Source organism: Carassius gibelio, chromosome B21, assembly GCF_023724105.1.
Source record: "Carassius gibelio isolate Cgi1373 ecotype wild population from Czech Republic chromosome B21, carGib1.2-hapl.c, whole genome shotgun sequence".
NCBI lineage: Eukaryota > Metazoa > Chordata > Actinopteri > Cypriniformes > Cyprinidae > Carassius > Carassius gibelio.
Genome location: NC_068416.1, coordinates 4802625 through 4946803, shown reverse-complemented (window position 1 = coordinate 4946803; position 144179 = coordinate 4802625). Strand labels below are relative to the sequence as shown.

At 40.8% G+C, this 144179-nt stretch overlaps 7 protein-coding genes across 11 annotated transcripts; 1 reads left to right on the top strand and 6 right to left on the bottom strand.

Moving 5' to 3' along the window:
• Positions 1 to 25935: 25935 nt before the first annotated feature.
• Positions 25936 to 32562, top strand: LOC127985504 (pituitary homeobox 1-like). Of its 2 annotated transcripts, XM_052587524.1 has the most exons (4): positions 25936 to 26061; positions 29070 to 29177; positions 29908 to 30110; positions 31539 to 32562. In XM_052587524.1, exons 2-4 carry the CDS (start codon positions 29075 to 29077, stop codon positions 32073 to 32075), a joined length of 843 nt encoding a protein of 280 aa, XP_052443484.1. In that variant the 5' UTR covers positions 25936 to 26061; positions 29070 to 29074; the 3' UTR covers positions 32076 to 32562. The 2 variants fall into 2 exon arrangements, with proteins under 2 accessions (XP_052443484.1, XP_052443483.1); XM_052587523.1 differs by lacking the exon at positions 25936 to 26061 and having other exon boundaries at positions 28842 to 29177.
• An 8460-nt stretch (positions 32563 to 41022) lies between these two features.
• Positions 41023 to 53784, bottom strand: LOC127985848 (pterin-4-alpha-carbinolamine dehydratase 2-like). The gene is made up of 4 exons (XM_052588033.1): positions 53597 to 53784; positions 50030 to 50155; positions 42836 to 42916; positions 41023 to 42265 (listed from the first exon to the last, which is right to left on the bottom strand). Exons 1-4 carry the CDS (start codon positions 53684 to 53686, stop codon positions 42170 to 42172), a joined length of 393 nt encoding a protein of 130 aa, XP_052443993.1. The 5' UTR covers positions 53687 to 53784; the 3' UTR covers positions 41023 to 42169.
• Positions 53785 to 56201: 2417 nt separating this feature from the next.
• Positions 56202 to 59407, bottom strand: LOC127985847 (thioredoxin domain-containing protein 15). The gene is made up of 5 exons (XM_052588032.1): positions 59187 to 59407; positions 58898 to 59115; positions 57829 to 57992; positions 57621 to 57751; positions 56202 to 56938 (listed from the first exon to the last, which is right to left on the bottom strand). The coding sequence occupies exons 1-5, from the start codon at positions 59263 to 59265 to the stop codon at positions 56757 to 56759; spliced, it is 774 nt and encodes a 257-aa protein (XP_052443992.1). The 5' UTR covers positions 59266 to 59407; the 3' UTR covers positions 56202 to 56756.
• An 855-nt stretch (positions 59408 to 60262) lies between these two features.
• cb21h5orf24 (chromosome B21 C5orf24 homolog) lies at positions 60263 to 65414 on the bottom strand. Of its 2 annotated transcripts, none has more exons than XM_052588030.1 (3): positions 65012 to 65414; positions 62748 to 63340; positions 60263 to 61144 (listed from the first exon to the last, which is right to left on the bottom strand). In XM_052588030.1, the coding sequence occupies exons 2-3, from the start codon at positions 63335 to 63337 to the stop codon at positions 60952 to 60954; spliced, it is 783 nt and encodes a 260-aa protein (XP_052443990.1). In that variant the 5' UTR covers positions 63338 to 63340; positions 65012 to 65414; the 3' UTR covers positions 60263 to 60951. The 2 variants fall into 2 exon arrangements, with proteins under 2 accessions (XP_052443990.1, XP_052443991.1); XM_052588031.1 differs by having other exon boundaries at positions 62748 to 63343; positions 65012 to 65392.
• A 4031-nt stretch (positions 65415 to 69445) lies between these two features.
• Positions 69446 to 97584, bottom strand: LOC127985769 (probable ATP-dependent RNA helicase DDX46). 3 transcript variants are annotated; one of them, XM_052587910.1, is made up of 23 exons: positions 97426 to 97584; positions 96775 to 96942; positions 96635 to 96697; positions 96177 to 96258; positions 95934 to 96102; positions 95420 to 95625; positions 94903 to 95013; positions 94413 to 94578; positions 94214 to 94334; positions 93965 to 94140; positions 93502 to 93623; positions 93356 to 93434; positions 92561 to 92643; positions 91291 to 91455; positions 90723 to 90885; positions 90138 to 90331; positions 89869 to 90006; positions 71411 to 71560; positions 70919 to 71149; positions 70607 to 70825; positions 69906 to 70050; positions 69764 to 69837; positions 69446 to 69690 (listed from the first exon to the last, which is right to left on the bottom strand). In XM_052587910.1, the coding sequence occupies exons 1-23, from the start codon at positions 97440 to 97442 to the stop codon at positions 69643 to 69645; spliced, it is 3090 nt and encodes a 1029-aa protein (XP_052443870.1). In that variant the 5' UTR covers positions 97443 to 97584; the 3' UTR covers positions 69446 to 69642. The 3 variants fall into 3 exon arrangements, with proteins under 3 accessions (XP_052443870.1, XP_052443871.1, XP_052443872.1); XM_052587911.1 differs by having other exon boundaries at positions 95934 to 96099; XM_052587912.1 differs by lacking the exon at positions 89869 to 90006.
• A 1757-nt stretch (positions 97585 to 99341) lies between these two features.
• LOC127985850 (histone deacetylase complex subunit SAP30L) lies at positions 99342 to 101601 on the bottom strand. The gene is made up of 4 exons (XM_052588035.1): positions 101197 to 101601; positions 100644 to 100766; positions 100262 to 100360; positions 99342 to 99803 (listed from the first exon to the last, which is right to left on the bottom strand). The coding sequence occupies exons 1-4, from the start codon at positions 101380 to 101382 to the stop codon at positions 99675 to 99677; spliced, it is 537 nt and encodes a 178-aa protein (XP_052443995.1). The 5' UTR covers positions 101383 to 101601; the 3' UTR covers positions 99342 to 99674.
• A 488-nt stretch (positions 101602 to 102089) lies between these two features.
• Positions 102090 to 119620, bottom strand: LOC127985849 (polypeptide N-acetylgalactosaminyltransferase 10). The gene is made up of 12 exons (XM_052588034.1): positions 119349 to 119620; positions 113923 to 114013; positions 113707 to 113845; positions 112233 to 112399; positions 107245 to 107430; positions 106983 to 107166; positions 106247 to 106364; positions 105749 to 105856; positions 105040 to 105261; positions 104847 to 104963; positions 104541 to 104690; positions 102090 to 103277 (listed from the first exon to the last, which is right to left on the bottom strand). The coding sequence occupies exons 1-12, from the start codon at positions 119493 to 119495 to the stop codon at positions 103116 to 103118; spliced, it is 1791 nt and encodes a 596-aa protein (XP_052443994.1). The 5' UTR covers positions 119496 to 119620; the 3' UTR covers positions 102090 to 103115.
• Positions 119621 to 144179: the final 24559 nt, after the last annotated feature.

Genomic DNA, 144179 nt, shown 5'->3' with positions numbered 1-144179 from the left:
TGATCTTCACTTCAGAATACTGATCCAAATAATTATTCATTTCTTCAGTAGGATGTAGTCACACTTAAGTCATAACTATCCAAAACCTTACATATATCTCAAAAACGTACAATAACTCATGCTTTTCACTTCAGAATACTGATCCAGATAATCAGAGGTTCCTTCAGAAGGATTCGGTAATACTTGAGTCAGTAGTGGGTCACCACGATCTTCAGTTAAATCACACATTATACATAATTCACATTAATTATGAACCTGTATACAGAAGTTCTCCAGGATATATAGCTAAAAGTGAACTACCAGTTTCAACTGAATGCTTTTACTTACTAAATAAATAAAAATAGCAGTTTCTTGTTAGTTACTAGAATGTTAGTAGTGCATTAAGTCATTTGTTCCTGCAGTCTTACAAATAAAGTTGATTTATAAGGTTCTTCGGCGATGTTATAGAAGAACCACTCTTGGTTCCACAAAGAAACATTCAGTCAAAGGTTCTTTGAAGAACCATCTTTTTCTTACCTTTCTATAATCTGAAGAACCTTCTTTCACCACAATGAACCTTTTATGACACAGAAAGCTTCTTTAGATGTTAAAGACAAAAAGGATCTTCTATGGCATCAGGAAGCACCTTTATTTTTAAGAGTGTGTGTAGTTATTCATGAACAATGGAACAGAGTTCCAAGTTTCCAACGTGTTGATGAATAAAATGACGTGACAATGTTCAATGGAAACCGAAATCATCAAGCCACTTAGAGCTGGATTCAAAATCAAAGCAAAAAAACTAAATTACACACTGTTATACCTGCATGAATCTCTTGAGACACACCAGAGCGCCGTGCCACATCACTGCTCGAACACAAACACAGCGTCGTCTTCTTTCTCCGCTACTGGTTTAGTTAACAGTAATAATCCTGGCCCGAGGTGGGAAAGCATCATATCTCCAGATCTGAAGACGTTAACTGAAGCTGAACGGCAGTAGAAACTGTGTTTTCACAGATTTTGTTGTTTAAGACGATGATTAGCAGTAAAGAAGTAAACTAGGCATCCTCAAACATGATAATCTGCATTATTCTCAGTGTTACGTCTATGAAATAAATGGAGCTTGCTTTTTTGTTGCTGTTGTTTTGTAGACGAACAGGAATTCTGAGTACATACTTTCCAAGGTTTGCAGACTTTTTCTTTCGGTATTAAACCTGTCAAAAGGGCATTTTCTATATATTTTTTTCTCTTTCTGTAATTTGCAGCCATTTATAGTTAAATTAAACAATGAACAGTGGCACAAAATTCATTTTTTAAAAGGCTTTTACTTACAGCAGCTGGCTCGAAAGCAGCCATGCATCACTGCGGTAAACAAATTACAGACATACCCACACAGAACAAGGTACAAGAGAACACACATCAGGATCATTAAGAAGCCCATCAGACAGCCTGACTCAACATGTGCATTTGAGCTCTACAAAAACATGACATTCATCACACTTTGTTGAAGCTGACGTTTCAGGCCGATGACATTTGCAACGATGGAGGATGTTGTTTTCTGTGTGTTGGGTTAAGGCGTGGATACAGAAACGTCATGGTCTGGTGGAAACAGTACTGAAGATCCTGAGATGTCAAGAGCATTGAGATAAGAAAGCTACTGTGCATTTGATTTAATTTAACTCTATGAATGCAATTTATTTGAAATATTCAGAAAGTCCCACGTCATGTCACTGCTGCAGTGTTGCGAACACTCAGACAAACAGAGCGAAGTTTTGATGTTTCTTTTTTTAAGCAGTCACTATATGGATTAGCCTTCTTCCATAAAGAACTGTACAATGTATTTGAACATCGTCCCAGAGAGAAGTTCATCGTTCTCGCTGTACTTGTGTAAATGTAAGATATGACTGGTGTTTGGCCGTTCATCAGAGCTGGATGTTCTGGTTGGTTGGATGTGTCGACTGATGAAAGATCATGAGGTTGGCGTTTCAAGAAATACTTCAGCAGTCTATTGAGTGGCTTGTGTTGACTAAGCACCGTGTGTGAGCTTGCCCTCCCATTCAACAAATGACGTTCCCCTTTCTTTTTGGTAGCAAAACCTCCCGCTGACAAATGTGTGTTTTATGTCTGAGTGTAAATAAATGTGATTGCCTCTCTATATGCGTGCCTCTGTATCTTTCTGTTTGTCCTGTCCATTCACCAGCTGCACTCGACTGTAAACGCCTAGAAGAAACCTGCAGGATATTGTTGCCATTTGTTTCTTTTATGTGTTTCATAAGGTTTGCCTGGTGGCCCTTCTGGAGGCTTGCATTGCGTGACATTCTGCAGGTTGCTTCTTGTTAGCATGTTTTTCCTGGTGCACATAACGAGTCATTAAAACATGCACAGCGTACCAGAGAAAACCCTTCTGTTCCGCAATCATCTCATTTACAAAGTCTATTAGAATAGAAGAGCATAACAGAAGCCGTTCATGAATTTGAGAGCACTATAGACGTGAGTCACGAGAGTCCTTTAGAGAAGCTCATATCGTTAGATTTAACGGTTGATGCAAAGCATAATCTCACCATTGTATCGAGAACCGTTTGAAACGAGGCTGACACCCTGCAGCCCTCTTATCTGGAGACTGATGTGCTGATCTGAGTCTGTGTGAGTTACATGAGAGAGACTGAATCTGGAGCAGTGCTGGAGGAGAGTTTACTTTAGTGCCAGCCAGAGCATGTGATCTGGATTACATTATCAGATTAAAAAAATTAAGTACATTGTAATTAGATTAAATTTCATTTTAAAATACTCATAATCAGACTACAGTTAGTTTTTTTGGATCACATATTATCCACAAAATAGCAATACATTTATAGATTTTTTTTATCAGCCAAAATATTTGCCGATATTTTACATTTTCAAGATTATCGGCATGAACTAATATTTTTTTTCTGCTTGCTCGATATTTGGATTAAATAATGTAGCAAATATTATTTATTTTTTGTGCTATATTCTGCATTTTTATTATCATTATCGGTTAATTTGTCTGTTTGGGCAATATTTGCGATTTTTTAAATATCGCCGTCTGTTAAATATTTTTCCATTTGGCCGATATTTGCCAATTTTTAAAATTATTGTTAACAGTTCTTTTTTTCTGTTTGACCAATATTTGGCATTTTTTTTATCATTGCCATTGACAAAAACAAATTATGTTTTGCCGATATTTGGCTTTTCTTTTTTATCGGCAGGTGCCAGTCATTTTTTCTTTTGGTTTGCCCGATATGTCAGAGGACCAACACTGGGAACACCAGCACCTGCTCTCATATCTGTCTCAGTCAAACAGTTCAGTTTAACAATAAAAACAATGCGTTGATTTTCTTAGACCGATATAATTTATTGATTCCCCCAAGTTCCTGTTTTTCATCTTTTACATTTTGATTTCTAAAGTAGTCTACTGCTTATATAGACTCAGAAAGTCTCCAGTTTTGTGGACGTTCTCTCAGAGATTAACTGTTCAGGTGTCAATGTGATGAACGAGTTAGGTCAAAAGTAATCTAAAAGTAATTAGATTATATTACCTACAATGGGTAACAATTTTTGTCATGTAATATAGAATCAGTAACGGATTACAATTAGTAAGAAATCTGCCCTGCTCTTGTGCTAACACAACTCTCCACAGCTGAAGCCAATTTACAGCAAACAACACGCTCTCGTTCTGCTTTCTGTGAGTATGAGTGAATGTCAAAAACACTCGGGTAGTGCGAGCGAAGCATGCAAAACACAACAGCGTTCCACAAATGAGAGTAACAGACGTGTGCAAGCTTACAGCAGGAGGAGATTCAGGTAAAGAGAGCGGGACGGTGGGATTTACGAAGCAGCTTGTTAGGACAGCGGCCCATTACTGATCCACAGCTCCTTGTTCCCCAAGCATCCACACCTTTCCTTGCAAATTAGATGGAAAGACTGGAGCTGCACCTCTCATGTATATTTATCCCAAATCCCTGCGGGGACAGTCAGGCATGGCCCCGCTCCGGCTAACAAACACAATTTGATATAACATTTGACTTGTTTTTCCCACATTTATTGCTGTCAATCAAACACCGAACACATCCAGACCCTGAAAGACACGTCTGAAACGAAAACGTCAGACATGACTCTCTTTTATGGCGTTTAGCATGATCTTGGATGTAAATCCTGACGGGACACATGGAATGAAAATATTGCATTTGTACAGGAACCGCTGATATCTAAAGACTTTGGTGCTACTTTGGCATCTGACACAATCACGCATGCATGACTATATAAGCCGCGATGTCTTGACATTCTTAAGCAGACAGAGAAAACACAGTTTCTCTCTCATATGTTCAGTTTGGCAACTCAGCTCATAATTTACTTGAAGTGCAAACTGAGGGATTATGGGATCTAGTGGAGCGCAGACTCTACGGGAGGTCTTTCACAAAACTAGGTGCGGCTGCACTGAAAGACTGCAGTGTTTTCTTTTCCACGTCTTAAACCTACATTCATCAGGCATTCACTGTAATCCAGCTCACTTCTCAAGTTCATTCACCTCTGCTGATGAACACTCTTCATGTGACCTGATTAAAACAGCGTGTATTAAAGAATGAATGCATCGTGCTGCGTGTGGGAAACATTCAGATGCATTCAGCACAAACTGGAATGACATGTTGCATGCAGCAGATCCGCATGGAAACGGATCTGTCTTTCGTTATACATACAATCACCTTCATTTACGTTTCTCATTATCCCAAAAGCTTTCCGATCCAGCTCAAACCCCATTCGGACCCCACTGAGGTTTTCAAAAGTGCATATTAAATATCGAGGCTTTAAGTAAAGTGTTACTTCTGTTAAAGCTTCTTCTGAAACCACCAATGCCAATAATGAACCTTTGTTCGTCCGCTAACTCTCATTAGAATAGTAGTGGACTGTTAGGTTAGGGTTAGTGGAATAAGTCATGCATGCAAACTAGTAACTTTGAATGTCTGAAGAGGACTATTACTGATGATACATGCAAACTCTTTTAATACGATTCTAAAGCATCCCAGGATGCATCTCATAACGCTGTCTGGCTGGATAATGGGCCGAGCCTGTAATGTGAACGGGAAGGAGCCACCGGAGAGGGGAGATTATCCGTCTGTCAGACTGATGAAGGGCAGATGTCTCAGCGTGACAGACGGCTCAGCTGCTCTTCAGGTTTTACCTGTCTTAAAGCCAGATTCGCTCGAGGCCTGCTTTTATTTTGACTGCGCTCCGGGGAGCCATTTCCGAGGAGCTGCATTGATGGCAGGAGACCCTCGAAACCAGCGCCGTGTGCCTCTCTCTAACACGTCTGCGCCAGGTGTGTCTACAAGCCCATACACAGTGTTTGCTTGTCACAGCGGCGAACAATGAGTGACCGCAGCGGCTTTCCATCAGTCTGAGAAAACAGCAGTCGAGACAGAAGAGAGAGTCTCTCCCAGAAAACCAAAGACTGAAGCTCTTTTCTCGAGCCTGTGCAGATCTAATCATTGTGAAGCACTGAGACAGAGACACGTCCTGATCGATGCACACATTAGTCTCTGTGTTGGGAAAGATACTTTTAAAAGTAATGAATTACAATGTTGCATTACTCCCTAGAAAGTTACTAATTATGTTACTTAGCAACTTTCTATGGAAAGTAATGCGTTTTGCTACTTTTGTGTTATTAAAATTTTTATTATTGCAGCTTTGCATCATATACTGCATTTGACATTGCATTTCACGTTTTTTTTTTTTTTTTATCATTTCGAGGAATACAGTTTAGTTTTTTTCTACAATTACAGGGACATCTTACTCCCAATTTCTCCCAACATGTGGACAGTCAATGATGTAAAACAAAGTAACTGGCATTTGAAACTTCTTGTAACGTCTTGTAAATTAAAAAGTAATGCGTTACTTTACTAGTTACTTGGAAATGTAATCTGATTAGGTGACTCGTGTTACTTGTGATGTGTTACGCCTGACACTGATGATCAATACTGAAATAACTGAGAGCATGTGCGGATTACACAAGAAAATCAGCGTTTGAAGAGATTGAGAGTTCACTTGTGTTTTAAGAAAGTGTGGATTGGTATCGGGAGAGATTTTGAGCATTTCTTGCAGTGTTTTGACACGGAGGTCATTGCAATCCTTCATTTAACACACGTGAAGCTCTGAACTCATCATATCATTGATTCAGCCACACAGAAACACATCTGTTATCTGTCTCTTCTGATGCACAGCTGTGTTCTAGACTGGCTTCACTATAACTGTATGAAGGCTTGAGTTCAAACCGTTCAGAAGATATAATAAAGCTGTTCTGAATGTCTTATAATTATACCAATATGGATGTGATCTACATTTTTATATCATACAAATCTGAGCTTTATATAAATTCCCAACACATGGACATCCACATCTGTGGTTTAATGTGAACAAGGTTCTTATAAACAGAGCAACCTTGCATCAGGCTTTGTTTTATGATTTAATACGTGAATAAAACACAGCTTATTTGTCCGTTGCCTTTTTGATAAAACAATTTCTTTTCATTTGCAGAAGCTTGAAAGGACAACAGTGCCTTCTTCTTGTTGTGTAGGAGTCTCTTTGCGATCAGATCCGATGTGTCAGCTCCAGTGAAAGAGGCTTTAGTTTTCTGTCACACCCTCCATTAGCAGTAAGTGAACTAGCACTAAACGCTTTGGGATGGCATTGTTACAACTAAAGGCAAAAGGGCAAACAAGCCCATCTAATCACTGCCGAACAATACAGAGGTGTGTTCGGCCTTCATTCACTCAGTGCATACACACACACGTCCATCAGCACCGCAGCAGACTTCTATATATCAAACATAGACACACACATGCAGTGCCCAACAGATTCCTGACAGCACAGGAACACGTCTAAAGCAAAACATTTGAGAAAATCATTTGGACTGGTGTGTGGTTAGTCAGTGCGTATGTTGTTCGTCTAATTCTCTGTGAGGAAGTGAGCAGAACTGACCTCAGACGCAGCACAGAAAGACACCTGATCTGATATCTTAACTTCAGAAAAACACTGCATAGAAATAAATATGAGCAGTATATCTGCTGGATGTAAAAGATTTGAATTGAATGTAAACCTGGTTAAAGCAGGTAAACGAATCGATTTCGTATCTCACTGATTGAGTTTCATGACAGATGAGCTTTTCAGTTCTTCTCAGGATTGTCAGCACATGATTTATATCTGAGATCCGGATCAGGGCACGGACGATTCATCTTGTAACTGAGAGTGGTGTACAAACTTCACTAAAATGCTGTAATCATTAGAATATTAGACGTCTGGGTGTTATAGATGTCAGCAGACAGTGACAGACACACATCTGTAGCATGAAGCACACAAAAGACTTCTCTTTGGAAGCAGTTCAGGTGTGATCCTGTAAAAGTCATCGCACATTCAGATCATGTCCTCAGAGCCTCAACAAAGACGGGTGAACGGTGACAGGACACGTTTAACATAACCGCTGCGCAACTCATTTGACTAAAAATACACCTTGAGACTCCTGGAAGCCGTAAGGTAAGCTTGTTTCTTTCTCAGACGCCTGCCAATTTATTGAGTGTGTCTGTCAGCGGCGTCATCCATCTGTAACACGAACACAATAATGAAGCTGTCTTCCTCCTCGCAGCTGTCTGGCCCTGTCAGGAGGAGATCGCTTCTTTACATGCCACACCAATCCACCTCGGCTGAGCCGGTGGGATTCATATTAAACAGCTCGCTGTGAGAGTCAGCTGTGGCACTGCTGGAAGAAAATCTATTATTCTGCAAGTGCATCTGAACACAAATGACATCTGCATACGACAATGCAATCAGTTTCTCCCTGCCTTACCCATCGACGGCAGGAGTAACACGAGAAGCATGTCTGAACAATGTGTGAGGATACACCAGAAACACTTTCAACACACTGGATATTCCTGTTACTCCATTTAAAGTTGAAACATATCAGTGTCCTGCAGCACAGAAGCAGTCATCAGTGTCACAGACGTATATCTGGAGAAACAGACAACAATACATTGTGAGTCACAATTATACATTTCTCTTTTATGCCAAAAATCATTAGGATATTAAGTAAAGATCATGAAGATATTTAGTAAATGTACTACTGTAAATATATCAAAACTTAATGTTTGATTAGTAATATGCATTGCTAAGAACTTCATCTGAACAACTTTAAAGATGATTTTCTCAATATTTTGATTTTTTTGCTCCCTCAGATTCCAGATTTTCAAATAGTTGTATCTCAGACAAATATTGTCCTCCGAACAAACCACACATCACTGGAGAGATCATTTATTCTGCTTCAGATGATGTGTGCATCTACATTTTGTGTTCCGGGGTCACACATACATTATTCTGATTTCTGAAGATCATGTGACACTGAAGACTGGAGGAATGATGCTGAAAATACTGCGGAGCATCACAGAAATACATTACACTTTAACACAGATTCACACAGAAAACAGATTCTAATTGTGTGTGTGTGTGTGTGTGTGTGTGTGTGTGTGTGTGTTTAGTTTATTTTTTGTTTAGCACATGTTTAGTACAAGTACAAAACTATGCAAGGAGGGAACGAAGCCACTCTAGGCTTGTACAGAGTTCCACTCCTGTTCATATTAACTCATGAGACATGCAGACTAAACACTCAAACAAAACAAAACAAACAACAAACGAAACAAAGCAAGAGCATAAGCAAAAAACAACAACAACAAAACAACAATACAAAACAATAGTTCAATAACATAAAAGATTTTATCTAGCAAGTCTAGATAAAAATACAATAGAAAAACAAAAAAAAGCAAGCACTACCTGGAAAGGACTACATAAAAGCATCAGGCTAGCAATAGAAGTCTCTTCAGATGCTTTTTGAAAACCGAATAAGAGGACATTGATCGCAACGATGGGCTTAACTCACTCCAGAGCTTAGGACCTCTAAAATAAATATTAAATTGATGTCTTGTAGTTCGTGTGTAAGGTAAGACAAAAGTATTATTGCTATGTCTAGTTTGAAATGAGTGTACATGTGAAATAGGGATAAACAAACTCTGAAAGGAGTCTGGTAGATCTTGTTTCCTATATATAGACTTATGCATAAATATACATGTTTGATAAATATTTACCTTATCAATAGGGAGAATTTTAAATTTATTGTAAAGGGGTGCCGAGGGAGCATATCTATTTGAATGAGAAATAAGTCTAAGATATTTCTTCTGTATGACTATTAATTTCTTCAGATAAGTAGGATAGGTAGCTGCCCAGACAATATTGCAATAATTAATGAATGGAAACAAAAAGCTATAATATAAGGTTAAAAAAGCTGAGGAATGAACTAAAGGACAAACCCTCCTCAATATACCCAACATTTTAGCTGACCTCTTAGATACGAAGTTAATATGGTTAGACCATTTAAGACCACTATCTATAATGACTCCCAAAAACTTGGTATGCTGAACCAATTCGATTTGAGTGTTATTAATAAAGATTTTAGATAATTCTATAGGATAATGTTTGTTAGTATTACAAAAAATCATAAAGTTGCATTTTTTTATATTGAGAGTAAGTTTATTCCATTGAAACCATTCCACAATGGAAGATAGTTCCTCATTGACCGTTTTGATTAAAATATTAAAGTCTTGGTGAGAAGCTACAAGATTTGTATCATCTGCAAATAGTACTGGAAGGAGTTTGGTACAAATCGTGGCCATATCATTAATATAAATTAAGAATAGAAGAGGCCCCAAAATTGATCCTTGTGGAACCCCAATCATAATTTGTGACTTCATGGAGGTATAGCCTTCCAGGTATACATATTGCTCTCTATTAGCTAAGTAGCTTCTAAACCATCTCAAGCCAACATCCTCCACTCCATATCTACTAAGTTTAGCAATCAAAATGTTGTGATTGACCGTATCGAATGCCTTACTCAGGTCCAGGAAGACTCCAAGAGCAAATTTTTTATTGTCAAGAGCTGAAGAGATATAGTTCACAAGTTGAATGAGGGCATGCTCAGTGGAGTGTCGCTTCCGAAAACCATATTGATGTTTATATAAAATATTATTGGCATCCAGGTGATTTAATAATCTAGAGAAGACAAGTCTTTCCAAGATTTTCGATATACATGGGAGAATTGATATTGGCCTATAATTACCAAATTCCTTGGGGTCACCGGTCTTAAAAATTGGTATAACCCTAGCAACTTTCAAATCCCGAGGGACAATTCCAGTTTTCAAAGACAATGAGAGAATATGAGTGAGAGGTTTAATAATATAGTCAACTGTCTCTTTAATAAGAAGACTTTTAATGCCATCATGACCATGGGCTGCATTTTTAAGTGATAAAATAATATTACGAACTTCTTGAACAGTTGGTGGGTCAAAATTATGGAATGGAGGATACTGACCTTTAATTAAAGAACAGGGATGTATATCTGAGCCATTAATATTAGATGTTAGTTCAGAACCAATCGATATAAAAAACTCATTAAAACCATTAGCAATATCAACAGGGTTGGAGAGAACCCCCTTCTTACTGTTCATTACTACAGGGGCAGTAAATGGGGATTTAGTACGGTTCAGTAAGTGATTAATGAGGTGCCATGTTGTCTTAATGTTTTTAGAAGCTTGTGCAAATTGATTTGAATAATAAGCTTTCTTTGCTTTTCTTACTAAAGATGTGAAGTGGTTTTTACATTTCTTCTTGAGAATTTACGATATTTATTTGGCCCATTCTTAGGATAACTAGACATTAATTGGCTGGATTGGATAAACTGAAAGACAGGAAGGTGATCAGAGATATCACACATCAGGAGGCCTGAAGTGACCTCAAAATTATAAGAATTAAACAAAATATTATCAATCAGAGTAGCAGATGAGGAAGTGATTCTAGATGGTTTTGTAATAAGAGGGAAAAAATTAAAAGAATGGAGTGCATTTAAAAAATCAACTGTTTGTGTTAAATCACATTTAAGTAAGTTAATATTATAGTCACCGAGTAAAAAACATAATTTGCTTTCTTTGGTTATTAACTCAAGTGTTGATTGAAGTGCATCAATAAATGTATTATGGTCTGAGTCTGGTGGTCTATAGATGCATCCGATCAGAATACTCTTACCATTGAATTGTTGACAAGATGGAATTTCAATAAATATAGACTCTGTATTAGTGGTGTCAAATTCTGCACTAAGATCATCTCTAGCACCAGCAACAAAGGAATTCAAAACATATAGAGAGACACCCCCTCCTCTTTTGTTTTTTCTACAAGAATGAAATGATACATAATTAGGTAGGGGGAATAAAGAAAATACGTCATCAGTCAGCCAAGTCTCAGAAAAGGCCAGGACTGAGAAGGAAAAACTTAAGGTAGACAGAAAAGTTCTCAATTCGTCATGATTTTTAGACATACTACGAATATTCCAATGGAAAGTAGAGAAAAGATTTTTAGGAAATTTTATGGTTTGATGCAGTGAGTTTACTTGCCCTTCAGAGTAATAGTTACAAGACAGTTTTAATAAGTTTAAATTAGGTTGATTTACATCAGGATTAAAGAAACTATCATAGATGCCACAACTGTCTATGTTCTGCTCAAACGGGTTGAAAATAAGAGAATTATCATCAAAGATGGTCAAGTCAATAGAAGCCATAGAGCTTAAACTGGCGAGAGAATAGACACAGACTCACGTGAAAAAAACTGGTTGTCCCGTTTGAGATGGCCTCCTACTTCAAAAAAACTAATAGCTAAAGTTATCTGAATATTCCATCTGTCCCAGAGAATTGGATAATCATCGTCCACAATCGCTGACACACACAAAAAAATAAATAAATTAGTAGGTCCGCACATCCAAAGCTGATATTGTAACTCAACTCTAATCATCATTTGTAGAGGTTCAATTCGTCCATTTCCTTCACCATCACTGCTCTTTCCTCTTCTGGTGTTGCTCCAATCGTTCGGATATAAACTTTACCATTTCGAGACCAGGTTGCTTTGATCTTTTTAGCCTTTTTCAGTTGCCGCGCTGCATAAGCAATATTTCCGTTCTTCCTCGTTAAATGTTCATTCACAAACACTCCCGTACCTGTGTGTGTGTGTGTGTGTGTGTGTGTGTGTGTGTGTGTGTGCTTTTTACTTTTGCAAAAACATCTTTTGCAATTCTTATGCCTGGGTCAAAGGATAAAAACAGAAAATATACCAAGAGACAATCTGATCCAAATCTTAAAATATATGCTACTGTCCAGCAAAGTCCTCAGTCCAGATGCTGCTAATGCAGAGGTTACTATACAGTATGCCGGAACAGATAAGGAGCTCAAACGGAGGGATACATGTGAAGGATTGAGACTGAAACACAGCACAGCTCCTAGAAGAGACGGATCTGAGGTGAGATAAGCCACACTGAAAGTACAGATGCACTGATTTATTGAAAACACAGACAGAAGGCCTGGACGTGTACGGATGAGGAATACGCTGCTCCAGACACAAGCGAGCAGGACATAAACACCAGCTGTGTTTACATGACCTCTGGACAGAGCACAGACCGTCCTTCATCCTGATTAACTCATGCACTACACCACTACACACCAGCGCCATTAAAAACAGCCAAACTCAAGACGTATGGATCCAAGCTATTACTCTGATCTGATTTAGGAAACCACCTTCTGACTAATAATCTGTTAATGGATCCAGTGAACGCAGGTCAATGACACTTAAAACCTGGAAATGACTCTTTGAAATCTAGTTTAAAATGCATGTGGCATATTTTTTAAACACAGAATTTCTGTTGGTTTCATGCATTCTGTGTAATTTGTATGTTGTATTAAATTTATAATTCATAGTGACTAGGTGCAAAATGCTAAGTGGTGCAACCATTAAGAAAGAAGTATTGACATATTTTCCTTTGACCATGACAATATGAGTGAACACATCTAATCATAAAACTATACTCTTCTAAATGTATTTCTAAAATGACATTTTTCTGACATTCTTGGGGTTTTACCACTTGACACCCTGAACTAACCCTACTTTATAAAAATGATCTGATATTTATAAGAGACAATCATGAAGGTCTTTTATTAAGTTGGCTTGAGAAAGCCAACTTACTGAAATCCTATTTAAACTTCTTCTTCTTATTATTTTTCTGGCTGGAAAATTTTAGGACACCTACTCCTCCCAGACCGTTCAAGCTACATACTCCAAACTCGGGTCAGACCTTCATACTGTTCTGACTTGGTGTGCTATATCTTTTCAGACTGGTTTGAGTTATGATTTTCTTAAAAATTAATATTAAAAAGTCATAAAAATCCCATAGACTTTCATTGACAGGATGTTCAGATGACCCAAGCTCCAAATCCCATTAGACTCAATCAAGCTTTGATGCTAATCAATTTAAACTCATTAAAACTCATCTAATCTATCCATCTATCCATCTATCTATCTATCTATCTATCTCTATCTATCTATCTCTATCTATCTATCTATCTATCTTATAATATGCTAATCATGCTAAAATCATGCTAGTCGCATGCTAGTCATGCTAGAAACATGCTAGCAACATGCTAATCACGCTAAAAACATGCTAGTCGCATGCTAGTCATGCTAGACACATGCTAGCAAAATGCTAATCATGCTAGAAACATGCTAGCAACATACTAATCCTACTAAAATCATGCTAGCAACATGCTAGTCACATGCCAGTCATGCTAGAAACATGCGAACAACACGTTAATCATGCTAAAATCATGCTAGCAACATGCAAATCAAACTAGCAATTTGCTAGTCGCATGCTATCAACATGCTAATCAAACTACCAATTTGCTAGTCGCGTGCTAGTCATGCTAGAAACAAGCTAGCAACATGCTACCAACATGCTAGCAACATGCTAATCATGGTAAAATAATGCTAGTAACATGCTAGTCGCATTGCTAATCATGCTAGAAACATGTTAACAACATGCTAGCAACATGTTAATCATTCTAGAAACATGCTAGTGACATGCTAGCAACATGCTAATCATGCTAGAAACATGCTAGCAACATGCTATTCACATGCTAATCATGCTAGAAACATGCTAGCAACATGATAAACATGCAACAATCAAGCTAGCAACATGCCAGTCACATGCTAGTCATGGTAGAACATGATAACAACATGCTTATCATGCTAGCAACATGCTAGTCGCACGCTAGTCATGCTAGAAACATGCTACCAACATGCTAATCATGTTAGATACATGCTAGGGACATGCTAGCAAAAATTCTAATCATGCTAGAAACATGCTAGCAAAATGCTAATCATGGTAAAATCATGCTAGCAACATGCTAGTCGCATGCTAGTCATGCTAGAAAAATGCTATCAATATGCTAATCATGCTAGAAACATGCTAGTCGCATGCTAGTCATGTTAGAAACATGTTAACAACATGCTAATCATGCTAAAATCATGCTAGCAACATGCTAGTCACATGCTAATCATGCTAGAAACATGCTAGCAAAACATGCAGGCAACATGCTAATCATGCTAGAGACATGCTAGCGACATGCTAGCAACATGCTAATCATTCAAGAAACATGTTAGCAACATGTTAATCATGCTAAAATCATGCTATCAACATGCTAGTCGCATGCTAATCATGCTAAAGTCATGATAGAAACATGCTCGTCGCATTTTAGTCATGCTAGAAACATGGTAACAACATGCTATTCATGCTAGAAACAATGCTAGCAACATTCAAATAATGCTAGAAGAATGTTAGCAACATGCTAGTTGCATGCTAATAATGCTAGAAACATGCTAGAAACATGCTAATCATGCTAAAATCATGCTAGCAAAATGCTAGTCGCATGCTAGTCATGCTAGAAACATGCTAATCATGCTAGCAACTTGTTAGTCGCATACTAATCATGCTAGAAACATGCTAGTCACTTGCTAATTATGTTAACAACATGCTAGTTACCTTGCTAATCATGCTAAGTACATGCTAGTCACTTGCTAATCATGCTAGCAACATGCTAGCAACTTTGTTAATCAAGCTAATGACATGGTAGTCACTGTTAATCACTGTCTCTTGTAAACTTCTTAAACTTTTACATCTTTTTAAACTTTTCACATTTTCAAACTTTTCAAACTTTCTGGTCAGGCTTTCTCAAGCCAACTTAAAGTTTGTCTTGACAAACTTTTTTATCTAGTTCTCTTTTGTTTTATTCTCATGTGACTAACTTAATTGGCTTCATTCATTGTGGGTACTCCACACTTTGATTTGCCAGAGATTTTTTCCACCCAAAACATAGTTGATGTTTTAACACATTACAGCTTATTATGTTAAGAATTGAAAACTACATTACGTGACTTTTTTTTTTTACAGTAGCTAACAATAAATCACAAAAGTATCTTTAAAGAATGCACCTTACCCTAAATCACAATGGAAAGCCTATAATAATAACTTATATTTTAGAGATATTGGGATGGATTTCCCGTAATAATGTGTCATGATTGCTTAATTTCCATATTTCCATAAATAAATGAAAGAAGATAAGGCTACTACTGTATGCATTGTACTGAACCTCAAACTTTAGAGTTTAGGAGCAAAAATATAAAGTGTCACTTACCATAATAACACATGAATCAACATACTCTGCAGCTGTTAGCTAGGTTAACAAAACCACATTTTTGTGGGTAACAATACCAGTCTCCTAACCAATTACTACTTTAGTCTACTGAACTACAAATCCATGAGCCTTAACTGATTTAGTAATCATTGTATCTAATGTGCATTGCCAAACTTTAAAGCAATTGACTGAAACAAGTCAAAGCAGCAGCGACATATAAGCTCTTACCTGCCCTTAAGACTTTTTATATCTGTCGATAATTGAGAGTTTTACTGTGTATATTTATTATGTATATATAAATACACACATGCATGTATATATATAACACAAAAAATGTTTGATTAATGTTAAATATAACATTTAAATTATATGAATATACATATATTCATGTAAATATACACAGTATGCACACATATATTATGTTTATACTGTATACTGTTTTGCCACGAGCGCACACACACACACACACTCACACACACACTTTCACACACACACACACACACACACACACACTCATACACACATACACACACACACTCACACACACACTCGAGAGCGGTGGTACTATCTCTGCTCAGGGTCGTGTGTTTCAGTGGACAGAACATAAAGTGTAAAGTTCTGCAGTAGGCTGTAATTCCTCAGCTCTGACCCCATCAGCATCAGCCCACTGCCGTCTGCTCTGATCAAAGCCTGTCCACTCACTCCGACAGATACTTTGGGCCTGAAATATGGCCCATCGGTTTTAGCTGAGCGCGGCCCCTTCTGCTGAACCAAACAATGTGGAGACAAATGCAGCTGCTCATGTTTTCGTTATTGACAGCGGAGGAAGTAGAGAGACAAGGGAGATGAGACCGGGCCAAGAATACACAAACTAAGAATATTTATCAGTTCAAATATTCTCAATGAGAGCAGCACTGAGGAAATATAGCTTTGACACTGTACTCAGACTCTACACTCTCATCATGATGTTTAAAACCTGTTTGGAAAACAAAAAGAGATTCCTAGCATCAACCCTCCACCAGTGCAGCTTCATGTCATCGAAACTCTTCATTTATAGCTTGTGGTAGACAACAGCATCAGAGTGCTGGGTGTCATAATTACACATAACTTGTTTAAAAGCCTTTTAATCCAATAAATTAATAATTATTAAGCATAATTATTATAATATATTATAATAATTATTAAAGAAAACCCTACTGTTAATTAACTAATTGCATGAAGAATATGACGCAGGAGATGAAAGTTCAACACTATTCAACATCAAAAATGAAACACAAATATGTCAAGTTTGCTTATCAGTATGGTTGAATTGGATCATCAAAGGTCAGTTGTTGGTTAATAAAATGGGATTAAATACATTAATGATAAATGTCTTATTTAACATATTTAATTATTGCAGGTCTGTATAATATTCAGAGTTTGCATCTGAATCTGTTTTTGTGCAGGTGAGATGAGTAAATATTACTCATTACTTGTAAATATCAGTATATTAGTTCATATTTAGACTAGAACTACAGTGAGATCATGTTCACACACAACACTCTGCACTTACTTCTGTTTTCTCAAAGACCAATCCAAAAAAGATTTACAAAACAGAAATGTTCAAGATCTCCAAAGCAGGTTGAATTATGCACTCAATACTTGGTTGGGCTCCTCTTGTATGAATGACTGCTTCAGTGCAGCATGGAGGCGTTGGTCTTGGCACTGCTGAGGTGTTACTGAAGCCATGTTTGCTTTGATAGTGGTCTTCAGCTCCTCTGTGTTGTTTGTCAGATGTTACTCATCTTCCTCTTCACTATACCCCATAGATTCTCTGTGAGGTTCAGGTCAGGTGAGCTGGCTGGCCAATCAAGCACAGTAGTATCATTATCATCAAACCACTTGGAAGTGATATTGGCACTGTGGGCAGGTGCTAAAGTCCTGCTACAAAATGAAATCTGCATCTCCATAAAGCTTGTCAGCAGATGGCCGCATGATGTGCTCCAAGATCTCCTTGTACATGGCTGCATTGACTTTGGACTTGATAAAACACAATGGAGAAACACCAGCAGACATCACGGCACCCAAATCATCTCTGACTTCAGAAACTTCTGAACTTTTGATTCTATGCCTGTCCAGTCTTCCTCCAGACTCCAGACCTTGATTTACAAATGAAATGCTAAATTTACTTTCATCTGAAAAGAGGACTGTGGACCACTGAGCAACAGTCCAGTTCTGTTTCTCCTTACCCCAGGTGAAATACTTCTGAGGATTTTGTCTTGTTTCTTGGAGTGTGACAGCTGTAGCTCTTTTCCTGAAGACATCTGAGCATGGTGACTCCTGATGTGCTGACTCCAGCTTCAGTCCACTCCTTGTGAAACTTTCTCAAGTACTTGAATTTGTCATGGATCTAGGAAGGAGGACCCAATTGCAGAGATAAATAACAAGGTTTTATTGACAAGAGAGACTGATACAAGAGGTAGTGAAGTGCACAACAGATAGCACAACAGGAACAGCTAGGGAAGGCCACTGGGAAGGCTTCAGGAAACAACTGGCAGAATACATTGGCAACACAGGGGGCTCCAAGACCAGGCTGACAGAGAAGACCATACAAGGCACCATAGAGCAGAGCTCAGAAACTCTGGAGACACTGACTCTGGAGACAGACCAGATGCCAGGCAGGTAGAACCAGGGCAGGACACATGGGGACAGGTCAGGAACTCGAACACAAGACTAGACAGGTCAAAGCTCCACAAAAACACAAGTTAAATCCAAGACAAAGAATATTAACCAATGAACTATTAAAAGTAAAGTAACAAAATAAGAAATTACCAATTTAACCAACTTAAGAGAATGGACAAGGAAAACAAGGCCATGTGCTGAAACAAGACATAGACACAAGAAAGAAAAACACAAGACAAACAGTGTAAGTGCATAACCCTGACAGAATTGGCTTTTCCTGACAATCTTCCCAAGGCTGTGGTCATCCCTGCTGCTTGTGCACCTTTTCATACCACAGTTTTTCCTTCGAGTCAACTTTCTATGAATATATTTTGATACAGCACTCTGTGAACAGCCAGTCCTTTCAGCAATGACCTTCTGTGGCTTACGGCTGATTTATACTTCTGCATCGGACCTACGCTGTAGCCTTGATGCATTAGGCTATGCATCAATTTTCATTTATACTTCTGTGTCATTGTATGCATCGACATGCAGTACACATACAAACCGCTATTCTTCAGTGTCCATGGGCATGTTGCTGTAAGTAAAATTAAGCAGCACAACAGTTGAAGTGCTAGTCTTCACCTAATTAGGACCCGAAGTAGATAAATATAACGTGTGTTTTTTAAAACAGCAGCGGGAAACTCTGTATATTCATGCAGTGTGCACATGTCAAAAGAGTAAATCGCTTGTTACATGTAAACATCAACCCGATCACTTTATTTACCGTTCATGTAAACACTACGTTAAGATTCATCAATCAGAATGAATTCATTCCGATGGAAGCAAAACGTGTCCATGTAAACGCACCTAGTGAGATCAGGCTAATCAGTCCAGAAGTGTTCGCTGGGGTTGAGGTCAAGGCTCTGTGCAGGCCTGTTCTCACACACCCATCTCACCAAACCGTTTCTGGATGGACCTCTCTGTGTGCTCGTGTTCAAACAGGAGAGTGCCTTGTGGGAACTCCTCACACTAAACTGGAAGTGCACAATCACATAGAAGGTCATTCTGTGATTTTAAACCCTAGGCTCATTGGAGAAACATGCATGTGGGAACATTTATATAAACTGATAATGCTTCTAGCACCTCGACACTTTCAGAGTGAAATGTCCAGTTGGTGGCGCTAAAAGTGGTTCTTACAGATGATCGTGAATCTGGCGGTGTGATTGTTGTACATATCTTTGGGAAATTACATGTTCAGTGAGTGGCGCTAAAATCATGTTAAATTTTTTTCTAAAATAAATAAAGGTGAATCTGGCCATGTTTTAATATAATTAAATTTAATGTTTTCATGTTTTTGCACTCTTTTATCACTTTAACTGTACCGGGTGAGCAATAGAGCAAGTTTACTTCTCCAGAAAAGCCACACGTGTTATGTGATGCAAACATTAAAATCACAAATCATGCACTAAGCTAGACTTGTTTTGAGCTCATAACAGTATTGTTCAAGGAACTGCAAGAAACTATAATTATTATTAATGGCAACACTTTATTTTTTTAAGGACAGATTCTCACTATTAACTATAGCTTTTGACTCGATAAACACCTAAATTGTTGTTTATTACTCGTACAGTAGTTGTTAAGTTAAGGTATGAGGGAGCTAGAAATATGATATGAGTTTTATAAGTAGCCTTCTAATAAACAGACAGTATGCTAGTAATATGCTAGCATGCTAATCAGCAACTTCAGTTAATAGTGAGAGTTGGTGAATAGTGAATTATAATTGCAGTCATTTTTGAGTTTTGCAAAAATGTAGGTAGCACAACGTTTTTCCTTTGGTTGAATATTTTCCTTCAGTGTAACCAGCAATACATTGTTTTTCTTCAGTCAACAGCTCCAGCTTCATGATACTCACATCAGAAACCATTTCATTAAGTTATTTTGCTGCTGAGGAATCATTTTAGCAGCAGTAGTGCGAACAAATAGATTCAGTTTTTTTATTTCAGGAGTTACTGGCCCATGACAGCGTCACACTGATGGAATTTTGTCTCTTTAGTAAACTATACTATATTCCAGAAAGGACTGTGTGTTTTAATTTAGCATCTATTACCCAGTAAAGTGTGGCATGTTTGCTCAAAAGTGGCTCATTCACACATTTTCTGTAACTGAGGTACTAAGGTTTCCCTCTAAACTTCCCTTGTTCTCCATTCTTCTCACTTGCAGACTCTCCTCCGGTCACTCACGTGCCTTCATACTCCTCCTGTGTTGGTTCTGCATGAGGCTCAAGCTCAGCTTTGAGGAGAGAGCAGGGTAAATGTGCTGTTTAGACTGACAGTGATCGAGTTACTACAGCTCCTAGCTCACAGAACGGTCCCATACAAAGTCCTGCTTGCTGAATTAGTCACACATGTTTGCATATGTACACAAACACACCCAGCAACAAACACACAGGCAAACACGGCCACACAGACACACATGCACACAACACTGGTGGTCCTCTCTGTCTGTCTCCTTTATCTCACCTGGAGCCCCAGACAAAGGTGTATTCTCTGCGAATAAACAGGTTCTTCATGTTTGGGCTTCTCTCCTAAGAAAACAACGTCTTCAGGAGGAAAATTAACAGCCAAGTGGTTAGCCAACATCGTGGTCCGTTCTGCATGCCAATCATATCTGCCACACAGTTAAAGAGTGCAAACTTACTGAGAGATGCAAGCTTTTCTGCCAAACTGCTTTGTGTTTGAGTAGTGGATTGAGGAGATGCATGCAAACAGCCAATCAGAGCTCTTCTTCAGCTGCCCCGTCACAAACGTGCTCCGAACCATCACTTCTCATTCCCACTGAGGATAGCCAGAGTTCATGCCGTTCATTCACATGTGCCTGGATGCCCGTAGACAGGAACGAGGGAAGAGTTTCGGCAGTCTTTTATTGGCCTTCTAAATGAGTCTGTGTTTGGCTTGAACTTTATCAGAGCCCTGAACACAGTGACATTGACGTGCCTCCTGCTAAAGACTGCCATGAACAGCTTTATGGGGGCAGATAGCATTTTATCTGACCATCTAGATAAAAAAGCCAGGGTTGTTCCTGACTGTGGCGCTTGAGAGGGCTTTCCCCAGATCTGGAGCATGTTGAACTCTTAGGCCTGGCAGTAAATTGTGTTTGAGACAGATGTGTTTCTCTGGACTGATTTCACCCTGAACAGGCTGGAATGCACAGAAGATGTAAATCAGCAGATCATTGCTATGTTCAGATTTTTTGCTCAGGATTAAACTGTAAGAGACGAAAAAACTGTCCATAGTTGATGGTACAAGCTTTCTATCCAGTTGATGCTCTATGAAACAGACACAATAAAATGCAATACTGTATAAGATATAAAATAACTAGTACTTTTGTGCATTCGTATGTAAAGGCTTTTTAAACATATTCCGTGTTCCCTGTTTGCAGATCTGGTTATCACCGAGCATCATGGTGTGTGAACGCTTCAAGACCAAAACTGCTGGATTTGTATTTGCATTCACAATTATTTGCCGTAGTGTTGAATTTTTATGATCTCAGAGGACGTCAGCTGAGAGATGGGCTACAGATACAGTTTATCACAGAGCAAATAGCACAAAACAGAACACAAAACTGAGGTTTGTCTGCAGATGATTCTCTCTAGTCACTTACCTTTAATCTGCAAACTGCTAAATGCATTATGATTTTTTTATTTTGTAAACTGAAGCAGTAACAAGAGTCTCCTCATACAAACTCCTGTTTTTCGTTCTTTCTGAATCTCCCTCTCTTCTCTTGTCTTTAGCACACACCCTGACAGCTTTTTAATCATCTCGACAGTGTGTTTTCTCATCTGAAGACCTCACCTTCCTCTCATTCAGAAGCTGTGAAGCGAAGGCTCGGTGTGTGTCTGCGCTCTGACATCACCCTGCGTTCACTTTGTCTCTGTGTTTGTCTGAAAAATTGTTTAAATATGTATTTTCCACAACGGTAATATTTGCTCGATAAATCTTATTGTCAGGACACATAAAGAGCCCAGAATACAGAGAGCAGCGATGCGTAAAGATGCTGAGCTCCCACGGATGATGTTTTCCTCATCAAGCGCTGTCAAAACTACAGACACAAGACACTTACTGAGGACCACAGGCCGTTGTGTGGGAAATATCTTGCACATCATGGAGTAAACCATCACTGCGATCGGTCTGACATTAGCTCAGCGTTACTGGAACCACGGGCTAAAGACTAAACTAGCAAACAGACAACAGCAGTTCAGGAACCGTGTCACCTAAAGTCACTGCTTATGTTGGGTTTCAGGCTGTGAGCTGTCTGATGTTTGTGTGACTATTGTAGTCCAGCAGAGAGACTAATCAGCTCTAATTAACAGAGTCATTGTGTGCGGTCACTGCAGCGGATCGTAGCAGGAAACTGATGCTTCATGACATTGATCAAAAACACTTTACTAAACACAGAGTGGCTCTTAACCCTTGAGCTGCTGAAATACCCTTCACCTAATCTAGTGTTCCCAGTCAGAAAGGACCATGGCTTATAAATCTCTCTTTCTGCTTTGTGCTGTGTTATTTCCAGCTTGTTTTCTTTCAGTTATAGCACAGGTTCTGTACTTCTCTTTGGAGCTGATTGGTCGAAGGCCTCATTAATCTACGCTTGCTCCTCAGTTTTTAGATGTGGCGTAACAGGAAATTTATGAGCATGTTTAGTGTCTGGTTACTTTTGATTGGAAACACCACATGTGTAACAAAGTGAGAAAGAAATACATAGAAAATACAAAAAATACCAAATATTTTATACCCTGTGAAAGCTTTAGTTGTAGTCTAACATAATAATATTGACTAGCATTTTGAAGAGTCATGTCAGCTTTATTTCTATAGCACTTTATAGAGTTTAGATTGTATCAAAGCAGATTTATAGTAAAGCAGCTAAGATGTAAGATGTATCATTATTTATCAGAAATATAGATAATTTCTGTTATTCCACTGACTTGACAACATGTATGGACTATTAAAGTGGCAATACAATCAAAGAATGGGAAAAAGACCCAATTTTCAGCGACATCTGTCTCTTTGAACTGGACCAAGGTCCTCTCATGAAATCCCTCAGAGAGACAGATTAAGCTGCAGGAGGACCAGGACCTGATTGAGGACCTCCAGGAGTTATGACTGAAGCACTGCTGTGTGAATCACCTGTACTTCCCCTGACTGCTCTTACAGAGAGGACTGTTGATGATTAGTGAAGTAAAGAAATAGATTCTATCCTGAACCTGCATAATAATAATAAAAGGTGGATTTACCTGCGATTACACTGATTTCGTCAAAACCATTATTTTGTGTTATATGTATTTACTTGATAGAAAGGAGAAACCTCATTACAGATTACAAACACTATTTCATTTTCCAAATAAATATGACAACGCCCGTTTTCTTTTTAAACGACATTAGCTTTCATCTTTTTATATGCAGAAGCTGACTTCGGTGTGCATGAACACAGAGAGCATGATGTGCAGCTCCCACACTACTCTACACTTACAGCTGCGTGTCATCTGCACCACAAACACTAACACAAACACAAACAGAGAATCGTGCACTTTCATCAGATCGGGCTAACCGACGCTATCTCACGGCCAATTCGTATGTATTTAATTTGTACGACCTCACTCTTACGATTTTATATGATTAGTCTAAACCCCAGTGACGGTTAGGTTTAGGGGCGGGGTTAGGTGTATGTCATTCGTATAAATTCATACGAATTGTGCAAATCGTAAAATACGTACGATTTGGCAACAGTCGTATTAATTTGTACGAGTGTGGTCTTACGAATTCGTACGAATAAACCACCTTGTGAAAAATGTAGAAAACTAAAACAATAAATAAAAAATAAAATAAAATAACTTTGTTTTCTTTATTTTTTTACACCGGTTTAACCTATGAGGAAGTCCACAAATGGAGTATTTTTTTTTTTTTTGCATTCTTGACAGGTTTTGCACACACACACACACACACACTTTCTGCTATTACTACAGATCAACGGCTCAAGTCTTCTTTACTAGTTCTAGCTAAATGATGCTTGAATGGATAGCCCATGTAATAAAAAAAAACACTTTAGCATTTAAGGACCAAAATTAATGAGTATATATATATATATATATATATATATATATATATATATATATATATATATATATATATATATATATATATATATGCATTGAAATGAAACATGTGAGGTGTGGTAGCCTTGGTTTAATTGGGTTAGTTTTCTCTCTTCTGCATCGGTGCGTGTTTCAATCAGTCATTATTCCTTGCACCATACAATGTTTTTCAGCTGCAACTTTGTTTTAATTTGTAAGCAAATTAGGCTAAACAATATTAGCAAACAAATCAGAGAATAGCCGAAAACCTAACTGACTAATCTCGCAGTCATACAGAAGCACTTGAGTGTTTGAAGCAAATGATTCCAGAAGATCTCATGCTAGACTCAGGTCAGGAATAATCTCAAATAAACAGAGGCCTGTGAGTCCGTGCAGTAAAGCGTTCGTGTGGATCAAGCCTTAATTAAAAGAACACACTTTCAGAGTAATGTGGCACGCGCCGATGCTAACCGATGTGAAGGAGTCATTTTCACTCATTTCACTCAGCCAGTGCAGAAATATGCTGCCATACTTCTGCTTAACTTTTTTTTGTTTTTTGTTTTTGTTTTTGTAAATCCTTAAATGACGAAGCAACATCTTTAAACGCGTCAGTAAACCTTGGTCAGTGCATTTATCTTCCATGCACACTGAGCTTTTCTAACATCGCAAAACATTACAAAATATATTAAATATAACAGCAAATAAGAGTGGAAGTAGGCTAGCATCAACAGACCTCAAGCAAAAGTCAGAAATACACGGCTCTCCTCAACAATTAAAGGGCTCTGCTCGGCAGTATTATTTATTAATTAATTTACTTCATTTTTATTTTTAAAGAGAAAATGAAGAAGCGAAGACGGTGAACGTCACTTTATTGTTTGCGAGGATTGAGGCTCATAAAACATCAGAGAAATCATAGTCTTTCATTTTGAGAAGTTGACCTTTGTAGACGCGACCATAAACTATAATATAATTATTGTTATTGTAAGTTGCTTCACTCATTAATGCTTGCTCAAATTTAATACAGTCATATATTTAATCAGTGCTTGTGTTTAGAAAAACTAGACTTAATATGAACATACAGTTATTAATAGAGGCATCGATAGTGTGAATTCTAACACTTTTTAATTCATTATTTTAATAATTTATGTTAATCATTTTAATATTTCTAATATTTTATATTAACATTTCTTGCTTTGCTTTTTATTTCTTGCTTTTAAGAGCGTGTAGCTATAGGCTACTTATTTTAAAATAGTAAATATAATACACAGATTCTCTAAGATTTTATATGCGACAATAAAACTTTTACATTCGTGGAACATAAAGCATATGATTAAAATGCGTAACTGTTTTAATAATCGGTTTCAAAGGAGAATAACAACAAACATGGAGTAAATGAACTAACCAGAGAAATAAAAGTATAGATCTCATAAGTGACCAGTGATCAGCGCGCATATATGACAATAATCTGTGTAGCTACTTGATATGAAAGTACACATCCTCGTCCTCGAGCAGGCGCGTGACGTCATGCACCCGTGACGTCACTTGATCTACCTGATAGAGGCTGCCCTGTCGCACCTTCAGCCGCTTAAACTTGAACATTGCTTACCAACACACACTTGAGGAACTATATGCTATAAATCAATGGAGACCGTTTAATACACGGGAAAAGGAAGCAAACAGCGTTCAGAGAACTGACACGTGAGTCACTATTCGCCTTTTAACAATGTTTGTTTGGAAGTATTGCGGTATTTACAGGCCTAATATTGGTTATCCTATGAGGTTGATGTTGTTATTATTATTATTATTATTATCACAGTGCATAACAGGTTCCGTTGTAACCCGATAAATCTGCATGTTTCACTTCGAATGTTGTCCGGTGGTCCTGTGGTCAGTGCAGATCTAAACACTGAGAGAAACAGAGGACATGCAGTGCTCAGCTCAGTATGAACAAGAAAGAGAGATAGTTCATATTCATAATTCGCCAAGGAGGTGATCATCACTAAAACAGCCTTGCGATTTCAGTTTGTTGTAGATTTGTATTTATTTATTTTGGAGACACTGAGTGTTTTCTAAATCTAGTAGGTCTATTTCCGTATCATCTGGAGGAGTTTTTCATATTGCTATAAATAAATAGTTTATTATTCCGTCGCCACGCGGCACCTCCTTGTGAATGCATCGCTAAATAACATAATATAGCTAAATAACAAAACTCTAAATAAAATAATAATAATAATAATAATAATAATAATATAACAGGCTATAATTATTTACAGCAAAGTATAGCTGTCACTACTAAGACCAGCTGCATAGTCGTAAACAATTATAATAACATCCACAAGTCAAACAATTATTCACAGGCTTCTTTAAAGTTTTCTATATGCTGCAGACGATTTCACTATAAAAAATAAAAATGCCGGGTTGTTTCAACCCAACTTTGGGTCAAATATGGACTAACCCAACAGTTGGTTGGAATTTTTTACATTAATTTTATTTTACCCAAAAGTTGGGTTAGTCCAATTTTGACCCAAAGTTGGGTTGAAACAACCCAGCATTTTTTAGAGTGAACCCATCAAATGAGTTTTGTTAGTACATAAATGTATTTAGGTTGATTCAGGGATGCTAAATAATATTTTTGACTTGAATAAAACGGAATAAAACCAGTTAATTGGTATTGTTATTTTTTGTTTAAAAAAATCAGTGCATGGGCTTCCTTAAAATATTTTTACATTATTATTATTCTATTGTACTGTTTAGTATTATAATTTATCCGTTTGTCAAATATCTCTCGGTTGTTAAGTAAAGGAGTCAGATGTGTATTATGTAAATTAACCTGAGAATCTGAGCTATATACGGCCGAAGCATCGAGGAGTTTAAACCTTCATTAAGAGGAAAATGAGAATGATTTAGTTGTGTGCTCTACTGGCAGTCAGCTCTTTTCTTGTGAAACTCCTTTATTTTGCTGTAGTTTGTAATTCGTGACGGATGGACTATTATAAATGATTCCACTCTTTATCGTCAAAGCAATGCATTAAAATAAATAAATAAAACACATGATCGATTTATTTGAATGCATTAAGCTGTTAGACTAAGCTAAGATAAGATAATGTCCATTTCTTGAAATATCGAGGACACCTACATTACATGTTCTCACATTTAAATAATTCTCGCGAACTGTCATTATAGAAATGCACAATTTTCTATTACAGATTGTATGAATTGAAATATATTCACCTGCAAACTAACGAAACAAATCTTTAGGCATTTGACCACGATGCAATTGTTAGTATTATTTGGGAGTATTATTTAAATGGACAGTTATTCACGAGAGTATGGCGACTAATGAACCAAAATTAACAGATGAAAATACTATTAAAATAAATAAACCGCAGATATGAGTCAATCCATCCCTAAAGAAGAAAGAGCGTGCATTATTACTGTTAAATGTTTGTGTAAGAAAATACAGTCTGACTAAATGATTTCTCCGTAAATTACAATAATGACAATAATAATAAAGTAGGCTATTCATTGAAAATAGGTCAGATGCTAAGACCAAAAACGGGGTGGGGGTGGGGAGGGGGTTGTTATAAATATGCCGATAATGTTTTTATTATTTTATTTTTTTATATAGCCTATTTTTTTCCAAAGCTACAGCAGTAAAAACATTAACCTTCGGTTTCTGTTTATAAAATAAAAATATAGTTGTCTGCAGTGTGCAAATAATTAGATAAAGCTGGTGGCTGACTCCGTGTCGTAAACATTTAGAAATGTCGCTTTTCTGAATCTAATCATTTTAGTTTAAGGGCCTCCGATGATTGTAAGGCGGCTCTCAGGCGGCTCTCAGGCGGCTCTCAGGCGGCTTTATTCTCACCAAGCAGCAGGCGCCACTCACCTGAAGAAATCCCGCGCGGGAAACTGAGATGTTTTCTGACTGAATGAAACTGTCACAATAAGCCCATATTATATTTCTCATTCATGGACATTTTACGTTATGTTTCCAAATAGTTGCTAGGTACCATCATTGTTTGGGCAATAGTTGTTACAATGTTACTAGGCAAGAGTCCTGGACAGTCACTGAGTATAATAACGTGTTCCTGAACCTCGAATCCAAAAGAGTTTTCTGGTTCTGACATGTCGCAGGATTCAAAGAAACTGCTCACTCAATAAATGGAATTGGCAATGACGAATAAAGTGAGCCTCTTTTTAATGTTAACAATTAGCAACAAGTGCTGACAAACAGTAATTGAGCACATTGGGCAAAATATGGTTGATGTAAAAATGAGCCAAATCAACCTTATTAGAAACACAATTCAGGTGGACTAGTCTAGCTGTAGATTTTTTTCATTTTATTTTGAGCTAATAGCCTCTTAATGTTCATGGCGCATGCAGCCTGAGTCCAAACAGTGTTTCCGATACTAGCAGAAGCTGGACTGAAGGAATAAGTGTGTGTGAGAGATGATGTCTCTGTGGGTGGGACTGACCGTGGACACGGGGGAGAGGAGAGAGGAGGTGGGTCCTGCTGCTAGCTTCTGCTGCTGTTCTCCATTCCTCCAAACACACACTCTTCAGGAATATACCTGCAGTGTGTGGAGGAGATCGCTGCTGTGCACGGGTTTATTCATTAGAAAAGCGAAGTGGATTGCTCTGTGAATCACCGACGCTTGCGTCGCAGCGCTGGAGAGTGTTTGTAACACATGATTGTTTTAAAGGTTGAATGAATTTGGACATGGCCTCATCTTTTCCTCTGCCGAGAAGCAACAGCACCAGAGAAACGTTAGAGAACTCGAGCAGCGAATCTTCAGATACTGAGACAGCAGGTAAACGACATGTATTTACATACCCCTCCATAGAATAAAACATACAACATTAACATACCGCAAGATATGCAAGCCTATTTGACTAAAAGCATGAGTTTACATGTTAAGAATATTGTCTCTTGCCATATCTGCTATGCCTGCATTTTTTATTTTAGTACATAGAAATAACTTATTTATTTGTTTAGATGTTTTTTAGCTTAATTTAACAGAAGCAGTGTAGCGCTTGTTGAACGTTGGAAGCTTGTTGCTTTGCATTAGCAAAAACTAAAACGCATCTGCTGCTTTCTCAATATAATTTCAACTGCTGGACATAGCCTGTTTTGATCCTAAATTCCCTAAAGAGATCGGTAACCGCTACCAGACCTGTTTCTAAATGATATTAGAATGAAATTCTCGTTTATTAGCTGGAGGAAGCTGTTGCATAAACTGCTCATCTTTATATGAAAGTAGTCGAGGAGCGTAAACAATGAACTAGGCCTGAGTTTAAAACACGGCCGACAGTTCTGTCCATTAACTTCTATGTTGGATATTTAAAATAATAAAGCCGTGAGCATTGTGTGCAAATAGGTCCCGTTTGAGAAACATGTTTTAATAAGACATGTTTGCATATTTATGGATTGACGAGCAGCACGTCAGTCTGAACACCGTTTTGAGTCCGATTCCTTCCAAATCTCTGGCAAAAATAGATGCGACCGAGCACCACATATCACCTCAACATTATTCTCCCCAGAAAAGGAGAGGTCTGTGGAGCAGAGAAGTGACGATGGGAATGCCGAAGATTCCAAGAAAAAGAAACAGAGACGTCAGAGGACTCACTTCACCAGCCAGCAGCTGCAGGAGCTGGAAGCCACCTTCCAGAGGAACCGATACCCGGACATGAGCACCCGAGAGGAGATCGCCGTGTGGACCAACCTCACGGAGGCCCGGGTCCGGGTACGACACCACCCACCGACACCCTGAAGCACTCACAAACATTGGCATTAGCGAAACATTTGATTACACTTTATTTTAAGGTGTCCTTGTTACAATATCATTATACATTTGAGCCTATTGAGTGATATTAATTAACTATATGCACTACATGGTTAGGGTTTGATTTAGGGATACTTGATCATGCATGTACTTATGCATAATTTGTTGTTATTAGAAAAGTAATAATTTAATAAATAATGTATGTTAGCAGATGCTCTTATCCAAAGCGACTTACATTTGGATATATTCATTTTTTTTTTACCGGTATGTTAGGGTTAGAGCTGTAACGTGTTACAAGGACACCTTAAAATAAAGTGCTACCTAACATTTTAGCTACAGAATGATCTTGGATGCGTTTCAGGACAAGACTCACTTATTTCCGTGGAATATTTACAAGATGAAGCGGATCAAATGTGCATATTTACTAGCAAATTAAAATTACTTATTTAATAAGCTAAATCAAGTTTTATCAGTTCGTAAATGTGTTCAATTTGTAAATTGTTGATTTGTTCGTTCAGTGCGTATCCTGTTATGAATTTGAAAACATTATTATTTTATTTTAATTAGACTAATTTTGCTTCTCATTATTTTTAAATTACTAAAAGCTCTACTTCCAGGCCACGATAGAAAAAGTACTTTATACGATTTTCAGAAATGAAGCAGATCTTTGAAATACTTCCACAGCATTCAAACACATGTTCCGATCATTATTAGTAAAGCGTTCGCTAAATGACTGATGTTTTACTGTTGGTTAAATGTATAAACAAATACATGCCTGAGGTTTCTTGATTGGTTTTCAAACCCTAAATGTGACCCTGGACCCTGGATTTTTTTTACCCTAAATCATCTCTCTATTGATGTATGGTTTGTTAGGAGGACAATATTTGCCTGAGATACAACTATTTGATAATCTGGATTCTGAGGGAGCAAAAAAATCGAAATACTGGGAAAATCATCTTTAAAATTAGAAATGCATATTACTAATAAAAAATGTTTTATATATATTTATTGTAGGACATTTACTAAATATTTTTAATTATATATTTTTACAAATAAAATCTTTATTTAATATTCTAATGATTTTTGGCATAATGTATAATTGTGACCCATGCAATGTATTGTTGTCTATTTCTACAAATACTGTATCTCTGAGATACTGATGACTGCTTCTGTGCTGCAGGGTTTTGTGGTAAATTATGCTTATAAAAATATCTCGCTGATATTGTAAATTATAAACTATTCACATACAAATGTAGCTAATGTGCTCATCTCATTGTAAATATTATATATTTAGCAAATGACCTCTAGTAGGAAAACATTTTTTTGCATACGTTTATGACTAGTACTGCTGCGACTCAACTTCTCTGAATAACGCGTCCTCTTCCGTAGGTTTGGTTCAAGAACCGGAGGGCGAAGTGGAGAAAACGGGAGCGCAACCAGCAGATGGATCTGTGTAAGAACAGTTACCTGCCCCAGTTCAGCGGACTCATGCAGCCCTACGATGACGTGTACCCCGCCTACACCTACAACAACTGGACCAACAAAGGCCTGGCCACAGCCCCGCTGTCCACCAAGAACTTCACCTTCTTCAATTCCATGAGTCCCCTCACGTCCCAGTCCATGTTCTCCTCCCCGACCTCCATCTCCTCCATGAGCATGGCGTCCGGGATGGGACACTCCGCCGTGCCCGGGATGCCGACCACCGGCCTGAACAACATCGGTAACCTGAACGGTATCGGGAGCTCCGCGATCAGTCCGGCCATGAGCTCGTCCGCGTGCCCGTACGGTCCTCCGGGATCTCCGTACAGCGTCTACAGAGACACCTGTAACTCCTTAAGACTGAAATCCAAGCAGCACGCATCTTTCGGATATAGCGGGTTACAGAGTCCCGGCTCCGGTCTGAACGCGTGCCAGTACAACAGCTGACGAGTGAACGGAACCGGGAGAAATCCCCGTGCTGGATTTTACAGCGGATTGTCTGTGTTTACCTAAACTTGCACAACAGTTTAAATCCATTGTTTGGATTCAACGTTCTGAAGACAAGTCAAACTCATACATTGTACATAAATATAAACGCGGAACAAAACTGCACGCAGTGCTCCATGGGAACAACGGTTTGTCAGATGTGTGATTGTGTCTCGTGATGAGTCGTGTTCGTCGTGTTTGTGCTCGGTGTCACGGACAGTGTGTGTTGTCCTCGTGGATCTCACACACAGCCTGGATTCTTTCACCTCGTTGTTTCATTGTGTCGATAGATTTACCGCATGCTTTTCTTCCAGTGAAAACAACATGTTTTGTAAAAATTATATGAATGTAGACTAAATAACAAAGCTATAGCTTTATGTTGTACCCCTGTTGATTGAAATTGTGTTTATGTTAAAGGCAATGTTTAAATAAACCTAAAAAGAAACAATTCCTAAAATTATTCGTCGAAAGGACTGCTTAAATCAGCGTGGACTGTAGACAGATTATTAAAAATAAAAAATAATAATTAAAACGGACATTGTAGCTACATAATCGAAAACCTTTAATTGAAAAATATTATATCTTTAAACAATCATTCAGTCATATCTAAAGGATTTTTTTTCCCTATTCGCCGAGCATAATTTCAATGCATGCAGGATCAATTAAACTTGCCTTTTCTCTTTCCATATAGACATCAATCTGTGTCAATATATGCTGTTTGACTGCACTTAATCCTGCCATTGGGGGTTTTAATGCTCCAGCACATTCCTTAATTATAAATGATTTCCCAAGCACGCTTTTATTTCCAAATATACCTTTAGGATGAAAGAGAGAAAGGCAAACTTGAAAATCTACTCCTTATCTCGGTTTGCCACATTAAGTGACTGTTTTATCTGCTTGGGTGTATTTAGGTCTAGCTGTTTGGACGATGCGTAGGAGAAGGTCTGTCGTAACTGATGTTTTCCCTAATGCCACTGATAATAATGCCTTTAATTTCCTAAAAGGTCGTCTCCGAGAGGCCAGTGTTAATGGTCACTTCCTCGGTTTGCTAACAGAATGAGTTTGCTGCACAATGTTGACATGCCTCTTCAAGGACGCGTTAGAGTCATTCCCCAAACCAAACAGAGACAAAGAGAGAGACACCACACACCGAGGACAGCGCCGAACCCGCCGAGAACCGATCCGATGACAATAGAGCCGAGAACTTTTCAGTCTTTACACAAACTGACACGCATGGACTTGTTAAGCGCTGCCACAGATATTACAATAATTATTATGAGTATTATTTATTTATGCGCAGCAGCCTTGAGCAGAAATAACATTGAAAATAACACTTCGAGCGGTTTTTGAAGAAAAAAAATTCTAGTGAATCACGCCACATTTTCTTTGTGTGTAAAATCTAGTCAGGATTGGATCAGTTTGATTTAAAGAAGGGGTTTTTATTATGAAATAGATTTCAATAGGCTAGTATAACGAATTCTACATCTAAAGCGCACAAAAGAGAAGCACAAAATAAATTGTCGGATCTTTGCAAATGTTTATTTTTTTATAGCTACTGTCCTTCTAAAAGAAAGAAATGGGGAAAAAGTTTTTTGCTTATATCCAGGTCTAATAACTGATCAGTAAATGATCCTCTCTGATCAATCGATCACTGATATGAAGTCAAAGCTCATTGTGTTGACTGACTTTCTAATCGCTTATGATAAGAAGACAATGCACGTCACTTCCGCGTGTTTAATTACTCATCCTAAATCAATCTTCATCAGTCTCTTGGGAATCTATACTGTGGCACCTTCAGCTTTCCTATCTCCCTCAATTAAAGCTGGGTTAGAGAAGGTTCTCCTACGACAGAACTACGAAAAGCGGAACATTAATAATCATATGCTCTCAGTTAGGCTTGTTTTGACATTTCGGAGTGTAGGGTTCATAAAAATCTAACAGATGTTTAGTTTTAGTGATACTATCTTCATGTAGCTATTGCTTTCGCAGTATTCAAATTACATACAAATCGTGGAAATGTAATAAAAGCTTATAACAACGGTGACATAACAACTGATATTTAACATTACCAGTTTTTAACATTAAAGTATTTGGAGCACCTATTATAATATTATATATTGTATAATATAACAATAACAAACATTTACTGAATTATCAAAGTTTCATCGGGTAACCTCAAATGTTGCAACATCGATACTTTTTCAAATTCGGATTGAATCTCACTGAACCCGGCTAATCCGAATCAGACTAATATTAATTAATATTAATATTGTGAAGATCGAGCCCAGGTTAAAACAGCTGCTCAAGCTCTTTAATATCTTACATTAACTAGAACAATAATGTGACATTTACTACTCTCTATATGAAACTCATTTGACATTATTAAATCATTAGCCTTTTATTACTTGGGAAACTCTGGACATTTATTATTTATTACACATTATTATTATTTAAAGAGGTCTTTTGTTTTATTCTTGCTCAGTCAGCTCGTTCAGTGTAAAGCTGTAGCAACATACACTAATAACAATAAAAACACGATATTTAGCCTGAAATCGCACTTAGCATTTAAATGATTTGTAAGTTTAATTATAATCTGTCTGTTATAAAGTACAGTTATTGCACTTTGTAATGTGAGTAATATTGTGTAATAATTCTGTCACCACAAACACAAAGGTTGTTTGGCAAAGGAAGATGGGACGCTTGATAAGACAGAACCATAACATTGACTGAAAAAGCATGTAGTAAAAATAATATATACTTTGAATCTCATAATTCACGAGAAGCAATATAAAGACAGTGATTAATGACAACCCACAAATATCAAATGTTATGAAAAAAACCCTAATAAACATTTAGAAATAAAACTATTGATTATTATCGATATATAATACAAAATAGGTTGTTGAAGACTTTTTACCTATAAGAAAAAGAAGAAGAAAAAATAGCACAAATCAATTAAAACCATTGATTCTGAAAGTCAGCAAAGATACACAAACCACGGAGAGCGAATTTAAGCAATGCATATGATCACATAAAGACACACAGTTAAAACCCTTTAATTTCTAACGGCCCTGCGAAGACTCCAGAAACTGCTGAAGATCATGTCGAGACGAGATGATTAACTGATCCTGAAGAGTTTCTCACTCTCACTCTCTCTGACAGAGCTTCATCTGCTGCTTCAGACTGTTCAGATCTAATGAAAGAAAGACTGTGGATCAGGTCCTTCGTCTGTTATTGTGATTAACACACTTCATCTGTTCTGCTGCCAGGCGGCTACAGTCTAAATGCTAAATTACATGTGCTCGCAACAGTTGAATTTTAGTGCAATACGAAAATTAGGCGAAGGAGACTTGGGTGGAATCTCGTGGCGAGCCTGTCATATATATATATATATATATATATATATATATATATATATATATATCGGGTATAGACCTATAGGGTGAATTCTACAATACGTTCTTCTGGGGATTAAAAAATAAACATCACACTACTGTGTTCCTGTGCGTATTTTTCAGTAATGAGCAATAAATACTTATTGTATTACCTGTAATATAATAATAATAATAATAATAATAATAATAATAATAATAATAATAATAATAATTAAAGAAAAAAAAGAGTAGGCTAATACATTTTTGGTTACACTTTATTTCAAGGTGTCCGTTTTACAGTGCGATTGTAAATTCAAGTACTGATTGATAATAATACATGCATTTACTTAAGGCTAAGGTTTAAGGTTATGGCATGGAATTATGCATAATTTTTTTGTACTAATGTTAAGTATATGTACAATGTATAACAAGGACTATACTTAAAGAGTTACCCATTTTTTCCCCTAATTGAAATAATTTTTGTAATTAACATATGATGTGGGCATTGATAGGTAAAGTATTAATCGAATTATGTATTTAAAAAAAAACTTACAAGACTTAAAAGGGATCCTTAAAACACAGGTATAGTGATAAACAATATTTAAACCAGTGGAATAAATATAATACAAACTGATTTAGTTTGGCCACACTAGCCGAGGATGAACAACTCCATTCAGATGATTGTGTCACATTAGCCGGCTGTTATTGCTGATTCTGCCCTCCTCAGTCAGTTTCACAAACTAAGAAACATATAGATAGATGATCACTAAAAGACAGACTTAAGGTTTTCTTTTCCGATTACCAGTTAAATTAAAAACAATATACTATTGTAATGGACTGAAGTGATGTAATTTATGGAAAAAACTTATCCTGTAAACCTAAATCCAGCAGCTTCAGTAGTGTATTTAGTTGAGTGGAAACTGTCTTAGAAAAGATAGTTCACCCAAAAAATAAATTTCCAATCAAATCAAATTTCCATCAAGTTCCAATCATGTATGAGTTTCTTTCTTCTGCTGAACACAAAAGAAGATATTCTGAAGATTGCCAGTAACCAGACAGTTAGCCACTGACTGACACTGACACAGTACTGTGGAAGTCAACTGTTTGGTTACTCGCATTCTTCAAAATATCTCCTATGTTCAGCAGGACCCCCTGCAGTAAAGGGTTCTGACAGTTATTACTCTACCTCCATAGCTGAGGTTTCTATGCTGCGTTTTTAGATAACACTGGTCATTAGTTCCATTGAACTCTATTGGTAATGACAGAACTTGTGTTTGGGAAACGCACCCCTGGCTGTCAGTGGAGGATGATGACTCTTGCAGTCAGAGGGTTTAGTTACAGCATCTACAGCAGGTTACCGTTACTGTTACTGGACCGTGCCAGACTTCAACTTTTGGCTGGAACAGGAATAGGATGAAAGGATCATTGAGTGACTGGATCTGTGGCAGGCTTTAATATTACAGAATGGCTAAAACAGGAAGGAGTTATGAAAGGTTACACCTCCTGGCTTGACCACACGAGTCTTCTTGAGAAACTGAATAAAGCTAAGGTGTGAATTAAGGTGTCAATGGAGGACACTGCCAGCCCAAACCAGCAGACAGCAAAATGTGACAAAATAAGGAAATAAATATACAATACAATATACTGAACTCCAATTATTCCAACTCCAAATAAACCAAATAAATCAAAGAAACAACCTCAAAGCAAGAACTGCAAATCATCAATAACAGCACTCTTCAATAATAACTAATCTTACTGAACGCTAGTTACAGACTAGCATCTCTATTATCTGACAGTTTACACTCATGGGTAAACGTACATTAAACAGATTAATATGATACCACACAATAGATGATATGACACCCTGAAACCATACTCCACCACCATACTCGGCGTCCACTATCATTATTCCAGCAAGGGTATAAAACATTGATAAAAGTCCTTTCAGCTCTTTTAAGAGGTAAAATGTCTGCTGCATGTATGAGCTATATGGCTGATGTCTGTTGGGTCGGTCCTCAGGGGGCCAGTTTATCTAACCCCAGTGTCTGCTATAGGAGCTGTTTTAGAGGACAGCTGGGATCACGCTTTGGCCCCTCTAACAATATTTGAGAAACAAGATAATATTTCACATTGAGTTTGTAGGACTGAAGGGAGCGAGACTGTAATTTGTGCATTGGAGTCCTTCATGCATTCCAGTCACTGAAGTTGATAGTCTGTCTCTAGCACGAAGGGTCTCTCCCCAGAAGGTAGAAATGGAGGGAATCCAGGGGCCATGTTCTAGCCAAACCCTTCTTCTAGAGTATCACGGCTCTCAGGGAAATCCAGGTCAGGAAAGCCGTTGATATGTAATTCCCTTCCACTGACTCCAGAGGCATCTGTCTGCAGAGGAACGGTTGCTGGAAGAGTCTCCACTCTACATTCAAAAGCGCTCCATCCTTTCGGGGACTAACATGATGAAACTACACCACTCACTGATAAATGTTTTAATGACATCTATGTCCAGTTCATCTGTAATCACATTTATCAGATGTTCAGTGATGCGATAGCTCATTTGGAGGGATGGGTTTACCTCAGCACCCGATTAGTAAATCCATGTTTCTTCTGAGATAACTCAACCGCTCTGCCTGATCTCCTTAAGGTTAAACATCCAGCACTTGATGTGTGCTGCTAGTTTGGAAGTGCTGTCCTGTTGGAGCATACTCCTTACCAATGGCACAAAGAGTTGGCTCGGCCCCGAGGTGGACTTCTTTCAGCAAGTTAATATAGCAGTTTTGTGCTTTCTTACCCTGCTCTGGGAATGAGATCTTGCAGGAGAAGCTGCCAGTCTTTCACAATACTATGTAGGGGCTACATCAACAAAGCAACTTTCTTGGCAGTTTCTTGGATTTTCTTTTTTTTCTGAAGCCAGTAGACAGTGCAGTGTGCCAAAATTGGAAGAAGTTTAACAACACCTATAGATTACACCCACCTACTGAGTCACCATCTGCCAATGGCAATTAGGTTTTGTTTAACGATCAAAGTTTTCCTCAAGGTCAAAATCACCTTGTTTAAATATTTTCATTATTGAATTTCACTTTGAATACACTGGGACCTGGACAGTGCTGTTGAATTTCTTTCATTTGTGCAAACTTTCTAGTGGATTGGTGGATTCTAAACTCTTTAGAAAATAGATTTGAAACCATTTCTAGTCTGGTAAATATCAACTTTTCTTCAGAGTTTGACTGGGGCATGGTAAACACTCACAGACCTGTGTGAAACTCTCTGCAAATATATGGACGCTCTGGGGACGAAGCCAGTATCTTATTGGAGGGCCTGAACCACAGTTTGTTTATCACACAGGTGACACCAGTGCGGTTCAGGTTGAAATTTAACTCTGTAAAATGTATTTAAATGCAAGGACATGAGGAGACCTCGTTATCTTGATTTGCAGATATTTGACTTCTCTGGCTAGTGCCCAAACACCATAACATTTGACTTCCAGCAGCAGGCAAGAAACACTACTCTTGCAAGCAATGCCAGACTACAGTTCCTGAAGATGTTATTTTCTACTGCTAACTCAAGCTAGCTCTGTTTTAACACAACGTCCAAGGTTTGTGGAAAGAGTTGGTGCAGTACCCTTTAGTAAAGAGTGAGTTTATTAGATTGGCCATTGGTAATGCAACAAAGCAATTTAAAGCAGATGAGGAGCGAGGCAGTGAGCGACTAATAATGAGAGCACTTAAAATGATCTGCTGGCTGATACAAGTGACCTGCTAGAAACCAACAGCTCAGTTGACCTATGATCTCCTGCGAATAATGCAGCTTAATAGACCCATTCTATACCTTCAGCTTTTCAGAGGTGAAATCATTATAGATGAGTTAACAATGATTATGATTGCAGTCAACTAGTGGAAAACAAGTACTGTAGAGTCCACTATAGAAGTTTTACCAAACAACAAAATCAAGTGAATAAGATATTTTGTGATATACTGGTCATGACTGTGTTTGTGGATGTGGAGTCATTTCCTGGATAGAAACTAAAAAAAAAGCAGTTATTAATACAGTGCTGGTAAGTGTGGAAATCATTGGCGATACTCACATGGTATAGAAATGATCAATCCTTGCATAAAATGTTGCGGATGTTTTACCAAATACTGAAAAAAAATGCACAAAATTAACTCAAAAGTGAGGGAATATAATGCTTGTCGTAAGTGATTTTTTTATAAAAGGGACCGTAAGAGACACTTCAACAAAGAAGGTCTCAACAGAGGATGTAGAAGAAGATTGCAATTGCATCTGTTCCTCACACAACCACATGCAAACCAGATATTCATATTACAGCACACAAATAAAATACTTTTTATGATAATTTTATGGTGCATTTGGTATGTATTTTATATACATTTTTAAAGCCAAAGCACTTTCATAAAATTGATGCACAGCAAACAAAATAAACATGGTTGGTTAAACATTGGTTAAATGGTTACAGAAATTGTATTCCTTTCATTTTCATAGGAATGTAGCCCAAGTAAAGTGGTACAGTCAAAATGCTGTATGCTTATAAACTGACTAAAATGAAAATATAGGTCTGTCATTACAAATGAAATGCATGGAGTTTGGTACACAAACCATTCTGAAATTATTTATTACAGATTTATTACGTGTCTTGTTTTCCTGGCCATGTGCTTGTGTTTTTGTTTTGTATAAGCACATGGCTTTTGTCTTTGTTTCTTGTGTGCCATGTGCTCTCATGTCATTTTTCTTGTCCACACCCATTTTGTTTCCTGATTATTGGTTAATTAGCCCCACCTGTGTTTTCCTCATTACCCTCCTCTTTTGCTCCCTGTTTGCAGTCCCGGGTCAGTTCATCATCGCATGTATCCTGTCCTGCCTTGCCAAGCCTGGTTGACAGCCTGTTTTCCCCTATGGGGTAGTTTTGGGCTGCATCCGAAAACTAAGGCATTTGACTTGCTGTCTTGCTGTCTAATCAGGCAATGACTTTGCAGGCAGTGTTTTTGCCTGAAGGCACCTTATGAAACGGATTTCGGACAGGCTTCTGAGGCTGAGTAATGGTTTACTGATCTACAGCAAATTATAGAGAGCTTTGGTGATAACTAGGTGTATATTTAATTACTGCTATATTAATTTCTCGTTAGAAATTACATAAAAAGTGGAAAAGGTTGTTCAGAAACATACATTTAAACACAAACTGACCACAGTCCGCAACTTTCAGACGCCATCTTTATTTTTTGGCTTAACTGTCACAGAATGGAACGCACAGGACGCTGCCTTCAAAAATCGGCCATATGAAGGCATTTCAGGAGACAGGAAATGAAGCTGGCATTGATTTGGGACGTACCTTGATGCTTTCCTACTTTGGAATGCGACCACCGAAGGCAGAATTTTTAAGTTTTCGGACGCAGCCTTGGTTTGTTTTATTTTTGCCAATAAAAGCCCATTCTCCTGCATCAGTGAGTCCTCACCTCATTCCTTTATCCCCCACCCTGACAATATTAGTAAATCACAAAATGTATTGTGAACATAAAAAAAATGTAAAATGAATTTTATTTTGCAGTGTGTTGATTACAACAGCTCTAATAAAAAAAATGCATGTGTTGTCTGTTTTTGTTTTATTTAGCTTAGCAATATACTAACGTACAAACTTTTGTAAGAGTATGAACTGGGAGCTTATTTGTGTGTCTGCCTTCCTAGAGCACATCAACTCATTAACGTTTAGTAACTGCCTATGTAGAGAGCGGTCAGCTAATTCCTAGTGATGTGACATTCGAGCTAGTGTTGAGAAGAAAGGGGCGTGCCAGATGAAGCTTCAATTTTAAGCTTGTGTTGTTTACCTAGAAATCACGTGACCAATGACAAACAGAAGCTACACTTTCTGTCCAGTCACGTGCGAGACTCACTTTGTGTGTCAGAATATTCGATCCAGATCTTCTTTACGAGTAAGTTTTAATTCAGACTTATTCGGTTACATTTTAGATGTCCAGTCATACAAGTATTATGAAGAATCCAAATTATTTCAGGAAAATTTTATATTTTTCACGTGCAATTCATATGTGTACATTATTCTTCTATTTCATCATATTGATATTCGTACTGATATTAAAATTGACAGTTTAATGGGTGAATTAATATACCAGAACAAACTGTTAGGCTTTTATTTGTGCACGTAACTTGAATCGATCTGTGGAATGTGTGGTGGATGCTTCATCCTACAGAGCGTCTTTCACAGGCTTTTGGCTGCTAATATTGTTTATTATATTGTTCAACGCACTCGACCATTTTAATCTTTTCCTGAAAGACTTCAGTAGTTCACGAGGCCTCATTTGGTCATCACTTCTACTTCCTATTGTCCAACAGCGCCCTGTGAAGGGGACTTAAGAGCTCATCTTAAAGCACAGGGAGTGTACACGTTTAGTCTGAAGGGCAGCATAGTGAACAAGTGTCCATCGATACAGAAGTAAAGAGGGAATATTGTATCAGATATTTAATGAATATGAAATGTATCTACTAACAGTTTTCCAACATCTGTTTGATATGCATTTACCAGAATCATGTAGATCCAAATAAAATAAAATAAAAATTTGAAACACACGTGTGAATTAACAAATGAACCATTTCTCTTTTTGAGAAAATACAAAAGATTTGAATGTGTAAAATTAATGTACGTTCAATAAGGACGAGCCTCTACAGGGACAGAGCCACCTTATCAATGAACTTGGCCAGTCGAATGTCCTTCTTTGACAGTCCTCCACAGTCATGTGTCGATAAAGTGATCTGGACCTGAAAAACAGCCAGAAACTTAGTCATGCTCAACAGCTAGTTTTGATATATCCACACCTTTACAGATCACTATGGGTGTTCCTCAGGGCTCTGTTTTGGGTCCTCTACTTATTTCACTCATGTTATTGTTATCATTATAAATGCTAGGTTTCATGTTTATGCTGATGTCACAGTGATGTCTTCTGTGGTGGGCGACTGCAGTAGTGAGCACTGAGAACAGCCCAAGCTTGTCCTGTCCTGCAATTACTTTAATAAAGACGTCAGCCTACCGCACAGTAAGCTGATTTACGAAACCACTACTGCTTATTTCACAAAGAAAATTTCCACAACAGATCGTCAGGATTATTTCCCAGCGCTCACTCCAGTTTTCTCACTCGAACTGACATGAAATGTGAGCTAGTGCACTACATAGTGTGATTGTTTGCCGTGCAAATGCGACACTTTCAAAGGCCTGATGTGTGTGGCCTCTCGTGTACTTCAAACACAGTGGATTCATGTTAAACATTTGGAAAAACTTTATAAACTGCTGCTCAAGAGTGAGATATATGTGGCTCTGTTTGAAGTTATTACCTTGTTATAAACATTGAACCACTCTGGATGATGGTTCATCTTCTCTGCTTGCAGAGCCACTCGACACATGAAGCCGAACGCCTGAGGAGAAGAAAACAGACGCAGCAATGGAAGATCACAGGACTCTCTCAACTCATCTTGCACACAGATTAAACACCACAATTTTACACCAGACAGGTTCTCCTCAATTATTAGTAGATCAACACCAAATAAGGGCGAACTCTGGTGTGGCTGGCCTGTCGTGACATTTATTTATTTATTTCAGTTAAATTGATGTACTAATTTAATTTAATTTATTAATTTACTTTATTATTGTCATTTTTAATGAATATCTTTAGAGTTATATTTTATGGTACTAAAGTATGGATGATTTATCTATTAACTGTTACCAATTTTTGAGGATAGACCTGAAATTGAAATTTACAACTTAAACAGTCATAAATCTTGAGTGAGCACGGCATTAAGTTTGGTCTCTTTTAAAGGAAACACTTGGGAGATTTTTGCTTAAGTGAAAAAAGAGAGAAAATAAGTGATTGAAGCTAAAAAAGATATAGATGTTATTTTGTTCCAAAACATGTTTTACTCTAAAACTGCTTGAAAATCAAAGCCATAAATTTAAACAAGTTGTGTTTCCATCTCAAAAACATTGAGCTTTCAGTTTTCCACTAGATGAAAATCACTTGCCATTCCTTTCCATTGTGGTCATTTTTAACAGAGAGAGAGAGAGAGAGAGAGAGAGAGTGTGTGTGTGTGTGTGTGTGTGTTCACATAGCAAATGCCAAATCTTTTACCATGTTTTGTACCATTCTGAATAAAGTAAAAGTAATAATAAATAAAAAGTTGGGGTCGAAATTGACTGAATAGCATCAGAGAGTTAAAAAGCTGAACAGTATATTAACTGTGAATACCGATTTTTAGAGGCATATATTTGTAATAACTTAACAAGGCACACATAGTTAAATGCAATAACCCACTGTATATACTGAACAGAGGAATGGGTGGCAGCTTTGGCAAAGTGAATAGAGATGCTCTGAGTCCAGTGCAGCAACTGTTTCAGAGGAAGTCTCAATCTAAATAGCGTGAGTATGTGAGCTCAGATGTTTAGCTGAGCTGAGATTGGAGGAGGACAGAGTTACTGCATCCTCCAATCAGAGGTCAGATCTAACTCGAGCCAAACCGCCTGTGAAAAAAACACACTGGCTATTTCAGAGCAATTTCCCAATGCAATCTCAATTAAGCCTTTAAATACTTCCTTCGCTAATTAAGTCAACTGAACCGCCATTGTACACAAGCAGACAAATCTGTGGGCTTGGCCAAACGCGCTCATAATGAAACAGGAGTAGTTTAAAAAAAGAGGGGGAGGTAATTACGAGTGTCGTATATTGTAAGCAATTTGCGGAACACATGATGTAACACAATTGGCTATTTTATCAAACCGGCTATCAAGCAAACCGTCCTGTTATCCATTTAAAGTGATTGACAAAATCCTGCAACTCGACTCCATCTGCAATTTAAGCACATGGTCTGCTTCTGCTCAGCTTTCATTAGGAATATTGGCCATTATTCAATCGCGGGGCATGTTAATGTTCGCCAAAACATTTCCTTTTTGGCGTTTGGTTTCTGGCAGGCAAAAAAACAAGTTAAAATAAGCTTTGATTACTGAGCTGGTCCAATTTGATCTGACTTGAGCTCACGCTTCAAACTGAGCTCTGAGCACTGAATCACAAACACAAACAGCATTTTACAATCTAGTGTTGTTCAACATTAGATACACATGCGGCAGACTAAAAGGCACTAGAGAGGTCAAGGACGGAGGTTCTGGGGTCTTTCGTTTGCTCTGTATTGTGGAGCGACGCCTCGCTCTGTCAGGAGCAGGTAATTAGTCTTGACATGTTACAGGCCCTCATCTCCAATAATCAGAACCACCACCGCACGTTACCCCGTACACCACTTTAGGGGCATTTTCTGTTATTACGGCATGATTGTCATAAAGCACTGATGAGCGCATGTGGACGTTCCCTGCTGCGCTTCCAAACACATGTGCTGCTGCCGGATTGGGCTCAGCGGCCTAAACGCACACAGACCGGGCGAACGCCTTGCATCGGACGCTTCAGAACATAAATGAGTGTGATTACGGCTCCTCTCAGGGGCTCCGGCCCTCCTGATGCCCACAGCTGCCAATCGGCTTCATATAATGCTCTCCCAAATGTGCAGAAATCTTTGGAGAAAGGTAATAATACGGCATTGACATGCAACATAGTTTGACCATTTAAATCGCAGAGTTTGAGCATTTACTCCACATCAATGGCTCACTGTTGGTTTTGTTTGAGGGCACATATTTTACTGTGGACACCAAAATCAGAGGAAGGACTAAAGGGTTCGTTGTCTCTTAAAATAACTGATGCACCTATTGATTTTGATCAGAACTCAAGTGCTCTGAGACAACAGACTCCGTTAGAGGACATTCCCTGAACAGACTTTCTGAAAATGTAACACATTTTTAAGAGCAAATTTAAGTGATAAATTGAATGGAACACAATATGGTCTCTGAATGTAAATAAAGATGTTTGTTCTTCAAAAAAAAAAAAAATAATAATAATAATAATTTTGATACATTTTTCAGAAAACAAGACTGTGTATTCATTTTACATATCCAGTAAATATATCTTGATCTACAGATTGTACTGGAAAACAAGACAAAAATACTGAAGATGATACTGATTTTCTTTTTGTAAGTGCATGCAACATTTAATGACATTACTTTGTCTAAAGTCCAGGATGATGAAGGATGCCGAGAACCAAACACATGCAGAAGAGAGAAAGAGAATGACTGAGATGTGCAAATGGAAAACAGTGAGGTCACTATTACAAGGAGAGGCAAACAAAGTGAACAAAAGACAGCGTGAAAGAGAAACAGAGGGACTGATAGGATAGTTAGTGGTTTTCTGAGGCACATGAAACATTTTAACGAATCTGATTGTTTGTGAAAGAAATCATTTTGATCAAAACCTCAACAGCTGCCAAGAACAGCTCTGCTGTGCCTCACGGTAATACAGACTGACATGAGGAGAAGGAGAAGGAGAAAGAGAGAGAGAGAGAGAGAGAGAGAGAGAGAGAGAGAGACAGAGGGGAGGGGGGAGAGGGGAGAGAGAGAGGGGAGAGAGACAGAGAAAGGGAGAGAGGGGGGGGGAGAGGGGAGAGAGACAGAGAAAGGGAGAGAGAGAGTGAGAAACAGAGAGAGAGAGAAGGCTTAAAAACAGTGAGATGTGTTTCTGGGGTCAGTGTGGTTCTGGAATTTGGAATTTGATAACCAGATAAATTTAGTTTTCTCGACATTTAAGATAAACTTTAAAGAACAAAAGCTTGTTTGAATAATATCAAATGCTGATTTTAAATCATCCAGAGCTTGTTGTCGTCTGCATAAAAGTGGAACCTTGGATTTTCAATATTAACATCTAGACAATTTATATATATAGTAAATAATAATGGCCCCAATACAGATCCTTGGGGGACTCCCGTGCCAACTTACATTAAGTCTGATTTGATGAATTCTTCCCTTTAAATAAACACTAAACCACAAGACTACATTGTCTGATACACCAACACTTCTAAGCCTATCTAACATAATCTCATGCTCCACTGTATCAAATGCTTTAGTTAAATCAATTGAAAGACACGCACAGTGGTGTTTTCCATCTAGGGACTCCACAAGGTCAATTACAACAGCCTTAATGGTGCTGTTTTTTTATGAAATCCTGATTGGTTGATAGACAAAAGTTTATGTGGGTGTAAATACAACAATACATTTGTTTTGAAGCTGTTAAACAGCTGTTCAACCAGTCAGGATTTAAGTTGGTTTGTCTGGCCTTAGCCCCTGCAGCATCCCGCTCGTGAATGAGGTCAGACAATGCAGTTGAGATTCACAGTTTATCCCAAAACATTTTTTAATAAGTGCATACTTGTCAATAATAAATAATACAATTGTCATAAAATATTTCCAAGCACTTCCAATATCTGGGATTAATGTAATATTGTCCCAGTCAAATTGAGCGAGGACCTTGTCTACAGTATTAAAATGTTTCATGCAGCACTTACAATAATTTGTGGTTCCTGCTTGAATAATTGTATATCTCTAGCAACAGCAACAACACAATGATCACTAATATAATTTTATAAACACCGAAGCTAGAGAACAACTTGAGCAGTAAAGAAGCATATCAGAATGATTTCTGAATATCACGTGACACTGAAGACTGGAGTAATGATGCTGAAAATACAGCTGCGCATCACAGAAATAAATTACAGTTTAACAGAGATTGACACAGAACAGCTGATTTATATTCTAATACTATTTCACCATTTTTACTGTATTATGGATCAAATAAATGAACATTTATAAAAGTATTGTTTTTCTGTCTTCACTCAGCCATCAAAGCACATACTCCTCAACAAGGGTTTGGGAAAAAGTGCTTGGGTTACACCTGCAACTAAGGTGTGCAGAGACAGTCGTGTTAGTAGTTTAGCTCAGCGGAGACAGTTTAGGTGTGCGGAGACAGTCGTGTCAGTAGTTTAGCTGAGCGGAGACAGTCGTGTCAGTAGTTTAGCTGTGCGGAGACGGTTTAGATGTGCGGAGGCAGTCGTTTTAGTAGTTTAGCTGTGCGGAGACAGTGGTGTTAGTAGTTTAGCTGTGCGGAGACAGTTTAGGTGTGCGGAGACAGTGGTGTTAGTAGTTTAGCTGTGCGAAGACAGTTTAGGTGTGCTGAGACAGTCGTGTTAGTGGTTTAGCTGTGCGGACACAGTTGTGTTAGTAGTTTAGCTATGCAGAGACAGTTTAGGTGTGCGGAGACAGTCGTGTCAGTGGTTCAGCTGTGCGGACACAGTTGTGTTAGTAGTTTAGCTGTGCGGAGACAGTTTAGGTGTGCGGAGACAGTCGTGTCAGTAGTTTAGCTGTGCGGAGACAGTTTAGGTGTGCGGAGACAGTCTTGTCAGTAGTTTAGGTGTGCTGAGACAGTCGTGTTAATAGTTTAGCTGTGCGGAGACAGTTTAGGTGTCAGTAGTTTAGGTGTGTGGACACAGTCATTTTAGTAGCTTAGCTGTGCAGAGATGGTTTAGGTGTGCGGAGACAGTCGTGTCAGTAGTTTAGGTGTGTGGAGACAGTCGTGTCAGTAGTTTAGGTGTGCTGAGACAGTTGTGTTAGTGGTTTAACTGTGCAGAGACAGTGTTTTTAGTAATTTAGCTGTGTGGAGACAGTTTAGATGTGCAGAGACAGTTGTGTTAGTAGTTTAGGCGTGCGGAGACAGTTTAGGTGTGCTGAGACAGACGTGTCAGTAGTTTACGTGTGTGGAGACAGTCGTGTCAGTAGTTTAGGTGTGTGGAGACAGTCTTTTTCAGTAGTTTAGGTGTGTGGAGGCAGTCTTTTCAGTAGTTAATGTGTGCGGAGACAGTTTAGGTGTGCTGAGACAGTCATGTCAGTAGTTTAGGTGCGCGTAGACAGTTTAGGTGTGCTGAGACAGTTGTAACAGTAGTTTAGGTGTGTGGAGACAGTCGTGTCAGTAGATTAGGTGTACTGAGACAGTCGTGTCAGTAGTTTAGGTCTGTGGAGACAGTCGTGTCAGTAGTTTAGGTGTGTGGAGGCAGTCGTTTCAGTAGTTTAGGTGTGCAGAGACAGTTTAAGTGTGCTGAGACAGTCATGTCGATAGTTTAGGTGTGCGGAGACAGTTTAGGTGTGCTGAGACAGTCGTAACAGTAGTTTAGGTGTGTGGAGACAGTCGTGTCAGTAGTTTAGGTGTGTGGAGGCAGTCGTGTCAGTAGATTAGATGTGCTGAGACAGTCGTGTCAGTAGTTTACGTGTGTGGAGACAGTCGTGTCAGTAGTTTAGGTGTGTGGAGACAGTCGTGTCAGTAGATTAGATGTACTGAGACAGTCGTGTCAGTAGTTTAGGTCTGTGGAGACAGTCGTGTCAGTAGTTTAGGTGTGCTGAGACAGTCGTGTCAGTAGTTTACGTGTGTGGAGACAGTCGTGTCAGTAGTTTACGTGTGCGGAGACAGTCGTGTCAGTAGATTAGGTGTACTGAGACAGTCGTGTCAGTAGTTTAGGTCTGTGGAGACAGTCGTGTCAGTAGTTTAGGTGTGTGGAGGCAGTCGTGTCAGTAGATTAGGTGTGCTGAGACAGTCGTGTCAGTAGTTTACGTGTGTGGAGACAGTCGTGTCAGTAGTTTAGGTGTGTGGAGACAGTCTTTTTCAGTAGTTTAGGTGTGTGGAGGCAGTCTTTTCAGTAGTTTAGTGTGCTGAGACAGTCATGTCAGTAGTTTAGGTGTGTGGAGACAGTCGTGTCAGTAGATTAGGTGTACTGAGACAGTCGTGTCAGTAGTTTAGGTCTGTGGAGACAGTCGTGTCAGTAGTTTAGGTGTGTGGAGGCAGTCGTTTCAGTAGTTTAGGTGTGCAGAGACAGTTTAAGTGTGCTGAGACAGTCATGTCGATAGTTTAGGTGTGCGGAGACAGTTTAGGTGTGCTGAGACAGTCGTGTCAGTAGTTTAGGTGTGTGGAGACAGTCGTAACAGTAGTTTAGGTGTGTGGAGACAGTCGTGTCAGTAGATTAGGTGTGTGGAAACAGTCGTGTCAGTAGTTTAGGTGTGTGGAGACAGTCGTGTCAGTAGTTTAGGTGTGTGGAAACAGTCGTGTCACTAGTTTAGGTGTGCAGATACAGTTTAAGTGTGCTGAGACAGTCATGTCGATAGTTTAGGTGTGCGGAGACAGTTGTGTCATTAGTTTAGGTGTGCGGAGACAGTTGTGTCATTAGTTTAGGTGTGCGGAGACAGTTTAGATGTGCTGAGACAGTCGTGTTAATAGTTTAGGTGTGCTGAGACAGTTTAGGTGTGCTGAGACAATCGTGTTAATAGTTTAGGTGTGCGGAGACAGTTTAGGTGTGCTGAGACAGTCGTGTTAATAGTTTAGGTGTGCTGAGACAGTTTAGGTGTGCAGAGACAGTCGTGTCAGTAGTTTAACTGTGCAGAGACAGTTAAGGTGTGCTGAGAAAGTTGTGTCAGTAGTTTAGTTGTGCAGAGACAGTTTAGATGTGCTGAGACAGTTGTGTTAATAGTTTAGGTGTGTGGAGACAGTCATGTCAGTAGTTTAGGTGTGCGGAGACAGTCGTGTCAGCTGTGCGGAGACATTTAAGGTGTGTCGAGTGGCTGACCTGGTTGAAGGTTTTGAAGTTCAGCTCCTTGTAGAGAGCATCGCGGTCCTTAACCTCCATCCATCCGGTGGCCCTCAGCTCCATGAGGAACTGTTCTCGCTCAGCGGAGGACAGCCAGTCTGTGGCCTGCACACAACACATCATCATATCATCATATCACATCAGTAAATTAACACATAATGAGATTAAACTTTCACTCAGATTGAGGGAGTGTGAATAGTGTGCAGTAGTACAGATAAAATTGCACATTGTGTTTTCTATACTTGCAAAGATTCAAAACTTCCTTCTTCCATGGTCTAGACCTTTATGCATTCAGAAATGTATTTTAAAAACCACTTAACACATAACATTAAACTACCTGTGTATCAAACCAAATTATTACAACGTAACCTCAACATACCAATTTTTTTTTTGTTTAATGTAAATTTAAAATGTTAGATTTTAACCTTTAAAATGATTAAAATGATAGCATAATCAAGTTAGTTAAATCATCCATAGTGATTTAGTATTGTTAAAAAAATTGAATTAATGGAAAATTAAAATTAAAAATTAAAAATTATGCTTTTTTTTCAAAGATACTAATATGTACTTTTAAAGAACTAATACTAAAACATTTTTCTTTACCATTTTGTTTATTTAAATGGGGAGTCATATCATTTATCACCAGTACAATATGGAGTGCCACAAGGATCTGTCCTAGGTCCTCTGGTATTTTCAATATACACGTTGCCCCATGGTAATATTATTAGAAAATACGGGATTAGTTTCCACTATTATGCTGATGATACTCAGCTATATATCTTAACGAGACCAGATTAAACTTCTAAATTATCTAAGCTAACAGAGTGTGTTCAAAATTGGATTACCAATAATTTTCTCCTATTAAATTCGGATAAGACAGAGATATTACTTATTGGACAAAAAAACAGTACACAGAACCTAGTAGATTACAATTTGAAACTAGACGGATGTACGGTTACTTCCTCTACAGTCAGAAATCTGGGTGTTATATTAGACAGCAACTTGTCTTTTGAAAATCATATTTCCCATGTTATAAAAACTGTATTCTTCCATCTTAGAAACATTGCCAAGCTACGAAACATGTTATCTGTTTCTGATGCAGAAAAGCTAGTTCATGCATTCATGACCTCTAGACTGGACTATTGTAATGCACTTCTAGGTGGTTGTCCTGCTTCTTCAATAAACAAGCTACAGGTAGTCTAAAATACAGCAGCTAGAGTCCTTACCAGGTCAAGAAAATATGATCATATTACCCCAATTTTACAGTCTCTGCACTGGCTACCTATCTAGATTAAAAACACATCTCTTTCGCCAAGCATTTGAATAATGCATCTCTTAAATTGTGAGTGTAGTTGCATCTGATCAAATGCGCATTCTTATTCTTTAGCTTGGGTTAAACTAATTTTACTTTGTTGGATCAGCAGCTATGCTAATGATGTCTCTATGTGTTTCTCTGTTTCTGCTGGATCTTCATCCCGTGGTAACTAGGATTTACACAAGCTCCAGTCTGGATCCAGAACACCTGAGAAGAGATGATGCTGACCCTCAGAGGACCTCAGATGATGCTAACCCTGAATCAACAAACAGAACTAACAAATATTGCTACAAGTGTGACTGCATCATATAATAACCCACGTGGAAAGAACCTATATGTGGATATATGTACATATAGGCAAAATTGAGGTGCATATACTGTATGTGCATATACAGGAAATATAGGTCTCCTGTATTGCTTCTTCATATCCACATATAAGCACTATACATACAAGATATGTCTTCTATATAGCTAATGGCAGGATCTGGTCATTTTGTAGCTCATATCTCATTCATACATGATGCCTAGCTCATATTTTCTATTATCAAGGCAAAAATTAAGAATTAACGAAAAAAATTATGCAAGAACTTATGTATATGCGAACACGTGAAATTGGTATCACATGTAATGGAATTTAAGTATGGCAATATATTAACATGATATACAGAGCCGGACAGTAACGGAGTACATTTACTTGAGTACATTACTTAAGTACAGTTTTGAGGGATCTGTACTTTACCCGAGTATCATTTTTGGGGAGTACTCATGACTTTACTCAACTACATTTGAGAGGCAAATATTGTACTCTTTACTCCGCTAAATTTGTATCGATAACCGTAAGTACACGTTACTTCTTCGGCCCGTCCACACGGAGATGGACCCCCGAACTTTTTTTTTTTGACCGGCACATCTATTAATTCAAAGCTCACGGAGCTGAGAAGAGCAACAAGATAAAAAAAAATTCTGTTCAGTTTTTTGTTCTTGTACTATTCGATTGTTCTTGTAAATACATAATGTACAGTTCTATATTTTGGACTTTTATTTATGTTGCCTAGCAGGTTTTTTGTCTTATTTTTGATCTTGTACTATATTTTTTGTTTTGTACTTGATCTTGAGAAAATAAATATTGTACATTTCTACATTTTGGACTTTTATTTATGTTGCCTAGCACCTATGGATTTTAATTTTACTATTATAGGTGAACATATAGGTGCATTTATACGTGCATACATGTATATAGGTGTGTGTGTATTTATATATATATACATATATATATACCTATATCAAAACCTTTATTAAAACATATATGTTTATATAGGTTTTTTCCACGTGGGAACTGCTGTTAATAATGTTCATCGTCTGGCTGACTACATCTTGTATTAATTTTTCTGAATAATCCTGTCATATGCACATAAACTGACAGTCACTACTAATAAGCTACTACTAAATATTGTAGAAATTTTATTTTCTGTAAAGTTGCTTTACAATGATTTGTATCGTAAAAAGCGCTATAACAAATAAACTTGCTATCAGTTAAATAACGGGTTTATTGCGCCATCTGTCGGGTGAACAGAGTTATAAAACAATCAGACCGATAAAAAATTAATTTCACTGCAGTTTTAATAGCATGTTTTTTTTATCTTTTACCAGACAAAATAACGCAAACTACATACAAGGCAATCTGGGATACATTGTCATTGTATTTGTGTGTGTTTGACATTGCTTATAATTTGCGTTACCTACTTTTGAGGACGAATTTGTACTCGGAAATTATACTAATTTTGTATGTATATATATATATATAATAAAAAGGTGTCTGTTATACTATAGGTTACAATCAAAATACCCCAGCAAAAGAAAGAAAGAACGAAAGAAAGAACGAAAGAAAGAAAGAAAGAGAGAAAGAAAGAAAGATAGAATCGCTTTTAAAACGTGTAATTCCAAACGCGTCCTCTAGATGGCGCTGGAGGTTTGTTGACTGGCGCTATCGGGGTTCATTTGGGACGCAACTTATGTCTCAAATTCAACAAACCCATAAACACGGAATGCCTCCCTTTCTGGGAATAACATTGTTTCTTTGATTAGGAGCCAAATACTAGATCGTGTTAGCATTCAATCAGTCGCTGACCTCCAGCAGCGACGCCGCTGATTGGTCGAGCAGCTGCCGACGTCACACTCCCGCACGCACATTCGCGAAAGAAAGCGTTGGCAAAATGAGAATAATGTCTTACCATTTTCCCCGCGCCAGCGTCAGCAGACAGATAACAGCGGGTTAGTTTAGTAACCGCGCTCGGCCTCAGAGTAAACATTAACCAGCTCATCACTCTGCAGGACTGCCCCGAGCGCGCCTGATCACAATCACACTGTGCGCACTAGTGAGGCCCCTTAGGATCCAGCAGTTGAAATGTGTGCAGTGTCACATGACCAGAGCAGTTTACTTCCTGTTTTGCACCATGGGAAGATGATGACTGCTTGTTAACACAAAGATATGACACAGAATTTTAGAACATGTTATCTTTAGGGTGTCTAGTATTAATATATGAATTAATTTAAATTCAGTTTTGTTGAGTGTGGTCATAGAATGAGTGAACATGCTGATGGCCACAGTAGTGACTGCTGGATCATGCAGTGCATGTAGGGATACATACAGGTGCTGGTCATATAATTAGAATATCATCAACAAAGTTGATTTATTTTATTAATTCCATTGAAAAAGTGAAACTTGTATATTATATTCATTCATTACACACAGACTGATATATTTCAAATGTTTATTTCTTTTAATTTTGATGTTTATATCTGACAACTAAGGAAAATCCCAAACTCAGTATCTCAGAAAATTAGAATATTGTGAAAAGGTTCAATATTGAAGACACCTGGTGTCACGCTCTAATCAGATAATTAACTCAAAACACCTGCAAAGCCTTTAAATGGTCTCTCAGTCTAGTTCTGTAGGCTACACAATCATGGGGAAGACTGCTGACCTGACAGTTGTCCAAAAGACGACCATTGACACCTTGCACAAGGAGGACAAGACACAAAAGGTCATTGTAAAAGAGGCTGACTGTTCACAGAGCTCTGTGTCCAAGCACATTAATAGAGAGGAGAAGGGAAGGAAAAGATGTGGTCGAAGAAAAGTGTACAAGCAATAGGGATAACTGCACCCTGGAGCGGATTGTGAAACAAAACCCATTCACAAATGTGGGGGAGATTCACAAAGAGTGGACTGCAGCTGGAGCCAGTGCTTCAAGAACCACTACACACAGACGTATGCAAGACACGGGTTTCAGCTTCGCATTCCTTGTGTCAAGACACTCTTGAACAGCAGACAGCGTCAGAAGCGTCTCGCTTCAGAAAGGACTGGACTGCTGCTGAGTGCTCCACAGTTATGTTCTCTGATGAAAGTAAATGTTGCATTTCCTTTGGAAATCAGGGTCCCAGAGTCTGGAGGAAGAGAGGAGAGGCACACAGTCCACGTTGCTTGAGGTCCAGTGTAAAGTTTCCACAGTCAGTGATGGTTTGGGGTGTCATGTCATCTGCTGGTGTTGGTTCACTGTGTTTTCTGAGGTCAAAGGTCAACACAGTCGTATACCAGGAAGTTTTAGAGCACTTAATGCTTCCTGCTGCTGACCAACTTTATGGAGATGCAGATTTCATTCTCCAACAGGACTCTGCACCTGCACACAGTACCAAAGCTACCAGTACCTGGTTTAAGGACCATGGTATCCCTGTTCTTAATTGACCAGCAAACTCACCTGACCTTAACCCCATAGACAATCTATGGGGTATTGTGCAGAGGAAGATCTCAAGAATGCAGAAGAGCTGAAGGCCACTATCAGAGACACCTGGTCTCTCATAACACCTGAGCAGTGCCACAGACTGATCCACACCATGCCACGCCGCATTGCTGCAGTCATTCAGACACAAGAGACACAACTCAGTATTGAGTGCTGTACATGCTCATACTTTACAAGATTTCTAAAAAACTTTTCTTTGTATTGGTCTTAAGTAATATTCAAATTTTCTGAGATACTGAGTTTGGGATTTTCCTTAGTTGTCAGATATAAACATCAAAATTAAAATAAATAAACATTTGAAATGTATCAGTCTGTGTGTAATGAATGAATGTAATATACGTTTCACTTTTTGAATGGAATTAGTGAAATCAACGTTTGGATGATATTCAAATATTATATGACCAGCACCTGTATATCTACACTGAACACAACACCTGTGCAATAATCATGCTGTCTAATCACCATCTTGATATGCCACACCTGTGAGGTGAAGAAGTGCTCACGAACACAGATTTAGACAGATTTGTGAACAATATTTGAGAGAAACAGGCCTTGTGTGTACATAGAAAAAGTTCTCATGAAAAATGGGGGCAAAAACAAAAGTGTTGTGTTTATAATTTTGTTCAGTGTATAATGGCAGCTGTTAGTGAAGGCTGCACTGAAATGTTGCAATCACTAATTAACAACGAATTAGAAGTTTGAATATTACAAATAAATTGCTGATGTAATACTAGTAACACTAATATAACCCTTTGATGATATATCAGTGTCCCTGCAGCACAGAAGCAGTCATCAGTATCTCAGACGTATATTTGTAGAATAGACATGAGTCACAATTATACATTTCTCTTTTATGCCAAAAATAATTAGGATATTAAGTAAAGATCATGTTCATGAAGATATTTAGTAAATCTCCTACTGTAAATATATCAAAATTTCATTTTTGATTAGTAATATGCATTGCTAAGAACATCATTTGATTCCAGATTATCAAATAGTTGTATCTCAGACAAATATTGTCCTCTGAACAAACCACACATCACTGGAGAGATCATTTATTCAGATGATGTGTACATCTCAATTTCAGAATTATGACTGGTTTTGTGCTCCTGGGTCACAGATGAAACATTAATGTCTGCTTTATTAAGGTCTCCGTCTTCGACTGGTCCAGAATACTGAATGAAATTAACTGTGGAAAATCCTTCATAGTAAAATTCTTTACATTAACAGACTTTTTATTAATGCAGTACAGGTAATGTCACTTAAAAAAAATGTTTTTGTCTTGCAGTCCGTAGTGAAATCAGATGAGCTCAGTGCCGATTCATTTCCCACAGGCTCTTTTCATGAATCACAATGTGTGCAAAGGATTGTGGGTGACTGGATGCATTCTTCCATTGCTTTACCATCCTGGGCTGTGTTCTCAAAGGAGCACTAGTGCACTGACAGAAGAATGCTAACAGTTAATGTTGTACACCAGTGTCTTTCTTGTCCAGTAACACACACCAGGTGATATTCCAAACAATATGAGCAGATTCTTTACATTCATACACTCATTCATTCTGCAGGTATGTACACTAGAACCCCGGGAGAGACTCTAGTCCTGATGCACGTGGTCTGGAACGAGCCGGAGAACGCTGTCTGAGCAGAGGAGAGCATAGAGACCGAAGCCGGACAGGAACAGGACCGAAAACACAAAGAGCCAGTCGATGCCTCGGACAGGAACCGCAGGCAGAGGTCCTTCCTCCAGGACGGTCTGATCTGGACTCGCTTCAAGACCTACAGCACGGTGAGGAACCACACACAGTCACCGAGTCGTACACACACAGCGTACGCATCACTGCATCGGGTTAACCCCATGAGTGCCACCCGCTCACCTATCACACATTCTACATCATTTGAAAGCTTAAACCACCCAAATTCGTCCTGTGGAAACCCCTTTGAAATCGGACATTGCATTACCATGGAAATTGTAATGTAAAATCTTTAAGCAGACTCCTCCCCCTTCTAGACATTTGTGTCACAAAAACACATTAAAAAAGAATCAGTGGAGCATTGATGGCCTCCGGTGGCTGTTTGTGGTATAACGCCTTAAATAAAATCTCACAGGAACCGCGGTTTCTAATATACCAACTTCAAATTTGAACCATACCTTATTTAGACATAATCCTTTAATTTTACAGCAATTTTGGATTCAAAAATCTTCAGTAAAATATTTATTTGAAATAAAAGCAAAAAAATGGTACGGTACGGTTTCTTTCCAGTTAATGTAAACTTCTATAACATCACATTTTGGAATGATTCCACTTGTGCGATAATAATCTGCAGATTGTCTTCTCATAAGAAGAGCCCAACCTCGGGTCTGTCTTCTGAAGCGTTCCTGAGTTACAGTGATTTAAGTTTGGAGAGTGCACTTTAATGCCAACGGGTGGCACTTCAGGGGTTAATATGAGCAGCACACCTGTCTGGTTCGTGATGAAAGAGCTGAGTGTTTCTAGCGTTCGCTCCGTCTGGTTGAACCTGGCCATGGGTTTGGCTCCTTGAAACAGGAGTATATTGGGGACGGCCACAGTCCCGAAGCGCGTGGACAGACTGTGAACAGAGAGAGAAGATGAAGACAGAAACATCTTCAGCGGGACACATCATCATGAAGAACCTCACTCATCAACCTGCTGTGCTGGGACGCGTCGAGCGCCACGAAGTGCATGCTGGGAAAGACTCGCGGCAGGGTGTTGAAGTGAGGGGCAAGGTTTGCCGAAAACTGACACCAAGTGGTGTAAAAGAGAACCAAGGAGCATTCAGTGCTGCTGGCGTTCAGGAGCTCCATCAGGTCCTGTGGAGGAACCAAAACATCTTACTGTGAGCAACTCATCTGTGGATCGGGTTCATCTGAGAGCCACGCCCACACATATCAACAACCAATCAACAGCAGATGCACACAACCAAGCCCCGCCCACACATTCCGTTTCACTCAGATGTACATCACAATACAGAAGATGTGTTTCTACATCCGTCTTCATTGAGTCCCTCTTCATTAACACTCTCTGTTCTAACTCTGCTTGATCTACTCATTTTCATTTTTATTTAAACAACAAAATAAATCTACTCTAACTACTCGCACGATCTCTTTATATAACCTTATAAAAAGCCGGTGTTCTGTTGATTTGTCCTTCACTGTCAGATTTCTTTACATCACGTTAAAACAGTGGGTATACAATTCAACAACGAACAATACTACTGTAAAGTTATGGATTATTAACGTCTACATCTACCACAACCCTAAACCTTCCCTCACAGTAATGAAGAGACATTAAATATTGTTCAACATGAGAAAAGGGACGTGTGTGTGAGCAGTAAACTCATGTTCACAAACTAACCCGGTGACCGAGAGCCTCGTGGAGAAGGTTACAGACACTGTCATCAATTGATCAAAATACAATAAAAACTGTGAAATATTATTCCAGTGTAAATCATCTGTTTTCTGTGTGAATCTGTGTTAAAGTGTAATGTATTTCTGTATTTTCAGCATCATTCCTCCAGTCTTCAGTGTCACATGATCTTCAGAAATCAGAATAATATGATGATTTACTGCTCAAGAAACATTTCTGATTATTATCAGTGTTGAACACTGTTCTGCTGATCAATATTTGTGTGGAAACTGTGATGCATTTTATTTTTCAGGATTCATAGATGAACAGAAAGTTCAAATGTCTCTGATGCGACCTTGCAGGGCTTCACCTGAGACGCGTTGAGGATCTGCACCGTGGAGCGCTCGGTGATGCTCCGTCTGTCGCAGGTCACTCTGGGGCTCCGGCTCTCGGTGTCTGTGAGGCTCGGGATGTCCCCGGGGTCGCTGTGGAGGACGGCGGACAGCAGCGGCTCGGTCTCGGTCTCACAGCGGCCTTCAGCGCACGCTTCTCCCGACACCTGCTCCACCGGCTCCGGGTCCACTGCGCCTGCGGAGACAGAGAGCGGTCAGGTCAGCGCTCCGGTGTTTGTGTCAGGACTCGGTGTGGTGTGTTTATACCTCCGTGTGACAGACGCACGAGTCCGGCGATGATCAGCCAGACCGCCACGCCACGGAGTCTGTCCGGTGCTGAGCACATTCTGCCGCCGTTCACGAACAGAGCTCAGAATCAGCGCATGGCTCGCGAAGATCTTAATGTTGATGTTTACTTCAAATGGACTGAATTAAAGATTCGGCTTCCGGATCCGGCGCAGCTACGGCGAGCGAGCGGACTCAAAACACTGTGATTGGTCCAGGAACAGAATGTGGTTTTTCTTACATTTCTGTGCGCTTCTGTGGAAGGACCAATCACAGTGGTTTGTGTTTAACTGCATTATGAATTAAATTTAGTGCAGTGGAGAGTTATATTAGCCTAGGAACAGTATTATTTAACCGCTATGCACACGACCAGTAATATACACCACCTGAGTCATTACTAGATATTACACGGATATAAACATAACAGATAAAGCTGCCTATTTTAACCCTTTTTCTGTAGTTTAAAATAAGGTATCTTGGAGAGGTGAGGTGTCCAAGTCTCAACATCTAACTACTGGGGTGCCTCAGGGCTCAGTTCTTGGACCACTTCTCTTCTCTGTCTACATGGCATCATTAGGTTCTGTCATTCAGAAACATGGCTTTTCATACCACTGCTATGCTGATGACACTCAACTCTACCTCTCATTCCATCCTGATGATCCCAGCTTAGTACAGGGGAAAAAGAACACCTGCAAAGTGTACTGCGTTAAGCTAACTGAGACTTGACTTGTTGGTTTTGACCTCTTCTGTTGTCCTCATTTGTAAGAGGCTTTAAAAAAAAAAAGTGTGCTAAATGACTGAATGTAAATGTAATTTCTACCTCGGTCGACTGATTTTGATGTTGAGATCAAAACATTTATTTAATCGATATCAAAAACTAAAACTATGAAATCAATGTGGTATTTTTTTTTTGATTGTAAGATATGGGCTATTCTTGTGTTCTTATATGTAGGCCTACTACTGTTTATGTTGTAAACTTTATAACCATTAAAGCAAAATACAATTCCAAAGTTATTTGGTTACTGGTGTAAAATTAAATAAACAGAAATAAGACTTCCTTGATTTAGTTACATTTTAATAAAACATCCACAAACATGTATTTCTTCTTATTGTAACTGTATTACAAAGTAAATAAACAAGGAAAAGATAAAAGCTCACGTCACTGATTATATGAATGTAACAGATATTGAACATAAACCTGCTCTTAATGCCACACATTGCTACTAACAGGCTACACACTACTCACCTCAATCATCGTGATATTAAACCATGAGAAGATTCCTACATCACTTGTTCACAAGATGCTGACAGCATTCCCAACAATAATCATCAGAGTCAGAAGAATCAATACAATACAAAAGGAACTATTACAAGACGTGTGGTGATAGATGTGTGTGATTACAGAGTGTGTGTGTGTGTGTGTGTGTGTGTGTGTGTCCATGCACACGCTATAGAGAGCTGCTGGAGTTCTTTGGTGGAGTGCTGGAAAGGAGAAACACACTTCAGTGAAACTATGAAAATGAAACGTTATTGTGTCGCTACGCAAATCAAGCTGAAGAAACGAGCTCACAAACAACCCAACATGACATGCAGTGGACGTTCAGAGTGACCACAGAGCACCAGAGACGTATTTACAGCTTCAGCGGAGAGAGAAACAGCCAGACGGTCTGCTGCGGTCAACAGAGTCCAGTGGCCTGTGTGTGTGTGTGTGTGTGTGTGTGTGTGTGTGTGTGTGAGGCAGACGAGTTCAGGAGTATGATGGCAGAGCGCTGTGGATGGGTACCGGCAGAGCGTTTCTCGACTGACCGCCGTCTGGACACGCGGCCGCCGGGGGAAAGGCCTCCGATGGCATGACGCTAATCGGCGGAGGGGTTTTTTGGTTTCGTACGGGGAAGCCGCTGAGGAGGAACGGCGGAGCCTGGAACAGCATTTTTGGCATTCTAGATGAAGAAGAAAAAAATGACATGATTTCATGAACAGACAAAAGCAGCAAACACCAGCAGAACATACACCGATGGAAAACACTGACCCAAATACACTGCCAAATATTAAAGGGTTAATTCACAGAAGCATGGATGTGACGGTGGCAGTCAGATTCTTAATTTCTACTTCTACAAAATGATGAATAAAGAGTGTGAATGATTTTTTTTCTGAATATTCTGCTTTGTTTTAATTTGATTTATGAATGTGCTGGAAAGCAAAGCGTTGTATATTTTATCGTTCATGAGTTTGCCTGTCCATCCAGCCCTGATAGTTAAAGGCTTAGTTCACCCAGAAATGAAAATTGTGTCATTAATTACTCACCCTCATGTTGTTCCAAACCCACGAGACATTCCTTCATCTTCAGAACATAATTTAAGCTATTTTTGATGAAATCCGAGAGCTCTATGGACCTCCATAGACAGAAAGGATCCTTACACGATCAAGGCTCAGAAACATAGCAAGGACATCATTAAAATAATCCACGTGACATCAGGGCTTCAACCGTAATTTCACAAAGCTATAATACTGTGTGCAAAGATTCATCAATTCTTCTTCTGACTTACACCGTTTAGGAGATCACCCCAGAACACAATCCACAGAGTAAGACCGTTGCTGTCTACAGAGGGTCAGAGAGCTCTCGGATTTCATCAAAAACATCTTAATTTGTGTTCTGAAGATTAATGGAGGTCTCACGGGTTTAGGACGATTTGAGGGTGAGTAATTAAAGACAGATAGAGATGGGTGATATGGGCCTAAAAATATATCACAATATTTCTGGTATTTATTGGGAAAACATTATCAATGATGATAATTCAGAGAATCCTGTTTCTTTAGAGAAAAGTATTATCTTTCCTATTTTTATCCCCAAAATAGGGTGTTGTGAGCATTACTGCGTACACACACATAACGTACTGTAAGCCAGAGGGAAACTACACACACACACATCGCAGAGGTAATACTACTGACAGCAATGGATGCTCTGCAGTGAATGGGTGCCGTCAGAATGAGAGTCTGATAAAAACCTCACAATAATCCACAGCACTCCAGTCCATCAGTGAACATCTGGAGAAGACAAAACCTGAAACACATCCAGCATTAAGATGATTTTAACTCAAATAATCCATAATAACACTTCCTCCAGTGAAAAGTCTCTTTCATATTAGTTTAGATCTGTTTAAACGCTGCTGGATCTGTGCAGATTTCTCTCCTGATTCAGACCAGAACACTTTTTCACTGGAGGAAGTGTTATTCTGGATTATAGACTCTATGTGTTTGAGTTAAAATCATCTTAATGCTGGATGTGTTTCAGGTTTTGTCTTCTCCAGATGTTCACTGATGGACTGGAGTGCTGTGGATTATTGTGATGTTTTTATCAGACTCTCATTCTGACGGCACCCATTCACTGCAGAGCATCCATTGATGACACACTGATGCAGTGCTACATTTCTACAATCTGAAGAAGAAACACACTGATCCTGATCTTAAACGGCTGAGTATGATCAGATCTGAGTCTGGTCTGAGCTGCTGTAATGTAAGATCTCAAGTGAAGGGTGTTGTTACTCTGTGGTGGTCTCCTCCTTCAGCGCGGCGTCACCGGCTCCAGGTTTGTGTATGATGCTGTAGGGAAACGCGGCTCCGCTGCAGGCGCTGTAGCTCAGTTTGCTCGGGCGTGACTGGCTCTTTAAGCTCCCCGGCGGGCGACCGGGACTCACTTTATACCCTGCAGCTCTGGTGGTGCCCAGGGGCCGTCCAGGACTGGTCTTGAAGCCGGCGGCCCTGGTGGTGCCCAGGGGTCTGCCTGTGCTGGTTCTGTATCCGGCTGATTTGGTGGTGCCCGGTGGACGCCCGCGCTTCCCAGATCTCCCGGACGCACTCTTCTTCTTGGAGCTGCTGCTCTTGTCGTTGTTCTGAGCGGCGGCGGGCCCCGGGGACAGCGGTGGCTCCTCACGGCACGGCGTGGGTTTGAGGACGGCTGGAGGAGGCAGGTAAGTGAAGCACATCTGCCGAGGCCGCTGAGGAGGAGCAGACTGATAGAACTTGGTGGGGCACAGATCAAAGTGGCTCGGAGAGAGTCTCCCGTCCTCGGCTAAACACGACGGCCGGCTGTCCACACAGAAATCACTGCCGGCCCCGGGCCCCTGACGCATCATCTTCTGCTGACAGACGCCAGGAGAGAGCGGATAAAGATCCCATGAAACCAGACTCTTTCTTAAAGCTTTTAACCACATATACAACATCTGATATCAGCAGCACAGCTATGTTTGTAGAAATACACAACAATACACTGTGTGAGTTACAATTATACATTTCTCTTTTATGTCAAAAATCATTAGGATATTAAGTAAAAATCATGTTCCATTAAGATATTTAGTAAATTTCCTACGGTAAATATATCAAAACTTAATTTTTTATTAGTAATATGCATTGCTAAGAACTTCATTTGAACAACTTTATATAGTTATAGACTAATTTTGTCCTCCTAACAAACCATACATCAAGAGAGAGATGATATATTCAGCAAAACTATTAAATATGACTGGTTTTGTGCTTCTGGGTCAGATATGTCTGTTTAGGGCGAGACACGACAGACAAAACATTTGTTTTTCATGCACCGGTCATTTCTGAGATTTAGATAATGAGAATGTATCTTTTCAAACTAGTGGAAAAAACATCCAGTTGTGTTCATTTTATCAATTTGCAACTTTAGGTTACAATCCCGATCCTTATCTTTAAAGGGGTCATGAGATGAGAAATCTAATTTACCTCGATCTTTTAGAGTCTTTGCATTATAAACAAAGCATTTATTTAATCGATCTCCAAAAACCGCTCATCTGGATCCGAGGGGCAAGATGACGTCACACGGGCACAAACATTTGCATAATCACGCCTCCGGGGCTAGACATCAACGAATAGTCTTCTTATCAGCATAGGCCCCGCCCACATTATGAGTAAACCTCAAGGAACATATTAAAATAATAATACAAATAAAAATAAAAAAATCAATGTCATGACCCCTTTAAAGAGTTTGTTCCCCTACAAACAACAAACTTTAGTAGAGTTTTTTTCCTCTCTGTGTTCTGAAGGGTTGTTCATATTTCATTCACACTTATCTATACAACATTTTACTGATTAAAACGTGATGCAAATGTGATTGGTTTCTGTCTGTTGACAGTATTTTCTGATTTATGGAGTGATTAAAAAGAGAAATTTTATATTAAGACTTTAATACATGTAAAAAAAAACAACCTGGCTGAACCTTGCTTTATTCTATATTTTGACTTTCTGTTCGGAAAATATCGGCAAATATGCGCATATTTAATCAGAAAGTGTCATATTTGCATATTCAAACTAAATTTCGAAATCTGTACTAATACTAAAAAGCTGTCTGAAACGTTTTACTCTGTTCATCTGTAGTGTCCTGCTTTAAAGAATAGTCAGATTAATAACTTTCTTCATCTTCATCATCGTCTTCATCTTCTTCATCATCATCATCATCACAGTCGTGGACTAAACTAATTTCACGGATCTTCAAGTGTTTGGTGTTAACCTCAGCAGCTGTGTGTGTGTGTGTGTGTGTGTGTATCTGAGAAGCTCTTCTAATATTCAGTCAGGACTACATTAGCATGCATAGCTTTGACTGAGACATGAATATTAAAATAAGAGGCACACTACTGTCACACATGACAAAGCCCCTTAATTCTGTCTCCAGCAAATAACGTAAATAACAAATAAATCAAATAAAACGTTCGACTGGAAGGAACACAGATCTGAGTCCATGCACAGCGACAGAAACAGTGTTTTAAAGAGATGATCGGTGACTGTACCTCGCGTTAGTGTGACGCTGGAGAGGAAAGGGTTAAACCTGACATTTTTGTCCCATCTTTGAGCTACAGATGAATTCTGACCGATAATGATCGAAGCTCGTCGAATAAAACACAAGAGGCTGACGTTCACCTCGAAGTTCAGATAACGTGTCAAAGCTTTCTTCGTAATTTTAGGAGATGCTTCAGATATCAGCGTCAGCCATTGATATTAAATATTAAGAAATCAAAAGGATAACGCGCATGCGCTCTGAGCTGCACTGACAGCGAGGGAGAGTACTATTCATCTGACACGATGGATATAAATACTACTTCATCTAGTTCAAGTCTTTACTCTTTGGTTCCAGATCAGCGATTGAAAGCGTCTGTCTGTGCTGTTATTCAGACGCACATTATTGTTCAGACTGACGCAGAGACGCTGATGCTGACATCTGTTACTTTACTCCGCGCTGCGCAGGATGGACCAATCACAGCCGCTTGCGCTGCAGCAATTAAACCAGCGCTGAGATTGACAGATGCCCATCATCACACCAGACCAATTAAAACGCTACATTTATATAGATACACATTGCTTTGCGTGTGGTTTTTTTTTCTTTAGCAGTTTTTCTTTAATCAGTAAAATCAGCAGAGCTGGGTAGATTAGGGTTAGGTTTACTTACAGTTTACTTACAAACTGCAATCTTATACTGATTCCAAATTACATGACAAAAATTGTAACGTAATCCATAACATTACACATTTAAGGTTAAGTAATTATACAACTTTTGACCCAAGTCGTTTATCACGCTGATATAAATAGCAATGCACCATACTGATATAAAAATACAAATACAAAATATAAATATATTCCAATTGTTATTAAACATTATATTACAACAAGCATCAAGGTTTCCCAAACTGGGTTTGTGAAGAAACTGCAGGGGGTTTATGAGTTTAAAGAAAAGCTTCTAATTAAATAATACAAATGTTACATTGAAACAAATAATTTTAAAATGAATCAAAATAAAATAAAAGAATATATATGTCATAATTATCACACATGCAAATGTGATATTGAAATATTGATTTAAAAATCTCAGGTTACTTCAAATAAAAATATATTAGGTGAAAGAGGATCAGATGACGAAAATATTTGTGTATTTTAATGTGTTTAAAAGACAAACTCCTTACAAAGTAACAGATGGTAAAATAACTGAGTGAGAAATGATCCAAATTAAAATCAGTGTGTTCATCAGTAATTGATGCAGTGTTGGAACACTTCTTAAATGTGTAAAGATTTGTGTAAATCCAGTGCCCAAATGCTGTTAGACACCTGACTAATGACTGATCTCTGAGAGAACGCCCACAAAACTGGAGACTTTCTGACCGTAGGCTATTTAAGATAAATAATTTATTTAGATGAATAATTTATTTTGGTAATAATATGTAATCATCAATAAAAACGTAACTGTAGTCTGATTCAGAGTATTTTAAAATGCAATTTAATCTTATTACAAGTACTTTAGAATCTGATTCCAGATCAGATGTAATCTGAATATAGAGAGGAGTCTCACACATCACAGCAAAGGAATGAGGAGATGCAAATGTCTCAACTAGAGCAAAACTCTTGATTTGTAACGGGATGGCCTCAGGACGAGTAAAATGTCATCATATTTTAATTTTAGGTGAACTATTGTTTTTAAAAACATCTAAAAGCTCAACTCTAACCAGATTGCAGCAGACACTGTCTGCTCTTTGACTGTCTGATGTTCTCCGTGAGCATCGTTCGAAGCAAATCCATAAAAATCCTTCTGACCTTAATGTGCATCAGACACTCCTGTCTTGCTTATCTGCTAATGTCTCCACTGCTAAAAGTACATACTATCATAACAAAACTAATTAAAAATGAAATAACTCTCACATGCTCTTTAAAACATTTTCCTCGCTGCTATGTGCTCCTCCTCCTGCTTCATCTCTAATAGCTGACGACTTTGCCATATTCTTCATTAATATGATTACAACCATTAGTGCACAATTTTCCACACCACAATCAGTCAAGCTCATATCACCAGCAAACTTACACTCTTTTACATCCTTCTCTTCACTCTCTGAGGCAGAAGTCTCCAAACTCATCCTTTCTAATCACCCTACAACTTGCCCGCTTGATCCTATTCCATCTCATCTCCTTCAAGCCATTTCTCCTGAAGTTGTACCTGCACTCACTCACATCATCAACACTTCCCTCCACACTGGTGTTTTTCCCTCATCATTTAGACAGGCACATATAACTCCACTACTTAAGAAACCCAACCTCAATCCATCTCTTTTAGAGAACTACAGACCAGTTTCCCTTCTTCCTTTTATTGCAAAAACACTTGAACGAGCTGTGTTCAAACAAGTCTCTACATTTCTCACACACAACAATCTCCTTGACAGCAACCAATCTGGCTTCAGAAGTGGACATTCAGCTGAGACGGCCTTGCTCTCAGTTGTTGAAGCTCTAAGACTGGCAAGAACAGAATCCAGATCTTCAGTACTTATCCTGCTTGATCTGTCCGCTGTTTTTGACACGGTTAACCACCAGATCCTCCTATCAACCCTACTGGCAAAGGGCATCTCAGGAACAACACTTCAATGGTTTGAGTCTTACCTATCAGATAGGTCCTTCAAAGTATCTTGGAGAGGTGTCCAAGTCTCAACATCTAACTACTGGGGTGCCTCAGGGCTCAGTTCTTGGACCACTTCTCTTCTCTGTCTACATGGCATCATTAGGTTCTGTCATTCAGAAACATGGCTTTTCATACCACTGCGATGCTGATGACACTCAACTCTTCCTCTCATTCCATCCTGATGATCCGACGGTAGCTATTCACATCTCAGCTTGTCTAACAGACATTTCTTCCTGGATGATGGACCATCACCTTCAACTCAACCTTGCCAAGACAGAACTGCTTGTGATTCCAGCAAACCCATCGTTCCATCACAATTTCACCATTAAGTTAGGCACATCAACCATAACTCCTTCAAAAACAGCCAGAAGTCTTGGAGTTATGATTGATGATCAGCTGACTTTCTCAGACCACATTGCTAAAACTGTCCGATCCTGCAGATTTGCTTTATTCAACATCAAGAAGATCAGGCCCTTTCTTTGGGAACATGCTGCACAACTCCTTGTTCAAGCTCTTGTTCTGTCCAGGCTGGACTATTGCAATGCTCTCTTGGCAGGTCTTCCAGCCAATTCTATCAAACCTTTACAATTAATTCGGAACGCAGCAGCAAGATTAATTTTTAATGAGCCAAAAAGAATACACGTCACACCTCTGTTTATCAATTTGCACTGGCTTCCAATAGCTGCTCGCATAAAATTCAAGGCATTGATGTTTGTCTACAAAACTACCACTGGCTCTGCACCCATTTACCTAAATTTGTTACTTCAGACTTATGTGCCTCTAGAAGCTTGCGTTCTGCAAGTGAACATCGCTTGATTGTTCATCCCAAAGAAAGTCACTTTTACAGACTTTTAAATTAAATGTTCCTCCTGGTGGAATGACCTCCCCAACTCAATCCGAGCAGCTGAGTCCTTAGCCATCTTCAAGAATTGGCTAAACACTAGTGGTTGCACAAACTAGTCAGCTTCAATGCTCTGCAATGATGCTTTAAGCTTGATGTCAACTAGTCGCTGGTCGCAATGAGATAAGAAATTTTTTAAGTACTTTTACATTTAGGCTCGGTTTCCAAAGAGTTAAAATGACAAATAAATGCATGCTCTGACATTGCTCCACAATGATGTGTGATTATATTACTGGATGCTCGAAACTGAAGTTAATCGCTGCTCTAATCTAATGCACTGCTGCATTGTAACAAACACACACAGACTACAGACAGTAGCTCATACGTCACGCACAGATAGTGTGCACAGAGTCATTCATCGTGGAAATGTTTTGTCAACACTGTTCCGATACAAAAACCTGATAAAGACGAGCTGTTACAGGAGCAGTAGATGCGTGACGTATGCCCTCGCTGTGCACACAGGGCTCGAGTCTCAGCTCCAGGTTTATTTGTTCATTAATGACGTCATCAGCGACTAGTCGACTTGACTTTCATCACATCTCTTCCATCTTTATATACCCTCTAACTCAAGCACTCTATTCTAATTCTATTCTTTAAAAAAATAAAAACTTTTAGACTTGCACTCTATTTACTAACTGCTCGGTTTTCTTAAAAAACAAAAAACTAATACTAGCTTCTCGATTCTTTTTCTATTCTTATATACATGCTTGCTATGTGTGCTGTGTTAAGCTAACAGACTTGCTATAACACTTGTATATAATTGTTCTTTTGTTGATTCTAAATGCTTTTCTTGTTCTCACTTTGGATAAAAGCATCCGCTCAATGTAAATCACAAATGTAAAATTAAAAACTGTGAATAGCTTAGTGAGAAATGACTGATATTACAGATTCATACGAACAGAACACTTTATTTCCAAATGAAGCTGACTGTCCAGTTACATGGAATCTTCTAAAACATTCAACATCATTGATGCAAACTATAAGAAACAATAGGTAAAAACATCTAGATAACTGAAGCTCAGATAGCAGAGAGCATTGTGGGATCAGATAAGAGTTGGCAGCGGTCTTCTGTGGTCGGTCTTGGGCTACAGGACCTTGTATCGGCTCTTGCTGGTGGGCTGGTAGGAGTTTTGCTGAGAGCAGAGAGAAAGATGATTGAGTGTGAGTCTGAGCCGGTTCAGAGAGGATCAGTGAGGAGGTACTCACCAGACGGATCAGCTCTTCCTTGATCAGCCGGGTGATCTCTGCTTTGGCCTTCTGCACGGCCAGCTCGTTCGCACCTGTCAACAACACAGACGCTTTAGACACAGCAGACCAGCGTCCTCCAGCATCCGGAGAGCACACTTACTCTCGATGGCCAGGTAGATCTTGCGCTCTCCCTCTTTGGGCTCTTTGCCCGGTGGGAAATATGTTCCTCGTATAGTGATGGCCGCCTCTGAATACTCTCCGATGCGCTGAAGAGCCTCCTTAGACGTCACCTTCCACCTCGCCGTCTGCAAAACACACAGCATCAGCGATCAGGCTGTCCTCGCGGAGAACACACACACACACACTCACACTCACTCCATACAGTACGTCACGCTCCCGGAGCTGTTGGCACAAGCTAGATTAAAGTGATTATGTTTTGAATATAGATATTTTTCATCCAGAAACACATGGATTCACTACAGAAGGCCTTTCTTCAGCCCCAGTAGCAGTGTGAGACACTTTCTTGTAATTGATGGGTGCTTTTTATTAAACTTCTTTCAAGCTGTTGAATGTCACTAAGCAGGTGTTGCATGCATCAGTCCAAAAGATCACAGACAATGTTTAATATAACTCCAACTGAATTTGTCTGAAAGGAGAACGTCATATACACCTAGGATGACTTCAGGGTGACTAATTTATGCTTTACTTTCATTTTTGGATGAACTGACCCTTTAAGTAATGACTATTTAATAACATAACACATTGAGTCCAAACAGGGGTATTTTAATATGAATTAACTTTAAGATGAAAGCTTCAGATTGTTAGTGTACAGTGTGTCTGTGTTGAGAGGAGTTGTGGGACCTGAGGGAAGTCGTTGATCTCCAGCTCCTCCTCGTATCTCTTGACGGTGTCCGTGGCCTCGGCGGCCTGCCGCTCCTCCTCCAGCTTCTCCACCGGTGTGTAGTTCAGTTTGGCGTTGATCTTCTCCGCCTGCTGCTCCGCGATGGTCTTGGCGGAGACGGAGGGTGCGATCATCGTCCCGCCGCGCAGGATGGCGTTTGTGGCCTGCTGCATCACATCCTGAAAGACAACAGCGCAGCGTTAATATCAGCAGACACATGCCTTCAGTGCAGTCTTTCTTGATAAGGTTGATGTAAAAGCAGTGTGTCTGACCTGTGCCTCCGCGCCGAGGTTCTTCTGTGCCTGGATCTTGAGGGCCAGTTTCTTGGCGATCTCCAGTTTCTGGATGTTCCCTGCGGACGGAGCGCTCAGGCCACTCAGACCGGACACAGCGGTCAGGGATCCACTCACGCCGGACGCAGACGCTCCTGCAGCACCACCCGGAGCAGAGAAGTCCTTCACACGCTTCTTAGAGTTAAACATGCTCTCGATCTGCTCGTCGATCTGCAGACGCACCACACACACACACACACACACACAGTGTAACTCTCAGTCACCAGAGCACTGCGAGGACGACAGTATGAATAAATCTGATCACTGATCTGCTCTGTTCACTTCCACATAACCAGACATTAGAGGAAGTCTGTGTCTCTTTCACTCATAACGTGTGTGTGTGTCCGATGATTCACTCTTATTTCTCTGCTGTAATGAGTCTGTGTTGTGTGTTGTGATCAGTGTGTATATGAGCTGATGAGATGAGCTCACGTCCAGAGCTGCGTCCTCGTCGTCAGAGTCGTGCAGACCCAGCGCAGCCTTCTGCAGCTTCTTCCTCTCGTTAGCCAGCGCATGCTCCGTCTCATCGAACTTAAAGCCCTTCCCAGAGAATCCACTGCTGCTCTTGATGCTCTTCCCCTCCTACGGAGACACAACACCCCGTCACTGAACACCCGTAACACACACCGTCACTGAACACCCGTAACACACACTCCATCACTGCACACCCGTAACACACACACACCCCATCACTGAACACCCGTAACACATACACACCCCCCATCACTGAACACCCGTAACACACCCCATCACTGCACACCCGTAACACATACACCCCATCACTGAACACCCGTAACACACACACCCACACCCCATCACTGAACACCCGTAACACACACACCCACACCCCATCACTGAACACCCGTAACACACACACCGTCACTGAACACCCGTAACACACACACACACACCCCATCACTGAACACCCGTAACACACACACACACACACCCCATCACTGAACACCCGTAACACACACACACACACCCCATCACTGAACACCCGTAACACACACACACACTGTCACTGAACACCCGTAACACACACACACCCCGTCACTGAACACCCGTAACACACACACACACCCCATCACTGAACACCCGTAACACACACACACCCCATCACTGAACACCCGTAACACACACACACACCCCATCACTGAACACCCGTAACACACACACACCCCATCACTGAACACCCGTAACACACACACACCCCATCACTGAACACCCGTAACACACACACACACCCCATCACTGAACACCCGTAACACACACACACACCCCATCACTGAACACCCGTAACACACACACACACCCCATCACTGAACACCCGTAACACACACACACCCCATCACTCACCACTGTAACACACACATCCTCACTGAACACCCGTAACACACACACACACCCCATCACTGAACACCCGTAAAACACACACCATCACTGAACACCCGTAACACACACACACCCCATCACTGCACACCCGTAACACACACACACCGTCACTGAACACCCGTAACACACACACCCCATCATTGAACACCCGTAACACACACACACACCCCATCTCTGAACACCCGTAACACACACACACCCCATCTCTGAACACCCGTAACACACACACACACCCCATCACTGACCCCTGTAACACACACCCCATCAATGAACACCCGTAACACACACACCCCATCACTGAACACCCGTAACAAACACACACCCCATCCCTGCACACCCGTAACACACACACACCCCATCACTGCACACCCGTAACACACACACACCCCATCTCTGAACACCCGTAACACACACACACACCCCATCTCTGAACACCCGTAACACACACACACACCCCATCTCTGAACACCCGTAACACACACACACCCCATCACTGCACATCCATAACACACACACACCCCATCACTGAACACCCATAACACACACACTGTCACTGAACACCCGTAACACACACACGCACACCCCATCACTGAACACTCGTAACACACACACACCCCATCACTGAACACCCGTAACACACACACCCCATCACTGAACACCCGTAACACACACACCCCATCACTGAACACCCATAACACACTGTAACACACACCCCGTAACACACACACACCCCATCACTGCACATCCATAACACACACACACACACACACACCCCATCACTGAACACCCGTAACACACACACCCTGTCACTGAACACCCGTAACACACACACCCCATCACTGAACACCCGTAACACACACACACCCCATCTCTGAACACACGTAACACACACACACACCCCATCACTGCACATCCATAACACACACACACACCCCATCACTGAACACCCATAACACACAAACACTGAACACCCGTAACACACACACACACACACACAAACACACACACCTCATCATTGAACACTCGTAAAACACACACACACCCCATCTCTGAACACACGTAACACACACACACACACCCCATCACTGAACACCCATAACACACAAACACTGTCACTGAACACCCGTAACACACACACACACACCCATCACTGAACACCCGTAACACACACCTTATCACTAAACACCCGTAACACACACCCCATCACTGAACACCCGTAACACACACACACCCCATCACTGAACACCCGTAACACACACACGCACACCCCATCACTGAACACCCATAACACACACACACACACACACACACACACACACCCCATCACTGAACACCCGTAATACACACATCCCATCACTGAACACCCGTAACACACACACACCCCATCACTGCACACCCACACCCCATTACTGAAGACCCGTAACACACACACACCGTCACTTAACACCCGTAACACACACACCCACACCCCATAACTGACCACCCACAAACACACACACACACCCCATCACTGAACACCCGTAGCACACACACACCCCATCACTGAACACCCGTAACACACACACCATCACTGAACACCCGTAACACACACACAGTCACTGAACACCCGTAACACACACACCCCCGTCACTGAACACCCGTAACACACACACCCCCGTCACTGAACACCCGTAACACACACCCCGTCACTGAACACCCGTAACACACACACACCCCATCACTGCACACCCGTAACACACACACACCCCGTCACTGAACACCCGTAACACACACACACCCCATCACTGAACACCCGTAACACACACACACTGTCACTGAACACCCGTAACACACACACACCCCGTCACTGAACACCCGTAACACACACACACCCCATCACTGAACACCCGTAACACACACACACCCCATCACTGAACACCCGTAACACACACACACACCCCATCACTGAACACCCGTAACACACACACACACCCCATCACTGAACACCCGTAACACACACACACCCCATCACTCACCACTGTAACACACACATCCTCACTGAACACCCGTAACACACACACACACCCCATCACTGAACACCCGTAAAACACACACCATCACTGAACACCCGTAACACACACACACCCTATCACTGCACACCCGTAACACACACACACCGTCACTGAACACCCGTAACACACACACCCCATCATTGAACACCCGTAACACACACACACACCCCATCTCTGAACACCCGTAACACACACACACCCCATCTCTGAACACCCGTAACACACACACACCCCATCTCTGAACACCCGTAACACACACACACACCCCATCACTGACCCCTGTAACACACACCCCATCAATGAACACCCGTAACACACACACCCCATCACTGAACACCCGTAACAAACACACACCCCATCCCTGCACACCCGTAACACACACACACCCCATCACTGCACACCCATAACACACACACACACAGTCACTGAACACCCATAACACACACACACACAGTCACTGAACACCCGTCACACACACACCCCCATCACTGAACACCCGTAACACACACACACCCCATCTCTGAACACCCGTAACACACACACACCCCATCTCTGAACACCCGTAACACACACACACACCCCATCTCTGAACACCCGTAACACACACACACACACCCCATCTCTGAACACCCGTAACACACACACACACCCCATCTCTGAACACCCGTAACACACACACACCCCATCACTGCACATCCATAACACACACACACCCCATCACTGAACACCCATAACACACACACTGTCACTGAACACCCGTAACACACACACGCACACCCCATCACTGAACACTCGTAACACACACACACCCCATCACTGAACACCCGTAACACACACACCCCATCACTGAACACCCGTAACACACACACCCCATCACTGAACACCCATAACACACTGTAACACACACCCCGTAACACACACACACCCCATCACTGCACATCCATAACACACACACACACCCCATCACTGAACACCCGTAACACACACACACCCCATCACTCACCACTGTAACACACACATCCTCACTGAACACCCGTAACACACACACACACCCCATCACTGAACACCCGTAAAACACACACCATCACTGAACACCCGTAACACACACACACACCCCATCTCTGAACACCCGTAACACACACACACACCCCATCTCTGAACACCCGTAACACACACACACACCCCATCTCTGAACACCCGTAACACACACACACCCCATCACTGCACATCCATAACACACACACACCCCATCACTGAACACCCATAACACACACACTGTCACTGAACACCCGTAACACACACACGCACACCCCATCACTGAACACTCGTAACACACACACACCCCATCACTGAACACCCGTAACACACACACCCCATCACTGAACACCCATAACACACTGTAACACACACCCCGTAACACACACACACCCCATCACTGCACATCCATAACACACACACACACACACACACCCCATCACTGAACACCCGTAACACACACACCCTGTCACTGAACACCCGTAACACACACACCCCATCACTGAACACCCGTAACACACACACACCCCATCTCTGAACACACGTAACACACACACACACACCCCATCACTGCACATCCATAACACACACACACACCCCATCACTGAACACCCATAACACACAAACACTGTCACTGAACACCCGTAACACACACACACACAAACACACACACCCCATCATTGAACACTCGTAAAACACACACACACCCCATCTCTGAACACACGTAACACACACACACACCCCATCACTGAACACCCATAACACACAAACACTGTCACTGAACACCCGTAACACACACACACACAAACACACACACCCCATCATTGAACACTCGTAAAACACACACACACCCCATCACTGAACACCCGTAACACACACACCCCATCACTGAACACTCGTAACACACACACCCCATCACTGAACACCCGTAACACACACACCCCATCACTGAACACCCATAACACACACACACCCCATCTCTGAACACCCGTAACACACACACACCCCATCACTGCACATCCATAACACACACACACACACACACACACACCCCCCATCACTGAACACCCGTAACACACACACCCTGTCACTGAACACCCGTAACACACACACCCCATCACTGAACACTCGTAACACACACACACCCCATCACTGAACACCCGTAACACACACACACACACACACCATCACTGAACACCCGTAACACACACACACACACACACACCATCACTGAACACCCGTAACACACACACCATCACTGAACACTCGTAACACACACACACCCCATCACTGAACACCCGTAACACACACACACACACACACCATCACTGAACACCCATAACACACACACTGTCACTGAACACCCGTAACACACACACGCACACCCCATCACTGAACACTCGTAACACACACACACCCCATCACTGAACACCCGTAACACACACACCCCATCACTGAACACCCGTAACACACACACCCCATCACTGAACACCCATAACACACTGTAACACACACCCCGTAACACACACACACCCCATCACTGCACATCCATAACACACACACACACACACACACCCCATCACTGAACACCCGTAACACACACACCCTGTCACTGAACACCCGTAACACACACACCCCATCACTGAACACCCGTAACACACACACACCCCATCTCTGAACACACGTAACACACACACACACCCCATCACTGCACATCCATAACACACACACACACCCCATCACTGAACACCCATAATACACAAACACTGAACACCCGTAACACACACACACACACAAACACACACACCCCATCATTGAACACTCGTAAAACACACACACACCCCATCTCTGAACACACGTAACACACACACACAACCCATCACTGAACACCCATAACACACAAACACTGTCACTGAACACCCGTAACACACACACACACACAAACACACACACCCCATCATTGAACACTCGTAAAACACACACACACCCCATCTCTGAACACCCGTAACACACACACACCCCATCACTGCACATCCATAACACACACACACCCCATCACTGAACACCCATAACACACACACTGTCACTGAACACCCGTAACACACACACGCACACCCCATCACTGAACACTCGTAACACACACACACCCCATCACTGAACACCCGTAACACACACACCCCATCACTGAACACCCGTAACACACACACCCCATCACTGAACACCCATAACACACTGTAACACACACCCCGTAACACACACACACCCCATCACTGCACATCCATAACACACACACACACACACCCCATCACTGAACACCCGTAACACACACACACCCTGTCACTGAACACCCGTAACACACACACCCCATCACTGAACACCCGTAACACACACACACCCCATCTCTGAACACACGTAACACACACACACACACCATCACTGCACATCCATAACACACACACACACACACACACCCCATCACTGAACACCCGTAACACACACACCCTGTCACTGAACACCCATAACACACACACCCCATCACTGAACACCCGTAACACACACACACCCCATCACTGCACATCCATAACACACACACACACACCCCATCACTGAACACCCATAACACACAAACACTGTCACTGAACACCCGTAACACACACACACACACAAACACACACACCCCATCATTGAACACTCGTAAAACACACACACACCCCATCTCTGAACACACGTAACACACACACACACCCCATCTCTGAACACCCGTAACACACACACACACCCCATCTCTGAACACCCGTAACACACACACACCCCATCACTGCACATCCATAACACACACACACCCCATCACTGAACACCCATAACACACACACTGTCACTGAACACCCGTAACACACACACGCACACCCCATCACTGAACACTCGTAACACACACACACCCCATCACTGAACACCCGTAACACACACACCCCATCACTGAACACCCGTAACACACACACCCCATCACTGAACACCCATAACACACTGTAACACACACCCCGTAACACACACACACCCCATCACTGCACATCCATAACACACACACACACACACACACCCCATCACTGAACACCCGTAACACACACACACCCTGTCACTGAACACCCGTAACACACACACCCCATCACTGAACACCCGTAACACACACACACCCCATCTCTGAACACACGTAACACACACACACACACCATCACTGCACATCCATAACACACACACACACCCCATCACTGAACACCCATAACACACAAACACTGTCACTGAACACCCGTAACACACACACACACAAACACACACACCCCATCATTGAACACTCGTAAAACACACACACACCCCATCTCTGAACACACGTAACACACACACACACCCCATCACTGAACACCCATAACACACAAACACTGTCACTGAACACCCGTAACACACACACACACAAACACACACACCCCATCATTGAACACTCGTAAAACACACACACACCCCATCACTGAACACCCGTAACACACACACCCCATCACTGAACACCCGTAACACACACACTGTGGAAGATTTTTATTAGTAAAGTTTCAATTAATCAAGTATATAATCAATGTGAATCTAGCCATTTTTGTTTTAAAGTTATTATTCTATTAAACTCTTACAGGCCTAAAATCTAATAGACAAGTTGCCTATGCCCTGGAATGCACAGAGAGAAGCATATGGTCAGACATACCTTAAAGGCCTCCCCTCCCCTTGTGATTTATGATGGTCTAAAAGGAGACATGTCTATGTGGGACCGCCCCATGTATGATGTATATAAGGAAAAACCAAATAACGCACGGGAGAGTTCCTTGCAACGTCCTCTCGACTTTGTTTTGTTTAAAATAAAGTCTTTTCTTCGGTGAGAAACCCCTGACTGAGTGTGATTCTTCTGAGAACCGGCGAAATACACCACAGATTTGGCACCCCAGATGGGACTGGACAAGAGTGGCAGAGTGGACAGCCGCTTTTGAGCTGACCAATGATCAACACAACCGGGTGGCCACCATAAAACAAGGTAAGCATTTTTGCTTATAAAATTCGTTTGTGTTGGTTGAGGTCAGTTCTGAGTGGTAAGGACACTTAAAAAATCTACTCTTCCAAATTTAGAAAAAATAGGATATCCAAATTGAAAAAGGGGTTTCACTCCAGAAGAAATAACCGCATGCACATATTTGGTTTATTGAAAGGAAAAGCCTTGTAAGGTAACCTAGATTTAAAACAAAAAGGGTGTAGGCAAAAAGACATTGTATGCAATGGTCTGTGTTTATTGGATAGCTGTGACCTAGGAAAGGGCAGTGATAAACGGATAAGCAGACAGAATAAGTGGGCCCTTAAGGACGCTCTAGGTAGAGCGAGCTCTAGAAAGAGCTGTGTTTTGTTGTGTGGATGAAACTGTGTCCGGACGAATGACCGTATGAACAATGATGAATGTATGAACAAATAAATTCCGTATTGGGTGGGTAAGGGTCGAGCACCGTTCCTGGACCTTCACTTAGGTGTGAACCGGCAGAATTGGACTCGTCCCAGATCCACTTGAGAGGGATGAATGTATGATGAGCCTTGACAATAAAAGGACAATTAATGAATGATTATCCCTTAGATAAAGGGAAAAAGTATGCAAGCATAAGCACTCTGGCTCAATAAAGAGTGTAGCAAGTGTGAATGGGCTTAGGAAATTAGTATCAATAAAGTTTAAACCGAGATCTATAATAGAGTTTTGAAATTTGGATGTCTGTGTGAAAGGGGAGAACATTTTCTGAGCCCAGTACTGTGGGAGTGAGAGCAAGGGAGGAAGTTCCCACATTAAAGATTTAATACATGGGTGGACAAAAAAGGAAAGAGAAGTAAAAATAAAAATAAAGAATTATTGTTAGAAATAGTTATCTAAAAAGTGATAATAAAATAGGGTAAATAAAATAGACAGTTAAATAATAATATAAATTTAAAAAAAGTGTAAACGCATGAGACAATAAAAAACTAAATTCAAAAGGGTATGACACATAAAAAAGAATAGAAAGTAGGGTGAAAGGGGTAAAAAATAGTTAAATTCAGTGAAAGGAAAGGAAGAGATTGTAACCAAGTTACTATATAAAACTAAAAAGTTGATTGTTGGTGGTAATAATATAAATAAAGATATGGCAGCCACACCAGTGGAAATCCTTGGATTAAAAAATCCGCTGTGTAAAGAGCAAATAGACAAAATCTCGAAGAAATGGCAGAAGAGAACAAAAAATATGATGACAAAATGGCCAAAGGAAGGGACATTTGATGTGGCATTGTGTGAGGAAATGGAAACTCTGATAAAAAACTATAAAACTAAAAGCATCAATATGAAAAAAGAAAAAAGAGAAACAAAACGGGAAAAAGAGAAAGAAGTACTTGCGCTGTTTAAAAAAGAAGGTGAAGATATGTTGAAGAGTATAAAACAGGCTAGGAAAGTCCTGAAGGAGGCAGAGAAAGATAACATGAGAAAAGAAAAGTTATTTTCAGAGCCTCCCCCCTATCTGCCTTTAGGAAAAGAATTCCCATTACTCAAGGGAACCATGGAGGTAACAGGAGAACTAGAGTTAGAAGGGCAGTTAGAGACGGAAGATAGAGAGGAACCAGCTGTAAAAACACAGAAGCAAACTAGACAGGAGAATGCAGAAGGTCTGCAACTCGACTGTTATAGACAAGCACGTACAGTGTTAGAAAAAATGAAAGCATGTCAGGAAGACAAAACCTGGTTTGAGGAAGGATTAGAAAGAAAACGGAGGAAAGATAGAGATATTGTAGCACAAGCACAAGCTTTGGAAGAAGAAATGGAAGAGAAAATTAGAGAATCAGGGAAAAAGATCAGAGAGGTAAATAAATTGGAAAGAGGAAAGAGTAAGTTGTTCTATGGTAGTGAGGATGAGAATCAGGCAGAGGAGTTATTTGAGAACGGTAAATGGGAACAGGGCAGAGATAAAGGGACACTTAGACCACTGGCCGCACAGCTCCCAATTTTAATCAAGGGTGAGCAGGGACAGTATGTCCCCTGGGCTTCACAGGACCTCGAGGGGCTTGTCACTCGCCTTCCTGATATTCATGAGGGTGCAGGGAAATTCATTAAAGTGTTTGAAGAGGAAACAATGGGAAAGCTATTGGCAGTGGGAGATGTTAAAGCTCTGCTGGCTAAAATTCTTGGAGGGACAAAGATGGATGAAATTCTTCTTACCACGACTCTAAACAGAGCAGTGAACTCTCACAATATGGATGGGATTGTTTTTGATGCATTCCGCCCAGCAGTATGGCAGGCATTGCGTGCGGAGTATCCGATCAGACTGAATCCTAAATCACTGAAGGGAGAAGGAATTGGAGATTTAGAAAATCCAACCACTTATGTCCAAAAAGAGCTGAAAAGGTGGAAACAAGAAACTGAGGGGGATCCCGACAAATGCAACAGTCGAACAAATGACTCTAATGCCTCCAGTAATTGCTCCACAACCTACTACTCAGTCAAGCCTACTTACAGCAGTCCCTCCAAATGAACACTTGAACTCTGTGCCCATAATAAATGTTTATACTCAACAGCCAGGACAAATGGGATGGAGAAAAAACCCCATACAGCAAAGAGGCAGAGGCAGAGGCAGAGGCAGAGACAGGCCTCCCCCCTTGTGCTGGGGCTGTGGACAGCCCGGACACATCAAAGCTGACTGTCCAACTCAACAATGGCCACAGCAACCTCAGGGTAGAAGGGAGATGAGCTGGCAACAGCCTACTCGGGGTCCAGTGCAGGGCCCAGTAAACCCTTGGGGAGGTCCCAATCCAGGCTATTAGGGGTGCCCAGAGAATCCTAAAGGGGAGAGTCAGCTTCCAATTTTATCAACAAAAGCTGATCAAGAGCCTATTATGCAGATTAAAATAGAGGGAGAACCATTTCCATTTATGGTAGATACGGGGGCAAATTTAACATGCATTAATTTGAAATATGCTTCACATCTCCCCTTGTCTGGAAAATTTGCAAAGACAATAGGATTCTCGGGAAAAATGCAATTGATTCCCATAACAGCTCCAGTGTGTCTACAAACAAAAGATCAAAGTATAACAATGCCCATTCTGGTATCAAATCAAACTCCTATTAATTTGTTAGGAAGAGATGCATTATGTAAATTAGGACTACAAATTTGGTGTTCTCCAGAAGGTATATATATTGATGCAATAGGAACAGAAACACAAATGATGGTTGCAGAGCCAAAAGCAAATGTTTTTTGGATAGGACAGATAGAACAAGATGTGAGACAGACAGTCAATAAATGGGGAAAGTTTATTGAAGCACAGATACCTGAAGCACAGCTATCAAAGTCTGAATTTCATTGCACAATGATGTATGATCAAGAAAGGGATGAAGATATAGAACAGAAATGGCAAAAAGAAACAAAAGGACAGCAGATTGAAATAGTCTCCCAGTACATCATCATAGGTAAGGAGGGAGCAGCTTTAAACATACCAGAAAGTGAGTTTGTCAAAAAATGGTTCAATGTAAATAACTCTGTCCCGCATATTGCAGTATATGTAGGAAGAAATTGGAAAGCAAAAGATTTAGGACCAATGATGAAAAGGGCAGAACAAAGCAAATGGGAATCAACAGAAAACCCATTGATTTTTCATTCAGCTGACAAAAATTACATCAAAATTCTGTGTGCAACCAGTTTGCTGGGAATTCCACAGGAAGTAGTTATCAGCCAAAATAAAATGACACAGATGACTACAGCATCTGATTTAATAAACACAAATGAGACTGAATTATTTAAGGAAATGGAGTGTCAGGTACCAACTGAGCTATGGTCTCAACATGACACAGATATTGGATTAATAAAATCAGCAAATCCAGTAAGAGTTCAACTAAAGCCAAATGCACGTCTGCCTAGAAAAGCACAATATCCCTTACGGGCAGATGCGGAAGCAGGAATAAAGGAGACAATTGAAGGCTTAGTGAAGGCAGGGGTATTGATAGAAACTACTAGTTACTGTAACACTCCAATTATGCCTGTAATCAAATCAGACAAAAATAGATGGCGACTTGTTCATGATTTACGAACAATAAATGAAATAACGGAAGATATGCCAGCTGAGGTACCAAACCCGCACACTTTACTGACAAATGTCCCTCCTGATGCCAAATACTTTACTGTAATTGATCTTTGCTCTGCCTACTTTAGTGTACCGCTTGCAGAAGAGAGTAAATATTTATTTGCATTTACACTTGCAAATAAGCAATATACATATACCAGGCTTCCTCAGGGATATAAACATTCACCACATATATTCAACAAGATTTTGAAGGATGATTTAGAAGACCTTGTAATAGACGGTACACTATTACAATACATGGATGATTTGATTATCTGTTCTACCTCACTAGAACAATGTCACAAAGACTCAATTAAGGTGTTGACAAAATTAGCAGAAGGAGGACACAAGGTGTCTAAAAACAAATTGCAGTATTGCCAGCCTCAAGTGGAATACTTGGGAAGATTAATTGCATTTGGTACACGAGCTATAGCACCAGCTCAGTTAGAAGGTATAAGTAAAACACCGTTACCTCAGACAGTAGGACAAATGATGACGTTTCTAGGAATGACAGGCTTTAGTGCCGATTGGATAGAAGACTATGCAGTTAAGACAGGGCCTTTGAGAGAAATTATGAAACAAGCAGGATTACAACATTTAAGAAATCCATTAAAATGGAACACAGATGCCTTACTAGCATTTGAAGCAATAAAAAAAGAATTACAACAGGCCCCTGCCCTGGGAATGGCAGAATATGATAAAATGTTTCATCTATACGTGGCAAATAGAGTTGATGGTTATGCATCAGCTGTATTAATGCAAGAGACCTGTAGTGGGAGGAAAAAACAGCCTATAGCATACTATAGCACAAAATTAGACAATGTAGCCCAGGGATACCCACCATGTTACCAACAGGGTTTAGCTGCAGTGTATTATGCTTATGAAAAAGCATCCACAATAACTATGGGGTATCCAGTAACAATATATACCCATCACAAAGTTGTGGAATTAATAGAACAAGGGAAATTTGTTCTGACACAAGCTCGAATTCTAGCCTATTCCTCATTACTCACATATCCAGATATTACTATTAAAAGATGCCATACAGTTAATCCGGCTGAATTAATTCCTTTGGCTTTTGAAGGAGAACCTCATGAGTGTGTGAATGAGTCCTTGGCATTTACTAGATTACGACCAGATCTAGAATCAACACCTATTACTGAAGCAGAAGTAACTTACTTTGTAGATGGTTCTAGCTTTAGGGATCACGAAGGAAATCATACAGGATATTCAGTAGTGAAGAAAAACAAAAAAGAATTTGAATCTGTGATATCACAACATTGTGTACAGCCCTGCTCTGCTCAATTAGCAGAATTAAAAGCTCTCACAACTGCATGTCAGTTAGCAAAAGGACAAACTGCTAACATTTTTACAGATTCAGCGTATGCTCATGGTGTATGTCATCTATTCGGAGCAGTGTGGAAACAAAGAGGTTTCAAAAAGAGTGATGGGACTCCCATTCAACATAGTGAACAAATAGGGCAATTGATTTCTGCTATGATGCTACCAAAACGACTAGCAATAATCAAATGTCAAGCACACAAGAAGGGAAATGACTATGTCATCAAAGGAAATAATGCAGCAGATCTAGAAGCTAAAAAAGCTTCAGGGTGTCAAGTAGCAGTATTAGCACCTGTTGTACTTATCGAGCCTCATCCTCAATTGGATGACATTATTCGAATACAACAACAAGCAGGCCCATATGAACAATCAATGTGGCAACAAAGGGGAGCTAAAAAAGACTCACAGGAAATTTGGCGTACACATGAAGGACACATTGTTGCACCTACTTCAATGTTGAATATTCTTATTACAGATGCACATGGTTTTGACCATTGTGCAAGGGGAGAAGTAGTAAGAAAAATTAAACAGCAAGGATATTGGTCTCCTTATTTATATGCAATGGTGGATGAATTTTTGTCCACATGTGAAGTATGTGCTAAATACAATGTAAGAAAAGGCATGGTGACACCAATAGGCCATATTCCAACACCCTAAGGCCCCTTTAAACATCTTGTATGTGATTATGTGGATATGATAAAGCGTGTACAAGGCAAAAGATACATGCTTGTTATCATAGACAGGTTTAGCAGATGGGTGGAAGCAGTACCATCCGCGGATCTAGGAGCAGGAACTGTAATTAAATTCCTAACAAGAGAGGTAATTCCTAGATTTGGAATTCCATCAGAAATAAGTTCAGATAATGGGTCGGCATTCATACAAAAAACTGTGAAACAAGTGTTGCAACAATTAAGAATAAAACAGAGACTAGGATGCGTTTATAGACCTCAGTCACAAGGGATAGTGGAGAGGGTTAATGGAGTTATCAAGGCTAAAATAAACAAAATATGTGAAAGTACTAAACTTAATTGGATTGATGCATTACCGCTCGCACTAATGAGCTATCGCATGCAAACTAACAGGAGCACACACTTAACACCGCATGAAATGCTTACGGGTCGACCCATGCCTGTGCCATATTGTAGAGGTCCCTATAAAGGACCTCCTCTAGAACAATTACAAATGGAACTTCGCTCTTATATGAAGAAACTAACTGCCATACATAAAGCTATCTATTTACAGGAAAAAAGAAAAGAGCCCAGTGAGGAATCGGAGACGGTCTGTCCAGTTGTTCCAGGGGACCAAGTTTATCTGAGGGTATTCCGGAGAAAATGGAATGAGCCCAGGAGAGAAGGACCCTACACAGTGGTGAGAGCTACTCCAACAGCAGTCCAAGTGGAGGGAAGCACAACCTGGTATCATCTAAACCACTGTACTAGAGTTCCCACAGGAAAGGCAGAAAGAAAGGAAAGCAGACAACCAGACAATACAGGAGAGAGCAATGAGGAAGAATCAGAGACACATGATGAAGTGCAAACTGACGAGAGCTCTTTCCTCCTGTCAGACAAACTGGAGAGGACAGAGAATAAGTCTGACAACATGTCTGAAGACCATTCTATGCCTAATGAATCTCATAATGCAGACTCAAACTCAATCGATAGAAAGCAACCTGACTTCCCTTCAATTGACTTTACAACCTTTGAACAAAAGTGATAATGTGATCAACCCAACAGAACCAACGATAATCAAAAATCGTAGAGACATTGATTATGATGTTCAAGGTGATGAAGACGTTAGTCAAATTGATGCATTATGGGATACAGCCCAAAATAATGAATGGTATAAATGGGCAGCCTTTACAGCTAAAGAAACAGGAAAAGAAAATTGCTTGCTGTGCTCCAAATCTCCGTTAAACAAAGTAATAGCCATACCAAATCCATATGACTACCGAAAATGTGCCCAATTTGGAAGAAACTTTTGTCATTTAACAGATTTTACCAGGCCATATTGTATTGCCGAATGCCTTGGATTTTTAGGAAATCCTAAATTAACAGATTATTTCTTTAGACCACTCTGGGGATCCTGGTGTCAGTATTCAGATATCGGTCAAAATATAAAAATTGAAAAACAAAAAGTAGAGATTCCAAAATGGTATAGCATAGATTATAAACAAGAATATGAGTGTTTCCATAAACCAAAAGGAACCCAAGATGTGGGTAAATTTAAAGGAAGATGTGCTATTATTTGGTATATAGATAAGAAAAATTCTTGGAAATCAGGAGTTCCTTCTAGAGCTCCAGATCTTTTAGCATTCGGAACAACTAAAGGAAGTAAGATAGCACCTGAAAAATGTGAAAATCAAACTATAGCCTTACCTCCAATAGAAATTTATGAAGATCAATCATTAATAATAGCAGATTTCTTTTGGATCTGTGGAGGTGAAATATTATTGCCGTCTTTACCAGTTGGATGGAAAGGTATATGTGTAAGAGTAAGGTTACTTCAAGAAGTTAGCATGGCACAATGGGGAACAGAACAGAGCACGAAAAAGGAAGACAATAGAACTAAAAGAGGATACGAGCCAGACCCTGATGTATATTTAGACTCAATTGGACAGCCAAGAGGAATTCCTAATAAATTCAAGGCAAGAAGTGAAATAAAAGGAGGTTTTGAGTCAATCCTGGTTTGGATCACACCAAACAAAAATACAGAGTGGATTAATTATATCTATTATAATCAACAAAGATTCATTAATTATACTGATGAGGCTTTAACTTTACTAGGCGACCAAGTGCATGCAACAAGCAGAATGACATGGCAAAATAGACAGGCTCTTAATTGGCTCTTGGCAGACAAGGGAGGAGTTTGTGTTATGTTTGGAGATCAATGTTGTACATTTATCCCAAATAACACCGCCCCTGGGGGAGCTTTCAGTGAAGTTATGACAAAAATTAAAAAATTAAGAAATGAAATTACAACAAATGCCGGAAGGGACCAACACATTTGGGATTGGATTGATGTGAAATTTGGAGCATGGGGAGCATGGTTTGTTAAACTAGGAATGTTTTTAGGAGTTGCCATATTAATAGGAGGATTATTATTTTGCTGTGTATTGCCTTTATTAAGATCATTAATCATCAATGCTACTGTTAAGCAAATGGGAGTGATAAAAGTCCCAATTAATCAACAAAGGATCATTGAAAAGAGTCTGGAGGAATATTATGAAGGATGGCTAAACAAACTGAACTTGAATGAGCAAACTTTGGATGATAGTTCTATCAACTCTGAGGATGATGAAGATGTCTAAGGGTTAACCATACCCTGGATATAAGTGCCAGTTGAACTTTGGCCCAGGGAGGCTCTCTACGATACATAAAGTATCTGAGCCGAAGATCAACTTTTATAATCTTGTGATATTCAATTATTGATGTAATGTATGTATTTTATGTATTTTATACATAACTGTGATAACCACAGGCAAGTGCTGAACCAATTACACGCTCACGCTTTTAACATTGTGTACTATTAAAGAAGGAATTTGGGAGACTGGATCTTTTACTCCCTCCTCGTCAAATAAGGAGAGAGATGTTTGGTCCAGTAATCCCTCAGAGTGGAATTCCATAATCTAGTCACTGGTGATAATACAATGTGACTTATTTAGTCACTAGGTAGTGTAACTAATATGACTGGATTATGGAGTAGCACTCTGGATAAGAATAATCAAATGTGAGACTTATTAAGTCTCAAAGGGGAGAATATGTGGAAGATTTTTATTAGTAAAGTTTCAATTAATCAAGTATATAATCAATGTGAATCTAGCCATTTTTGTTTTAAAGTTATTATTCTATTAAACTCTTACAGGCCTAAAATCTAATAGACAAGTTGCCTATGCCCTGGAATGCACAGAGAGAAGCATATGGTCAGACATACCTTAAAGGCCTCCCCTCCCCTTGTGATTTATGATGGTCTAAAAGGAGACATGTCTATGTGGGACCGCCCCATGTATGATGTATATAAGGAAAAACCAAATAACGCACGGGAGAGTTCCTTGCAACGTCCTCTCGACTTTGTTTTGTTTAAAATAAAGTCTTTTCTTCGGTGAGAAACCCCTGACTGAGTGTGATTCTTCTGAGAACCGGCGAAATACACCACAACACCCCATCACTGAACACCCATAACACACACACACCCCATCTCTGAACACCCGTAACACACACACACCCCATCACTGCACATCCATAACACACACACACACACACACCCCCCATCACTGAACACCCGTAACACACACACCCTGTCACTGAACACCCGTAACACACACACCCCATCACTGAACACTCGTAACACACACACACCCCATCACTGAACACCCGTAACACACACACACACACACCATCACTGAACACCCGTAACACACACACCATCACTGAACACTCGTAACACACCCCATCACTGAACACCCGTAACACACACACACACACACACACCATCACTGAACACCCATAACACACACACCGTCACTGAACACCCGTAACACACACACACCCCATCACTGAACACCCGTAACACACACACACACACACACCATCACTGAACACCCATAACACACACACCGTCACTGAACACCCGTAACACACACACACACACACCATCACTGAACACCCATAACACACACACCGTCACTCAACACCCGTAACACACACACCGTCACTGAACACCCATAACACACACCCCATCACTGAACACCCATAACACACACACACACACCCCATCACTGAATTAACTGTGGAAGTATGAGGTCTCTCTGGAAGCTTCCAGCACAGCGTTTAGAAAAATGATTGTGCACTTTAAGACTTTATCTCAGGATGAAGAACGGTCGTCTGTGTGATGTGATGTTCACAGAAGCTCAGGAGCTCTTACAGCTTTCTGCTGCTCCTTGAAGTTGGCCCAGAGCATCTCCAGCTCCGACGGGACGGACGACCCGGACAACTCCAGCGCTTTGATGATGTCTCCGGCGTAACGAGCCTGTTCTTCAGTGATGAAGGTGTACGCGTAACCCTACCACACACACACAGAGAGACAGAGAGAGAGACACATGAGGCTCGTCCTCAACACACACACACACAGAGAGACAGAGAGAGAGAGACACACAGAGACAGACATGAGGCTCGTCCTCAGCACACACACACCTTGTTCCCGGCTCGTCCCGTGCGTCCGGCGCGGTGCACGTAGTCCTCGTAGTGGTTGGGACAGCCGTAGTTGATGACCAGGATCAGCTGCTTGACGTCCAGACCTCGCGCCGCCACAGACGTGGCCACCAGCAGACGACACGCGCCGTTCTTGAAGTCATTGATGATGCTGTCCCTGTCGTACTGATCGATGCCTGCACACACACACACACACATCAGCACTGCTGCCCAGTGAAGGGCTAACACTTTCACTCACAGCTGTGTGTCTCTATAAGGTTTTTAACGAATCAACTTGAAAATACAACATGACTCTTATAACTTCTTTATTAATCTAGCACAAATAAAGAGCTCAACATGATTTTAAACAAATCACTACAACTACATCCTGTACATACTGGTCTTATACGTAATATATGTTCAGATGTTTAAGATCTGAAAGGTCAAGGTGATTCAGATGTGAAGTGTCTGAAGGTGTTAACTGTAGATGTGTGAAACAGCAGCTCTCCGTCTGTCTCTGATGCACACGTGTCATCAGTCACACAGCAGCGGTTCTGAGCCGGTGTGTATCGGGACAGAGATGCTGACCTCCGTGGAGAGACATGCAGGGGTACGAGGCCTTCATCAGGTCTTTGAGGAGTCCGTCAGCGTGCTCCTGTTTGTCCACGAAGATGATGACGGAGCCCTTCTCCTGATAGTGCCCCAGAATCTCCAGCAGCTTCAGGAACTTCTTCTCCTCCGAGATCACGATCTGTGGAAGCACAGCCAGCTTCAGAACACTTCACACTTCACCTGTTCATCACATACACTACAGCTCAGAAATCTGGAACAATGGAGATATTTTACATCATATCAGAACGATTTCTGAAGATCATGTGATGCTGGAGACTGGAGGAATGATGCTGAAAATACAGCAATACATTACACTTTAACACAGATCCACACAGAAAACATGTTTAATATTTGATATAATATTTCAACATTTTACTGTATTTTTAATCAAATAAATGTAACCTTCATTTAATAATGAATAATGATATCATTGCATCTCTACATTGAACTTTGAGCATTATAACTTTGAAGGTATTCTTCTTCACAACAGAAGACGAGTCAGGTTAATGAACTCGAGCACACACACACACACACACACACTCACCACGTGCTGCTCCACGTCTGAACACACCACGCTCCGGCCGCCCACCTGCACCTCGATGGGTTTGGACAGGATCCTGCGCGCCAGAGCCTCCATGGTGCGAGGGAAGGTGGCCGAGAACATGACGGTCTGCCGGTCAGGACGCACGTTATCCACGATACGCATCACCTGTGACACACACACACACACACACCTGAGGTGAGCAGTGCGACCGCACAGAACTGTGTCACGGTGCAGCTGCTTTAGATGAGAACACAAACACAAGCCCCTGACCACCATCACAGCACGAGACACGGTCAGTCTGAGGCTGAGATGACCAGACGATACGAACACATCCAGAGAGAGGAGAAAGACTACACCAGATCAAGCTCTCAGATAAAACAGCCATTTGATTAATGACTTCATTACTTTAACTTGAACTTATCAAAGCACTCAAATGTAGTTTAGAGATGCAAATATTTAACTCTAAAGTAGATTTATATTTCTATTAAGTTTTAGTTTAACTTGTGTGGCATTTCTACAAATTTATGGAGCATTATTACAGAAGCAGGCACTTCTAAATACATCAAACAAAAACTAATACTGTTTTTATGCATTTTATAATGTTATATATTTACAACATATATATCAGAAAAGTATTGAGAGGAGCAGTTGGCCACTTCCAGGACAATGCATGGCTCTCTATGGACCTCTGCTGGATATAGATATACTGTATATATATATATATATATATATATATATATATATATATATTCTCATTACACTATTCTCTCAAAAACACATTCTTCTCTAACCAGCAGATCCCAGAATTCTACACCATCCAGAAACAGCTAATTTACATTATTAAAATTTTTTTAATATTTCTTGCTTATTTTATTTTCCCCTAAATATAATATTTCACATGCAGGCTAATAGTGCAGTTGAGGAATTTTGTGGTAAACAGGTCCATAATGACTTCACATCTCCCAAAACACAGCATTAATCTATAGACCAGAAGTAAACAAACAAACATTTATTTGTAGGATTAAAAATCTATATTTTTTAGTAATTACTCATATTGACCCCAAAGAGTGTTTTATTATTATTAAAATAAATATTATTAGTTTTATTCTAAATGAGTGTAAGTAGTTCTCAAAAAGTATGAATGAAAATGTGATGTGAACTTTCTCTGGTGATTTGTTTCTCTCCGTGTGTTTCTGAGTGTATCCTAAAATACGGCTACCCAGAATGCAATGCAACAGTCACCAATATAACTGTGTGTAGTGTGACTGACCTGTGGTTCGAAGCCCATGTCGAACATGCGGTCAGCCTCGTCCATCACCACATACGTGACCCTGCGCAGGTTTGTCACGCGACCTGAGCAACACAACAGCAGTGAACCTCTACGAGCATCTTACATTCACTACAGATCAACCTGAAAACATCTGACTGGACTGAATACAGTTAATCACACACAACACTCCATAACTTGATAAACCTGGCAACTATTGCATGACAAAATAGCTATTCTGAGCGCATTTATGTACATAAACAAAAAGGCAGCCTTAATCTCGACTAAACTTCAGTGTTTGCACATTAAATTCAGTCCATCTGCATTTGAACACATCTAGTGTCTCTTAAACGCCCTGACAGCACGTAACTATACATCACGCTCCCGTTTAGTTTTGAAACTGATGCGATTACATGCTGAATTATATTTTTATTGTTGTTTTAGAAAGATGCTTTTAGACATCTGCATTAACCAGCACATGCTTGGCATGGCTCATAAGGTAACAGCAAAACAAGTAATATTGCAAAACTGCACAGATTCTGATAGAGGGGATGGGGTTTCTAACAGTATTATGGTGTTTAGTAAAGATATTACATTGTCTGGTTCAATTAAGGATACATTTTCTGAAATGTAGATGTATGCATCATCTGAAGCTGAATAAATGATCTCTCCAGTGATGTGTGGTTTGTTCAGAGGACAATATTTGAAAATCTGGAATCTTGAGGGAGCAAAACAATCTAAATATTGAGCTGATGGATGTGTGTGAGGATATCCAGCACGAGCTCACGAGGCACGCACCGTTGTTGGCTCCGAGCATGTCGATCATGCGTCCCGGTGTGCACACGATGATCTCTGCGCCGCGCTTCAGCTCTGCGATCTGTGGACAGACGCTGGTTTAGATCAGGCTCTGTGTGAGCTCATGAAGGGATCACACACACACACACCTGCTCGCTGATGCCCGTGCCGCCGTACACACACACCACACGCAGACCCAGAGACTTGGAGAACTTCTTGCACTCTTTGGTGATCTGCAGCGCTAGCTCTCGCGTCGGTGTCATGATCACAGCTGACAGAGAAACACACATTACTCTGATAATCACTCTTAGCTGTTATATATTCACTGTAAACCACGGCTTCACAGGGATTACTGCTTATATATAACGGTTATTCCATACACATAGTAAGGCTTCACATAACAAAGCAGAGTTCATAAAGTGTAATGATATTAATAAACACAGTATTCTTCTACAAAACAATGTAGTTCCTCAGAAACAGTTGTTATTGTAACAGAAGTGGTTGCCGAGCAACACACAGTAAACAAAGGTGTGTGTTACTTTGTACTTTACAGCAGCTTTGATCTTGACTTGATTCCTGTACAGAGGTGAAGCGCAGCAGTGAAGAGCTCACCGATGGGTCCTTCTCCCTCTCCCAGCGGACGCTGGTCCAAGATGTGCCGGAACATGGGCAGCAGGAAGGCGATGGTCTTCCCACTTCCTGTTTTAGCGATGCCGATGAGGTCTCGTCCAGACATGATGGCAGGGATGGCCTGGGCCTGGATCGGGGTGGGCTTCTCATAGTTGTGTCTAGAACAGAGAGAGAGGTAAAGAGAAACACTGGTTCTGTCTGGAGAAGGTCCTGAAGACCCGCTCTACTCACTTCTTCATCGCCTGCAGCACTTTCATGGAGATCCCACACTGCACCCAGGTCTTGATGGGCTTCGGACAGCCCTTGCCTTTGACGGTGATCCCCTCCAGCTCCAGACGGTACTCGTTCACCTCTGAGCAGACGGGTCAGACGCGGTCACCCTGAGCTGTGTGTAAGAGCGCAGGTGTGTGTGTGTGTGTGTGTGCTGTACCTTCAGGACTCATCCTGGCCAGCTCTGGCACCTCCACGTAGAAGTTCTTACGGAAGGATTCGTACTCGATCTTCTGATGATCAACCGGCTCCAGAACTTTCCTCTGTTTGGTCTGGAAGCCTGTGAGGGCCGTCTGCAAGTCCACTTCCTCTTCCTCTGATGAATACTGCACACACACACACACACACACACACACGTTTGTATCGAGGCCTGTGCTCTTTCATGTCAGTCCAGTTTGAGCTGACCTCATTAATAATCTTTCTCGGCTAACAGCTTTTATTTTTCTTCGAAGTCTTTTCTGCCATCTATAAAACATTGAGCACATTTACGAGCATGTTTCGAACAGACTGATCTAGAGATGAGAACACTAAAAGCCATCAGCACAGACAGGTTTTTCTCATTTCCCAGACTTCCCTGCATGTAAACACTCTGAAGTGTGATGCGTGTCAGGAGTGCAGTTAAACACGCGTGTGCTCCATCACGTCTGTACCTCCATGGCGTCCTGGTCGTTCTCCATCAGCTCTCCTTTCTTCTTGGTGGTGTGCACCATCTTCTTGGTCTTCACAACGGTCACCACTTTGGTCACAGACACACTGCCCTTCTGCTGACACACAATGCATATCTTCAGCTACTCTGAGGAACCACGTGTTTAGCCTGAGGTCAGATCCACAGCTCTCGTCTGCACACAGAGACTGGTCAGAGCACGGTCAACAGGAACTAGTCACACGTAACAACTACACGGTTAATTACAAAACACACGTAACTGTAATCTGTTACTGAGAAGAAATACAACTGGGAAATAAATGACAGTGACTTGATGTTAAAGATTATGAAAGGGGTGACATCTGAATATTTGTAAGATTTCACAGCGGCTGTGTTTTAAATGTAATAATTATAATCTTAATTGATGATCTGGACTAGAGTAAGCTTTAATCGCAGTGATCTTCTGAACACTGCTGACAGGAGAGACTCGTGTTCAGACGGACGGAGGTGTTCGTGGACAGCACCTTGTCGTTTCCTCCTCTCATGGTGCCCATGTTGAACTTCTTGACCTCCTCCTTGACCTCCTCCATGTAAGCGTCCAGCGGGTCCAGCTCCTCTCCGGTCTCCTGCTCCATCTGTGTCTCCTCCTCCGTCCCGGCCGATCCCTCCTTCTCTCCCTCCTCTTCCTCTCCGTCTGGCTCCACGGGCGCTTGAGTCTCCTCATCGTCATCTGAACACACACACACACACACACACACCAAACTGAATTAAAGACGAGTAAACTCAACTTTACTGTTGAGTGCACAGATGTTAGACTCATGCTCATCATTTTAAGTGTCTGATCTCATGAGTGATCACTGTTTATGTATATATTGTATTCTTTATATGGCACCAGTCACAAATTTATATTGCTTTCCATTTATTACTTAAATATGTTTCTTTTGTTGCTGATCCGATCCTTGGTTCAGAAACTGATGTGATCTGAACCGTGAGATTTGTGATTGCTGAACAAGTGTAATATACAGAAGTCTCTCTGACCGTCATCGTCCTCCAGACTCCACTTCTTGCCCTGCTTCATCTCCTCCAGCTCCTTCTTCAGTTCTCCGATGTTCTCCATGGCCTTCTTCCTCTGCTCCTCCCTCCACTTCTCCACGCGCTCCTTCCTCTTCCTCATCTCCTCCTCCAGAGTGTTCTGGTCGAAGTCCTGCTGCAGGAGCATCATCACACACACAGTTATTGATTATCATCATCTGAAGAGAAAAGATCTGAATGAACCCTTACATCTTCAGGCTTCTCCTCCTCCTTCTCCTCCTTGATCTTCTTCTTGTCAGCGGACGGCTCTGTGTTCTCGATCTTCTCCTTGCTGTAACATCAGCAGATCACACGCTTCGGACTCCAAAGACAGTATCTAATACTTCTGACATAATGACAAAGCTGCTCGTTTACAGAAACTAGAAGTGGCAAAATATTAAAAGAACTGAATAATGATAAATCAAATAATGAATTTCCACATTCCCCAAAACGTAATGTTCTCTATAATGCAATTTCTTTCTTTTTTTACTCACAATTAGCAGTTTCTATCTGATAAAAGATTTTAAATCGTGACAAAACGTGCACAGTAACAGTGTTCGAGCAGTAAGATTGTGATTGTGTGTGTGTGTGTGTGTGTGTGAGTGAGTGAGTGAGTGAGTGAGTGAGTGAGTGAGTGAGTGAGTGAGTGTGTGTGAGTGTGTGCTGACCTCCTCCCTCGGCTCCTGGGCTCTCGGCTGCGGGACCGTCTCCGCTCTCGGCTCCTGGAGCGCCTGTGAAGAGACGAGGCAGAGGTTAGGACTCAGGAGCGCAGTGGAGTGGACGCCTGCAGGAGCGTGTGACCTCTGACCTCGGTCTCTTGCGGTCTCTGGAGCGTGACCTGCGGCGCTCTCGGCTGCGTGACCTCTCTCTCCGGCTGCGCTCGCGGGCCCTGGACCCCGTCTGCTCCTCCTTCTTCAGCCGCTTGGAGTCCGGCGAGCGGCTCTTAGACCTGGAGCCCGAGCGCTTCCTGTAGTGCCTGCAAACACAAACACAAACACAGTCTAGAGCAGCTGCGACCGGAAGCTGTTCTCACATCCACAGAACACTGCACTGAAGCTCCTCTACACCGCTGCTCATCCTCTTCAACAGACAGTCCTCCTATTCAGAAGTATTACAGATATCCGCGTGTGTGTGTGATTCTGTGTGTGTGTGTGTGTGTGTGTGTGTGTGTGTGTGTGTGTGTGTGTGTGTGTGTGTGTGTGTGTAGTCAGTACAGGTATTCGCAGCCGGTTTTTTACACACATAATGGTGTAAACGTTATCAATAAAAGCAGTTAACTTCAGTTAGCTCTTTAGGCGGTTGGTCGAGCAGAAGCTCAATCTGACTCAAACACAGTCTTTACGAAGCTATGGAAGAGTGCAGAGGTTTTAATAACACCTCATTAATAAATTTTTGTCATTTTAAATATTTAAAAAAAAAACGTTTTAAAATACAGCTGAATAAACATTGAAATATTTACCGCGACTCTCGTCCCATGGTTTCTTCGCTGTGACGCTCTCACATCCGGCGGCACGATGACAGCTTCCGCTGCTGCATTTTATTAAAGAGACAGTTCACCCAAAACTGAACGTTCGTCTTTCCAACATTAGCGACTTTCTTCCGCATGTGAAAGAAGACTTTAGGCAGAATGTCTTCAGGCGCTGTATGAAACCTATTTATAACGCATTTTACGTAATACCCCAAAAGTATTGTTGTTACATAAACTCCACCAGAAATATTCAAACACTGCAACATTCACTATCACCTATGTTTCTGCTGAAATACAATAATAAAATCAAATAAATCTGCATCCCCTTCAAACATTTTCTTCGTCATTTTGTTATTTCTTTATGAGATGGTGATTTTATTAAAACCCTATTCCTGTAACAATTAGACTTTTAATTATTCCAGCATCATTACAGTTCAGTTTTCACTAGATGAAATAAACACTGATATATATCATTAATGCAGTGGAGGATAAAGAAGCTGAAGATCATACTCCAGTAAAACTTCATTTATCTTACCAGAAAAAGACTTTGGTAGAAGCTGAAGTCACCGTTCAGAAGTATTAGAGTATGCTTAAAGTATGTGATATTTGTTGTACTTTAGTGTGATGTTTAGTATGATATTAAACGCACTTAAGTAAAAGTACAAGTAAATGCAAAATAGAACAGGAGCAAATAAATAAATATGATATATACACAGCTTGAGTATCAAGATTGTGTTGAGTTTGAACTCTTTCTTCTATCTTGTAAAAGAATCACTTCATCTGTACCAAGTGTCTTTTATTCCACATAATACAACATTTCTGGAATAGCATTTACAGTTTATTGTATATCATGGATGGAGTTATTGATGCATTAATAATGATTTCAAACATAAAATGTTAAACACTGATATTTTAAGTTATTTCAAACATGAAAAAATAGTCGAAATGTGAAATAAAAAACCGCCATTAAAACAGACAGCAAGTGAATGTTAATGAGTGAGTCATTGAGATTCAACCGATTCATTCAAACAGATGATTCACCCAGAAACATTTGACTCTTAATGAGTGAATCACTGAATCATTTATCCAACCGATTCGTTCAAATGGCTGAACCGATTGTTCTTCTTTTGATTGGGCAGGTGGTGGTCAAAAATTGGGAAATTTTTATTTGTTTGTTTGGTTATATTATTTTAATACATTTGAAGGTGTGTAATAATAAAAAAAAGGAGTGCGCATACCAGAACTGACCCTTAATGTCTTTCATCAGTCTTTCTTCACTTTAGTTCTGTTCTCCACCTTACATTCCTCCACAACAGTCTTGATGACTTCAATTAGAAAGTGAAATCACAGTAACAGTCCTGTATGAGCTGTGATGTGAGGCTTGTGTTTTACTTCTGTGATTAATCACCGTGTCATGAGTGAGTGTGTGTGTGTGTGTGTGTGTGTGTGTGTGTGTCTCTTCTGAGATTACTGGAGCAAGGACTCGTAGAATACACTCTGAATCTGACCGCTTCATGAACACGAGCACATCATACCTGACTTCCTGTCTGCTTCTCCAGATCTGTCTGCGTCATTACCTTTTATTCATTAAAATGACTTCCTTCAACTCGTAACCTGTCTGTTCATCACATTTTTATTCTGCCGCACTAGAAAACTAACTTCGGTCTGCTGAAAAAAATATTAAAAAAGAAATGCTTGAAAGCCAAACTCTGAGCAGATTACTGAGATCGCAGGTAAAGTGCTTGGGTTTATACTAATAACATGCACGCTTCCAGCATAATAACACATTCTAGAGAGAGAAATAACTGCTGTGTTTGGACGAGGCTCACCAGATTCATTCTTCTGATGTCTTATAAGCTGATATTACAGCTGAAGCGTGACACATTTACACACAATCAGGCCAGATGTTAGTAGTGCCACAAGAACTGTATTTAGAAACAAAGAAAGAGAGGAAACTAACATTACAATCTACAAAAACAGCTATATAGATCTGCAGCAGTCATATAAAAGCAGAGCCGTGTTTGTGTCACAGTGCATCAGAGAACAGATCTGCAGTCACTCAGTCTCTCATGCTTTCAATCAGGTCCTCTCTGGACACACGGTGAAGTCTGAACATCAGAGACGCCGGGGGTTAATGATGTCCCCGTGGGTTTGGCACATCTTCATCATCATCATCATCTTCATCACTGCAGGGCGTCCCGTGTGGACACAGACACAGGAAGTGAAGCAGCGAGGGAACCTCACTCCACTTGTTTGCTCGCGTCTGGTTTCTGGTCCAGACGGCTTTTACTGCTCTTCACCATATAAATAAAGTATGTGAGCGTCTCCTTCTCGTTGACTGGAATATTGCGGAAGTGACGGCTCACGGTCTGGAGAACAAGAGACACAGAAAGACACCGGCTTCATTACAAGAACAGCTGAAGAACACCTTCTCAGAGCACAAGGACCCAGCGTTTGTCCTCGATATCAACTGGATGAAAACTGGTGCTTTAATATGATCAATAATCCAATCTAAAAGGCCTAATTTCAGTTAGGAGAAAAAAAGCTTTTGGCTTGTCTCTCGAGGTCACAAGAGGACACAGAGCACAATATCACTAATGCATGCTTGTATAGCAATTCAATAACATGTCTATCTTTGGAAAAAGTGCATATTGTTTTAAATCATGTTTATAAATCATATATTAGGGATGCAGCGAAAATAAAATTATTGGTCAAAGCTGAACAAAATGAAACACTGGGCTGAAGGCTGAGAGCAGACTTTGATACCAGTTTAAAGATCTATAATCAAACAGTAACGAGTGTTGTGTTGATGTGAGGAGGGTTGCACCTCAGCGAGCTGGGCTTTGTTGAGACCGGGTCTGGTCTGGATCTTGTAGTGCCTCTTGTAGCGTCTCAGTGTGTTGACCTGGAGCTGGAACAGATCCACCTGAAGCAGCACACACACACACACACACACACACACACAGCTTCAGTCACAGACTCACAGCAGAGGAACCGCTCCGAAGGGGAAACTGAAACGCTGTGAGGACATAGTTTAGGAGTTGATGCCGTTTCTTGCTGATGAGAGTCTGAGGCTGTTGTTAGAGGGATATGAAGGTGATGTGAGCTGCTCTGTTATGATCACACACTAAACCCCCGTGTGTGTGAGTGTGTGTGTGTGTGTGTGTGTATCAGTGTAAGAGCAGGGTGAACATGAAGCGCTGCTGTACCTCGGGCACCTCCACATCATGATCCGGGGACTCTCCTCCGTCATCACTCGTCTTCCTCTTGCGCTTGTTACGAACGCTCTGGATGAAGTTCTTGTGGAAATCACAGATGTACAAATGACGAACCTACAGGGAATAAACCGCTTTTAAATTAAAACTGAATTCTAGATTGAAGCACGTAGAACTGATAACTAAACCAAAAAAAACACTATCTGACGTCTGCAGTGTGATTTATATGACAAAGAATCACATTTACCACACATTCTGACCAAACACAGCAGTGACGCGTATGCAAGTGTGTGTCTAAAAACATAGACTCTTATGACCAGTTTGTGCTCCAGGGTCACAGATGATGAACTGAGCTGAGATCAGAGTAAAGCAGGAGCTGACAGTGAAGCATCACAACACCACGCTTCAGATCAGAGACAGAGCAGACACACTTCCTCTCACACCTACACACACTCACTCACTCACTCACTCAATCACTCTCGCTCTCTCTCTCTCTCTCTCACACACACACACACACACACACACACACACTGCTCTGGACTCTTACGCTCTTGTCGATGTCCAGCTTGAGCTTCCTCTGGCTGATGCTCTTCTGGATGCGCTTGCTGAAGGACGCGTTCCCCGCCGCGCGCCCGCAACGCTCTCCGTCCTCGATCAGACAGCAGCTCTGGCCGAAGAAGGGCGGCGCGGGCGGCGCGTCGTGGCTGTCCTCCTCCGTGCTGAACCCGTTCATGACGAGCAGCTCGAGACGAACGAGCGACGCGTCCCGCACGAGAATCACCGCAACGCTTCGCTAAAGATCCCGCGACTCCGCCGAGAACCGGGGAAACTCCAAACTACCGAGCAACAGTCGAGCCCATTTCAACAAATGTACATGATACAATGAAACACGTCCTGCCAGAAACCGGAAATTGTAGCATTGGAAGCCCATTGGGTGGTTTTTGACCAAGGCGGGACTTCGGAGTCGCGTCATCGATTTCAATTGGTCAGCGCGCGCGTCGATCAAACGCCACTTCCGGAACTTCGATACCATGTAACCACACACACACACACACGACGGTGCTCTACAGAATCCCAATATAAAACTGGACTAAACTTTAAAAGGAAGGAGAAAGTGCTTCCGTCTTTTGTTGTCGTCATCAATAGTCCCGCTGGAGAAAAACACGCCTGAAGTGATTTTTAATGAAAATAAAACTTGAAATGAGTTCACTGAATGAATCCAGTCCCAAGGCTAACGTGTGTGTGTAAATACAAACTGTTCAAAACAAGACCAGAGCAGTTATACAATTATATGTGTACTAAAAGAGAAAATGATTTAATGGTTGTTCTATGATCGCATAATAAAAACTCGAGACTAAATATTATTGAAAAATAACAGAACTGAGCAGACTACTACACATTTTCAAAGCATTATTAATAATTCATGATGAGACATTTAAATGATGGCAGAATCACTTTAATGCATCAGTACAAACAGTGTAAGATTCCCCATCAACCCAAAACTCATTAGCTGTCAATCATCTCATCATATTCCACACACAGTCTGGAAATACATCGAGGCAATAACAAACCAAACATTTCAGTTCAAACACACACCGAGCAGACATTAACTCATCATGAAGCTCTTCAGAATCGACAGAAATTACAAAACTGTTCAAAAATAGCCTCTGGACAACGAAACGTCTGAAAGTGCTTCGGATCTGATAAACATTTCAAAGTGCTGGGCAGATGATCTGTAAAAAGCTTCAAAGGTAAAAAGTGTAGAAAACTAGACTAGTGTGCAGTTCTTCACACCGGGATCTTTAGTAAGGCACGGCGACTGGATTCAAGCTCCACACAGTGTTGAACTGAAGATCATCCCGGATCTGTGTTTGGGAGCGAGCGGTCACTGATCAGACACTGCGGTAGAACAGCGTCGAGTTTACTTCATCAGCTGCAGGATCAGAACAGACCCCACAGACAGACTGAACAACACATAACAGCTTCTGAATGATGACATGATTTTAGCCAACAGTCAACATATATCCACCTGAAGTCTTTGTATTAAAATATTATGTCCTCTAAAAAGACAAAAGACGTTTATATTTGTTAACACAACAGAGAAGCTGGATCAAGTTTTAGAAAGACAGCACTCAGTGAAGACTGCCGTTTCGTGGTCGTGATGGAATGAAGTGAATAAATAACGCTGCAGTGTTTACGAGGAACAGAGTTTGTGAGGCGTCGACGGATCACAAGAGTCAGGACTGAACTCATCTCCTGACATCTTTGAGATTCTCCTCAGACACACAGCAAAGTCTGGAGAGTCGGAGTGAAAGACCGCAGCTGATCGACGCCAGCGGGGTGATGAAGATGAAGATGATGATGATGATGAAGATGATGGAGGGAGTGTGGACAGAAGGACAGGGCTCAGCGGTTCAGAGTCAGATCAGTTCAGTAAAGGCACAGGGGCGTCTGGTCCCGTCTTCACTAGTGATGGCTGTTGAAGGAGTCTAGGAGCGTGGTGTTGGTGTTCTGGAAGAGCCACTGCTGGCTGAGAGACGAGGAATCACAGGAGTTCATGAAGATCCGCTTCTGTGCAGCATCAGAGTCAACACAGCTGTTACTGATGGGGTGATAGAGGCTCTTATCCTGCCACACACACACACAGGGACAGACACACACACACAGAGAGAGAGAGAGAGAGAGAGAGAGAGAGAGAGAGAGAGAGAGAGAGAGAGAGAGAGAGAGACACATCAGTATAACACAGTTTACACCTGCACATGACAACAATCTGACACACTTTTATTTGTTGATGAGGGTGAGGGTAGTCTCTGAGGTAAAGTAAATCTGTCTTTATACGGGACGCATCAGAAGTAGGGATGTGCAGGTACTAGTATCAGTAACCAACGGTTCCCGGGCCAACTCCAAATAAAAGTGATCATCCCTTTCCCCTTGAAGTGTGGACTTTGGAGTGTTGTTCCAAACCCGTGAGAACACATTAAAAAAGTTAACAGCTTAAGTCATGTCTGGATTAATGCATATTGGAGACACAAACCTTTTAAAACGATTCAGTTTGATTTGGTGAACGGTTTCAAGAAAATCCGGTTACATCGAATGATTCGTTCATGATCCGGATATCACAAACTGCTTTGTTTTGAACTCTCTCTCACAACAGACACAGAAGAGAAGACAATGCTGAATAAAGTCCTAGTTTTTGCTATTTTTGGACCAAATGTATTTTCTATGCTTCAAAATATTCTAACGGACCCTCTGATGTCACATGGACTACTTTGATGATGTTTTTCTTACCTTTCTGGACATGGACAGTATACCGTACACACAGCTTCAATGGAGGGACTGAGAGCTCTCGGACTAAATCTAAAATATCTTAAACTGTGTTCAGAAGATAAACGGAGGTCTCACGGGTTTGGAACGACATGAGGGTGAGTCATTAATGACATAATTTTGCTATCGGTGTCAACTATCCCTTTAAGTAGTTGTTAGGAATGCACTTGGCAAAGGAGCGACATCATTTCTTCAGTTTCCGCTGTATGACACCAAAATACCACGAGCATGGTTTGAAAGCATATCTGCTCTGTTCCCGATAGCTCTCGTGTCATACAACGTACCACCTGCACAGCGCTAACAGACAAAACCTGGATACTTCAGTCTATAAAGGGATCCTGGCAAGGGTGCATGCTGTATGGTCACCCTGTTTATTAAACTATCTGTATTCATAAGGCGGGACTTGATTCAGAGCATCGGTTGTTGATTGGATGTTGTGATGTGGGCGTGGCTGAAGGGGAAGCAGGCAGGAAGTTTAAAATAAAGTTGGAATAATAAACTCATCTGACAGTAGAGAAGGTGACTGATGTTTGTGATGTTTGATCTCTGGGCAGATGAGCTCAGTACCTTCCTGTAGGACCACAGCTGGTTCCCCTTCATCCCGTGGCAGTCGTACAGAGTCACAGGGCTGTTGTGTGACACGGCGTCGAAGCAGACCTTCTTAGTGTGCAGCGGGTCCCCCACCCGTATGTCTTCTCTCCACCCGAACGTGAAGACCTGCACAACACACACACAGACTCGAGCATTACTGCAACACTGCACACTCTGTACTTGATTACACCGTCAGACATCACCCAGATAACACACTGACAAACACAGAGTCTACCTTCAGCTTCAGACACAATTCTGTGGGAATGAATCTGAGTCTCTCACCTGACCGTAGCTCCAGGCCGGCTCGCCACGTTTCTTCAGACACTTCTCCAGACGGATCGGGGAGCCAGAGGAGAAGTGTTTGCTCTCCACGCAGAGCCCAGAGCCCACGTTACGCAGCTGAAACACACACACACACACACATCAGCACTCTGTAGTGTCCCAGCTGTGACTGTAGACTAGTGAAGCTCCTGACCTCTCCCCACGCCGCGGCCGGAGGCTCCACCGGAGGATAGTGATCGGGCAGATCCCAGGCCACCTCTGTCATGAACCACTTGAAGCTCCTGCAGTTCAGCCGGCTCCTGAGCTCCTTCTGTGCGGACACGTCTCCGGCGGACAGGTGCCGGTACTCCGGCCGCCGCTGGTAGATAAACTCTGCGTACTCGTCCATCCACACCTCGGCCACACGCTTCAGATTCTGCCACACACCGGCGGATCACACGCTTTATCCATCGGTTACTCTCTGAAGAGTGTTTCTCAAGCTGCGTCAGCAAACTAGGCCTTCCTTTCACATCCCTCACTATTTTGAATCACCCACAATCAGGGATGTAACGATATACACACATATACTAATACACACAAACAGAAATAGCAGAAAATAAATAAGTTCTGAGTTTATCCTAATTCATTATAAACTTTAAAAGAGAAAACGATTATGGAGATGAGGGCCTTTCTTGATCACATGCTGTTAAACTACACACAAAGTATTTCGCTGAACTGCATGAATAGAAAGTCAGTTCGTAACACATAGTATTTTCTCCAGGCGTCTCGTTCTATACAGATGCAGCTTTCTGTCTGAGAAACACCCCAGGTATTCGCTGCAGACATGATCTGAATATATTCCCCAGTTTCTGGCCCGTGAAACAGCTTCAGTGCAGTGAACCGGGTCTGACGCTCAAACTCACCCTGGGGAGACTCACTCCGCCCGGCACTTTATAGGGCATGTATTTCCTATAGATGTGACCGACTCGAGAGCAGGGAATGTCCTCCATACGTCCACCACACATCCAGACCTCAGAGAGCAAGAGAACAGGCTTTCAGAGGAATGAAGGAAACACACGAGCACTGCTGAACCTCGGATCAGATGATCTGCCTGCTGTCATGACTAAAGGTGTGCTCCTGCTTCTGATAATATACATTATCTGAATCAGCAGAGATATAATGAACACAGTTACTGGATTTATTCTCCGTCTCAGATGTAAGTTTTTCTATAGATGCTTGTTATCACAGCAACAGCTTGAAATGAACATCAATGTCAATACATTAATGAAGGCTATTGTATTGTTCAGGATAATGACATAGCAACCGTTAGCGGTGTGACCTTCATACCAGCATCAGATGTATTTTTCATCGTGATCGTGTGCTGATGGTGAGTGTTAGCAGGTTTATATCATAATCATCACCTTGAAGGAGATCTCGTACTGCTCTCCTCCCCAGATCTCCAGACCCGTGTCATATCCTCCCAGCTCCCAGAACCACTTCCTGTCCACAGCGAAGAGACCTCCTGCCATCACCGGAGACCTCACAGAGGAGACAGAAACACGGCTCAAACTAAACCATCGACACAGAGAAACACTGAGCAGAACACCGATTACAGAAATACACCTGTAGTGAGCCGATCAGTCCAGTGCTTTAAATCAGTGGAGTATTTGTCACAGAAGTAGTAAATACATGTAGTTATGGAAGTCAGTGGAGTCTGTTCACGCTTGTGTTTCCACTGACTGCTGTGAACAGAGCTGCTAGCTCAAAGCACAGATGTATGTTTTTCCCCAGAGCGCTACTGTCACACACGCCTCACACAAACAATGATGACGCTGTGAGTGTTAGAGCCGGAATCCTTTATCAACTTCAGCTTCTGCTGCTGAGTGTGAGAGTCAGCTCCACTGAATGTGTGGATCTCAATGACTGCATGAGTGTCAGATAACACATCAGATAACGACACGATTGCTCCATGCAGGAAGTGAAGTGTGAACATTCAAAACATCTTTCCTCCAGAATGTCAGAAATAAAGTATTTTATGGAGAAAAAACAGCATGCAGTAGCACACACACACTCTTTCTCTCGCACACAAACACACACACACACACACACACACACTCCCACACACACACACACTCCCACACACACACACACACTCACTCAAACGGGTCGCTGGGGTCTGGTTTCTGCAGCTTAGCTGGGATAGGGATGCGTTTGTAGAACATCTCCCAGTCGAAAGCCCCTCGCATCGCATCGCCGGCCTGCGTCTCGTAGGCGAAGTTATCGTGGTCGATCACATCGATCATCGGACACACGATCGTCTTCCGGTTCTCTGCGATGCGATCTGAAAACCAATAATTCACTGATAAACAGAATGATAAAAGTGAGATGATAACAGTGTTGGTGATGTTAAAGCTCTCACCCAGTAACGGCGGCAGCCAGTTGACGTTGGCCTCGCAGTGTGAGTCCAGGAAGGTGATGACCTGACCCTTCGCAGCCGCGGCGCCCAGCAGTCTGGTCCGGATCAGACCCTCACGCTGCTTCGTGCGCAGGATTCGAACCTTCGGCAGCCGCACCATGTACTCCTCCAGAGGAGCCTTCAGATGCTCTAGAAGATACAGAGTGAATGAACAGTGCTCTCTTCCTCCCTGAATACTCATGACTGAAGTGCCCTTGAGCAAGGCACTGAACCACCAGGTGCTCCCCGGCGCTGGATCTATAGCTGCCCACTGCTCCGGGTGTTTGTGTTTGTCTGTCTGTGTGTGTGTGTGTGTTGCACTTGGATGGGTTAAATGCAGAGCACCAATTCTAAGTACGGGATACCAAACCTGGCAAATGTCAAGACTTTCACTTTCACATGTTAATGATATGAGTGAGTGCAGGTACGACTTCTTCAGATAAGTTATACTCCGGGTACTGTCAGTTCTCAGGTGAACCATATTCATGCAGCAAACTGAAATGTGTGGCACAAATTCTGTTCCTCAAATAAAACCATTGTGTGACCTTTGAAGACTGTGGATAGAGCTTAAAATATTGAAGCGTCTTCCTTTCTCAATGTTGAATCCACCAATGAAAACAGATGTGATGTGATTCGATCATAAACATACGCTATGATTGAGCTAGTCCCTTTCATGATTCTTATATGACTTGTTTCAGTCAGATACAGCACAATATTTTGCTCAATTTCAGGCAATAATTTGAAAGGAATCCCTAAAACTGGTTTGGATGTAATTTGTGATATATTGTGTTGCATTGTGATATACTGTGATATATTGTAAAACATTTTGATATACTGTGATATATAGTGACGCATTGTGACATATAGTGATATACTGTGATATATTGTGAAGCATTGTTATATAATGTGATATATTGTGACGCATTGTGATAAATTGTGAAGCATTGTGATATATTGTGAAGCATTGTGATATACTGTGATATATTGTGACGCATTGTGACATGCTGTGATATATTGTGAAGCATTGTTATATAATGTGATATATTGTGATGCATTGTGATATACTGTGATAAATTGTGAAGCATTGTGATATATTGTGTTGCATTGTGATATCCTGTGATATATTGTGAAGCATTGTGATATACTGTGATATATTGTGACGCATTGTGATATACTGTAATATATTGTGACGCATTGTGATATATTGTGACGTATTGTGATATATTGTGATGCATTGTGATATACTGTGATATATTGTGACGCATTGTGATATATTTACATTACATTTACATTTATTCATTTAGCAGACGCTTTTATCCAAAGCGACTTACAGATGAAGACAGTGGAAGCAATCAAAAACAACAAAAAGAGCAATGATATATAAGTGCTATAACAAGTCTCAGTTAGGTTAACACAGTACACGTAGCAAGGGATTTTAACTAATATAATAAATAAAAAGAAAACAGATAGAATAAAAAAATGAAAGAATAGAGCAAGCTAGTTAGAGGTCTTTACACATACACACACACATACACATACAATTGCATAATAAATGAAAAGAAAATAGAATACAAAAAGATTAGAAAGGTAGTTAGATTTTTTAAAGAATAGAATTAGAATAGTGAGTGTTAAAGTTAGAGGGTGAAATAAAGATGGAAGAGATGTGTTTTAAGCCGATTCTTGAAGATGGCTTAGGACTCAGCTGCTCGGATTTAGTTTGGGAGTTCATTCCACCAGAAGGGAACATTTAATTTAAAAGTCCGTAAAAGTGACTTTGTGCTTCTGTGGAATGGCACAATCAAGCGATGTTCACTTGCAGAACGCAAGCTTCTAGAGGGCACATAGGTTTGAAGTAACGAATTTAGGTAAATGGGTGCAGAGCCAGTGGTAGTTTTGTAGGCAAACATCAATGCCTTGAATTTTATGCGAGCAGCTATTGGAAGCCAGTGCAAATTGATAAACAGAGGTGTGACGTGTATTCTTTTTGGCTCATTAAAAATTAATCTTGCTGCTGCGTTCTGAATTAATTGTAAAGGTTTGATAGAACTGGCTGGAAGACCTTCCACGAGAGCATTGCAATAGTCCAGCCACAGAACAAGAGCTTGATCAAGGAGTTGTGCAGCATGTTCCGAAAGAAAGGGCCTGATCTTCTTGATGTTGAATAAAGCAAATCTGCAGGATCGGACAGTTTTATCAATGTGGTCTGAGAAAGTCAGCTGATCATCAATCATAACTCCAAGGCTTCTAGCTGTTTTTGAAGGAGTTATGGTTGATGTGCCTAACTTGATGGTGAAATTGTGATGGAACGATGGGTTTGCTGGAATCACAAGCAGTTCTGTCTTGGCAAGGTTGAGTTGAAGGTGATGGTCCATCATCCAGGAAGAAATGTCAGTTAGACAAGCGGAGATGCGAATAGCTACCGTCGGATCATCAGGATGGAATGAGAGGTAGAGTTGAGTGTCATCAGCATCGCAGTGGTATGAAAAGCCATGTTTCTGAATGACAGAACCTAATGATGCCATGTAGACAGAGAAGAGAAGTGGTCCAAGAACTGAGCCCTGAGGCACCCCAGTAGTTAGATGTTGAGACTTGGACACCTCTCCAAGATACTTTGAAGGACTTATCTGATAGGTAAGACTCAAACCATTGAAGTGTTGTTCCTGAGATGGCCTTTGCCAGTAGCGTTGATAGGAGGATCTGGTGGTTAACCGTGTCAAAAACAGCGGACAGATCAAGCAGGATAAGTACTGAAGATTTGGATTCTGTTCTTGCCAGTCTTAGAGCTTCAACAACTGAGAGCAAGGCCGTCTCAATTCAATGTCCACTTCTGAAGCCAGATTGGTTGCTGTCAAGGAGATTGTTGTGTGTGAGAAATGTAGAGACTTGGTTGAACACAGCTCGTTCAAGTGTTTTTGCAATAAAAGGAAGAATGGAAACTGGTCTGTAGTCCTCTAAAAGAGATGGGTTGAGGTTGGGTTTCTTAAGTAGTGGAGTTATACGTGCCTGTCTAAATGATGAGGGAAAAACACCAGTGTGGAGGGAAGTGTTGATGATGTGAGTGAGTGCAGGTACAACTGCAGGAGAAATGGCTCGATGGAGATGAGATGGAATAGGATCAAGCGGGCAAGTAGTAGGGTGATTAGAAAGGATAAGTTTGGAGACTTCTGCCTCAGAGAGTGAAGAGAAGGATGTGAATGAGTGTAAGTTTGCTGGTGATATGAGCTTGACTGACTGTGGTATGGAAAATTGTGCACTAATGTGTTTAATTTTATTAATGAAAAATGTTGCAAAGTCGTCAGCTATTAGAGATGAAGCAGGAGGAGGAGGAGGAGGACAAAGAAGTGAGGGAAATGTTTTAAAAAGCATGCGAGAGTTAGACGAATTGTTAATTTTGTTATGGTAGTATGTCCTTTTAGCAGAGGAGACATTAGCAGAGAAAGAAGATAGGAGTGACTGATACACAATAAGGTCAGCAGTATTTTTGGACTTGCACCACACCCTTTCAGAAGCTCTAAGCTTAGAACGGTGTTCGCATAGAACATCAGATAACCAAGGGGCAGAAGGGGTGTTATGGGCTGGCCTGGAAGACAAACAGTGTCTAAACAAGGTGTAAGAGTGGAGCAGAAAGTATCAGTAAAACTGTTAGCATCTAAAGATGCAAACAGTTTAGGGGAAGGAAGTGAAGATGAAACCATTGCAGATAGCTGGGAGGGTGAAAGTGTGCGTAGGTTATGTCGAAAGATGACATGTGGAGGGGTAAGTGATGTGTCAGGGATCATGTTGAGGTTAAGAGTGAGGAGGAAGTGATCCGACGTGTGCAGTGGAGTAACCAGAACATGATCAGTAGAGAAGTGTCGTGTATAAATAAGGTCCAGTTGGTTGCCTGATTTGTGAGTAGCAGTAACTGATATATTGTGACGCATTGTGATTCATTGTGATATACTGTGATATATTGTGACGCATTGTGATTCATTGTGATATACTGTGATATATTGTGACGCATTGTGATATACTGCGAAATATTGTGAAGCATTTTGATATATTGTGATATATTGATATACTGTGATACATTTTGATGCATTGTGATAAGCTGTGGTATATTGTGACGCATTGAGATATATTGTGATATAATTTGATGCATTATGATGCATTGTCATATACTGTGATGCATTATGATATACTGATATATGGTGATGCATTGTGATATACTGTTATATATTGTGATGTACTGTGATATATTGTTATGCATAGTGATATATTATGATGTGTTGTGATATTTGTGATGTACAGTGATATGCTGTGATGAATTGTGGAACATTGTGATATATTGTGATGTGATTTATTGTTATGCATAGTAAAATATTGTGATATACTGTGATGCATTGTGATGTCTTTTTTTCACAGCTGACATACCCAGCATTAATACTGTATAGAAAAACATGTTATTTATCAAATGTGCTATCATCACAAATGATTCGGTCCATATTTCTGTTTAAAAAAATGTTGGTTTTCTGCAGTATTTGCAGTGCCAGTATTTCAGTGTTTGTCCGGGCTGGTCTTAACTTCAGTGATGTGACCTGGCATCAATTCCAGACACGAATATAGTAAGGACGAGTGAGATGAAACCCAAAAACTGAAATGTGTTTTCATGCTTGATTAAAACAAGATACATTAAGGACTCATGGAGAGTCATAAAAAGAGGATTATGGCTATCATAATCTGACCCTTATACAAACATGTGACGCAGTACAGACCCGGGGACAAACCAGGATCATCCTAGAAACAGCAGCTCACAATCTGTCACACAAATCAAATACGCTGGCTGACTCACACGAGATAACAAGTTAAGACTGACATACAGCTTTATTGTGTTTCTGATAATGATTCTCGTGCACATGCGCTGTGCAGACTCACTCTGAATGAAGCGCTGGCGGATGCTGAGAGGCTCGTACCTTTGTCACTGAAGTCATCCACGAGGATGATCTCTGCGATGAGCTGTGGCGGCGAGCGGTTGAGGACACTGTGAACGGTGCGCAGCAGAGACGACCAGCCCTCGTTATGGAAGGGGATGATGATGCTGGTGTTAGGAAGATCTTCTGTGTACAGCTTCGTCTTACAGCTGTGACACACAAACACGGTTGCATTTAGTGTGACACACACACTCATGACAGACACACGGTCACAGCTTGATGCTATGCTTTCGTTTGGAACTATTTTGAATTATTTCCACACTTGCATTACTGATATAATAAAAAAAAACTCTGCACTGAATCTATAGCACACGGTGATCACATGTGCTGACAGTCTAATTAAAAACATCAGTCACATTCATTCAGTGCTGTTAGACTGACGCAGGCCAGGCTAAAACTTCAGAAGCATCAAGAATATGTCATTCTTTGGATCATTTTAGCCATTTGTATTGACTGGGGAGGACTCAACACTGTCTGTGGAGGTGAGGCACGAAGACAAGGGCCCTGGTTATAAAAAATGCCACCAGTTCTCTTCTCCCAACCCCTTCATTCACACTCTGGTTAAACTGGTTCGTCCATTACTGTAAATATATTCTGACGTGGAACCGGAATCGTATTTAAAAGTCAAACTGACACACATCAGACATCTCACAGCGACCGCAGCCTGCAACCGATCACTATTACAACCAGAATGAAAGACTGATGCTTTCAAAATAAATGTGACCCTGGAGCACAAAACAAGTCATGAGGGTCAGTTGTGTTGTTTGATGGGATAAGACAATATTTGTCTGAGATACAACTATTTGAAAATCTGAAATCTGAGAGAGCAAAAAAATCGAAATAGTTTTTAGCAATGCATATTACTAATCAAAAATTAAGTTTAGATATATTTATGGTAGGAAATTTACAAAATATCTTCATGGAGCATGATCTTAATATCCTAATGATTTTTGGCATAAAAGAAAAATTAATAATGCATTTTTGGCGATTGCTACAAATATACCTGTGCTAACTGATTTTGTATTATATTTGTTTAACTGTTAGCGCTGGATTGTATCCTGGACAGAGAGCAAACACTAATAGAGCAGTTCAGTGTCACCTGTCCTACAGTAAAACCAGAGCACACCCACATCCACAAACTAAGCTGGGACTCGATAGATACCCACCAAACCACCTTAACAACAGTTTCATATTTTAGAGAAGAGCAGGACTTAAATGTATACTGACAACAAAAATATTCAAGACTTCTCCAGGCCTAAATATCACAGTTATATTTATGTATATGATAAAAAAAAAAGTAAGACATTGTTGGCCTGTTGTAGTCATAGTGTACTACTGTTGTGTTCTTGAGTAGAGTATCTGCTGCTGATGTACAGTAATGTGTGCAGACTACAGGAGTCATGACAGATGTGTGCTGCAGCGGTTTAGATTGAAGAGGGACAGGAGAGGGGCTCACTTCGGGTGTCTGATGTCAGGCAGGGATCTGTTGAGGGCGATGCGATTGCTGACAAATATGTTGAATCCATTCTCCCTGTAGGCCTGGTCCACACGGTCCGAGTCGGTCAGTGGATACGGCCTGCCCTGCTCGCCGACACCTTCAACACACCACAGCGTTACCATCACATTCATCTACAGTCCAGCTCTATCATGCTTCATGCATCACGTGACGCACCTGAACGTGCCGCTTCGCTCTTCATCAGTTCATAGTCATGCCAGTCCTTTCTCCGAATGCTGTCTTTCTGCACTTTGTGTCTGTTTAATTGCTGAAAACACATAAAGCATGTGATGTTATGAGGAAGACTGTGTGCTAGTCTTTGTAATGTATTAGTTGTGAAGCAGTAAAGAGGACCGAAAGAAAGAAACCCTTGTGACTAAACATGGAACCAAACAAACCAGCTTTTACAAAACAGCAGAACCCATGATGAATGAATGATTGAAACTATGCTAGTTTTTAGTTAGGGCCAGTTGTTAGAACTATGTTACTTGTATAAAGAGTCTGCATGAAACCCTTAGCAAGTCTAAAAATGATGTCTGATTACTAATTTCTGTTCTATTAAAGTATGATGATTCATCAGTGGAGCTGTAAAGGGTCATGAATCCCCTCTCATTCTGTGACAGAACTTTCTGAGCTGGTCGTTTGTCCACACACTCAAAAAGATCTACATTTTCTCCACAAAAAGAGTACATGCTTTAGGACAGGGCGTAGTGTAAGTAGGTGAATCGGGACGCAGTTTCCTGCTATGTGTCTGATTTTTAAATGTAAACACGGTTCATGGCCACACCTCTTTTAATAACAAGCACGTCCCAAAACCTTGACAATGAAGCAGAGCAGTGGTAAATGGGATGAGTGAATGATCCGTAATGGAAAAGCTGTTTATGTGGATAAGGTAACATGAAAAGGTTCTTCCAGGTGTAATAGTGTGTGTGTGTGTGTGTGTGTATGCTTACAGTGAATGTGTGTAAGGGATGGATGCACCTGCTGAAGCTCGGGAAACAGAGGCACTATCAGACCAGCAGCCCGGACCAGAGCCAGCCCAGAGCCTAAACAACACTGCCTTTCAACAACACCAAGTACAGCCTTCCCTATAAACACCAGCTCTTCCCATCATCTTCATCCTGACAGCTATAGTCTGGAAAATACGGTATGTGTATATATATATATATCTGTAATCCTCATATCATTCCAAACCCACATAGCACATAGGATTTTAGAATTTATGTCTCCCAGTCTTACATAATGTACCTAACTCTTTCCCTGCCAAACACTTTTAAAGAGATTTGTACTTTAAGGGGCCGTTCACATATTGCGTATTTTGCGCGCACACATCTCAACTTTTCAGAATGCCGCAAGCGCACCGCGGGTCATTTGACAAGAACTAACCAAATAGCTTCATCCTTTCCCATAACAACATTGAAAACTCAGCCAAGATGAAGGAACAGCTGTTCATAGCTGTATATGGATTGCCATTTTGAAATAAATTTAGTAGCAGAGCTACTGAGAGCGATTTTTAGTGCTGCAAATCCATTTATCCCTTGTTGAAATTTCCACGTCTTCAGGGAGAGAGTCATGGTTGTGTAGCAAAGGCAGACGCCTCAGGAGCGCTTCTGCCCAAGCGCTTTGGAAAGAAGGAGAAAGCGGCGCGCCTAGCGTTTTCCACGCGTTTTTAGGCGCGATATATGTACGGCCCCTAAGGCTGCCACTGGCGATTATTTTGGCAATCGAGTAATCGGTCAATTAATCTGATGATTAATCAGATAATTATAGTTACTTTTTTGTTGTAATAAAAACAGACCTAGGCGAAGAATAGCATTGAAAATTAAGAACTGTAGAGCTAAACTACATTACACATTATAGCAAATGCCATCAGAAAGCGCCAATGGCTTGATGATTGTTTTACACTTTACTGAAATAGAATACTCGAATAGGAATCGTTGCATCCCTATTTTAGTCTAATAATAAAAATAGATTTCTTTTAAATAATGCCTTTCTGCAAACTGAGGGTAGGATAATAAAAAATATAGCCCATCACACATCCACCCATCATGCACATCATCCCATCACACACTTGCCCAACACACATCATCCCATCACACATCCGCCCATCACACACCTACCTGACACACATTCACGCATCACACAAACATCATCCCATCACACACATCAACCCATGACAAATCCGCCCATCACAAACCTGTCCAACACATATCATCCCAGCACACATCCACCCGACTCACAATATCCCATCACACACACACCAAACACACATAAATTCATCACACACCCGCCCAACACAAATCATCCCATCACACATCATCCCTTCACACACCCACCCAACTCACATCATCTCATCACACACCCACCCAACACATATCATCCCAACACAAATCATCCCATCACACATCTGCCCAACACACATTTAACATTCACACATCCACCTAACACACATCCGCCCAACACACATCCTCCCATCACACACATGCCAAACACACATCATTGCATCACACATGATCCCATCACACACCCAACACACATCATCCCATCACACATCTGCCCAACACACATCATCCCATCTCATATCTGCCCAACACACATAATCCCATCACAAAACTGTCCAACACATATCATCCCAGCACACATTCACTCAACTCACAATATCCCATCACACACACGCCAAACACACATCATCACATCACACATCATCCCATCACACACCCGCCCAACTCACATCATCTCATCACACACACGCCCAACACAAATCATCCCATCACACACACGCCAAACACACATCATCACATCACACACCCACCAAACACACGTCACCCCATCACACATCCGCATATCACACACCAGCCCAACACATATCATCCCATCACACACCCATCCATCACACACCCGCCAAACACACATCATCCCATCACACACCCAACCAACACATCATCTCATCATACACACGTCAAACACACATCATCCCATCACACATCCGCTTATCACACACCAGCCCAACACATATCATCCCGTCACACACCCATCCATCACACACCCGCCCAACACACATCATCCCATCACACACACCCGCCAAACACATATTATCCCATCACACACCCATCCATCACACACCCACCCAACACCCATCATCTCATCATACACACGCCAAACACACATCATGGCATCACACATCATCCCATCACACACCAGCCCAACACATATCATCCCATCACACACCCATCCATCACACACCCGCCCAACACACATCATCCCATCACACATCATCTCATCATACACCCGCCAAACACACATCATCCCATCACACACCAGCCCAACACATATCATCCCATCACACACCCATCCATCACACACCCGCCCAACACACATCATCTCATCATACACCCGCCAAACACACATCATCCCATCACACACCCACCAAACACACGTCATCCTATTACACATCCGCTTATCACACACCAGCCCAACACATATCATCCCATCACACACCCACCCAACACACATCATCTCATCATACACACGCCAAACACACATCATCCCATCACACACATGTCCATCACACATCATCCCATCACACACACCCCCATCACACATCATCCCATCACACACACCCCCATCACACATCATCCCATCATACACACAGGAATTTAGAATTTATGTCTCCCAGTCTTCCATAATGTACTTAACTCTTTCCCTGCCAAACACTTTTAAAGAGATTTGTACTTTAAGGGGCCGTTCACATATTGCGTCTTTTGCGCGCACAAGTTGCGCATGCAGTGCGACGCGCCCGTTTTTTTCAGGCGCGTCTGCACCGCATCGAGTTAATAACATCTCAACTTTTCATAATGCCGTAAGCGTATGTGACAAGAACTAACCAATCAGCTTCATCCTTTCCAGTAACAACGTTGAAAACTCAGCCAAGATGAAGGAACAGCTGTTCATAGCTGTATATGGATTGCCATTTTGAAATAAATTTAGTAGCAGAGCTACTGAGAGCGATTTTTAGTGCTGCAAATCCATTTATCCCTTGTTGAAATTTCCACGTCTTCATGGAGAGAGCACGTCATGGTTGCGTAGCAAAACCAGACGCCTCAGGAGCGCTTCTGCCCAAGCGCTTTGGAAAGAAGGAGAAAGCGGCGCGCCTAGCGTTTTCCACACGTTTTTAGGCGCGATATGTGAATGGCCCCTAAGGCTGTCAGTGGCGATTATTTTGGCAATCGAGTAATCGGTCAATTAATCTGATGATTAATCGGATAATTAGAGTTACTTTTTTGTTGTAATAAAAACAGACCTAAGCAAAGAATAGCATTGAAAATTAAGAACTGTAGAGCTAAACTACATTACACATTATAGCAAATGCCATCAGAAAGCGCCAATGGCTTGATGATTTTTTTACACTTATCTTATCACACACCAGCCCAACAAATATCCTCCCATCACACACCCATCCATCACACACCCGCCCAACACACATCATCCCATCCCACATAATCTCATCCCACACCAGCCCAACACATATCATCCCATCACACACAAGCCCATCACACATCATCCCATCACACACACGCCCATCACACATCATCCCATCACACACACGCCCATCACACATCATCCCATCACACACACGCCCATCACACATCATCCCATCACACACACGCAGAACACAAATCATCCCATCACACACACGCCAAACACACATCATCCCATCACGCAAATGCCAAACACACATCATCCCATCACACACCTGCTCAACATACATCATCCCATCATACTCCATCGCATCACACACCCACCCAACACACATCATTCCATCACACACACACACACACCAAAAAACACACATCATCCCATCATACACCATCGCATCACACACCCACCCAACACACATCATCCCATCACACATCATTCCATCACACACGCCAAACACACATCATCCCATCACACACATGCCAAACACACATCATCCCATCACACACCCACCCAACACAAATCATTCCATCACACACACGCCAAACACACATCATCCCATCACACACATGCCAAACACACATCATCCCATCATACACACGCCAAACACACATCATCCCATCACACATCAAACACACATCATTCCATCACACACCCGCCCAACACACATCATCGCATCACACAAGTAAAGTGACTTATAAATGAAGACAACGGAAGCAATCAAAAACAACAAAAGAGTAAAGTAAACAAGTTTAATGTTTGTTTTATCCGAATGTGAAGAATACTGTATACTAGGTCTAAGTGTTTTAATGTCCATGACAGAAATTACACATCATTTATCTCCAATAACGTCTAAAGTCAATTTGTTATCAGTCTGTGAACTTTGTTCAAAAGAACCATATTATTACTGATCAACCAATAACTTACCAGCACGTTGATAAGCCTGTAAACAGCGCGATAAAGCGACGCGTTCTAGTCGCGTCGCGTTACTCAACTGACGCTTAGGCGGAACACAAAGAAGTCAAAAACTCTTCTAGCCACGTAGCACTGCCATCAACGAGCGAGTTTCTGCTGTGTGATGTTGTAAGCTCAAAGTGTATGAGCGCTTTAAGAGTGCGCTGTCGTACCTGTGCGCGCGAGAGTGCGCCGGCGTCCGCGGAGCTGTCAATCATTCGCTCCAGAGACGAGGACCACAAGCCGACGCTCGGCAGGAACAGAAAGACCACCAGCAGCAGCAGCGCGATCTGCAGCAGTCTCTTCTGCTTTCGCCGCATCTCGGAGTCTCTGCGTGGCGCTTCTGTGTCCTTACATGTATCAACACAAACTCACCCAAGTCCCTAACTTCTCTCTCTCTCTTTTGGAGCTATTATTACTCTCTCTCTCTCTCTCTCTCTCTCTCTCTCTCTCCTCAGAACTTCCGCGATCCTGGACTGAACCACTTCATCTCCGAGCGGGGAGTCCTTCCAGCACCAAATTCACTTAATATGACTTTAAAAATACAACATGCACGGTTATTTCGCGGGAATCCTGGTAAAGATGAACTGAAATAAAGTTAATTTAAAACGGGTGTTTACTGATTTCCCCTCTTATACTTCACCGAGCTGTGTCTGAGCAGCTCCCTGTTAATGGAACGGAACACAAGTTGCTCTTTTATGAATGAAGCAGTGGCTACATTTACACCGTTTTAGTTCATTAGCAGACATACCACCCTGCAAAATAACACATAATAAATGTATGTTTTATATGTACACATATATTATAAACATAAATAATTGTCTATTTATTACATGTATTATACATTAGTATATAAGTTCTCTAAGAAGAACAATGACTCAAGAAGCAGGAAAAGAGTTTATGTTAACAAAATGAGTAGAAGTATGAAAAGGCTAGTTTGACCAAATGTCTGCAATTCTGTTGAAAGGTGTAGGAATCAATAGTCTGACCCGACCCAGATTCCTCTACACAATATATTTGATCAGGCTCTTTTCCCAAAATGGCTTAATTATTATAGAGAAGAAGAAAGTCAAGAGTTAGTTGTTTGTTTGTAGATCATCCTGAGCAAATGGTGACTGACTGTAGAAGGGACAGGTGTGGGACACTGAGGACAAAGACGTGTCAGAACTTAACAGACCACAGCTGTAATGACAGGAGCAACTTTTTACATTAAGGGGAAAAAACTCTTAAAATGTTTGCGATTAGGATGTTCTGGGTTCATTCTGACTCCGTCGTATTTTTCCCTGCTATGCTGCAGTTAACATCTTCATCAAGATCTTCAAACCTCACACACACATACACACACTGTGAACACACACCCGGAGCAGTGAACACACACACACAGTGAACACACACACACTGTGAACAAACACCCGGAGCAGTGAACACACACACACAGTGAACACACACACACACTGTGAACAAACACCCGGAGCAGTGAACACACACACACCCACGCACACACACACCGTGAACACACACACACACACACACCGTGAACACACACACACACACAAACACACATACACACACTGTGAACAAACACCCGGAGCAGTGAACACACACACACACACACACACACACACACACACACACACACACACACCCGGAGCAGTGTTCATCATTTATGCTGCGGTGCTCGGGGAGTAGTTGGGGGTTCAGTGTCTTGCTTAAAGGCTCCTCAGTCGTGGTATTGCCAGCCTGAGACTCGAACCCACAACCCTCGGTTTGGGAGTCAAACTCTCTAACCACTAGAACACAACTCCCCCCATGATGAGGACATTAGGCAAAGGCAGACGACCGCCTTGGGCCCCTAAAAGCCAAGGGCCCCCTAAAATGTTTTCTATATGTGAGATGCACGTTCAGTGATGATGAACAAGTGGTGGCTGTGGTGTTCAATACCACAACAACCGTCTGTATGTCCATGTTGAACGTGCTTATTAGAAAAAGGTAAGGGCCCCTAAGATTTCCCCGATGTAGAAAACGGGGATTGAATCCCGGAATTCATAAAATGTAATTTAGGCTACTGTGTAATGTGGAATGTGACAGAATGAACGGCACAGATGCATGTTTCGTTTGCTAGTTTGCTAGCAAGCACTCTCAACACTCGGGGTTGTCATCTGTAGTAGCTAAATAGTATTTTTTTGCTATTTAATATTTACATACACTAGTCCATATAGCATTTTGATTAAAGTGTAGTGAATTGCATTTGATTTAATCATTTAATATTTGACTAATTCCGTGAGAGTGCTCCTTACACAGTAAACTTCCGTTGTGTGGCACTTTGAATGTACAAAAATTAAATAGTTTGTTTAATTTTCAATGGAATGAAAGATAGAAAAAATAAAAACTGAAAGAAATATTTTGGAAAAAATAAAACATAGGCTACTTTGGGAAAAATAAAACAGTTTTCATAGGGCCGTACAAATATCATGCATCTGAAGGTATAATTGAATACTAACAGTTTGTATTATATAGAGTCTATTTCAATTAGTTTAAATGGCGCTCAAGAAGGACCATGCACAGTCACTTTCTACACAGGCACACTTCATGTATGGTTGAAATAATCATTGTTAAAGTGTACTGAATGTATGAATTTCCTTCAGTTTAATTAAAAAATATATATATATATATTTTTTTTTTAATTAGACAGCCCTGCTTTGTATAGAGTAGACAACTGCATGAAAATTACCCCAAAGCACCACCTTGTGTCCAAACTACTATTATAACCAGTTTAAATGTGAACAAGAGATCTACAACATTAAAGAAATCCTTTATTTATAACTTGTACATGACAAATCTAAATGATTGGACACAACTATGGGACACAGTCGTGCAGCAGAGAGCATCACAACAGTGAAAGGAACCTCAAGGTTGTAAATGTGTGAAATAGTGCCCCATTCCTGTATTGCGACTGGGGACCCCAAATCACTAAATCCCCTCCTGTGCATTCATTATAATTCCCACAAACTCATGTTACATCATAATTCATCCTGCCACACTACTCTGAATTCAGCCACAAACCTCATTCTCATCTGTCTTTGATTATTTCTGACGAAGCAAAAGCTTTTTTAAGGAGTGCATCTGTTCCAGGTACTGGCTGGCACCACATAAACAGCTTATATTCTCTCTCTGGCAACAGGAGAAATAAATGAGACCGAGCAAACTCTGCTTCTGTTTTTCATCTCGCTCAGCAGAAAGAGGGAGAGAGGATTTATTAGACATTCACATTTTAAATCCTCCTCTGTTACAAATACTAAATATTCACTATCAAATAAACATGACTTCAAAATAAAATACAATTTGTCTTTTTTTTTTCTATCTTTCAGCAAATACTGAGTTTTAAGTTTTATGTGATTAAATAAATCAAAATGACAATAACCACGGTTACCCTTTAAGTTGTATCTTTTTAACTCAAAATAAAACATAGCTTATGTTATCACTTACATATAAAACATAGTTTGTTACCATTTTACATATGGTTCCTAAATGCATTTTCCATTTCCAGCAAAAGTCATATTTACTCTTCCCAAAAAGCACGAGCTGACAGATTTTAACTTGTTTTTAACCATGGCCTTTTCTCATGAGCGGACCAGGTCAAACAGAAGTTATTTAGGCCTATGGAAAACTCTTTTTAAAAGATATTCGTTTTTTATAAATTTTATCTTAATTTTGATCAATGTTTTATCAATCAATTGCCCGTATTTAATAAATAAGAAGCAAATATATAGCAGACAATGTAGCTAATAACCTTAGTGTAATTGACAGAATTACTAAAAAATATTTTGCTACCTAAAAGTTAAATATTTTTTGTGTCACGCATGCATGCATGTCTATTTCCCTCATATTAAATATAAAACGCATGTGGACTGATATTTTCCAATGTCTGGACTCCTTTATTAATGGAGTAGGCTATATAAACAGACGTGTCAATGGTATTAAATTTAATTAAATGCATTTTCTGAGAATTTATATTTCACGTTTTTACTGCAAATGTCGAAATACATGCTCTTTGGTCCATCAGTGCTTGAGTCACTGATCACATTAGAATAAAATATCTCATAATAAAATACAAAATTTACTGATTTATGAATGTATATGCATAGTTCTCATCCGTTGGAAATACAGATAAACGCTTTCATTTGTTGTATTTTTAATCCTGAAACAAAACAGAACAGCAAAAGAGCGAATCATTCCACCGTCTGAGGTTGTGCTTCAAGTCGAACGCACCCATTTTTAAATCATTCACAGAGACATTGAATGAAATGAGCTTCACAAAGTCATTTTCAGATGCAATAAAAAAATAAATAAAATAAAAAAACCTGGATAGCCCAGATTAGGCCCATATTCACAAATATATTAGCTATGGAATGAAATATCTGATATTCCGATTGTCATCTACATGCAAGTGGAAGTGTATTGTTGTTTAAACACCTTTATAATGATAACGTTAGTTGAGCTGTATACGCAATATAATTTTATGACACAAATTTTGAAATAGGCTTAAATCAAACACATTTTAATTCAGATTATATATATATATATATAAACTGAAAAAAAAACAACGGAAAAAAACAGCTGGCTGGTCTTTTACGTCTGTTAACTAATGACTCATACAGCTGTTTGCGCGGATGTGATTTTTTAAAAGTGGAACGTAGGCCTATTTTTTCATTTGCACGTGACTGTTTTGAACCTGTGTTTAGACCTGCGTTTCCCCTGTGTCCGACCTGTCCGACACAGTTGGATATTTTTCAACCGTTTCAGCCAAACTTGCGTGTCACCCGTCGGGTACCCGAACCCGTGCAGGACTCTAGTTTGGATGGCTATCCGAAACAGGGTATAAAATCATTGAAGATGCGCTCAGTAGCTGTTTTCCCACTCTTGTTCTTCTTGGGATATGCCTGGGCAAATCTAGTGAAATTATCAAGCAATACTAAAATATATTCATATCCACCACAGCTGGTTTTCAGATGCAAATAGTCAATACACACAAGCTCTAAAGGGAAGTTAGATGTGATGCTGCCCATAGGAGCTCTCGTGTGTGTTGAGGGTTTCTTAGACCTGATACAGAGACATTTTTTGGGTGACATAGTCTTCAATTTCTCTAGCCATAAAGGGCCAGTAAAATCTTTCCCGAGCAAGATGGAGCACTCTTTCTGTGCCTACATGACCCATCTCATTGTGTAGGTACTTCTGAGCAATTGGCCTGTATTTCAGAGGGAGTACTCACTGCTTTTGCTGGATCGTCGTTCTGTAAAGGAGGCCGTCTTCAAGTTGCAGCTTACTCCACTCATGCAGCAGCTTTCTGGTGGCTCCACTTACAGTTTGGTGTATGTCATCTGTCAGTTTTGTGTTTGACTCCTTTAACTCAATAATCTTGCCTATGGCTTTATCATCTCTTTGAGCCTTAACAAGATCATGACGGCTGATAGCTGGCAGGTGACAATGAGGTTGTGGTGGAGGATCCGGTGAACACATGTTAAGTGCTGCAACCCAGGCCACATCCTTCCGTTCTGCTGCCTGACTCCCATCCCATGTGACATGCACTGCCTCGTTTGAGAACTCCTCCGTACAAGCCACCTCATATTTCCCCATGTCCAAGGGGAGCCGAGAGAGTGTGTCTGCATCAACATTTGATTTTCCAGGCCTATACCTGATGTGGAACTGGAAATCTGAGAGTTCTCCCACCCACCGATGGCCAACAGCATTGAGTTTTGCTGTACTCATGATATAGGTCAGGGGGTTGTTGTCCGTGTACACAGTGAAATGGGGCGCGTAGTACAGGCAGTCCCGGAATTTTACACACACAGCCCATTTCAATGGGAGGAACTCCAGTTTTCCACTGTGCAGGTGGTAGTTACATTCAGCAGGTGTCAAAGTCCTTGAGCCATAGCCAATGACTCCCAGCTTTCCATTCTGGCACTGATAGAGGACAACCCCCAGGCCCTGGTCTGAGGCGTCTGTATGCAGCGTGAAAGGTAGGTTGAAATCAGGATACGCTAAGACAGGTGGGGTTATAAGAAAGAGCTTTATTGCCAAGTATGCTTACGCACACAAGGAATTTGTATTAGTGACATAACATAAGGAGAGTGACCAATTGCTCTAAATCTTCCTGATGTTTAGTGGTCCAGTCAACAGGCTTTCCGGAAGGCAGCTGTGGGCGTTTGGTGGTTTTCCCACATGTTGGAATCTGGGCTTTCCCAATTTAGTTTGGAGAAGCTCATAGATTGGCTTCGCGATCCTGGAAAAATCCTGGATGTAGGAGCGATAATATCCCAAGAAGCTGATCAGTTTCCTTACTTCACCAACTGTCTGTGGTGTCTTGCTTGTCAAGGTTTTGACTGCTTCAAGGTCCCATGGATCTATCTTGATATCATCAGCTGACACAAGGCACCCCACATACCTGACTTCTTGTCTGAAGAGCTCACACTTCTCAGGTCTCAGTTTTACTCCGTGATGTTGAAGAGCCTGGAGCATATTGCGGAGGGCCTCCACATGTTCATTGAATGTTCTCGCGTAAGAGAGCACATCATCCAGATAAGGGATGCAGCATTCATCCCTGAGGGTGCCTAGCACCTCCTCCATGCTCCGCTGAAATGCTGTTGGGGCATTTGAGAGACCGAATGGGATACGGACCCATTCGTAGAGGCCCCACGGGGTGACGAAGGCAGTCAGGTGACGTGAACCCTCTGCGATGAAACCCTGATGGTAAGCTTTTCCCTGGTCTAGGATGCTAAACCAGGTGTAGCCCCCAGTGTGTCTGTCAGGTCTTGTATTCTGGGTAGTGAATGTAGATCAGGCACAGTCTTTTTGATCAGGAGGCGATAATCGATACAAAGACGTAGACTGCCATCCTTCTTCCTAACACAGACAACTGGGGGAGCATAAGGGGACTTGGATTTAACAATCCAGCCTCTCATCAGCAGCTCCTGTACATACTCCTTTACCTCTTTAAACAGTGGCTTTGGGACTGTGAAGTATGCTCTTTGTACATGGATGGGCATCAACAGGTGACGATACAGCACTGGTAACAGTCACAGTGAGCTTGGGTGCTTCAGGTGAGTCTGTTGCGATCACTTCTTCAACACAGTGGATGCCGCCAAGTGCTGTCTTTCTTGCATGTTTAGTGTTGTTACCCACAGGTACAGCTTCATAAGGTTTTCTTGGATTTTGTACCTCCAACAGACCTTCACTCACATCCAGTTCTGTCAACTGCACAATGTCGTCATCAGGCTCAAATAGGAAGACTGTGTCAGATGTACTCATGAGGGGAGGGACTTGGCACTTGACCCAGGCTACTTGACCTGCTGGGATAACCATGTTCTGTCTGCCTGTCCGTAGGAGCCCACACTGCACAGACGGTCTGCTGGCTTGGATGAAGCTCACCAATAGCTCTGCCTTCTCTGCTGGTATACACAAGGCATTACAGAGTAGGCGACAAGGGTTGAAATCAGCTTTTCAAGTTGTTCTTGTATCATCTCTTCCAGCACCTTGAAACCCAACAGTGGTCTCTCCAGAGCAAGACTATTGACAAGAAAAGGCACAGTGATTGACAGATTAGGGTCCTCATTCCCCATCAAATTGATGAGGTACAAAAGGGAGGATGTCACCGTTCACTGCATACACCCTTAACTCGTCTTCGTCACCTATAATGTCACTGAGTGCCCTAACAGGAGTGTCAGGTAGATATTTACTCTTCCAGTCTCTATAAATCATACTGACTTGAGCCCCAGTGTCTAGCAGAGCACTGACTGCTAATCCATTAAGGCTAGATGTTCCCTTTTGTAGGTCATAAGTGAATGGATTGGTTGTCTTGTTTGGTTCTTTCCGTCCCTTTTCCATTATTTTGTCTTTTGCCAGTCTTTCAATTCCAGGTTGATCAGTATGACAAGTGTCAAGTGGTTGGGACAATCGCTGAGACCCGGTCACTGATTGTCCCTCGGCAGGGACCGGCTCCAGTTTCCCTGACATGTTGGTCTCTTTAGACCAGGGGTATTCAAACTGTGGGTCGTGACCCACTTTTGGGTCACAGAATGGAACAAGGTGGGTCGCACAAAGTCACTTGGCTGCAGCTAAATTTGCATTTCAATGAAACACACACACTCACAAAGTTCAGTCTAGGGCTGCACAAATGTGTCGAGTGGGACGAGGCCGAGAGCCATGGGAACGGAGCGAGGCCGGTGGAGTTATTGGAAATGAGCGACGCCTGTGACACTCACTGGTCTCGAGAACCATGGAGGAGACTGGAGGGATACAAAAGAGGAGCGATGACCAGGCCTGGGTTTTATTTTGTGTTTGATTTTTGTTTGTGCGCGGCAGTCGTCCGCGAGGGGATGTTGCGATGTTTTGTGTTTATTTGGTTATTAAAATTTAGTTTGATTGTCAGCCGGTTCCCGCCTCCTTCCTGTAGGAGTCATCAAGGCAGTGGGCTGGAGTGAGTTCATACTTCCTCCCCGTCAACTCAATCCAGCCCACCACCTCGAGCATCCTCGGTGGCAGACACCACAGTGGCGAGGGATCTTCAGCAGCGCGTCCCTCCTTCCTTCCGGGCTCCGGCACCGGTGTAACACATTAAAAACTTCACAATCACGGGAAGAAGGATGTGGGAATCAGGAGCCCACTCGTCACAACAATATAGCCCATCAACATTAATTACGAACTGCAATATCCTTAGTGTGATTTTCTAAATGGCAATTAAGTCAATTCAGGTGCGTTGCGTGTTTTGAATCGCAGGCGCGCTCGAGCTGTAATAACCGTGAAGGTTTCAGAGCAATGTCATTAAAAGGTTCAATCGGTCCGCATTATTTAAAGAGAAAAAACTTGCTCACTTCAATACACTATATTCTGCATGAGATTGCATACACCAGAGAATTCAAATGTTACGAAAACGGTGGGTCGTGGAATGGAAAAGTTTCGGAAACACTGCTTTAGACAGCCCACTGCCTGGTGGCCTTCTTCACCACAGTGGAAACAGTGAGGGCAGTCGGGACGATTTTGCTCCATGCACTTGTCACAGCCATACGGTTTCTCTCTCCTGCGGTCTCCTCTACATTTTCCATTGTTGCTGAACTGTCCTGCCACCTGTTTCTGCATTGACTGTCTCATGAAATCAACTGTACTTGTAAGCTCTTCACGTTTCTTCTTTAACTGCTGGATCACATCTGTTTTTGGCACCTTCTCCTTTACACTAGGACACTGTGCAGAATCTGAATACAGCGTCAGCGCAGGGGCATGGTCACATTAGAAGATAATGAAGGGAGACGTGAAAAATGGACATTGCATTATTTTCCAATATCTGTTTTCGGCAACAAAAATTGTTTAATTGTTTAATAAAAGTAGATATGTCAGGCTTTCTATAGATATCTCTCTCATGTCTCTTCGTTGAGTATTCACGGAGCTACAGTTCATTTTAATGATGCGTTTTTTAAATGAATATCAGCACAGACTAAGGCTGCAGACAGCACACCTTGTTTGTTATCTTTATTTTATAAGTGCACAAAGTTCTGTTGTTATTATGTCTGTATACAAAAAAAGTAGACCCTTTACAGATAGGATTGATGTATTGTTCTTATCTGTACGATCAAAACTGAAATTGTAATTTAAGTTCTTTTCGGGGTTATCAGGTGAAAATGACTCATAACGTTTATACGCGTTAAATGACTCCAGAGTAGGGCTGGGATAAACAAATATTTTTTAAACAATTAATCTAGCGATTATTTTTTTAGATGCATCGATTAATCTAACGATTAATTTTTTCAGACCGATTCGATTTCAATTATCTCCCCATTAATTGACTACTAACAATTTATACATGTTGATTTACATATCTGAATGAAAAACACATGAATCACTTAACATTGCAATATATGTTTATTGCTCTTAAAATTACAAAATAAAAGACTGACTAAGAATGCATTACTTTGCACTTGTATAGAGATAGCATTCAATAAAACCTTGAAGCTTTGAAAACACATAGCTTACTGAAACAAGCTTCCTGAACACATAGGGCCTAGCTTACTGAAAAAAAGTTATTCTTTCAGATGAAAATAACAACAACTTGATGTCTAGCATTCAATAAAAAAGGGTCACCCAAAATACTTGTTTAGAGCAATTGAAAGAATACAGTAACCAATGTAAACTTGAGGGCTTTAAGCTAATACAGAGAGTATCCAAAAAAAAAAAAAAAATATATATATATATATATATATATATATATATATATATATATATATATTAACAGTGGGAGCCAGCAGCCTCTCATGGAGAGAAAAAAATCTCAGAATGCTCCACGTGAAACTTTGGCGTTTCGCCCTTTTTTCTATCGTGTCTAATGATTTTGGTTAATATGCACGAGGGAGAGAGAGAGAGAGAGAGATAGCAAGACATTGCTCGTGTTGTTTGAAGACTGTGAGTGCGTGCGCAGCCGGGGCTCTCTCTCGTACGCGCCCTGTCGGGCATCACTCACCGCTCAAATAAGGCTTTGACAGCCGCCAAAAAAAAGATCAATGCAGAAAAACCCCTGGATTGGTTATATAACGTTGGACAGAATGTTGATCCGGCCATCGCGTATATTCAGCGCACATAAGGTAAACGTTTTGCAAACGTTTTTTAGAGAAATAAAAACAGGTCGATGAATCGATGCGCATATTTTGTGTCAACGTATTTTTCGCGTCGACATCATCGATGACCTCGACGCGTTGTCCCAGCCCTACTCCAGAGGGTTAACTTCAGACTGAGCACTGTGCACATTTGTTGGTCTGTGATGGGTGGCGGGACCTAGCCTTCGCTGCCTTTCGCTTTCATCACACATCACTTTCTTCATCTGTTTTAAGATTGCCTCATCCGATACTCTGGGGTACACAAGCAATGGCTTTAACTCTCTGCGGACATCATCACTTTTATGACCTAGGCCCTGATATACGGTATGGAGAAACACATCCTGTACTGTGCTTGCACTGTACTTTGCATCAGCATGTTTGGAGGCCAGCATGATATTCTGCTTAAGTCCTATAACTCTGTATAGGAACTGTTGGGGTGTATCATTATCTTTTTGTTTGGTGCACATGACCTCCTGGAACAGCTCGGTGTTACTTTGCTCACCTAGGTGGGAGTGGAGGAACGCTTTTAGCTCTTCTACAGTCAGATTATCCTTATTCATCAACATGTCTTTAAAAGTTCCTGGCTTGATGACTTTGAGGACAGCTCTTACAACCTCTGCATCACTGAACTGCTCCTTCAAACCGTCTTCCATCTGCCTGCACTGTTATAGCTGAGATCTGACCCCCCTGGATCTTCAGTTCCCTGTGATGAAGGTAAGACAACTCTTTTAAGGAGAACAACTTGTTATCATGTGTCAATGGTGTCAAGTGTTCCCTTAAACCTCTGTTGCCTGCTACTTTACTACTCTGTGTGGTGCATCCTATCTTTACAGATGACTGAGGTACAGACTGTGGAGTGGGTGTGTGTTTGCACTACATCATTTTCTTACTCAGCTCCTCATAACTAGTAAGTATTTTCTGCAGCTCTGTGTCATGTGTGTCACTAGCCGTAGATAGTGTCATGTGAGTTGTATTAGTAATCCCAATATCGGTAGTATCAGTATCATCAGTTGGGTTAACATTATCTTTAGCATGACTTGCATCCCCACTGCCCGATACATCAATTGCTACAGCAACTTGTGAAGCACGACCCTGAATGACTATATCGATAAATTCCATTAAATTTAATAAGTGTGCCATCCCAGAATCTTCTAACTCCAGTAAAGGCTCACTGGACATGAAACTGCAAATGTACTCAAAACAACCCTCCTCATCTGTCAACTTAACGCGAGACTCGTCAATTCCTGGCACTGGACCCAATGACTTGGCTCACCTACGGAGAGAGTGAGAAGGGTCTTTTTGATGGCCCACACCAACCTTTTTCTTTCTTGTCATGAGAGTCCAGGATCACAATTCACGCTCTGTTCTTGATGGTTGTAGATTTCAGCACAGCACAGTCATTAGTCTTCATTCATTACAGGTAACCTCTTCGTCCGTAGACAGCATCGATGGTCTCTGGAGATCTTTTTCCACTGGCTGCAGCTCGCTGGTTGCATCAGGTCACTTTTGGTCCAAGGTTGCCGTATCAGTGGATCAGCTTCCGGCCACAAGGTGGCAGTGATCCTGGATGAGCCCCCAATGCATCTGCTAATTCTCACTGATTTCTATATCAGTAATTTGTGGTTAAGAAGACCATCAAAAGCTTTGTGTTTAGCCATTTTTATCTTGGCCCTTTTCTTCTTTTTGTGTGTGTGTGTGTGTGTGTGTGTGTAAAAAGACAACTTCCAAGACAACTGAATTACTTTTTGGAGAAGGGGGGAAAGAAAAGCTTGCTTTAGGATAAGTAAAATGTAGATTCTGTTCAAGAAAATATTCAAAGACTTGCCAAAATACACAGAGACAGACAACGAGGTAAAACCAAAATAAAAGAAGTTGGATAATGGGTGAATTCTCCATGCCCTGCTCCCTCTCAAGGCCAGAGTCCTCGACTTGTGTTCTTTGAAGGGTGTACTGTAGGGCTTCAGTTGTTCACTTTCATTTGGAACGTCCCTACAAATGGTGTCCCCTTCCAGAAGTGCCCCTTCAATGGTGCAAAAAGCAGTTTGGAATTTGCCCCATGTGTTTCATAATGCTGTGCTTAAACATCCGAAACCTAATGATATGTCGACTCATGGAGTGGTAATGAAGTTTCTCAAAACATATTCCGAGGTGTTCGTCCCATTTTAAAAGTTTACATTTAACTTAAAGGGGGGGGTGAAATGCTCGTTTTCACTCAATATCCTGTTAATCTTGAGTACCTATAGAGTAGTACTGCATCCTTCATAACTCCAAAAAGTCTTTAGTTTTATTATATTCATAAGAGAAAGATAGTCTGTACCGATTTTTCCCGGAAAAACACGACCGGCTGGAGGCGTGACGTGAGGGCGGAGCTAAAGAATCACGAGCGCCAGTAGGCTTTTGCGTTGAGAGCATGTGGAAGCTGTGACATTACCGTGTGGAAAAAACCCTCATCCAAAACAAACCATGTGGGTGGTTGTTCTGCACACTTAGTAAACAAACTACAGCTAGTCCAAAATGCAGCAGAAAGAGTTCTTACTAGAACCAGGAAATATCACCATATTAGCCCGGTCCTGTCAACACTGCACTGGTCCCCCTATCAAACATCGTATAGATTTTAAAATATTGCTTATTACTTATAAAGCCCTGAATGGTTTAGCACCTCAGTATTTGAATGAGCTCCTTTTACATTATAATCCTCTATGTTCACTGTTTTCCCAAAACTCAGGCAATTTGATAATACCTAGAATATCAAAATCAACTGCGGGCAGCAGATCCTTTTCCTATTTGGCGCCTGAACTCTGGAATAACCTACCTAACATTGTTTGGGAGGCAGACACACTCTTGCAATTTAAATCTAGATTAAAGACCCATCTCTTTAACCTGGCTGACACACAACACACTAATATGCTTCTAATATCCAAATCCGTTAAAGGATATTTAGGCTGCATTAATTAGGTAAACCGGAACTGGGAACACTTCCAGTTTCTCTATTATTCCGAGGTCACCGTAGCCACCAGATCCAGTCTGTATCCAGATCAGAGGGTCACTGCAGTCACCCAGATCCAGTACGTATCCAGACCAGATGGTGGGTCAGCACCTAGAAAGGACCTCTACAGCCCTGAAAGACAGCGGAGACCAGGACAACTAGAGCCCAGATACAGATCCCCTGTAAAGACCTTGTCTCAGAGGAGCACCAGGACAAGACCACAGGAAACAGATGATTCTTCTGCACAATCTGACTTTGCTGCAGCCTGGAATTGAACTACTGGTTTCGTCTGGTCAGAGGAGAAGTGGCCCCCGACTGAGCCTGGTTTCTCCCAAGGTTTTTTCTCCATTCTGTCACCGATGGAGTTTCGGTGATTGCAAATGATTGCACGGATACTATTTAAACTGAACTGAGATGATGACATCACTGAATTCAATGATGAACTGCCTTTAAATGTCATTTTGCATTATTGACACACTGTTTTCCTAATTTATGTTGTTCAGTTGCTTTGACGCAACGTTTTTTGTTTAAAGCTATATATAAATAAAGGTGACTTGACTTGACTTTCTGCTCAGTGGGCATTGCCATTTTACTCAGGCGCCCACCAACCCTTAAGATGCCATTGGCCATCAGAGGATCTAACCTGTAGATGGAGCGGTTTCTGTTTACATTTTGCATGCCTTTCTGCAAACAGGCTATTTCTTGTGAGAATCCCTGCCTAGGGCAAAACTGTAAGATTGCGATCTCAGCATTCTCTAGATCACTGATTGATAGAACATATGTACCCGTCTTCTCGTGTTTTCCTTTTCTTGTGGTCATGATATGTCTGTTTAGATCTTTCTTGCCATTCTTAAATAATTTCAACAGAACAGACTTGTTGTAAATCCAGTAACAAACGATAATGCACTCCAATAGCGAATTGAAAAGGTAAATTATCAAAAGATCCAAAACTTCATCAACATTCTGGTTCAATAACAGTTAAACAAATGCTTCCATGGGTTCCAAACAATTCGGTCGTGAAGCAGTGTAAACAGTTGAAAAGTTCTTTACTGTATGTATTGGCAGCCCACTCTTAGCTGGGATGTATTGATTAGCTTCTTTGACAAGCTATCCAACACAGAGAAACTTGAATTGTACCCTTTTTTTAGGTGGATGAGACAGGATTCCAGCCGATAGATAAACAGGGCAGGTAAGCAGAGCAAGGCAGGTGGCAGGCAGGTAAGTAAAGTAGGTTGGTAGTAGCAGACAAAGCATAGACTCCAGTAATCTAATGGATTATTCGTAAGTGGTTGAAAAAATGGTGGTTAAAAAGGCACAACTTGATATCAAAAATAATGTCCAAATAGCGTTCAATAGAGATTCAATTAATTCAGTATAGATTCTTTAGCGATTCAATAGCGATATAAAGAACTGTATGCTTAATATGTTCCAACAGCTTCCTATGTTCCTTTTGTTTTAGAAAGGTGAGAGGCGGCCATCTTTATCTTCAAACATTCTCACCGACTATCAAACTAAAAGTCCCTACCAAATAAAGGACCCTATATCTAACAAAATATACCCATGCTCCAATAGCACAACAATTTAGATTAACCTAAACTCAAAATGGATCCTACAACGTTTATACAATTCTTCCTCTCCTATAGTAGAGAATGAGTGGAACTGTTCCTCAGGGGGTCTATAATGCACTGTCTGATGCGATACTGTAGCTGACGGCTGAATGGTTACAATTTTATCTCTAATAGTATCGATTTTGGAAGTAAAGTAGTTCATAAAGTCATTACTGCTGTAGTGTAGGGAAATGTCAACACTTGTTGAGGCTTTATTTTTCATTAATTTAGCCACTGTATTGAATAAATACCTGGGGTTATGTTTGTTTTTTTCTAAAAGAGAAGAAAAGTAATCGGATCTAGCAGTTTTTAATGCTTTTCTGTAGGATAGGTTACTTTCCCACCAAGCAATACGAAATACCTCTAGTTTTGTTTTCCTCCAGCTGCGCTCCATTTTTCGGGCTGCTCTCTTTAGGGTGCGAGTATGCTCATTATACCATGGTGTCAAACTGTTTTCCTTAACCTTCCTTAAGCGTAAAGGAGCAACTGTATTTAAAATGCTAGAAAAGAGAGAGTCCATAGTTTCGGTTACATCATCAAGTTGTTCTGAGGTTTTGGATATAGCAGTCTTTTGTGGTAGAAGTGATGGTTCTTTCATACTTGTAACAAGAAGTAGAATTTACAGTTTTTATTATATGAAGTTTGCACAAAACTAGATAATGACCTGAGATATCATCACTTGGCTGCATAATTTCAACACTATCAACTACCAATTCCATGTGACAGTATTAAATCCAGAGTATGATTTTGACAATGAGTAGGTCCTGAAACGTGTTGTCTAACCCCAATAGAGTTCAGAATCTCTATAAATGCTGATCCCATTGCATATTTTTTATTATCAACATGATATTAAAATCACCAATAATTAAAACTTTATCACGGGGGATTTATCCTAAAAATTTGTTTCTCTGGATAATGTTATATGAAGCACAATTACTTTAAACAAGTTATACTTGGAGCCTGTCCTCTGAGAAATCCTGAAAACATTGTTATAAATTGAAGCAACACCTCCCCCTTTGCCTTTTGGACATGGCTCATGATTATAACAGTAATCTTGAGAGGTGGACTCATTTAAAATAATGTAATGATCAGGTAATCTATACAAGTTTTTCCTTGTAAACAATCACCTCTAAGCCACAGGAAAAATATTGTTTGTTTTATTTTATTTTAGTTTAGTAATTCACACTTAATTTAGCATTTCCTTAATTTACTCTTTGATTCTTGTAAAGCTTAAGACTTCTGATGTGCTAAGACTTGCAGTGTGGTATAATTGTTAAAACACACAAATGCACGCACAAATATCTAACTTTAATGAAAGCATTTTGTTGTTTGTGTAATAAAATCAAGTCAGTTTTCTTTCTTTATTTTTCTTCCAGTAACACGGCGTGTTATCTATCACTTAAAACAGACATACATAATTAAATGTCTATGGTATGAAATGCTAATATTTCAACTCGCGCAGCAGGTTGAGCTGGAATCTTTGACTGTAGTGTCAGAAAGAAGAATGTTGTCTAAGCTTCTGGCCATCTTAGACATTACCTCTCACCCACTCCATAAAGTCTTGGGTAGATACAAGAGTACATTCAGTCAAAAACGTATTCAACCTAGGTGCTCCACGGAGCGACACAGGAATTCTTTCTAACCTGTTTCTATCAGACATAATAATTAATCAGTACAATAACGTATTTTATTGTGCAATATTATACTTTTACTTAGTTATATAATAGTTATATAAATCTTAGTAGTTTACTTTTATTTCTTGTATATAGATTTCTATTTGTAGAATAGGGATTAATAAACTATTTCTGATTCTGATAAAACACAAAAACCTTCTGGTCTACTAGTCTCATTGCACATCCATAGAAGTGTTGAGCAACAGCTCAGTGCACTAAAACCCAGTGTTATCTTCCCAAGAAAGGAATTTCCTCTTAAAGGGTGCAAACGAGAGAGAAGGCAGGAGGAATGGAGCAAAAAAGATATGAACATAGAAATGGCATTTTGTATTTACTGTAAGAAACAAAATCAGTTTCACAAATGTTTTGTGAATAGAACTGATGTTTTATTGTTTCATTTATGAGTTGAGCAACATTGTCCTTGATTTATTCTTTGGAAAGTGTTCTTGCAGACAAAAAAAACAAAACAAAAAAAACAAACAGCACAAAACCAAAAACAGTAAATAGCCATAAAGTTCCATAAAGTAAACTTCAGTTCTATTCACAAAACATTTGTGTAATAAAAAATGACAAAAATCACCCCTTCAGTAAAACCACCATCCTCTTTAGTTTAACTTATCATGCAAATTAAATGCTAAAGTAATATTTATGATAATGCACAAACTATACAATGGAGATTGGCCAATCAGAACAGAGTACTGTAACAAGCTGCACACAAACTGAAACAGGTTTCCATAATTTTTTGCACAAAATGGTTTAAGCGCAACTTCTGAAGTACTGTAAAAAGAAGACAACAGAAGATATTTTTTTTTAAATCGTGATCTCAGGGTTTTGCACTTTGTGGGTGAAGTCTGTGTGTTACGCGTCAGCACTGATTAGTTTGTGGGAGTCTCCGCTAATTGTCATCAGCAACAGCTGTCACTCATTACTCATTCCTATATATTGGCTTGTCTAGCATTTGTGTTGGTGAGAGCATTGTTTCATGTATGTGACTTATGTTTCCTTTCTTGTGTGTTTCTGTGTTGGATGTCCGTGTCTCCCCGGAACCCCGTCCACTCGACGCACATCACCAACAAGCAACATCACTTACCTTCGGCTCACTTCCCCGCAGTTCCTGTGTCACCCTCTCCTGCTGCCAACTCATCTCCGCCATCCGGATACTTCACCTACCTGTACCATCCTGGACTGTGTATTCCTTTCAGCGTCATCTTTGTGTCTAGTTGTTGTCTTATACCATTGTCCTCATTAAACCATGTTTAACTTGCACTTGTTTCCTGCCACTCCTTCACCCAGTCGTTACAGAACGGCTCTCACCAAACATGGAAGCAGCAAGCTCCACTTCACTCTCGGAATTCATCCATCACAGCGTCAACCGTATGTATCAGCAGCAGGAGAGCATCGTGAACACCTTACTCGTGATCCAAGTGCTGGTCACACAGGTGTCCGAGCTCACCCAGCAGATCCATCAACTCACTTCTCCCTCTGCACCCACCGCACCGCCTGCACTGCTCGTCCCCTGGGAGACCTCCCAGGACCACTTCCGGCCAGAGCCGTGACTTCCAGCGCCAGAGAGTTACTCCGGTGAGCCTAACTTTTGCAAAACTTTCCTTAACAAATGTTCCATGCATTTTGCATTGCAACCCCACACCTTCACGATGGAAGAGTCCAAGGTTGCGTTTGCTCTTACACTACTCTCTGGCAGGGCTGCCTTATGCGGGACGGCGGTGTGGGAGAATCGACATCCGTGTTTCACCTCGTTCCATGCCCTCTCCAAAGAAATGAGAAGAGTGTTCGATCGAGCCGCGGCCGGCAGGGAGGCTGCTCACCAACTCTCGGACCTCCGCCAAGGGAAATCGTCAGTGGCGGATTACTCCATTCAATTCTGCACCCTGGCGGCCGCGTGCCAGTGGAACGAGGTGGTGCAGTGGGATCGATTCCTGCATGGACTGGCCGACCGTGTTCAAAAGGAGATCTACCTCCTCGAGCTGCCCCCAACACTCAAAGATCTCATCGACCTGGCACTCTGGGTGGACGCTCGGATTAATTGCCTGGGTAAACAAGCCAGTCCATCACACCATTACGTCTCTCCGGAACATGGTCGGTCCAGTCTATGATCACGAGCCCATGCAGGTGGGTAGAGCTCGGCTTTCCCGGAGGGAGAGAGAGCAGCGGAGGTCCCAAGGACTATGCTTGTATTGCAGTGGCTCGGAGCACTCCATCCATTCATGCCCAGTAAAAGAGCCAGCCCATTAGTAAGTTTGAGGCTACTATCGGGTGGGATCTCCGCCGGGAAGTCCTCAACCACATCTTCGACTCTCCTCACGACTGTCACACCCTTCTTGACTCTGGGGCCGAAGGTAATTTCATTGACTCTCTCCTTGCACGTCACTTGAACCTTCCTGTCCTTCATGTGTCTCATCCCATCCATGTCACCGCACTCAATGGCCAGGAACTGCCACACGTTACTCACTACACTGAACCCGTAACTCTGCTCACCTCAGGCAACCACAGTGAAACCATATCCTTTTACCTCATGGACTCCCCTGTAGCTCCCATTGTTTTAGGTCACCCCTGGTTGGTCAAGCATAATCCACGAGTGGATTGGGGTTCCAAAACAGTCACTTTGTGGAGTGAAAGTTGTCATGAGTCTTGTCTGGTTTCTGCTTGTCCTGTTGTGCCTGTTTCTGTCTTTCAGAACGAGAGCATGGTGTTATTTGAGAAAACTGATGAAAGTGCTCTAGTTATTGGTGATTGTATTGTATGGAACGTGAATATGGAGACACCAGCCACCATAGTCAAATGTTTACCGGGAGCCAGAGCGCCTGAAATCTTGGCAAATTTAAAAGTGCTTGCTAATGCTAAACGTAAATACAGTAAGATTGTTATTTATGCTGGCGCAAATGATATTCGACTTCGCCAGTCGGAGATCACTAAAGATAACTTTAAAGAGGTGTGTGAACTTGCAAGCACGATGTCAGACACTATAATATGCTCTGGTCCCCTGCCTGCTTACCGTGGTGACGAGATGCATAGCAGATTGTCATCACTCAATGGCTGGATGTCTAAGTGGTGCCCACAGAATAACATAGGTTTCATAGACAATTGGACGAGCTTTTGGGGCAGACCTGACCTGTTGAAAAGAGATGGTATTCATCCCTCCTGGGGTGGCGCCACTCTTCTCTATAGAAATATGGCACATAGTCTTAGTGTTTATACTTGAATAACTGGGGCCCAGGTCAGGAAGCAGACAGACTGGCTAAACCGACCGTCTGCTAGCTGCCTCCCGTCACAGGGAGGTCAGTTAATTCTCAGCACATAGAGACTCTTTCACCTAGATATCACACTATAGAGACTGTGTCTGTTCCCCGAACTAGAAAATAAAAAAAATGTCCAAACCAAGTTAAGATTAACAATTTAATTGAGGTTCAACTAATAAAAAACAGAAGCAATATGGATAAACAAATGATAAAGCTTGGCTTATTGAATATCAAATCCCTTTCTACTAAAACACTTTTTGTAAATAATATGATCACTGATCATAATATAGATGTACTCTGTTTGACAGGAACCTGGCTAAACCTAATGATTACATTATTTTAAATGAGTCCACCCCCCAAGATTACTGTTATAAACACGAGCCACGTCTAAAAGGCAAAGGGGGAGGTGTTGCTTCAATTTATAACAACGTTTTCAGGATTTCTCAGAGGGCAGGCTTCAAGTATAACTCGTTTGAAGTAATGGTGCTTCATTTAACATTATCCAGAGAAACAAATGTTAATGATAAATCACCTGTTATGTTTGTACTGGCTACTGTATACAGGCCACCAGGGCACAATACAGACTTTATTAAAGAGTCTGTATGGTGCAGACTCTTTAATAAGAGTTAGTTCTGGCTGCAGATAAAGTTTTAATAGTTGGTGATTTTAATATCCATGTTGATAATGAAAAAGATGCATTGGGATCAGCATTTATAGACATTCTGAACTCTATTGGTGTTAGACAACATGTATCAGGACCAACTCATTGTCGAAATCATACTCTAGATTTAATATTGTCACATGGAACTGATGTTGATAGTGTTGAAATTATTCAGCCAAGTGATGATATCTCAGATCATTATTTAGTTCTGTGCAAACTTCATATAGCCAAGATTGTAAATTCTACTTCTTGTTACAAGTATGGAAGAACCATCACTTCTGCCACAAAAGTCCACTTTTTAAGTTATCTTCCTGATGTATCCAAATTCCTAAGCATATCCAAAACCTCAGAACAACTTGATGATGTAACAGAAACTATGGACTCTCTTTTCTAGCACTTTAAATAAAGTTGCTCATTTATGTTACGGCCAGCTCATTTCGACCTTACATAAAGTATACAAGTACACTAAAGAATTGACTTGCAAGATTTTATTAGTCTTCAAAAACACAAATAACTTAATATAACAAAGACTAGGGATCAAAATCAAAAAGGGGATAAATCATAATCCTTATGGGGAGCAGAAAAGTTTGGTATGGACTGTGAAGTACAATATATAGATATTGTACCTCAAAGTGATGATATTACAGACCATTTCCTTGTATCGTGCATGCTGTGTATCACTGATATTAACTATATGTCTCAGCGTTACCGTCTGGGCAGAACTATTGTTCCAGCCACCAAAGAAAGATTCGCAAATAACCTGCCTGATCTATCTCAACTGCTATTTGTACCCAAAAATACACATGAATTAGACGAAATTACTGACAACATGGGCACTTTTTTTTTCTAATACATTAGAAGCTGTTGCCCCCATCAAATTGAAAAAGGTTAGAGAAAAATGTACTGTACCATGGTATAACAGTAATACTCACTCTCTCAAGAAAGTAACTCGTAGTCTTGAACGCAAATGGAGAAAAACTAACTTAGAAGTTTTTAGAATTGCATGGAAAAACAGTATGTCCAGCTATAGACAGGCTCTAAAAACTGCTAGGGCAGAGCACATACACAAACTCACTGAAAATAACCAAAACAATCCAAGGTTTTTATTTAGCACAGTGGCTAAGTTAACAAATTACCAGATGCCACCTGATTCAAATATTCCACCAACGTTAAATAGTAATGACTTTATGAATTTCTTCACTGATAAAATAGATAACATTAGAAATACAATAGCGAATGTAGATTCTACAGCGTCTAACACTTCAGTTTCATCCATCGCACCCAAAGATAAACTGCAGTGCTTTACAACCATAGGACAGGAAGAGCTAAATAAACTTATCACTGTATCTAAACCAACAACATGTTTATTAGATCCTGTACCCACTAAATTACTGAAAGAGCTGTTACCTGTAGCCATATCATTAATATGGTTATCAATGTTATCAATTATCAATATCATTAACTCGTCGTTATCTTTAGGTCACGTCGCAAAACCATTCAAGCTGGCGATTATCAAGCCTCTTATTAAGAAACCAAAACTAGATCCTAGTGTACTGGAAAATTATAGGCCTATTTCAAATCTTCCATTTATGTCTAAAATTTTAGAAAAAGTTGTGTCTGCTCAATTGAGCACCTTCCTGCATAAAAATGATCTGTATGAAGAATTTCAGTCAGGTTTTAGGCCCCACCATAGCACAGAAACTGCACTTGTTAAAATTACAAATTACCTGCTCCTTGCATCAGATCAAGGCTGCATCTCATTTCTAGTCTTACTTGATCTTAGTGCTGCGTTCGACACCATAGATCATGACATACTCATAGATCGATTACAAAACTATACAGGTATTCAAGGGCAGGCTCCACGATGGTTTAGATCCTACCTGTCCGATCGCTACCATTTTGTTTACTTAAATGGGGAATCATCTCATTTATCATCAGTAAAATATGGAGTTCCACAAGGATCCGTCCTAGGTCCCCTTCTATTTTCAATATACATGTTGCCCCTTGGTAATATTATTAGAAAATACGGAATTAGCTTCCACTGTTATGCTGATGATACTCAGCTATATATCTCAACGAGACCAGATAAAACTTCCCAATTATCTAAGCTAACAGAGTGTGTTAAAAATGTAAAAGATTAGATGACAAATAATTTTCTCCAATTAAATTCGGATAAGACAGAGATATTAATTATTGGACCAAAAAACACTACACAGAATCTTGTAGATTACAATCTGCAACCAGACGGATGTACTGTTACTTCCTCTACAGTCAGAAATCTGGGTGTTATATTAGACAGCAATTTGTCTTTTGAAATCATATTTCCAATGTTACAAAGACTGCATTCTTCCATCTTAGAAACATTGCCAAGCTACGAAACATGTTATCTGTTTCTGATGCAGAAAAGCTAGTTCATGCATTTATGACCTCTAGACTGGACTATTGTAATACTATTGTATTCTAGGTGGTTGTCCTGCTTCATCAATAAACAAGCTACAGGTCGTCCAAAATGCAGCAGCTAGAGTCCTTACCAGGTCAAGAAAATATGATCATATTACCCCAATTTTACAGTCTCTGCACTGGCTACCTATTAAGTTCCGTATCAGTTACAAATTATCATTACTTACCTATAAGGCCCTAAATGGTTTAGCTCCTGCGTACCTAACTAGCCTTCTACCACGCTACAACCCATCACGCACCCTAAGGTCACAAAACGCTGGACTTTTGGTAGTTCCTAGGATAGCAAAGTCCACTAAAGGAGGTAGAGCTTTCTCACATTTGGCTCCCAAACTCTGGAATATCCTTCCTGATAATGTTCGGGGTTCAGACACACTCTCTCTCTGTTTAAATCTACATTAAAAACACATCTCTTTCACCAAGCATACGAATAATGTATCTTTTAAATTGTGAGTGTAGTTGCATCTGATCAAATGTGCATTTTTATTCATTAGCTTGGGTTAAACTAATTTTACTTTGTTGGATCATCAGCTATGCTAATGATGTCTCTATTTTGTTTCTATGTTTTGCCACGGGATTTACATGTATTTTTTCTAAAATCCTGTCAAACGTGCACAAACTACTAGCTACTACTAAATATTGTAGAAACATAATTTTCTGTAAAGTTGTTTTGTAACGATTTGTATTGTAAAAAGCGCTATACAAATAAACTTGAATTTAATTTAATTAAACAAATAAAGGCTCGCAAAACGAGTGACTTCTCCAGAGGGTGTCGATCCCCTGGACGAAGTGAAGAGGAGTGATTGAGTCCAAGGTTTTATCCTCTCCATAATTAAGTGTTGATCAGGTAACAGGGGTGTGCAATCTCCCAAGCTCTCCTGGAAGAACACAGCCACCAGCAGGCAAGCAAGTAAAACAAAGGGTCGTAACATTTACGTTTAAGGAAGGTTAAGGAAAACAGTTTGACACCATGGTATAATGAACATACTCGCACCCTAAAGAGAGCAGCCCGAAAAATGGAGCGCAGCTGGAGGAAAACAAAACTAGAGGTATTTCATGTTGCTTGGCGGGAAAGTAACATATACTACATAAAAGCATTAAAAACTGCTAGATCCAATTACTTTTTCTTCTCTTTTAGAAGAAAACAAACATAACCCCAGGTATTTATTCAATACAGTGGCTAAATTAATGAAAAATAAAGCCTATACAAATGTTGACATTTCCCAACTCCACAGCAGTAATGACTTTATGAACTACTTTACTTCTAAAATCTATACTATTAGAGATAAAATTGCAACCATTCAGCCATCAGCTACAGTATCACATCAGACAGTGCACTATAGACCCCCTGAGGAACAGTTCCACTCATTCTCTACTATAGGAGAGGAAGAATTGTATAAACTTATTAAATCATCTAAACCGACAACGTGTATGTTAGACCCTATACCATCTAAGCTCCTAAAAGAGGTGCTTCCAGAAGTCATAGATCCTCTTCTGACTATTATTAATTCCTCATTGTCATTAGGATATGTCTCCAAAACCTTCAAACTGGCTGTTATTAAGCCTCTCATCAAAAAACCACAACTTGACCCCAGAGAACTAGTTAATTATAGACCAATCTCAAATCTCCCTTTTCTGTCCAAGATACTAGAAAAGGTGGTATCCTCACAATTATATTCCTTCTTAGAGAAAAATGGTATATGTGAGGATTTCCAGTCAGGATTTA

Coding starts and splice junctions, on each gene's coding strand:
- LOC127985504 (XM_052587524.1), top strand. CDS start 29,075: ATGAATTTGGACATGGCCTCATCTTTTCCTCTGCCGAGAAGCAACAGC. Junction 29,178..29,907: donor TTCAGATACTGAGACAGCAG/GTAAACGACATG, acceptor TATTCTCCCCAG/AAAAGGAGAGGTCTGTGGAG. Junction 30,111..31,538: donor TCACGGAGGCCCGGGTCCGG/GTACGACACCAC, acceptor CCTCTTCCGTAG/GTTTGGTTCAAGAACCGGAG.
- LOC127985848 (XM_052588033.1), bottom strand. CDS start 53,686: ATGAGCTGGTTAATGTTTACTCTGAGGCCGAGCGCGGTTACTAAACTA. Junction 50,156..53,596: donor ACGCTGGCGCGGGGAAAATG/GTAAGACATTAT, acceptor TGTTGTGTGCAG/GCCACAGACTGGCTGTCCTC. Junction 42,917..50,029: donor ACTTCAAAACCTTCAACCAG/GTCAGCCACTCG, acceptor TCTTCTCCTCAG/GCGTTCGGCTTCATGTGTCG.
- LOC127985847 (XM_052588032.1), bottom strand. CDS start 59,265: ATGTGCTCAGCACCGGACAGACTCCGTGGCGTGGCGGTCTGGCTGATC. Junction 57,752..57,828: donor GACGCGTCCCAGCACAGCAG/GTTGATGAGTGA, acceptor CTCTGTTCACAG/TCTGTCCACGCGCTTCGGGA. Junction 56,939..57,620: donor TTTCATCACGAACCAGACAG/GTGTGCTGCTCA, acceptor ACCGTGCTGTAG/GTCTTGAAGCGAGTCCAGAT.
- cb21h5orf24 (XM_052588030.1), bottom strand. CDS start 63,337: ATGATGCGTCAGGGGCCCGGGGCCGGCAGTGATTTCTGTGTGGACAGC. Junction 61,145..62,747: donor AAGGAGGAGACCACCACAGA/GTAACAACACCC, acceptor TTCTTCATCTAG/AATGCCAAAAATGCTGTTCC.
- LOC127985769 (XM_052587910.1), bottom strand. Junction 94,335..94,412: donor GGCCAGGATGAGTCCTGAAG/GTACAGCACACA, acceptor CCGTCTGCTCAG/AGGTGAACGAGTACCGTCTG. Junction 93,435..93,501: donor GCACGGGCATCAGCGAGCAG/GTGTGTGTGTGT, acceptor GTCTGTCCACAG/ATCGCAGAGCTGAAGCGCGG.
- LOC127985850 (XM_052588035.1), bottom strand. CDS start 101,382: ATGAACGGGTTCAGCACGGAGGAGGACAGCCACGACGCGCCGCCCGCG. Junction 100,767..101,196: donor AGCTGGACATCGACAAGAGC/GTAAGAGTCCAG, acceptor TATTCCCTGTAG/GTTCGTCATTTGTACATCTG. Junction 100,361..100,643: donor ATGATGTGGAGGTGCCCGAG/GTACAGCAGCGC, acceptor GTGCTGCTTCAG/GTGGATCTGTTCCAGCTCCA.
- LOC127985849 (XM_052588034.1), bottom strand. CDS start 119,495: ATGCGGCGAAAGCAGAAGAGACTGCTGCAGATCGCGCTGCTGCTGCTG. Junction 107,431..112,232: donor GGATGACTTCAGTGACAAAG/GTACGAGCCTCT, acceptor TGTATCTTCTAG/AGCATCTGAAGGCTCCTCTG. Junction 103,278..104,540: donor AGCTGTGGTCCTACAGGAAG/GTACTGAGCTCA, acceptor TGTGTGTGGCAG/GATAAGAGCCTCTATCACCC.